Genomic DNA, 122,530 nt, shown 5'->3' with positions numbered 1-122,530 from the left:
ACCACGCACGTCAAACAGGCCATCAACAAGATGCTGACCAAGATCAGCAGCTAGGGAAGAGCCGCCGCGGGTCGCACGGAAATGTCTCGAAGGGATCGTCGGCTCCGGGAACGGACGAAATGCGACTGATGTTAAGTGGAATGTGTTTGTTACTTTACTCTCTGATCGCGTTCCATCATAAAAAGGCGATGTCTCTGGAAGAGGGTCGATCACGGGAGCCTTGACGGAGGATTTGCCGTCCTAACTTCTGAGCTCATTTGGATCAAAATAATTCTGGATGCAGGTGAGATATTTGTTTGTTTCTCCGTATCTCGTGTGTCGGGGGATATTGTGATGTGCTTCGGCTCACATGTGTGTAACTGTGAGGACTACTGTCACATACAAGTAGATCCTCTGTCATTCCTCCTGCCTGCCATTCCAACCGACGTTGTAAAGTCCACTGCATTATCGTGACATGAAACGTTTTTCCAGGGACGCTCGTCATGGCTGTAATAAACACTGTAAACTACAGTTTGTATTATTTGATATATTAACAAAGCTGTCTATTAAGTGTGTACAGAGCCCCAAAGGCATCTACAGTAGAATACTGCAATTGTTTAAATGGAACATGTTTTTATGTACGTGACCTGTATGATCAAAACAAACAGCTGTGCACTCGTTCATTAAAAATGGACATATATCCCACTGGTTTCCTCTTAATGAGTCCATATGTTGGGTTGACGTCTATGTTTGTTTCTTCACTGGGTCCATGATGTTCCACAGAGGCCTTAGGCGGTGTGCTAAGTTTCAAATAATAAATAATGTGTCTGACACCTGGCCTTCAGCCAGAACATCAAATGCCACATTTACATGATTAGATACGTAAAAGCCCCCCCCCCCCTCTCTCTCCAAGGCAGCTGAACTACTGTAACTTCTATTGATGGTTGAAACTGCACCTGCACTTCAGCATCTTCTTCACACTACAGATGTAGAGCGTTGACTGTAGGCTTACTCTAGGTTTGCACCGTGAAGCTTCTATTATGTAGTGCGAAAATAAACTAAAAGATAATAAAAAATCCCACATCCGATCCATCTTGATATAACTCCATTTTAAAAGAACCAGGAGCAAAGATTGTGACATAACTACTTCTGACATTAACAGTCATGACATAACAACATGTTTTTTATTAAGAAATAGGCTTCATGGTATCAAGTGGGATATATTTTGGGAATGTACCACACTCTTTATGTTCAAATTTAAATAATGTATTTAAAAAGGTGTTGGATTCGAATTTCAGGGCATTAATATAGCTGCAAACCACTATTTTCCATGCAAAGATATACTGGAGTAATGTCTCCCTCGGAGTGTGTTGTTGTCTAAGCTTCTCTGTGCACATAGCTGAGCACACATGCACGTTAGTTGCTCTGAACTTGTCTCATACAGCGCTTACCGCTTATGCGTCGGGTCACGATTGTGCCCGTGAGAAACTGGGAGCATCCGCTAGTTGTCTCAGCGGCAACAACCGCTGAGACACAATGTGAAAACGCCGGGTCTCCGCTGGCAGAGTTGCCCATCCTGCTTTTGATTTTGAAGGTCAATATCGAAAGGTCATTATGAATATTTTTTTTAATTTAGAATTGAAATCGTGACACTCATGATGCTTATGATCTGAATCTGACTGTAAACAGAGTGTAAATACATTTAGCGGTTATTAAAAGAAATACCAAAATAAATAGTATCAAGAAAGGGGGTTTAATTGAATGGAAATCAAGGAATATAACTTCCTTTTGCATTGAAACTAAATAAAGTAATTCTCCAGACAAGTCAATTCTCTCTTTCTCTCTCAAAATGTCCCGTCATCCTACAGTCACTGATAACACCGGGTGGATTCACGGTACTGGTACAGCTCACCATTTCAGATGTATTCTGGGCAATATGGATTTTAAAAAGATACACACCTCTTGAAACATATATTATTGTTATTGCCCCGAGGCCTGAAATTAAAACCTATTCAAACAATTGAATTGAATTCAATTCAGTTTATTTTGTATAGCCCAATATCACAAATTACAAATTTGCCTCAGAGGGCTTTACAATCTGTACACATACGACATCGAATCAGGAAAAACTCCCCAAAAATAACCTTTCACAGGGAAAAAAGGGAAGAAACCTTCAGGAGAGCAACAGAGGAGGATCCCTCTCCCCGGATGGACAGAAGCAATAGATGTCATGTGTTCAGAATGAACAGCATTTACAAAGTTACATAAACACATTACATGAATATGACAATGTATGAATGGAACTCCAATCCATGAAACAGAAGGAGGTAGAGAGGAAGGGGGGCGGGGCGCCGGTTCACCAGGCATCAACAAACGTTCTCTTACTTCCCATTTAGAGAAAACCGTAACCCACTTCTGTTGCAGCACTGTCTTTAAAAAAGGAAACCTCCCACTAAATACACCCTGCTTCTTCAAATAGATTGCTGACTCAGGGACAGGACACCAAAACTAAAACTACTTTCTTGAGTGTGTGTGAGGCAGAAAAGGAGTGGCCCAGCTATCTGGCGGATCATTTACCAGAGGACAGAATCCTAAGAAAAGGAGCCACGATGCTACAAGCAACCCCTTTCACATAAAGCCGTCATTTGACCCACTGTTAACATAAATATATTGATCAGTGCCGCTTTAAAACCAAAATGTTTTGATTAAATGCGACTGAAAATAAAAGTTACTGGGATACAACTCCAGCTCTACGAGTATGCGCGTCACGCTGTCTTGCTGTGGTGGGAGAGAGATGTGTTTAAGAAGGCTTGGAGTGTGCATGTCAGGCTCTGAAGTGGGGTGGTGAGTTCAAGGCACTGTGGGCCTTCTCGTCAATCTCCGTGGCAACTGACGTCAGACAAGACACACGGTGGCTCGGTTGGAGAGCGGCGGCTGCAATGGGGAAGACGAATGATCGGGTTGAAACAGAAGGAGAACACGTCTCGTGTTGAGGAGGTGAAAAATATCCACGACCGTGCTTGGTGAAGTTGGCCAGCGGGCTGGAGCAGAGCCGACATGTTTTTAATTCAAGGTGTCACGGCGGGCAGAGCAGAGCAACAGAGCAGGGGAGAGGACGCTCACGTCTTCATGTGACGCATCGCGTCGGTACTCACAGTTATAAAAGCTGCTCACGGCGCTGTGTCCAGGCTCAGGTCCTGACCGCGTCTTCTGCCGCAGCGCTCGTGTCGGCATCCCGAGAACACACCATCCAAAAAGCCACAAGCACTCATGAACCCATGTTGTTTTCCGACTGTAAAGGTCCACGTGAAATCTGTTCCTTTAGTGACCGTACTTAGTAACGTGTTTCCCAGCCAGGAAAGCGACGACGTCATCGAGCTAACTAGCAACGGCCCACGCGCAAGCTAACGTCAAACGCAATTAAAGACAGGAAATGGCTGTGTGTAATTACTTTACCGTTTTACAGGGTTACAAAACAATACAAAACGTCTGTCTTTGACCAAACTAAAGCCCAATCCCAAACTCCGCCCTCAGACCTTGAGGAGCGCTCCTGCAGAGGCCGTGAGGGTTTAGTTCTGTCCCACTGTCAAATGGTCGAGTGTTTGGGGCTCTCTGGCAGACATTTTGAACCCTTTCCGTAAGTCAACATTAGATACAGACTTTGCCAGTGGAAGCATGGAGACGCTGTGTTCGGCCTCATGAAGGATTCAAAATGAAACATAAAAACACATGAAATCAGAGGAATCAATCACAAAAAACTAGTAAATTGATTATTTTAAATTACCTCTCATCTTGTCAGGAAAGAGCCTGGGAGACATTCAAGTACAAAGTAGAACACACATACCCTCAATAGTGGCTAGCACTGTCACCTCACAGCAAGAGGGGCCCGGGTTTGATCCCCGATCCCGGGGGGTCCTGTGTGGACTTTGCTTCCTCCCACAGTCCAAAGACATACAGCTCAGGTTAGTTGGTGTGAATGTGAGCATGAATGGTTGTCTGTCTCTATGTCTGCGCTGCGATTAACTGGCGACCTGTCCACCATGTCAGGCCCTTACAGCCGCTCACACTCAACCACTTAGCAGTCGGTAAGTCCCTTAGGGTTCATGTTTTGAGGCCTTAGGGGGGACATCGGGATTGGGCCGAAGGACCCACGTCTGGTCCCTCGTTCAAGGTCTTCCGTTCTTTTTAGTCCCACAACTCTAGGAACTGGCTAGATTAGTGCAACGTGATGGATTCAAGGACTGCTCTAAACAGAGGTTGGTTCATACATCTATTCATTTAAACCATAATAGTGACACATTATAGAAAAGACGTGGTTTTGCCAGTCCATATTTTAATATAAAACTAACAAAGTAAACAACATTTGAGCTTGGTGGTTACCTGAGAGAACTACAGAACTTTTCCTTTTACAAACCATGGAAACAGAAATTGACAAAACAATCTCACTACATAAAGATGTGATGTGGTCAAAAGCGCTAAACTTTAGGGGAAGCTTGAATGGGCCTCGAGGCGCACCTGCTTTGTCAAGGACATTTTAGTTTTATATTTTTAAAACCTTTTCCCTTCACTTGAATAGCCAGAGCAGCTCTATTGAACCAAACTGTCCTTGATTTGATAAAAGTGGTTTATAAATCACTATCTGACTTTGGGTCTTTTGCAGCATTGTGCTCGGCTCGACAAAAATATTCTGCAAACCCTTTTTCGAGAGCATGTGACTCTCTCTGGTGATGCTGCTCATATCTCTGGAGAGAACGAGCATCTCTTGAGCAAAACATAATTTCCAAATCCTTGCGGAGACTTGATATCCCCATACAGCCGGTGTAGATATTCAATCGTGGGGGAAATGAGCTCCGCTGTGATTTAATTATCTTCGACTGTAAGACGGAGATAAAAAAAAGCCAGCAGAAGACCATGTAATGTCACAGAAAGTAAATAAAAAGGATTTTATATATTGACATAGGGCGTATCTTTATCTATTTATTTTGTATGAACATATTTGGTAGCTCCTGATGAAATGTTCCATTAGAAGGCAGGACGGGGGGCAGAGGAAGTGAAAGACCTATGAGGGGGGTAACGATCCCTCTGTAAACACTCTTCAGCTCCTCTCACAAACAGCTCATACTTCTTCCCTGAGTGGGCTGGCGACACACTGACAAGCTGTTTAAGTTGAACTCGGAGAGTTTATTTCCAAAGTGCTACACAGAACATCCGCTTTGGAGGGGAAAAACACCATCAGTCTTTGAAAGTGTTAACATCAACTGCAGGCTGTCATGGTTACCACGAAGAATCCTTTATTTGGTGAAACAAAAAAGGCAAACACGCGATATTTTTCTATGGTCAGAAGTATCTATGAGGCCAAATGAAAATACTTTATTCCCCCACCATTTCTCTGATGTTTTTTCCATATTATATTTCCATAGCGTTGCCCTGTCTGCAAGGCTGCAGTCAAATAGTCCTTTTTGCTTCGGAAGGTTCCTAACTGAGGGAAATGATAAAAGCTGTTCAAATTCTCTAAATGCAAAGGAAAGGAGCTTTGAGGCTTCCTTTCCTAGCTCCTTAAGCAGAGGAAACGTTGTTCTGCAGCCTCATTCTTTGATTCGATGCTTTGATCAAAGGGTTAAACTGTTTCTGATTATCATCTTTGAATCTATTGTCACATTACAATTTTAAAACAGTCAAGTCAACACTTCTAGGTCACACCGAGTTGTGTGGTGTTTCATAAACTATTGCCTGCACATTCTTATGATCAGATTATAATCTGCATATAAACCATAACAACAAAGAGTGATGTGAGACATTGATAGTGGGATTTAATTCAGCATGTTTGAAACTGAACAAAGAGACAGTTTAGTAGCTTTGTACTCTGTGACAATCCCTTGGTTTCACTTTTATATTCCTTCTTTGATTTCTATTCCAACCATGTAAATAAAGTCATAATTTGAACCGGGTGGTTTATGTTGTCTGCATGAAGAACCACTAAGAACACACGAGAGGGCAAAACAACCAAATGAGCACTGAGCCATGATCCCCAGAGGAGGATTAGGTCTCTACTGATCAGACGTTTTTTCAAACTATATATTAATAATAACCTAAAAAAAAACAAGCCCACGACTTATCTTGTTGTTGAATGACGGCTTCAGTTGACTTTCCCACCAGCATGAATGCTTCCATACTGCGATGGAGTTGATATAAAGTGTTGTGTGGCACACAAACCATTTCTGGTCATACGAGCCATTCACATTTATCGTCAGAGAAGCAGCAGCCTGGAAGATCTCTCTTATTCTCTCTTTACCCGTGTTGGCATCGGGGTTCATCTGCTCTCTGAGATTGATGCTGACAACCAAGTACCATGGAAGTGATTTGAATTCACCTACTTTCCCCACCTTAGAAAGAGTCACAATACAATCTGGAGTGTGCAATGTTTTTGTGTTGTCCTCACCGACATAGACACTGTTTCAATAAAAACATATTGCTGTTGCGTTTTTTAAGGTCATTTTTCAATTCACCACAAATACTTTTTAATCGCCCTCCATCGTGTTTAAAAGTTGCTGCACCATTGCAAGTCAAAGCTATGTATGACGGTTAGGACATCAGTTGCTGCTATCGGTGTGTGTGTGTGTGTGTGTGTTACATGGTCCGTTATTCTTGTAATTTCTTGTGTACACAAACATGTAAATACGATGAACTGCGGAAACCAAAGTCGAGGATTTCCAACTCTCCGTGTCTCTCTCCATCCTGTGCTCTATGAAGCTTTGCAGTTGCCATGACAATCAATGACTTCCCCTGCTTTGTAGATACTCACGATGGTGATGCTGTTGTGCAGAATAGAGGGTTTCTCTGTGTGTTCACATGGAACACCTACAGGTACAGCTACACAAACCAACCCACTAAACACAGTGGTTAAAAGGTGTGATGAAACCACTGATGCATGCTGGGACCTTCAGGGTCAGGCATACAAATTGAGCTGAAGGAAATATAGCGAAGGTTTAATATAGACGTGTCACGCCACCCTGTACAATCCTGAGGGCTGTACGTATACCTGATTTCCAAAGATATTATGATTCATGGACATCAGATGGAACCACAATGTTGTAAAACATGAAATTGAAAACTCCTGTATACGCTACCCAGAATCCACACAATGGTTTGGAATAGACGCTCAGGCAGAAACCTTGTCCAAGCTGCATCACTATAGCGCCAGTTTCTCACAGCACAACCCCGAAAGTGTTTTCGGTTGCAACATTTAATACAACAAATTAAATAAAACCCTTTAAACTGTATTTTTTACATTTCTAAGTGTTACACTTATTATCTTTGTTGCATAGCTACATTTTATTGCATCCTTCCTGTTCACATCCACCTCAAAAAGTTAATTCAAGCCCAACTTAAAGCTGCATTCATGCATATTTGGTCCCTTGGGGTGCTGAAGAGCACCATGGTCTTTGTTGCCCTATACAGTTAATAACTTTTGGGAAAAATATGTGGGCCTTTAACTTATTAGATGTTTGGTCAAGACTGATCTGTGGAAGGCAAAGCAGAAGCTGAAGACTGTAAATGATGAGAAGTCCTCTCATAGCCAGGAACCCTAACAGAGACCAGCTAAATAACTCTTTTAACACAGGAGGAGAAGGTGGAGCAGACGCTGCAGGGGTTAAAGGCAGCCCATCAAAGCTGAAACAGCGAGCGGAGACCACCAAGATGATGGTCGATCTGACAAAAAGAGAAGACGTGCTAGACAACGAGTCAGGAACTGGAAACATCCCAGAGCAACTATACGAGCTGGAGATGCAGGACAAGGAAAACAAGGAAAACAAGGACCTCTTGGCTGCTGTGACTGAGCATCTGTTGGAGCTTCGTGGAGGAAAAGACCTTCAGGCCACAGAAAGCATCCAACAGACTGCACAAACAAGAACAAGAGCGCCAAACCACCGAGAGATCCATGAAGTCCCAGCTCGAAGATCTTCAGAGCCAGATCATCAAGAAGCAGAAGAAGTACCACATTGTGTCTTCTGTCTAGAGTTACATGTTGGTCATCTAAAGAAAATAATTCAATAAAAACACATGAACATTTCTTTCTGCAACATTTTGCTGGTTTAGTACGAGTCTAAAGTGACTTAAGAACTTCAGGCAAGAAGGTTCATTTAATGTCACAGCACCTTTCAAACACAGCTGCAAATTAATATTAGAAAACGCAAAGAAAATATACATATTAAAAAGGTCGTATTGAAATTTTTAGATAAACAAATATAGATGTTTCCCTACCAGGTGCCAATGAAAAATTCTGATCTTAATTCTGATATTAATTATTATTAAATGATAATTAAAAATGTGATCCTGACAAAATTTATGTTTTATTTATCAGTGGAAAATATTTGAATTTTGTTCTTGAGCCAACAGTATACTGACTTTAGTATCACTTGGTATCTCTGTGCCTTCAACGATGGAGGTGCCGTGTGGAACAATGTGATAAATGGCGTGTGGAGTGAGACAGGAAGCGCCCAGACCATGTTTACATTCTTTAATATTCAAAAACCTTTTTCTCATACTGTGTCTGAATATAACTGTATTCAGCCTCTGTGTAGCTGCGCTTTATTACATGAAATCTTTTAATCATTTTGCCGATATTTAAATAATATTTCTGTGGGATTCACATCATTGTGGGTTGTCATGTTATGTCTTATGCAAATGAAGCTTTTCATATGCGTCCGGTTAAAGGGAAAGGCTCCGTGTCTGTGATGTCACAGAGCCACACAAAGTCTGTTCTGCAAAGCTAAACAGAGGGACGATGCAGATGCAATATAATATCTGTCGAATCCATCAACCTGTTATCCTGCAGGTAAATCCCTTTGCTGGTAAATTACCTCACAGGTGGATCCCCGACAGATTGGTGTTACAGATCAGCTACAGCAGCGATGGCTTCCTTTCCATTAAATCGAAACGTGTCAGAGATAGTTTGTCGCTGAAAACATCAGGAAGAGAAGAGAAGAGATTGAAGGTCATGAGCAGGAGGCAGAACGAAGGGGGCTCTGAGGAAGGATGGATGTTGGTTGGGAGGACAACGCCCCCTTCTGTTTGAATTACCTCACCATCAGAGTTTGTAACAACCCTGTGCTTGGCACTTCTACCCGAAACAGAACTTCCAAGGTGGGACCTGACGACGGAGAAACACGACATGCAGATGTTTATTTCTTGATAAACAGTGCAGAGCGGTGTTGTGGAGACGGCCTGGATCGGTGAGCCGGTTACAGGCGTGGTGGCGGCTGCAGGCAGGGACCTGTGCCAGATGGGAGATGGGACATTCCTAGCAGCAGATTAGCATCAGGCTGCCAGTGGCCTGGTATGCAACACGTGCCTCAGATAGAGAAACAAATGGGACCACAGGACAAACTGGAAGGAAGTTTGAGTGTTTCAGGGGTCAACGGGATAAAACCGGACCTGAATACCCACAGCAGGAGAGTTCAATCCCTCCTGAGGGAGCGCTGAAATCCACACATGCCGCGTGTGGTGAATTCTGAATGAGCACGGTGGTATATTGCAACGAAGTGACATCATATGGTGTATTATTTCCAGGAGAAGCATAATGTCATGTTATGTAATCTGTATTTTATCTCTAAATCACTGCTGTTGAACAGTCTGGGTGGTCTGCAGTCGGCGACCTTCGCATACTTTAGTCTACGGGCATGTGCTGGTTTTAATCCTAACAATACTTAATACGTCTTTTATTATTTTATTTTCTGACTTGTTTTGAGTTCAAACCACTTTACTCCACATTAACTGGGATGTTTTAAAGGGGAGGTTTTGGGTGGATGTGTGCGAGATAAAAAAGGAGCAGATATGTTACTAAATTAGCATTGTGTGCCTTATGCCTCAGTAGTGGCTGCTGCATGACCTGTTGGCCTCATTCTGTATGAGCAGAGTTGTGTGCATTCTTATGGATCATACCCAGTGATCATAATCTGCCAAACCAGCTACTCCGGATGAAATGTTCAAGCCCACTCAACAACGAGGTTAGTTTCCTGTGCTTCGCTGTACTGTATACAGGTGTGTGGGTACACCTGTACTATATACAGGTGTGTGGGTAGGTAGGCATGTACACAGTACGTGTGTGTTGGTAGAAAAGTGCATACTGCTATTGTGTGAGATCTCTTTGTGTAAGAAGGCTGTTCTGATTTCCCAAAACCACTTATTTTATCCACACTGTTGTATAAATTAAATAATTTAAAATATGCAATATTATCATGTTTCCATGGTGGTCTACATGCAGCTCCAGACACTAATACAACCTCATACTATTGCTGTCCTAGACATTGTAAACCCAAGCGATCAACATTTTTATGGTAAAGAAAATGGACGAACCGCACAGCGAACCACCGACTCATTGCTCCCGTCAGCTCTGGGCAGCGGTTCAGCACCTTTCAGCTTGTTGTCTTGGATTTCTGGACTCTGCTCTCATCAGCTGTTCAGAGACTCTGATAAAGACACTTGTGCTCAGGACCAAACGGCAGAGAGAAAAGCTGGTGACCAGCTGGTGAACAGAGGAGAGCGTTTAGAGTTGGTGGAGACCAAACCAAAGCTACGAGCAGAGGAAATATTGGACTCACATTGAATCAATAAATGCTACTTCATATCTGCCGGAAGTGAACATTGTCAGCTTGATTTGGGGATATTACGTGAATGTTGTGGCAAGACACAATAAAGAAAAAAGAATGATTTACCAATATCAAGGTTGAAAAATAGACACAAACAATGAAAATCTCCACGAATACCCTTTCGAACTTTAAGACTTTTTTTCTTAAAGTGGTTGCGAACCATTTTGTAAAAAAACTGTGAACATCGCCAGGCACATTCCGACGTGAAGTGGTCTCCGAAATATGTGATGATGCCATTTGTTTGAACAGCGATAACGTGTGCGTGTGCAGTGACATATTCACGACTGAATGTGTTTCATATTACCTCCGTAACATTAGCGCCGTATTCATTTGAGAGGTCGACGTGAAGTGGGCAGCAGATGAAAGGCGGCGCTGGATCCCAGCAGGTTTCCCTCTGCGAGGCCTCGTGTTGCCAGTCAGCTTTTAACACCCCGAGCTCCGTGCCAAGAGGAAAGAATTACGGCGGTAATCCAAGAAGAAGTGATTTTGAGATTATCACATATTCTGTTGACCATACATGGAGAAATGAGGAGCTCTGTGGATAACTGAGAGACACTGGAATGCACCACAGGTATAATAAAAGTTGTTACCTTTTAATAACAGAAATCTTGCTTTTCAGACAAAAGAACAAAAAAACACATCAAAACTAAATCATCTTAATACCAATAAATTACAGGAACACATGAGATGCATCGCACGTCTCAAATAAGCAGCCAGACATTAAGATCACGTGACGACCGAGTTGACACACCTGAGGCACACAAGAGGGGTTTGGTTTTCATGCCACATTTACACCAATATACAGAACGTTAATACACTTAAAATACCATACAATACCATCCACCATTCAGCAGGGAGGAAGGGGCACAGTGGACTAAAGTATCGTCAAATAAACCAACGACATTATGGCTCTCATTTACAAACACCACATTTGAAGTGGACTCGTATGAGCCGCACTCAACGGCAAGTCTCTGTGGCTGCATATTCAACGGTTACGAACCAGTTCAACACACCAGAAGCCGAGCTCGTGACGCCACCACGTCACGGCCGGGAGAAAAGAGAAACGGTTCCAACATAGCAGAGAATTGGCTTTCTCCCCCCCCAAAAAAAACACATCATTTTTTACTGTAATAAAAAAGAAAAAGACTAATGGGGCGAAGTGATGCAGCTGTGCGTCGCAGGACATTTTGTGAAACAAGCGCACGCTGTTAAAGAACATGGCTGCGGCATCTGTGACATCAACAGGTTTTTAAAGAGAGAGTTTCCGGTGAGGAAGCCTCTGGAGGCCCAGCACACTTTCTCTCCTTTAGCTTTATTTTTCTTCTTGATGGGTGACGCCCACGTGCTGGTGCCAAAAACAGAACGAAATAAAAATGGGCCTTAGATAAACCTGTCGTGTAAAGCGTACATGAGAAACACAAGGTCAAAAATGCTCAGTTCTTAGTTGTTCAATGCACACTATCCAATAATAGTTCCAGTAGGGGGATACTTAAAAAGGTGTATATTTGGGAGTGATTGAGTGATAATGTGCTAGTCGTTACACGGAAGGCATTCAGTCTCCATCCTGCTGACTGTGCAGGAAAGCTCGACTCCGATCCTCCTCTGGTTGACGTCACAGACACGACATTGTTGTGTTCCCACAGTCGCTGTATCGGACTAATCTCTTTCGTCAGACGGTGCGATTTCCCATTCCCCCTTTCTCGCACTAATATTTTCCAGTACTACCACACTATAGTCAGTTTCTGCAGAGCACTGCTGAACTTGAGGTAGTTACTCATCACCTTTGCAGCTCAGTTCCAATGGAGTCAAATGAAAAGGATCAGGTTCGTTAAGATATAACAGCGACTTTACCTGGCAACAGATTAAATAAAAAGCAAATCTACACCGGTGACATCAAAGTGTATCTTTCATCCTGACAGAAGTACTTGTAGCGCATACTTAAGCTGCATGGTTAGACTTCTTACTGCCTCAAAGGGCAGGACAGACCTCCTAATGTCTTTAAAGTGAACGGACAGTGATTTAAATCCATTTTGTAGTGACGTCACAGACATTATTGCGTGGCATATCAGGGATAGTAAATCCTTAAGGTTAAGTTATGGCTTATCACACTGCAGTATTATATACTAAGTGGTAGGTGTCTTCACAACAAAGACAAAACAATATGATTTACACCTTCAAGCGGACTTGCAATGAAATACTAATTTGGTCCATTTTGACACGTTGCCAAAGGTGATGAAAGGCTTGCAAAGGTGCTCAATAACAAGACACTTTGAGCTAAAGCTGACTGCAGATCAGAATGTTGCCTTTACAAACAATCCTCGGAGAGAGCGGTTGGAGCGAGCTTGAGAACCACAGTGCTGTAACACCTAATGACAATAAAGGAAATTATCACGAGCACAGACTTCCTGATGTGGGAAGGTGACCATTCACTAAGCCCCTCCCCCGAACAGCATTTGTCCAACCTTAGTTTAGCAACCGTAACCAGGCGCACTCTGGATTACCATGTTTGAAGTGTCTTCTTTTCTTTTTTTTTGCCTTTTCCTAGTATACAAGCAAAACAAGTAAGGAATGGTTAAAAGAATGCATTAATCTGCTCTAGGGTTAGCAGCTAAGGTTAGCATGTCCGGCTAACTAGTTTACTGCTAGTTAAACTAGTTAACCTTAACCTGTGTAACTTCCAGGGATGAGGAGCATTTTATATGACACTATGTATGGTTAAGAGTTATGAGACTCAAAACAAAGAAAACCATCCAATGCATAATAGTTCTTCCCTGTGTGGAAGCTGTTCCTGGATGCTACATAAGGTGAAGCCTAACATTAGCAGCTCTGTCCTAATTGACATTAGATTTAAGGAATAAACCTCAGCCAACAATACCCGCGTTAGCATTATGTGTCCTGTCTTAAAAGCCTTTACTCTTGGAACAGTAAAGAGCTTTGGCCTCATGTACCGAGTGCATATTTAACACAAGTCAGTTGGTAACGTTAAGAAGTCAGGTAGAGACAGCGTTGTCAACCAACTTATGGAGCTAATGTTAGCTTCATTAACCAACTAGCTACAGCTGATCAAATCTGTTGGTAACAGTTGTTATTTTAGACATGTTTTTGGTAAAAAAAAGAAAGAAAAACACAAGTTGCCAAACCCTCGCAAGATGGCTGAGGTTAGGCATTGACCTTGAATGATTAAAAGATGCATAAGACGAAGCTAACAATGCAGGCAGACATTACTCCACTATATATTTACATAGCTAATAGTTGTTTGCTGCTATATTAAACCTATTTATTGCAGATTAGGATAGGTCGTCTCGCGAGTTTTCGCAACATGTAGGCATGTTTGAACAGAAAGCTTGACAGGCAGTAACTAAGAGGGTGGGGCTTAATTAAGGAGCATAATGCTGCGTTCACACCAAAAGCGTTGCAAATTAGAGTAGATCCCATGCAAAGTCAATGCACAGATGCGAATGGTTGCGAATTCCGCGAATTTTCGCCGAGTGGCGCGAATGATGCGATGCGAAAAATTTGAAATATTCAAACTTTGGCGAAGAATTCGCCCGACGCTGAGTTGTGTGAGCCTACGGGTGAAGTTATGAACCTAAACACCAGGGCGTTAGATGTTTCCGACGTTTGTGGGATTTCCACAACAAGTATAAAGCAGAAATAGTGGTTATTTCTTCCATGGTGGATGGCGGAAATGATAACGGTTTCTACGGAGTAAAGCCACGGAGATAAGCCACGCCCCCTCTAAGGCGCAAATGACGGGAATAAACCACAACTTATCGGGCGAGTAAACTCACGTAGTAAATCGTTTTCTGTGTGAACGCAGCATAACAAGTGTGATTCGGTAATGATAAAATGTAACCAATCGGATTATTTCCCTTCCAGGGCAACTGTCTGTAGTAGTAAAACTTCCATCCATATGATTGCTTTGTACGGCTGTTGGTTATGAACACTGTATCGTGTGCACAGAGCTTTTTATTTAGCTCAATGAACAAACAATGGTAGTTTTTGATGTTTCTGTTAGTGAGACTGACAAGTATCAAATGAAAGTTTGGTAAAAACAAATAACAAGCTTCATAGTTTAAAATCAAATTAGCTAAACCTTATTATCAACATAATTATTGAAACAAATGTGCAGTTCTTTTTTGTGGTAGTATCATCATGAATCATAATGCTAAATTTACAACTTTACACACATACGCACCCCGACACATAACTATTATTAGTATACAGCTTCATGCACTTGAATATGATTGATTTCAAAATCTATCAAATTGGTATTGTCTTTCTGTTTGGGGTATTTGGACAAAAAGAAGGACGGAGTTTGGATGACAATTATCTTTGAACTCCGGTTCCCTCAGAATGAAAAAACATATCTAGACTTATTCATGTTGTGGAACAGATAACTAAAGAGCCAACTACAGGACAGCTTGATAACTTCCTGAAAAAAGAACCATTTACACATGATTAGATTGTGATTGTGCTCTGCATGGAAAGCCAAATATACCGTCAATCTCTTGCACCTTGAACGCACCAAGGAAAATATTTTGAGAAAAAGAAAAAAAACCTTGCTGACAAATAATTTTACGGGCTTCCTAATTATTTCCTTAAAACAGAGGAACATTACAGTTCCTGTAAAAGACTTAATTTAGGGATAATACTTTCAGTTGGTACACTGTCAAACAAAACCACAGGTAGCTTGCACTCCTTTTCCAGAAATGTTAGCGTACGATTAAATTGCATCTTTGTCAATTCTTTTCCCCATTAAATCCAAATAACAATGGTAGATCCCATCTTTAGAGCGGTTAAAGGAAATACCGCTTATACTGTAAATGGTAACATTTCCTGGTTCTGGATACCTATGTTAACATAGACGATACTTTGCTTGCTTGGGAAATTATTAAGAAAATAAAGCGTTACCGTTGCCTTTGCTGTCTTTGTGTTGGTTCTGTTAAATTGGACTCTACTGTACGCATGACATTCACTTTACATTTACATGCAGTTCCAAAGTGATGAAAGAGGATGTCTACCATTGCAGATGTTGCACGGGCAAGAACAAAAAAAAAAAAAAAAGATGATACATTTCACATTGGCTGTCGAGAATAAAGGAGAAAAAAGATGTGAAGCAAATCTTTTTGTTTCCATCTCAGTAGTAATTGAAGCACATTAAAAGTTTTATATTACATCCTCACTGTTCACCTTTAAACAAACAGCAGTCCTCGGTATGATACAAGTAAACCCACCGTAGTGCTTTTCACATTAAGAAGAAGAAGACCTACAGGGGAAGATCTGAGCTGTGATGGAAGACGATGGCTGTGAGCCAGTACAGCGTTTGCAGCTTGTGAAACCACAAGCTCAAAGGGTTGGTTCGCTGTGTGATTATTTGACCCACTGCAGTAGGGGGGTGGGTGGGTTTCTATGATTTTTATTAAAAAGCACTTTGGTAATGTTAGGTTGAGGAGTCACCACGTAAGCCAATAGGTGTCGACAGCACACGGACGTCGGAGAAATGCGTCTGCTGGCAAAATGCTTAAAATCGCTGGTGAACCGAGAGGATTCAGTACATTTCTCATGAGCCGACTGGAACAGTTTCAAATCAGAATATTGCCGTAGACATCTTCAAACAGTTTAAAAGCTGTGCGTCAATTAAAGTAAAAATTTAAATACATTTGTTTTTTTAGAAAGAAATATAAATATATATCTATAAACTAATAGGAAAGAACCCAATAATAAACAGTTTCACTAGTTGGACAAACAGAATGCAGAACGACGACTATATACCAAGCAGTATGAGCTAGAGGGTTATTCACCACTAGAAAGGCCAACCTGCCATCAGCTGACTGCCAAGCTCAATTCAAGGGGGCATTCAAATGTTTCTATGGATGCTTTTAAACTCGGTTTTAACTTTAAACACACCAAAAATAATGGCTTGGTTGACGTGTATGTGGGCCTATTTCTGCATCTGTTCTTAACTGGCATGAACAGCAAAGATAAAACAGACTAGAAGTAGAAGTTGCAGAATTTGAATGGGATCTGGTTTGATTCTGCGGCAGGACGGACATCCTACAACTCTTTAAAACCTCCCGTAAGGAAGACAAATGCAGTTATGTCCATTTAAAGTTTGACATCTTCGGTGCACACCGTAGCCGTCTATTGGCCTTTCTAGTGATAGATTGATCATTGATCTGAGGAGAGAGGGTTGCACCAGGTGGTAAACATCACAAACAGTGAGAAGAAAAAGAGAAGGAACAGGAAGCTGAGGTTCTGAAGAGGAAGGAGACTCCATGACAGATTAACCTGTCAGGCTTTTTTTCTCTCTTTCAAACCTGACAGCTTCTGAGGGGGGAGGGGTGGCTTTTAGTCGGAGAAGAGGCTGGCGAAGGACTGTCGGAGGCTGCGGATGGTCTCGGCTTTGGCCTCATCGTCGGTCAGGCTTCCTCGTAACGTCTCTGTGAAGGTGTTGGTCAGCGACTGGGATTTGCTGCGCAGTAAAGAGAACAGGAGTTGACAAGAATACTTGAAAATCTTAAATAACTATTTGGCTCAGTAACGTTATACTGATGGTGTCATGGGTTGTATCAGTGGGACCACAGTGTGGACGCACTTCAGCTGCGGCGACTGTTTCTGAGCTCCGGGCCCGGAGGCGGCAGGGATGGGACCGGGCTGGAAGGCCTGGCTGGGGGAAGTGCTGGCTGATCGGGCTCGCTGAGGTGAACCCTGGGCCGACTGAGATGGAGAGGCGGAAGCAGAGCGGTGTCCCCCTGCTGTAGGTACACACAAATTACAGAATGCAGCAAGCCCTCCGTTGCAGTATTACACAAACGACAACGACAACATCAAAAAAGTGTCTCCTACCTCGCCTGGGCTGTGTGGTCTGTGGATAAAGAATGATACAGCGATATCAGTGCAGTGAATGAGATTTAAAATGTTTATGCTAACGGTACACTACCTGAGTATAACTGTACACACAGACGGCTTTCGCTTCACATTATGTATCACTGCAATACAATACCTGAAGATAAATTATATATCAATTACATTTCTTGGATGAGATTTGTGAGATTAAAGTGGAGCATTAGAAGTAATGTCAAGTTTTTTTTAATTAGATTAGATTTGATTAGCTGTTCAATTGTATATTTTCAGTTGTTTTATTTCACAACATGAATGTCGAAATGTTACTTCAAAGCCCAAAATATTATTGATCTGGTCTAAAAGAAGCCACGTTTAAATACACTCAACCACTGTACTGTACTAGAATTAACTATTTTTTAATTTGAGTGTGAACTAACACCAGGTTGTTAAAACAACAACTTGAAATTAAAACAAAAATGAGTGACCTCACTGGCCTCAATGGTAGCTATGACCCATAATGTATATGTATATTTATAAAGCATGCAGTGGTATTACCAATGTTAATACAGGTGGCAGTTAAACTGGAATTCGGGATTGTACAAAACATATTAGTGGGCAGAGGTTAAGAAAAGGTGGATCCTACTGCAATGTTTCTTTGAGCTGAAGGTTGGCTAGTCCGACCAACCTTTACACATGAAAGGTAAGTCAGATATACTGCATGATGTACCTTGACAGAGGAAGGCTGAGGTGTGGACACTCCCAGCAGCTCCTGGGTCATCTTATTGATGACCAGCTCTGTGATCAGCTGTTTATCCTCCTCCACGTGCTCACCGATGAGGGGCATGGAGCTGTCCATCACCTACAGAGACAGAAAAACAGCCAATCAGGGCCCTGAACGATTTCACCATCGATCTGAAGCGTTGACATTACTCCACTAGATGGCAGTATTAGACCTCTTATTATGAAGATGTGACGCAGTCTGACCCCGAACGATGTCAGTGACAATGGACCCTGTGGTGCTTTTCCAGCAATGATGGGTCATCTTCACAGCGATCACATACACAACAATGTTCCCCACAAGTGGTTTTGCCATTGAGTTCAGACAATATAAGCTATGCAACACTCTGCTGGCCTTTAATATAATGTATTGCCGGATGCACCGAGCCTGACACTGACTTTTCTGTTTGTTCCCATACTCACTCCTACTTCTCAGAAAGCCCCCCGTGTGCTGGATCGGTCCTGTCAGTAGAAAAGCAGCAACCAGTACAGCAGTTTTGGGTTTTATTAAATCGAGGGTCTGAGACCCTGCAGATGGAAACAAAACTTAACAGAATTTCTGTCTGATTGTTTCTTTTAAAATCCTCTGATAACCAAAGAGAGCAGCTAAGTGTGTATGTGCGTATGGCGCCATTGTTAGGGGAGACACAAATGTTGAGAGCAACTGACCCATTCTCCATGTAAACAGTAGACAAACTGAATAGGTATATTTAAACACACAAATCTCATCTTTCAAACTGTCAGCTTTTTCTCTGTGCCACCCTCTGATGGGCCAAAAAGGGGACCGGCAGTTTCCAGTGAGCAGCAGATAAAAAAAAAACTCCATTCGTAAATATTATGTTGCCGGGGGTATGACTTGGAAGGGCACAGACCACATCCATTGCTGTACACAAATAATTAACCTCAAAGAAAAAATATCCCCACCAGTTGAGCTCACATGCACGTACACGTGTGCTGCAGAGCCGCAGAGCACATGGGCATTCGGAGACCAAAACAAACAGGGAGCAGAGTAGTGCGGCGGATGAGGCGGCCGAGGTGCGCCCCCAGCAACAGGCCGTAAACACGGCGACGGGCATGCATGCATGTGCTGATCCTGCATGCGCTGCAGGACACAGCACACAGAGACTCCAAACCAACACTGCACCCGCTCGCGCCACTGAAAAGGGGCTTCCGCTTTTCTCTGGTTGAAGTTGTTTTTACGAGTGACATCAATGTAATTCAACATGCTGGTTTGAGACTTTGCAGAACCAGGGACCTGTTGTTGCTCAGACACAACAAGTGTCCACATGGGGGGCGTGGCTCAGAGAGGGGTCAATCACACAAATGATTTCACAATATATTGTTCAGCCATCTACTGGAACTGGCTCTCTTTGCTACAAAGTGGAAGTATTTTATATATTATTAGTTCCATCTAATAAAACACGACCGAGCCAAACCATCCTTGACCAAGTCTCCTTCAGGTCCCGTTAGTTATGCCCATCTTGTTTCATGTGGAAAAGACGACAAACCACGTAATAAAAAATCTTTACTGGGACCAGATTTTTTTTTTCATGCATGCTTAAATTTAATGAATCCAGATTAAAATCCAAACTGTGCTTTTCTGTAACTAGGTTTCTTGCTTTTTTGTCCTTTGTTTTTCAGAGTAGCTTGAGATCCAATCTTGTGGGTTAATACTGTTCCACACAAAACCACCACCAGTACCAGAGAACCCTTCCTTTCCTGTGTGTACCCAGCCTCTTGGCGAGGACTCGGTGGGGCGTGGCTCTGCGTTTTGGCCAGTTGAGTCATTACCACAGGGGACTGAGCCGAGGCCTGGCAGGCGACCGCCACTTCAAACGGCGTGCGGTGGCAAGCGGAGCCGGGATCCACCCTGTTGATTTATGATGATACGGAGTCATCTAGCAGAAGACCGTTGCTGCCACTGGCCTTTTCAGCACTGGAACACAGAGGTGTTGTTCTGCACTTAATGAGCTGCAGTGTGCTGTCTGGACAATGTACCCGGCTGCATGGGAGGGTTCACAGAGTACAACATGTGAAATGTGCAAATGATGGGGTAGACGCGGGTACAGGGATGGGCACCGGGTGGTGCTTTCCTGGGAAAACAATTTCAGCTTGCAGACAGCAACGTTTGTATTCCTCCGTCCTGCTGGTTTAATGTTTTTTATGATTCACTCCAAGTTGAAAAAGAGTTAAAGATCATTTTAAAATAAAAGTTTTTCTCATTGAGTATACCGTGTTTATTCTTAAACTCCATTTACGGTATCTCCTCTCTATCTCTGTCTGCATCATTCATGTCACTGAGTCACGATCGTCATGTTATGCGGTGTCATTCTGTAAAGCAAGAGCTCGTCGTGGTTTTGAGTCAAATCGTGTCATTTGCGTGCCGTCTCAATCAATGTGTCATGCGAAGTCGTGGCTTTAAAAAGGCCCCGTGCTCTTTCCAAATTGTCACTCTATGTTAATATCATGTGCCAAAGAATGCACGCCATGGCTGTGCTCTAATGTAACGTAGTTCTGTGAAGTTAGCATTGTGTGAAGTTAGCATGCTAACATGCTCACGCTGACCATGCTAACATGTCTCCAATGTTCAGTTTGTTAGCTGCATGCTAACTTTTGCCAATCCGCACAAAACACAGCTGAGCATGATGGGAAGGAACTTTAGTTAGCAGGTAGTCTGACGCTATGTGTCCCATTATTATTGTGTCATGTCCGTTCTCTATTGTCATATTGACACTGCGTCACGCTGTTGTGGGATACCATGTCGCCTCCATTGCCTGTGCACGTTTTCAGTGAATGGACACAAAGCCGGAGGTTTCTCCATGTTAATACCGGCTGCGGCAAACTGTTAATGAAGTGCGTCTGAGCAGCTCATTACTTTTCATTAGGGAGAGGTTTCATGGCTGATGTCTTTGTCTGGGACAAAAAACAGATTCCCACTGTGATGCACCGGCAAGCTCTTCCCTGTCGCGGTTAATTAAATTCCATCGTGCTGAAGGGTTAGAGGGAGAGAGCGAGAGCGAGGACGAGGAGGAGGACGAGGAGGAGGAGGAGGAAGAAGAGGAGGAAGAGGAGGAAGTGTTGCGCGTCAGAGAGAACATTGTTAATCGACTGTGTCACCAGTTTCTCTGTCCTCGCAGTCCGGCTATAAGAGCACGCATCTCTGGGGAGCTGAAAGATATTTCCTGCGATTGAGTTTAAAAAAAGAGACTTATTTTCTCACTGCTGACCTCACCCAGCGTGTAGATAGAGAGAAGTGCAATGTCATGGTCGCAAGCTAAATATGGGCACATCAGGGGTCCCCAATCGGCCTGTTTCCTCAGATTTGAAGACACAGGAGGCCACGATGGAAAAACAAAACTGATTAAAGAACTATTTCTCTTCTCTCCTGGGTATGATTCTAAAAGGACCTTTGAAGGCAATGCTATGATTCATTAACAGTTTTTTTAATGTGCCAGTAGAGAATCTGGCAGCAACATGCTACTGATAGCAGACTGAGATGCAATTCCTTTTGAGAGAAAACAAGTCGTGCCTCTAGTCTCTGATTGTGATGTTACGGACCCTTGAATGCATTCACAGCATTGGACGCCCGAGTGGGAAGCGATCTCCGTCCCAGGCAGCGCTACCGCCATGCTCGTCCCGTTGGGGCAATGAAACGACTAATTTGAACGAAGGAAAACCTCCATCAGACCGGTTGTGTCAGGTCAGGCAACAGACACTTTATTTGTGTACAAACTGGAGGAACGGGAAACTTTGCCGGCGGACCTAAAATAAACCGGCTGCGTCGGTAGGCGCAGTGAGTCAACCGCAGACTCCCGATGTTTTCATTCTCCTGGCCGTGTTTAGTCTCCGGACTAATCATCCTTTCAAGGCTCGGGCGATCATGTGCCATCAAATCTGACGACACCCTTCCCTGTTGACTTGAAAGATTATCAGCTGGGAAGGAGACTGAACCGGGGTTTTATCAGAACAGGTGCATTTCAAATTACATATTGCAAGAAAGATTTCAGTGTTCCAAAATATTAGGTACTTTTAATAGCAAGTCTCTTTTTCTTTTCTCTATTTCTCCACCCTGCAAACTCAGACTAAAGTTTGGGGTTATTGTGAAGACAAACTGACCTCGATGATATAGTCGTTGCCGTCTTTTCCGTGGACGGCCTTGACCGCACAGATGTCGAGGCCACCAAACATCTCCGCGCAGGAGTCCACCCACAGCCGATATCTGGAACACAGTAACACCAATATCCATCCATTATCGGACGCTTATCCGGGGTCGGGTCGCGGTTGGAGCAGGCTGACCCAGGCTTCCCTGTCACCCAAAACATTTTCCAGCTCATTCTGGGGGATCCCGAAGCGTTCCCAGGCCAGCTGGGAGATAAAATCAATCCAGCGTGTTCTGGGTTTTCCCCGGGGCTTCCTACGAGTTGGACGTGCCCGGATAACCTCCAGATGCCCAGGAGGCATCCTGATTAGATGCCTGAACCACCTCAGCACCAATATGTTTTTAACCTATAATTGAAGACCGAATAATCTCTGGAGGCATAATGGAGGGCGGGTTGGACTACTCAGAGGTTATAGTTAAATAAATAAACTGTAACTACAATTATTTAAATGTAGAATTATCGCCTCACGGTTGTAGGCCTCTGCCAAGGAGTCAAGTCTAAGTTAACTTCCATGTCTGTCCAAAATGTCATGACTTCATCATTTTATCCTAACCGCGTGAAATCGTCCTAATTAGTATCAATACCTCACGTGTTTTGTGAGGTCACAGTGACCTTTAACCTCCAGACTCTAATCAGGGGGACAGGCAATGGAAATCAGCCTTGCGGCTGTAATTGGGTGCATTTACATTTTAATTTAATTAATTACGTGTTCATTAATGTACATTGTCCCTCTCGAACAAATGAAAACTTGAAGTTTGTCTTGAGTTTGACTGTGAATTTGAGGAGATTAACCTCAAGATATGCACCCGAGATATGACATTCACAGGGATCGGAGAGCCGTGAGGTCACAGGAACCTTGACCTTTAACCTTTGACCATAAAAATCTGTTCATTTCAGTCCAGGTACCAAGTTTGCAGAAATTCCCCCCAGGTGTTCCTGGGATCACGGCGTACGTACAGATGGATGGACGGACGGAGAACCCCAAACATAACGATTATACCAATAATGATATAAGAAATAGATCTAACTTCAGGGTTATTACGGCCGTTGCATTGTCAGTATCTGTACATAGAAACATTAAAGCTGCGTAGGTATGTGGAAGTGATAGACGGGAGATTTAAAAAAACGAGTCGTCTTCAAAAGGTATAAAAAGACACACAAGTCGTCGTCTGGCCAGCGTGTCTCTGAGTCAGCTCACCTGTCGGTCATTGCGATCTGTTCCAACATGGCAGAGCCTGTGTTTGCCTTCCAGTTCCCAGAGATGGACGTTCTCCTGCAAATCAAAGAACACCACTGAGAAATGAATCGGCCTGCACCACGACTTGGACGCTGGAGAGAAAACCTCATGGGAGAAGATATCAGCGATGGTGATCGCCGTCCACACCTACATTATGTTTGTGTCGGGGCCATTTAAAGACGTGGTTTCATGGCGAGGCCGGGGGGAAACCCAGATGAGATAAGGCGTGGCCACTCTGTTCCTCTGTTTTTGGTCAAGTAATTGTCGACTCACATTTTGTGTTGCAATACGCTCGGTTAAACTTACAGAACAAGGGCTCTTGCTTCTAAATGGGTGTGTGGTTTTTTTGAAGGGAGGAATGGGACCACGAGACATCTCAGAATGGAGAACAACTAAACAGGGATGAAGTGCTCTTCTGCTGTACGAAGTTAGATCCACTATGGCACACCAAGCCAGGAGAAGTTTCTTCCATAAGCTTAGTGTTCCCTTGAAATCTTTCAAAAGTCTTCAATAAAATCAGATGAAATCTTGACGTAGACATAATCAAGGTCATCATGAACAAGACTAACTTACAAAGTTGGTCAACGATGATTATTCAATCACATTTTAACTTTTTAAAATAAATAAAACAACTGTACAGTAACTTCAATTTTCATTATGACTGGATGTGATGTGTAATGGATAACATAATGTGTATTTTTTTACTTATTATATCATCACCCTTTTTGGCTGCTCAAAGCACCCGTACCGTAACACCAAGAATAGACGAGCATCAAGATCCATGCGGCGACTGGCTCATATCATTTTTTCTGCTTCTGCACACTATAAGGAATGTGAGGTTTTACTCCTTAATCACAGTATAATCTAACTTACCCTGCCTTGGTATGCCAATGTGGATCCAACTTCACAGACATGGGGGACAGGTTGTACAAGTTGTTTTATGTATGTTATGTATCAGCCGTGGCTACATGTTGAACCACCTGCTTTACTACAAACTACTTTACCGTACTGACATATTCTAGGAGGAAGTTATGAAACCTCATGGCTGTCAAATACACTTAAACAAAGTGAGTCAGGTTAAGGGTACTTTGGCTCTGTACGATGCTGGTGGTGTGAAACGTCTTACATGTACGCCTTGTAGTTGCTGCCGATCTTCTGGATGCGGATATCGTACTTGGACAGTACGTAGGGCTCGGTGGTGGCGTAGGTCCCGGCCAGAGCCACCACGCTGGTGATGTCCTGGAAGTCCTGTTGGTTTTCCACTTTGATCTGCGGAAGAAACACCACTTGTTAGTGAGAGGCTAATTAGAAAGAGGCGTGATATAAAGCCGTGGGATAATGAAGGGTCCCTGGATGGAAAAGATTGCTTTGAACTACGTCACCTCACTCCCATCAAGTGATTAAACTGAACACTGAACACCCAGACTGAGAGGAATCAACGTTATGGCAACCAAGCAAAACACAAAACACGGCTCCTACATCACTGTAACTTTTGTATAATTGGGTAACAAGAAACTAGTTGCCTCTCAGTGGTTGTCTCCAGGATCCTCGTGTATTTCTTATCAACACTATCTTGTATATAGGAGCTCTCATTGGCCTTAATCTGAAGTCTTCTTCTTTGGAGTATGTGTGGATGATGACGTGTCCGTAGGTGGTGACCACCTTTTCTTTGACCACCCTGACACGCGGATTTACGAGGTGTATTCCATCAGGTCATGGGAGACGGGGGATCTTAGAGGACAAACTCATTCATCCCTTTCAATACTTGGCAAACTGTCACAACTCGGTGTCGAAGATGCAAAATGATTCAGTCCAGAGCTTCTTCTGTGGTTTCTCTGGTAGCAGCCAGGTTTCAAACAGTCAAAGTACCATCTCACTGTTAGATCAACATCAAAGACAGTTGCGCCACAAAATGTCATACTGATCAACATGGAGCATCGACTGCAGAGAACAAATGAAGATTAAGACACTTGTGACGATTTGTGAGGTCCCATGAAAACATTATGATGCTGCGCTTACGAGTCTTTAAAATGTATAAACATTCACATACAAACAAGAAATACAAATTGTCTGGGCGGAACAAAGAAATCCCAAAGAGCTGTTAAAAGTGGTGCTACCCTCACCAAATAATGAACCAGAGAGCCGACGGTGGGGAAACCATTAAAGCAAGCGCGCCAATGGTACCAAAACAACAAAAGTAGGTGTAAATGTTGAAAAGAAGAGCCGGCAGCTTTGATGGTTCATGCGATGCAATAAATGTGTTGTCACTTTGATGGGTGATAGAAAAGAAAACGGTTGGAACCCACATAAAAAGCTGTTCTAGCACAACTAAATCCATTAGTCTCTCAAATGAGCTCAGAGAGCAGAAATGTTTAATTCATAATATATGTTTATGTAATATATATGTACACACTACACACTATAAATCTACTGTAAGAACGGGTTCTCTTAGAGCTGAAGCCAAGAGTCCAGCAGTGACATGGTACACACCCCAGCGAGCCTCTCCATCATTCACAGTCTGACTGAGCTAAGCCGACATATCACGTGAATATGAACTGAGCCTAATTGGTAGGAAATAATCCCCACCTGAGTTCTCTCAGTACACTGAGATGTTTTTCTGCTGCAGTGTTTCTAGGTCTGGCATAGCCAGCATCTTATTTGGGCTCATGTTAGCATACTTTAGATGCTGATGTCATAACCTTTCTGCACAAAAGAAGAGCAATAGAATGACAAAGTTAGCACTGTGGGTTACGTGCAAGCCAACATTAGCTTGTGGTCGTGCCAGACCGAGGAGTTTTAAGCGTATGGAATTCAATGTATCACCTGTTAGAAGAAGAAAGTGTCTTTTATTCTTTTACAAAACATAGTGTTGCGTTAACGTTGGACTGAGATTTATACTTTGATAAGGTCACTCAGACTGTCCAGAGGCTTCATTTGTTTTTTTATTTTAATCTAGCTGCATCATTGTTAATCGATTGTCATATTAGCTCATAAATGACAAAGTATGCACGACAAAGTTGTGGAGGCTGAGCACGGCACCGTGTCCGTTCACAGTAAAGTGGCAGAAGTTGAAACGCAGCCAATGGAAGTGACTCACAGTTCACAACATGACTCCACAGGTAGAACCTGACAGCTCTGGGCAAAATTACTCAATTCCAGCCGAACCAAACACACCGAAATGATGCGAGCAGAATGTGGAAAGGAAGGCCAGAGAAGGTGGACCACTGGCATGGAGATGAAGGACAGCGCCTGGTGGAAAAAGCCATGTCATACTGGTCAGTGTCCAGGACTTACAGAGCCTGACTGGTTTGAAGCTACGTAATGGGGAAACTGGGTAAAAAGCTTCACTCTGCTACTGGTATGTCAATATGTTTGTCATATGAAAAATGAGGAGCAACGTTTAATATGTATAGACAATCAAAATTTGCATTTACACCCTTTACTGCGATTGGGTCCCGCTGCGTTGCTAATGGCAGCCGTAGGATGAGAAAAGGCAACATACTTTCATTATCAACAGAGACGCATTGTTTCCTGAGTGAGTTGACTAAACACGTCACCATTAGGCGAGTTAAATAAAACCACAGGCACGAAACAACAAACATGTCCTCCGGTGAGGTAGAGAATAGTAATCAGGTTATTGTGACTCATAATAGCACCTATAAAACAATCTCTATTTAAAGTTAACATTAGACTCATAAAGTACTGGTCATACCAGACCGTGTGAGGCTGGAGCAGTTAAAAAAGAAAAGAAAAGCCTTGAATGTATCAAATTGAGTGAGGGTGTGTTTTATTGCTTCTTAGCTCAACTTACTATTTAGAACAAATTTAGAGGGAAATTTACATTAAAGTTAGATGATCAATGCAATAATGATTTAGACTACATGTAGCACCTTTAAATGATATTATATAGGGGAAGTATATGTGTTACTAGAGCTAGAAATGCAAATTTTTTTTCTTCTTCTTATCCACTTCCAAAACAATTACAAGTGTCTGTCAAAAGCAAACGTATAAAAACAGCAATGACCTAAATCCCACACGTTCCTGTCCGCTCTCAGAGCTCTGTGAGGTCTGAGGGGTTAAACGAGGTCCTGCCCAACAAGGGCCTGCCAACTCCCCCTCGAGCCTTATGGGAAATTCTATAGCATGTCTGGCCCTTGAACAGGAAACCAAGCCCAACCAGACAGACGAGGGGGAAAAGACATACATGAAGTGTCTCTTGCTGTGAATCCAAATAACTGGAGAGAGAGAGAGAGAGAGAGAGAGATATATATATATTTGTATTGTGGAGAATACGCGTGTGAACTTTGTTATTGCTGTATCAAAAGCTTTACTCTATTTGGAAACAATCGCTCCTCAACGCTCATTGCTAACTATGTAATCAACCATGGAGATGACAGACGTCATTCTACAGTTATTTCAAGCAATCCTGTTAGATCTTCTGGAATTGTTAGTCGTGTCAGAGAACATCAAAAGTAAAACCACCGGCGGCTTGGACTCAGACCTTATCAGCCGTGTGTCTGTCTGTGTGCCCTTCTGCCTTTGTAACTATCAGATATCCAGTCAGTGATAGTAAACCAGCTCTACAGCCCCGATTATAACTGGGATTGGGCCATCATGACCGATTTTGAAGATCACTGGTCTGTGAGATCCAGAACAAACGGGTTCAGGTTTCCTATCTCCTGCCTGCTCTTTGAACCGCAGACCAATCAAAGCCGTCGCGATAAAATCACACGTTTGATTTGCACGACTGGAATCTAGACAAATCTGAGTGTGAGCTTGTAATCTGGGTGGATAAACGTGGCAATCTCAACGTGTGACGCTCGTCTGCAAAAGTTGATTGTTGCAAGTGGGGAGTTTGGGTTTTTAAAGAGTATTTTTGGCTGAAAGAATAGCTAGACATTTTGAGCAGATTGATACCACTATCACTGCTATATATGAAACTACTTGAACATTAAGCATTACAGCTACGGTGGAGGTTTTAGATTCATTTTGAAGTCTGGGATTTGAACTTTGGGTTCTGACGGAGATAAAAGAACAAATGAATGAGTGTGAGTGTTTTTGTATATGTCAAGAAAAGAAACTCACCTTCCCCATGCCTGCGTGAGCGTGCCCCATCTTGACCACCACAGGGTAGGAGGGGGTTGTAACCTGCGGACAAGAACATCAGATTATTAGCTGAGTGTGATAACCTTTGCCTTATCAGAGCTGGGTTTGTGTGGAGGACTTTGCATTTGCTGTCTGAATAGCTCTCTTCTCCACAGAGTAGAAAAGACGACAATTCCCGAGCCACAAACAGATCGTAGGTCAGTTTTTGAATACACTTCTTCAAATGAAGTCCTCTTAAACATGCTTTAACTTATACACTTGAGGATAGTGGAGAACAAGCTGTAAACACAGAGCTAAATTGCATTCATGTAAGCCTCCTGATAAGTCCAATATTTATTCTTCTTTCAGCTCGTTTCTTTCTGCATAAAGACCTGACTATATGAAATATGTCTCTTTATCTGCTAAATTGATCTACCAAAGGCAAACTTTTGGCTTGGTAGGCGTTTGGTGGTGGGCAGTTAGAAAAACAATGAGCTGGAAGAGAAACTGCAGAGTTGGGTGATACATATCTGTGGGTCAGCACAAATAAGACCTTTCACATTACACATTAAATATGAATAAAAAAATGCTTTGACTTTAAGATTAGAACCTGCCTTTTAAAGCTTGGAAGCTCAGGGATTGTTGGTATCAATTGTTTGGAAATGGCTGCCACACTAAGTAGGAACATTCAGAACTGTACTTGGTGTTCTAAATATACAATAAGACAGAGGTGTGGTAAACACCACATTGAGAGACAACCCAAAATTGGAAAACTATTTCCTTCGCAACTGATTCGGATGTATACATGAAGTGTCCACAACCGTGGCCTTGTAAAGAAACACTGGCTCTCATGCCATCTCGCTGAACTTGTAGCTGCTCAGTTTAGGAGGCATGAGGTGGAGTCAGAAGAATGTTGGTTTATTACACAAAAGAGCGAGGTTCTGGGAAGCTGGGTGGAGGACCACAGCTCATTGGGATGGGTTTGGATGAACCCGGCAGGCCGCAAACATGCCATTTCTCATAGTTTGTAGACTTAAAGTGGATGGAACATCAACAGATTACTTCAAACCTCCCTGTGGTTTAAACGCCCTTTGATACATCCACTGATATGATTGTAAATGGGATGTGATTTAGGAGGGACTTTTCCAGCTTCAAAAGCACTTTCCCCACTCATGCTTGCGATAGCTCTTGGGCAGCAATGTCAGGCTATCTAAGGGGCTCTTTGGTCATGTAGCATGTATGATGAAGAACGAACAGCACTATTGTGATCATTTATTGACGATGAAATAGAAACACTGTACAAACACTTCTCTAGACAGCGGTCGAATAATTTGCATCGGAGGTTTGCGCCTTCAGTGTGGCTTTCAGGTATACTGTCAAAAAATAAATAAAAAGCACAATTCAGAATGCTCTCGTGCATTCTCACAAAGGCATGTCGATGTAAGAATCCCAAAGTTTACACAAAGTCTAGAGATGTAATCTCTGCATGGCACCTCAAGGTGAAGCCCTCAATAAAATAAACATAGCAGGAGATGAAGTTCAGACCCGAGGCACGAGGCCAATTCATGCATGGAGATATACTGTGAGCCCCGACCTGGGAGGAGGAAGGGAACGCCTGAACAGCTGCTATCACTTCATCCAAACCCTCCCTGACGGTTGACAGGACTGTACATCCTAAAGTTGTTGTCAGCTTGTTTTACGCAGAGCCCTGAACAGACTTGAGGGCGTGAGCGGCCATTCCGTTGACAGGTTTTGACAGCACAGGCCTGGCCGACACGCTGACAAGATAAAGTGCACTCTTAATTGTCTCCATTATCGCTTCACAAGTGCCTGAATGCAGAAGGGGAGGTGAGACTGTATCAAGGCGTCCACTTTGTAATCCACTTTCAAATGCTGTAGTGCATAAGTTCTGATTTCGGCCCGCCACGTCATGTGGCCCAAGACGGCTTAAAAGGCATAAGATTGTCTTAAAATTAAAGTCTATGCTGATTTACAGTGTACAATGACCATAGACTACATCTCCCACAATGCATGTCGATTGTGTGACCCGCGAATGAACGGCATCCTACCGCGAGAAACCGGTGGTTCCATATCGGCGTTTAACTAAAAACAAGTGATTAAGTTGGAAAAAGTCCCCAAATGTCCAAGAAGAGAGAGATTGATGCAGATGGATGGCAAATTAAAGAAGATGGGAACATGAATACATGGGTGTGCTTCAAGGAGACAAACCGTTAAGTCTTCTGTGTTATGATGCGGTGTTGGTGATGAAGGAATACAATTAACGTTGGCATCTTGACACCAAACACGGAGCAATGTACGCTAAATTTAGCTTCCAGGACAATCATAAAATTGTCCAAGAATTAAAAGGCATACTCCAATCGTATGCAAAGGTATGTGAGCAGGTTAGCCCCAGACCACATAAAGGTATGTGAGCAGGTGAGCCCCAGACCACATAAAGGTATGTGAACAGGTGAGCCCCAGACCACATAAAGGTATGTGAGCAGGTTAGCCCCAGACCACATACAGGTATGTGAGCAGGTGAGCTCCAGACCACATAAAGGTATGTGAGCAGGTGAGCCCCAGACCACATACAGGTATGTGAGCAGGTGAGCCCCAGACCACATAAAGGTATGTGAGCAGGTGAGCCCCAGACCACATAAAGGTATGTGAGCAGGTGAGCCCCAGACCACATCTGGTATTTATTGTACCAGTTATGTCCTTCTAAACTGTGACAAATCATTGATCTTTGTTATTTTGTTTAATAGAGTAATGTGGGTTTCTTAACCCTTACATTAAATGGATTTATGTTAGAATAATATCAATTATATATATTTTTAGATTTATATAACTGCATGTACAATATTTGTACACTTAAATAAACAATTGTTCGGCCTAGACAAAACCAAGACCTGGACTTGACCATGACATAAGGCGTGTGTGTGCAGGGCGAAAGGATCAGACACACTGGCACAGGACAAAGGGAGACGCCGACTATAAGTACACATGAGGGCAGTGGGGAAACAGGTGGACACAATCAGGAATCAGGGAAGACAATCAGACTGGTGACACATGAGGAAGGGTAAGGAACCTGAAACGAGAGGAGAGTTCATTTCCAAAATAAAACAGGAAGTCACAAAACAAACATGGAGACAAGACAAAAACCCAACTTGACATACAGGTGTGACAACAATAGTCAAATAAAAAGACAGTTATTTAACAATATGTTAAGGAGTTAAGGAGTTCATACAGTGTTACAGTTACAACCGGCCTTTTGAGGGCAACGATGATGCTGATGTGGCCCACGGTGAAAATGAGTTTTGAGTTTAGTGTCAGTAAGAGGCGTTTAATAACATGCAGGGAATGCAAAATGGGAGAATATAGAACTTTTTTTAATGTTTCATTTGTGTGTGCCAAAGTTACAATACTGTTGATATTGTTGGCACACGGGTGAAGTTTCAGGTCGTTTGCAATCCGCAAACTCCCCGCTGGATGTCGCCAAATCCTTCACACTGGACCTTTGAAGATTACGACTTAAAATTGTTGTCAGTTTTCAGGGTGTTTTGACACGACTGGACTACCAACCATGGGAAGTGGGAAACGGCCCCACGACCCCAGATCTCCAGGGCCCTTGAAAAGCGACAGGTTCAATTTGAGTGACCTTGTTTTGTGCATTTGTTTGGGAACATGCACCAAAAAGCTAATTGTTTAAAAACTACTTTAAAGACCTTTACTACTTCAGTTATATTTCTATAAGCTTCATGTACACAATTGTGTTTATTTCAATGACCAGAGAGCAGATCCGTGGTCAGGTAGTATTACATAATAGAAAAGCTGTCTAGATTGTGAGTAACCGGGGCTTAAGAGGGCCCACCTGCCTAATTTGACCATGGTGTTTGAGAGGGTTTACAGCTATTTTGGCCCAACAGTGTAGAACTCATAGTACTTTTATATAAAAGCAGGACAAGAGATATTATAGACCAGCACAATCCGGCTTCAGTCAAAGTGACCATGTTTTTCACTGATGAACAGATTGTTGTCAAAAGGTCCCTAACACAAGCAAGAAGATCGCTATAGGCCTGGCAGAGCAGCACCAGGGGTTGACTGTAAAAGGTCTGCAACTAACTATGAAAGCAACACAGTAAGAGTTTACCACCACCATAAAGATTGTGGACTCACAAGAGACAGATGAAAAACATATATATAAAAAAGAGACTTAACACAGCTTCTACTGCGAATGTGACACAAAAGTAGAGTTTGTCTGAAGGCTTATAATTAGTAGAAATTAAGTTGGTTTAATTGCTTGCAACAAAACGAGATTGCAATCTATTTGCTTTACAAAGTAAGCTATGTGAGGTCAGTCAGAAGTTCAACACTTCTACCGCGGTTATATGTGTGCGTCACATGACGAACGATAGGTCGCCTGAGGTTTTAGCGAGTGTCTGAGAAGAGCGCAGCAGGAGCACAACGCTTCAGTGTTTTGGGTGGAAGGCGCTGAAAGCCACCCACTCTGTCTGGACACGCTCCTTCCAGCCATTCCCATCAGCCTGGCAATGACGGCAGGCGCTGTACATGTTGGGGAGAGACGACCACATCCTCTGCTCCCGATGAAACCGGAGCGTCAGATGGAGACATGCGCTCACTGTAGTTTTCTGATGGACTCGAGGAACATAAACACAAGATTGTCTCAGTCCGAGAACATTTATGTTGGTGAGATGTAAGCCATAAACTTAAAGTAATGCCTGACATGTTGACACCGTATGAGTCATTCAGGCTGCTCCAGCGTCTGCATTTGGGTGGTTTTATAAGCCTGGTCACTTCAGAAAGTGGCTAAATTCATAATTCAGAAACATGTGGTTCTAGTCTTTTGGTGACATTGGGGTTACTTGGAGGTAGTTGGTAAACTACTGTATCTAGCAGGCTAACTGCTAACAACCGATCAGGCCAGGAACATGCTGGCCATAATAGTTCTCCAAGCTTCTTTCTATTCTGATCCGAGCTGTGCCATTCACTCCCCACTGACAATTTGTTCTCAGTGTCGTGCATCATTTCATTCATTAAAGAGTCGTTGAACGGGAATAAAAGCTCTCGGAGCTAGCCAACTTGCTAGCTGTCAGATAGCAAGTTTGTTAGATTGGTTACAAAGGTCACTAAGGTGATAATAGAGTGCTGCAGGGTTGACGTATTTTTGTACGTTTGCATCCCGCGGGTTTCTTGAACCATGAATAATAAATCTAACCAAAAACCAATGGACTTTGCAGCGAGGGCATTCCTACAGCACTCTAAACAGTAATTTCACACAGTTTATTTAAGAAGACGTAGTTGTATCATTGACCCACGTCTAAAAACCTGTGGTGCAGTTTATACTCCAACAGAAAACAGCGATAAATAAGCAGCTAACAAGCTGAGATAGCGAATCCACTGCTTGCAATGTGATTAATTTGGTCATCTTCTTTTATAAATGACAGTGTGATTAGGGCATTTAGTCTGTTTGAGATTCTAGCTAGAAAACAGAGATAGAAAACATCCTGTGAACTGTGGCTGGAGCCTTTCCTCGAGACATGAGGGAGGCTACTTTATGGGAAGAGTCCTCATTGTGATTGATATTCTTCATGAGATTGTTCAACATAACAATTTTCCATCCTTAAAAGGGCCTTGGCGGCCATCAGCGCGCGTGAGCAAATGTGGAACATTTTGGTTTAGAAAACATCCCAGCTGCACGTGGTCAACTCTGCCTTTTGTTCCCAGCAGGAATCTGTAAAAGCCATCGAGTGTGGTGAAGACGTTACGAAGTCACATGCTAAAGAAGCTAATTATATGGTGGGTGGGTGATTTCACCGGTCGAGGTTTCATTTCGTAACACAAGGGCTTCCCTCATTTACAGTAAATGTGTCAGCAACAAGGCCTGCCACGTGATGGAAATACAGGGAAGCCCATCCGCCCCCGCACACAACCCCTCCTTCTTTCTCGATAGGCAAAGCTTGCTTGAGGTATGGGATTGTAGCTCAGGTCAGTGTCTGAGGGAAGTCATGCTTCCCTAACTGCCAAAACATCTCTGTGTGACATTCCAATCCCAAACACGTTCACCCATAGTAGACTGGAAGTCTGCAGAGCCCACAGTGAACATGTTGAACCTAAGGGGACCAAGGACTGCTTTCAGGTCTGTGGTTTCAGAACCACTCTAAACTATTAACAAAAGTTCCTTTTTGCTCTGGAGCTTTTGATCATATCATATCAGTCCTGATAGTTCTATACATTTACTATTACATGATAATTGGACAAAGTCTATCTGCCAAGACAGAAACTAACTACTGTCGCAAAGGTCCATCTCCAGCTCAAATCTCTGCTGTTATGAATTGAAAAGTGATCACATCTTGATTGAATAATGTAGATTGAGCTAAAAATACAATATATTAAGTTGTTCAACTGCCAAAACAAAGCATTGCAGGAACATGCAGCATGAGGCTTTAAATGACTCTAATCCCAACAGCATTAAAGCATTCACATGTGATAATAGTATATTTCTTGAGACATAATGACACACAGCTTTGTGGGAAAATAGTTTCATAACAGAATTATCAGAATTAATTGATATTTTGGCTACTTGGAGAAAGCAGAACAACCTATGACCACAACGTCTAATAATAACTAATATTATCATTGAATTAAAACTGTTACGGCAAACATCCAGCAGACACGTTGCAACATTAGCATTCACAAGGAGTGTATTGTTAATATAAAAAATATTGACTAGTACATCTTAAAACTAACTTAGACTTTCAACTGCTTTAGGCAACCTGTAGGAAGAGTGACCGAACTAACTATGAATTATAACACTGTCACAAATAGGGAGGGACAACCATGAAACGATTGTGTGTATTTCTAAAGTCGAATACAGGCCTAACATTTGGTCAGCAACACTAGTCCCTTCAGATCCAATTTAATTCATATAGTACAGTCAAATTATGTAAAATTCCAGTAAAGTATTGAACACAACGCCAAAATAAAATAGGTCACACATGCACGCAAGCACGCGTGCACACACGCACACACACACACACACACACACACACACACACACACACACATACATTACCCAACAAAACACATGGTGCATCCATCCTGCATTTATGATCTCCTCATTTTTATTATGGCATCTCAAACCTGCCACATCAAGGAGACGACATGAGGCGCAATGGTTTGGGCAGACGACAAGAGCAGGGTACCCCGACCCGGAATCCTTTTCAAGAGTCCGACCACATTGGGACCAAAGACAGCCTGCCCACATCAAACCCTGCTAGCGGATTAAATGAACCTCGAGAGACCAATAATGTTTATCATGTAAGTCCCGGCTAACTTACTGACTGAGTTCGTACACCTGACAGAAATGGATTCAGCTCTCTTTGAAAGTGTCGAAGGTAAAATGTTTGAGTCGTGTCAATTGGTGGCAGACACATTTCACTTTGAACTGCTACAGATTGGAAAGCTAAGTATGAAGTTGAGAATCAAAACAACTGGAGAATCAAGGGGGCGTAACCCAATAACCGCTTCAGGTACCAGTTACTGTCATCATGTAGGTTGTGATTGGAGGAACTAACGTATCATTTCAAAGTGTCAATAATTGTATTTAATTGTGTCGGACGCTGAGGCGCACTGACCAAGCTGAGTTATGTGACGCTTCAGCGATGACAGCGTGTTGCATACGACTCAGCAAAAGCTACTTTAATTCAAATGTCTGTACGTTAAAGTTAGGGCTACAGCCATAAGCCGATTAGCTTAGCTTAGCATAAAGACTAGAAGCAAAGCGTGAAAGGTAAAACAAAATATCCCTACCAACACCTTCAAACCTCACTCATTAACATGTTGTATCCCTTTTGTTTCATCCGTACAAAAACCAAGACAAAACATAACAATGTATGGTTTTTAAGGGGAGAGACGCACTGGACTGTTTCTTGGCTGAAGGTTGCGTTTTCAAACTTCTTGTACAAACTAGATATCAGAGGTGCTGTTTTCCTTCCTGTCAGACCAATCCAGGACAGCTGTTTCCCCACGTTTTCGTCTTTAACTCTGAGAAAAGAAAGTGCATTCCCCAAAATATAAAACTATTGCTTTGAGTTAACTCTCTTCTGTGAACTTTCTAATTCATGCTCAAAGTTCAGATTTCACTTTTCACACATCTCCCACATTTCTCATGTCATTGAACAACTTGATACCCTTAAATTACAATTGATGGTTGTCCTGTTCGTGGTGTTTTTGTGTTGTTTCATATGAAACAACAACAGATGGACAGGTGTTGATCCTAATCTGTATTTAAAATGAACTGAAATGACTCAAGTGAACAAAACACGTGCAGGCAAAATTCCTCAGGCTGTAAACCTTCAAAACAAAATGACACGTGTTCCCAAACTAAAAGTGACACAATCATGACACATACAGTGGTTCATGGATACGCCCCCATAACAGACTTTTTACGAGTTGTCATGGTAACTCCCCCCCCCCTCCTTCGGGCGAACATCCACGATAAACAGCAACAAACAGAAGATGCCCGTTGTGTTAGAGTGTATAGGGTAAAGGCCTTTTAATGGGGCATGGTAATTATTGTTGTGGAATGTAAGCTCATCTGGCTTCCATTAGAGTCTGTCCTGGAGTTGTACCACGAGGAAGACAGCTGTCTAGAAAACACAACTTGTTCCCGGGGATGGAAGTTTCCAGGGCGGATGCTTCCTGACAACACTGAGGTGTTGATAGAGAAGTGACGGCGATGGTTGGTGGCGTCTTCTGGTGGTCAAGCCACCTGCTCCGTCATCACAACTTGCTGAGTGACTGGGAGAGAAGAAATGCATCGTACAGTATTGCGCGTTATCTATTGCAGAATAACTCAAACCAGTAATTACTGTACAATAAGTACCATACAGTAGTAATTCAGTCATGACTTTCATGCTTCCGACACTAATGAAAGGGTCTTTGGTTCATGGGAATATGGAACGCAACAATTTGTTTGTTTGGAATTCACTCAGATTAAGATGAAATAAACAACCATCTGTACAGTGTATGTTATGAATTACAAGTTGACTCAGTGTCAGATCATCAAACCAACTGCTGCAGATATGGGTGCAACGCATCACAAAGCATCCCTCAGGATCATCATTCAACCATCACAAGCAATGTGGTTCAGCGTCATGCCCATGAACACGAGGAGCTGGGGTTCCAACCGCCAGCCTTGTGAGTGGTGGATGACCTCTTGTGCCCACAGCCACCCCATCATTGTTTTCCCATCAACAGTAACTGTATTTACTTTCCTTCATTTACTTTACAGATATAGAGTGACGGTGGCCTGTCCATACTGCACATACAGTATAGGACTGGTTACATCCAGGTCACCCTTTTCTGTTTCATTCAGAATCTCTCTACAACTTCTGTCGGAGGAAGCACAAGCAGCCCATGCTGACCTCCCGCAGGTCTTGTGGTTTCCACGAAGGATAAGCCACTGGAGGAAAAAAGCTATATTTCTGGGGTTCCAGTGCAGCCAGGACTTCTTTTTATGTGCGCTGCTCATTGTTAACACTCCGATTGACAATTTCAGATGCAAGATTAGAGTTGAAGTTGAAAGACGATGTGTACGACCAAATTGTTTCGGTACAGACTTGTGGGTTCAAGACTTTCGGCCGGTGCGTTCCCCCACTTCTGCTCTCCACGAGGACCGTTAACCTGCATTTAACCAAAGGCTGCTCAAGACACACACACACACACACCTATATATCCACCCTTATGTTTTATTCTGACAAGAATTTCTCTTATAAGAGAGTAACTTGTAATAGCTCAGTGATCTCACAAGTGGCTAATATTACAGACGGTTAACCAATATCATTTAATAACAGAACGCAGACACTACTCGAGTCCATTCACTTTTAAATAAACAGAGATTTGTTTGAAAGTCAGTGAGTACATGTCCAGACTGTACTAAAGCAGAGCTATTTCCGTCTGGCTTCTCTGCGGTGGTGCTGTAATAGGGAACTGGACGAGCCTTATTAGCACTAATCAATTCACTAACCTACATTCCTGCTTCAGAAGAAAAAGGACAGACGGGCCTCTGGCGAGCCAATCCTGCAAAACCCATCAACACTGTGCCACATTCCTCTCAGTCGAAAAGGAAAAGTGATGTTTCTATCCCATTTTCCAGGGGCTCCTGCAGTATTAGGTCTCGGAAAAGGCTGAGCAGAAATGAGGTGACTGTGTGCCATTTTGGATTCCCTGTGCCATGATCCAAGGACTGAATGGAATCATTCACTCAATCCCTTCAGCTTAGCGATGCTGCTGAAAACAATCAGGGATCCAAACCCACATCTGGGAGCAACGTGACAGATATAAGTGTACCTTAACAGGCAGATAGAGGTAAACTGTGTACTTCTCATTCTTCTCCTTTTCTCCAAATACATATTCACACACAGGGAGGTCAGAGGTCAGGGTCTGGCAGTTTCTTGCCACGCATGAAAGTGGCCGCGCAACAATTCAGTCGCCTTTCTGTCACTGCTTCCAAGAAAACAAACGCAGTCTTTCCTTCTTGTCCCACAATCCTCAGAAAACTGGACAGAAAACACATGAAACCTGCAGTCTCATTGCAACATTCAGCAGATGTTAGGTCTGGATTTGAAGACGTGGAGGGAGTTTTGTTTTAACTACTATCAAACTGGGCTTTACTGAGTGGTTTGCCATTGTTTTATGCAACATTGTCGAGAATAATACAGCTCGCCAAAGCATACATCCTTGATTAAGTTATTTTCAAAAGCATGGTGGGAAAATAAAACTGTTTGAATGGTCCAAAAGTAAACTAATTCTGTTTATTTCACTTGTAAACCATGTTATATAGACCCCAGGGTTAAAATCAAACATTCTTTCTAGAGCTATACATTATAAATGCTCAAACCATAACTGTACTGTAGGTTTCTTATGGGGGGGCTGTGTGAAGGGAGATATGTCACGTGAGCCAAAGAAACCGCGTGAGCTGATTGGGAAAATTCAGAAAACGGCACTCCTTCTCGGACTCATAACTCATCATCATCATCTCTGAATGCCCATCTCCAATAAACGCCCATAAATCCTCCATCCATAACTTAAAAAAACACATTATTTTTCCCTTCATAACTTGCATAAGGATCATAGCTTTAGTATCAAAGTAAATCACGGATGGTTGTGCACCCATCCACGTGTACACTGCAAACAGGGATTGCTAATGGCTAATTCTGCAAACTTTAATGGTGCTAATGTGCCGAAATGTAAACACAAGCTGAAGCATTCTGGTAATCGTAGTTACAAAACTTGCATGATAACGCACGATCATAAGGCCAGTGCAAAAGGTGGAAACACTAAAGCTGCATTCTTTAAAACAGACAATACTGACACACTCATTCAAAAGTCACACAACGTGACAGTGACTTTAGGACATACAAAAGAATCTGTTGCTGATGAGGCGCAGTCAATTAGTGTGTGGCAGGAGCAGTCAGCAAAGTATTTGGACAGCAGGGGAAGTAAAGGCGGGCTTCTGCAGAGCGCATACCAGGGCTCACTGTTTTTAATTAAGACATGGTAGGAGGAGAGGGGAGGGACATCAAGGAGGAAGATGTTTTTGGAACAGCTGGATGTGGCAAACCTAGTCCGTATTTAAACCAGCTGTGCAAGCAGCGGGAATGGGTGGTACTCTGTCATACACGACTCCGACATTAAAGCAATGACTTAGTGATCATAAGTCAGTAGAGAGCTGGCTGTAATACCCTTTTAACATGGTTCAATCACAGAAAATGTTTTGGAATGTGTTATCTCCATCTGGATTTACTTCTCCATGCAAATGGTGACGACCACTTGTGCAAACTCTACAAGGGAAACAGGCCCAGTTGTGTTCATTTAAGTGCATCATGGTGCTACGGTGCAATCAAATTGGTGAAATGCCATCACAGTGTGCAGGGCCGTTTGTAGATAAGTGCCCACGTGCTCTCAACGGGGTCTGAGAAAGGCCACACACACACTTAATGTGGCAGTTACTGGAGAACGGCATGGAATTTGAAAAAAACAAGGTCCGTTAGAAATTTGTCATTGTTAATTCATCTTTATCTATACTTGAGTGTGTCTTGAAAACCGGAATCCAGGGAAATCATTTCCGATTTTATCCGCCATGATTTAGGAGTTATGAGCAGTAATGTAAATGCAAATATTTTTAAATAGCCAGGTGGCGCTGGTATTCACACTAAATGGTACATTCCTGCTTTACCCATTGCCTATCCAACAATTAAGCAGATGTTGCAGTGAGGAAAAAACAACAACGATTTTAAAAGCACAACAAAAACCAAAGTACAGTAGTGTTTTTTTGTTTCCTACAGCTGTACGTGGACCCCTTAAGACTCCCCATGCGGGAAGTCTGGAACCTCACATTGGGAACGGCTGCGCTCCAGAAATATTGACAGGATACATCCACTTTATGACACCATTAACATTAACAGAGAAGAAATTGTGCTTGAGATCAAACAGATTGTTGTGGGCATTTGCATTAGTTCAACAGAGGTATCTATTTCTAAATGAAATCAGGAGAAACAAAAGGAACACAAGCAACAGAGGGCCGAGTGTTTGGGATATGACTCAGATAACGTTGAAGAGATCCCCTCTGCAAGTTGAAGTAAGACGCTGTTTTTGTAAGCTATCTAAACACCATTATGAATTTCTTAAACGGCTACAAAAATAATTGCTTTATGCAACTTTTGTTTCCATGCTGCGCATAAATGTTTGTGTAGAGTCCCCCGTCTGGTTAATGGGGGATTCCAGTCGTAAAAACAAATGTGGGATGACTTGCCTCCTGCTGTGGTTTGTCTTGCAAATCATGGTGACCTGTAGTCAGCTCAGCCCACACCCTCTGGTCTCAGCCGGGGCCCACAGAAACACTGAGGCGTCCAGAAGAAGAGCTTTCATGGAGAAAACTCCCAACAACAGCTCAAAACAAATATTAGTGAGGCGTGTGGAAATCTCTCTATGTAGGGTAGTGTACTTTGTTGTTGTTTTGGGGGCAACATAGCAAATGCAGACACATGATGCAATGTATTTAGCAACAAAAACGCCTTTTGCTTATCTAAAGAAGTAGTCCCCGACCTGAGAGTGGCGACCCCTCCAAGGGTCCCAAGATAAATCTACTGGGTCACAAGATACAAGATAATTAAATGGATAAGAAAGAAAAACACACAGTATATTTCTGTTACACAACGTACTGTTTCTCCAAGTTGTTCTTTGTTTTCCTAGTAAAACGGAAAAAAAGAAAAGGAACTTCAACCCTCACAGGACCTTTAAAATAAAACCCCCGTCTATGCTCAGATCTGATGATGGATCACAAGTGGACATTGCTTCATTTAAAAAGGGTCACAAGTCGGTTGCCAAATCTTCAAACTGCATTAATTCATTACTTGACACAACACTGACATATTATCACCGTATAATGTTGCTCTAGCTTAACTGTTTCCTATTTACACATCCAGTAAACGTAGAGCAACATTAAGTTCATTTAGAGTTGTGTCTCTGGCCACTTGATGAATGCAAGTCCAATACTCGCTCTCTTTAGCTTTGCTTGGCTACCCAGCAACCAAATATCTGTCTCTTTAGCTGATAAATGCTCCACTGTGTTCACCAGCTAGTCACCGACTTTGTTTATCTGCTTTTTGCTGAATGGCGCTACCAGCAGAGACTGAACCTAAACAGTAAACATGTCGGTCTCTAAAACCCAAACGACACACTGAAAGACACTAAAACACTGCAGAACTGTCGAGTGATAAATATACGTGCAATACACCTTTTCACATAACACTCGATCTTTTGATCCATTCTTGATATAAAAGGTATTAGAGCTGCTTTAAAATATCAAACATCCATTGTCGAAGAGGAATGAAGGCCGATTTCTCTCTGAAAGACCATAATGCAGTGCGACAAGACTGATTAAGCAGAGTGGTATATCTGGAATCATAATATAGCGCTGATATGTATTTTGAAGCGCTTGAATAGACCATGGCTTCTGATTAATGCTTGAATGAATTGATAATTCACAGGTCTCACAGGACTCTTTTGGTGTTTCTTTAAAGTCATACACTTTTCCACTTTCCACAGAGACATGATACTACTCTTAAAATAATAGCTCTTCTTCGTGCAAAGGCCAGATGACTCATTCCTAAGACAGCAACTCATTAATTGCCTCCTTCCTGCAGACATCACGGGTAGATAACACAACCCTTGAATGGTTTTGGAATGAAACGCTACATATGCTGAGACCAGAGGAAACAACGGAACAGGGATCTCCCGACAGCGTGGTGTCATTTTCTAAATTTAACCATCTGCCTGAATCCCTCCACCCTCCCACTGTGAGACGTCAGCACCCTGTGGACCTCGTTGACACCCTTGACCTCTGACCTGCTGGTGATTCACCGGTTCTCCCTCAAACCAGCTTCCCTAAATTAACTTTCTCTGTCATCCTCCCACACACACACACACACACCTTCTCTCCGCTGCTCAGGTTTCTGGGAAAAAACAGCTTTTTACAGTATTCTGAGTAGAAGAAACACTGGTAGGATTTACTGTGTCTTCCAAATGAACTCTACTCGAGGCAAATTAATAGGGCACACTGACATCTAAGAAGGACTAACACGCTGGTTTATAGAGGAGCAATATGGGTAAACACTCCTCGGTTTGTTTTCCTGTCTCAAAACAGTTTAAGTGGTTATCTGAGGAACACATTTGGCTTTCAGTCTTAATTCTTTCCAAGAGCCCATCACTGCTTATATTTCATTCCCAGTGATTGCCTGCCGATCAAACAGTGTCAAATAACAACCGTTGGTGTTTCTGCCAATGAGGTATGAATGACGTGTATAGTGGGACACTTTCTCCAAACTAAAAGGTAGCTTGCCAATGACAGTAAGTAGCTTTCTTGTGCTAGCCTGCGTTGTGGCGTCACAACCCAATATTCACAGTGAAGTGTTCATTTTCATGTATTCTGGGGAACATGCCCACACGTCACAGAGCAATGTTGGTTTGGACTTGTGTTTATACTCACTCGACACATGTAGATCCACTGTTCACGCGCCATTCAACTCCAGCCAACTCCTGAAGGATTTATGTGGGTCTAGCTGCAAATACTCCACTATATTCACCAGCTAACTCTGTCTGTCAGATGTGAGGTGTGCTGGACAGTTGGCACTAGTTAGTACAGCCTTTTCACTTTAAACAAATGCCTGGCTCTGATGAGAAATAGGTTTGTGTGAACGCTGGTTGTGAATCAAAGCGGTTAAGTTGAGCCATGAAGCCGAAACAATGAGCTGAACGATGCTAAAATGCTCCTCTTCAGAGTCAGGTGGTGATTTTCTGTGGGTTTGTCACTATGAACACACCCTTTTACATGAACTTCAAAGGGTTCAATCGGTTCTTTTGCGCCATAGTCCCCAAAGTACATATAAGACCCATTTTTCACGAGCCACATTCTGCCACTAAATGAGCATTTTCTGACATATTCAGAGAAAATGAACTCGCAACTCGCAACTGACGTTTCTGAACATCGCAAACTCATTTTCATACTGCAACATATGTCTGTTAGCTGTGTAAATATGTAATGCAATGACCACGCCCACTTAGGAGGCAGGAGGTGTATTCCATTTCAAGCCATTGGCTGAGCTTGTAATGTGTTACTGTTTTTAATAGAGTATCTTTGCTAAAGTAGGGCAGCTGCAAGTCCCTTAAATTACCAAGTGTATATGTATTATACTGAAACATTCACCTTTATTACACTGGCATGGTCAAGACATGAAATAAATAGCTTCCCTTCGATTTGTGTTTTTGGGTAATCGATTTCTTCCGATATGACTGGACTGTTCATTTTGGATTTATTTTTGAGTAAAGAGCGCAAACCTTTCTACATGTCACTTGTCACCTTTGATTTATAATGTCAGCCCCATGATTGAGTGTAATTAAACAAAACCACAGATCAAATTCCATGTATGTGAACACATGCATGGCCAATAAAGCTGATTCTGATTCTGATATGTTCACTTGCTATGATGACTTAGTTTGCCGGATACAAGCAGCATACGACTGAAGCTTAAAACCATTTAGTTTTTACTGTGCTCTGCACCGGACCCAGTTTAGGCATTCCCTCAACCTTAAGGAATTCCTCAAAGCTATTTCCATGCTGTCATATGCCCGTGTTTATGGTTAGGCTCGGTGTCTCATGCCGTAATACAACGTAGTCATTTTGTGGGGTTTCCTGACCGCGCACACACCAAATATGTACAGTAGAGCACAACAGGGGACCCTGCGTCTGAGCAGTGAGCACTGTGGTTGCATTTGGCTCGCCTGAGCAGGAATTACTGACCGTTCATCACATTTTATTGCAGGGGGAGTCCCATTGTGAGCGCGATCATGGTTCAGGATCATGTTTGTGTTTCCTTCTCTGATGTCTTAACTCCACTTCAGATGACAGACCACGCCGGGGTTGGAAACCGGGGAGCATCTGTTCAGTGGAGTAGACGGACTGGTGTGGCGAACGTAAAAGCGCCACCGGGCCTTGATATCACTTCCTATTCCAGCTGGAGGGTGAAGACAAGACCAAACAACCAATATCTCAGCGTACTGACAGCTCTCAGATACTGCACTTTGAGCCCAGTCACAACAACTCATCCCCCATTGTTCGGATAAAAGCAACCATGAAAGCCAAGGGTATCCAGTGTTACGTCGCTCGTTGAAAAGCACCTTGTGAGATATTAATAGTAGCATTCTGGTCAATGTATTAAAGGTGTTTCCTCTCTGTGAAATCAGCCACCCAGGAAGTTGTAGAAAGATCCATCGCCAAACCACAACATCCTGAATCCTACTCACGACCTGACAACTGAGGTCACCACGCTTTGTGACGAGGGGAACATCCAATTACGGCCTTCTTCCTGCTGTGACACGACTTCCACTCGCCGTCCTCCTCGCAGCACAGAGCTGACGAGCAGTGGTCGTCCTGTCTGTCCCACTTAACTCGAATGGCATGTGGGCTGTGCAACAGGGCCGGATGAGTCAGGGCTGGACGCTCTCCCTCGGTGGCCGCTCCCGGCGGGGCTATCTTTTCAAGTTTCGCCTCTTCCTGTGTCTCTTTAGCCGCTTGACAGTAGAATGAAAGGTATTTCCTCTGAGTCACCCGCTCTGTTCTCTTCTCTCAACCCAAAACCGCGCACGCCTTTAAGACCTCCGGTCCACAACGCTGTTGTCTGCTCCCCCGGCGTCCGGCCAGCCTCAAAAGATGCCTATAATTGGACTTTTTCAGACAAAATACTCTTTGCTGTGCATTATGCTTACCGTATGTTGGCCTAGTTCTGCGACATAATTTCCAGAGGGTCCTGTTGCGTGGACCAAGTCAGAGTTACAAGCTGTGAGAGACACGCAACACCAGAAGATTCTGGAGACTCTTCTTCCGTTTTTATCTTGTCCCATTTCTGACAGTAAAGTTAAACTGGAGCACTCAGTTTTGCGAATTAGTGCCCCACGATTTAGTTGGTGAAGCTGCAACGTTCAAAACACAGTGACCATGTTGTTGAGCTGGGACAGAGGAAGGCCTCGTCTGCTTCACTGTGGTGTGACCTACCATGTGAGGACAGCTGCCAGACACGTTGATCCCACACACACACGTGGTGAGCAGCTCTTTCTTCAACCGAGCACTCTTAAAAGGAAAATTCTTCTTCATACACTCCTGCACATCATATATCAAGTTTTTTGATACTTGCTGCTTTACAAGAACTATTTTGTGATGAAGTGTCACACTTTAGTTTGCCTTTATTTTAAAGCCACTGTCCATCAAACTGCCTCGTAAACCTCTACTTCAGTTTGCGAATACATTTTAAAGACGGCCCGTTGACAGAGAGCAGAGGACGAGGTCGAACTTGTTGCTCTCTGTCCAGATCACACAGATGGCGGCGCGAGTTCAAGCTCCTTTACTCCTCTTTTGCCACAGGCGAGTCCTCAGATGACTCCAATAATGGCCAAACACTTAACCAACAGGTCACACAACAAAAACACAAATGGAGCTATAGTGCAAGTTCACTCGGGAAGACCTTACCCCTCAAGCCCGCCATTTATTCCTCATATGTCTGCCAATCATTTCTCAGACATGCTCACTCATTGTTTACTTGCTGTCATTGTTCGGCGCCGTCAATCAAGACACCAGCTGCGCAGATCAGCTGATCCCCTCTATCCAATAAGCACAATGAAATGATGACATGGTTAGCCAATCATCTTGCTGCTGTCTCGTTTAAATATGACTGTCTCTCTACCTTCAGTTCTTTCATGCTGCTGTTACGCACCCCTCCACCTCCCCATCTCCGCCCAGTCTCCACGGATCCATCAGCCTCATCAACTCATCATTCCATCAGCTCATCAGCACCAGGTCCGGACTCCACGGGGGGGGGGGTCTACCTCATTGATGATCGGGGCAGTCGGCCCTCAATTACAAATCTCCCCGCAGAGTCCAAGCGCCAAAGACTCTGAGACTTCATCATTTCATATCATCTGTTAACAATAAACATTATCCTTTGTCTCTCCTGATGGAACTTACGTATGTGGCTCTAATGGTTTGTGGCCTATTTTCTGCCTTTGTGATTGTACAGATTGATAAATTAATAAAGAGATTTTCTGTTTATGGTGTTGATTTTTTGTCACCGCTGCCACTGTATCTGAATCGTCTGTTGCACTGCACTACCACACTGTTTCCACTGGACATCTGGATAGTTTACATTTGGCTGATTATAACTTGGCTAAAGGTGCCTTTTTAAACGACTTTAAATCCTCCACAACCACATGTCACATCTTCTGTATCACATGGGCAATTTAGATTGGGATATTTTGGTTTTGGGTGGTACAGTCCATCCAAAGTTACGTAATCATTTGATTGCAAACAACGCTGCAGACAATGAATGTCCTGTCCTCACAGTGGAGACGCAGGACTCACACGGCCTCCAACTCTGAACGAAAACCGGTGATTCTAGACACAACGTGTACATAACACAACTTTGTAACCAGGAGTCTCTTTTGGTAGAGGCCGACCTGCCCCCATCACCTCCAGCCTCGGGTAACACGTAGCTGCTGGACCTGTCTATCACCTGAACACACAGGGACCAAACTGATAAAAAAAACCTTCATCAAACTCCTGTCTATAAGCAAACAAGCTCACCCTCCGATGATCAAAATAACAGAACATTACTAGGCTCAGTGACTGAATACTGTGTGTTAATAACAAGTGTTATGTAATCCCATATTAGGTCTCTTTCCTTCTCTTGGCTGGTTCAATTTGTAATCTTTGGGATATATATATGTGAGGAATGCAGGGCTATTTTACCTCTCTATGTATGAGTGAAGTTCAATGGAACAATGCCCGAGAGAATCCCTCCCCTCCCCAGCTTCCCTGGGACTTCCTGAGAGTCTGACCGTTAGGCTTTCATCGCCTCTTTTGGGCATAACAAAATGCAAATCCACCTGCCACGCATGCGTCTAACTGAGGAATGTCACAAATCTGTTGGTTCGGACTTCAGGTTGGAGGCTGAAATAATATCTGACCGGGCATCGTCAATGGTTAACGGCAGCTAAACGGCTGACCAGACGACCAGTCCTGCAGACGAGACTTCTGACAAAACACAACCTCCACGATGGTGATGTTGAATTTCCACAGATGGTAAATGTCCTCCGGTTGTTCCCGACTGCTGAAAAAAATAGATGTGTTGATGTAATGTACCTGAACGCACCGCTGAACCAACACTGGCTTATTTTCTGGGTAAAAGTATGTAAAGTGAAAAAAAAAGACAAGGATGATGAATGATGATGTAAGTCTGATTCACGGGTGAAGGGCGAATGGAAACTGTGAAACAATTCACGACACTTTGTGCATATTATCGTACAATATATCCTGTTTCTTTGTTTTTTTTTATCATAAGCTCAAGCTAACATTTCTATTTGCAAAATAGTGACTTGATGTTCTTAATATCAATGTATAAGAAAACTTTTCAAACTGTTATTTTGAACTCACTTTTAAAACAGAAATTTAAAGCACATTCTTATCGCTGCCATGTTAAGTAACAAATAAAGGCTCTGTCTGCCCATGCAGGTTCTTTAAGCGGAGATAACCATTAATGAAGGCACATTAAGGGTCAAAGTTCCCGACCTGATTATTTCTAGCTTGGTTATATAACCGTGAGTAGCGTCAACCCTTAACATAGCTCCCTCAGTCTCTGCAGATAAGCCTCTGCAGCAATAACACAGCTCCACTCAGGTCTGTGAACACAGCCAGGAAGAAGAGAAAAGAGGGTTTAATTGGCTAATTTCACTGATCGTGCCCTGGAAGTGACTTGAGTGAATCCCTTTCAGAACAGAATCTGACTAAGTGAGCCACATGTCGTGCTGAAATGCCTGCACTTTAGGCGAAACGTCTTTGAAGATTAGCTCAAAATGAATAAATAAATAAAAGCTGCTTAATCACAATAATGACACCATTCGTGTAAAAACAAAACTGGAGCTCTTGTTTATAACCGTTTTACAGATGAACCTTCATTTGTTGCCTCAGATTGCAGCAGACTGGAGGAATCTGGCTTCACCCCGTATTCAATATACTTTAAGTATTACTTATTAAGGAGGCGTCAGGGGGCGGCCGGGATGACTAAGTGAGACTCTGGTGAAAAGTGAGAAAAAGGAAAATGCTGTTAAGAAATTTTTTTTTTTTATATCAATTTGAATATAAATGTAGGTTATGAGTATCTCATTTATATGAAAAAATTAAAAAAGTATATTTGTGTTATTCATACTATATGCATTATTTTTCCAGCCAACCTTCCTATATATTTCCACACATCATTTAAGTTGGCTGTACCTCAAACCATAGAAAAAGCATGGTTAACTCCAAATATGCATAAACATCCGTTAGCCAATCTCAATTATTTTTTCTGTGCACCTATTTTTTTTATTTTTGCTTTTGTCAGTCTGGGAAAATAAGAGGAAAGTTCCAGTATGTCATCGTGTCTGGTGTCTGTAATTCCTAATGGCATAACCGGCCGCTGATTGGCCGCCCCGCCCGCGAGCTGCAGAGGTGGAAAAGGGGCGTGAACGCGAGCGCTCCGGCGCGCTATATGTACGGCTGGTGCGCCTCTCCGGGATCAGGGGGGAAAAACGCACGAGCGAGCCGAGAAGCACCCACGAGCAGAGCAGAGACATTGGACATTACGCGCAGCCCTAGCGGACCCAGCCGGACTCCATACACTTTATCCCCGCGGCAGAGACGAGAGGAAACGTTTGGAGAAAATGCAGTCGGTGTACCAGCACCTGATCAGCCTGCTGTTTGTCTTCGGCAGCCTGCAGCTGTCCGAGGGCTGCTCGTGCGCTCTGTCGCACCCGCAAGACGCCTTCTGCAACTCCGACATCGGTAAGTAACGGGCCACGTCGACCCTTTTATCGCCGTCAACGAGACTCTTTATTATTATTATTATGATTATGAGTATTATTATTATTATAACACCTGTACTGAGAGCAGATGTTCAGATAAAAGTGCTGTCAGTCAATACAGGAGAGGACTGAGCTGCGATCAATTCCCTGGATGTCGACGCTTGTGCTCAGCTAAGCACCCCCCTTTTGGTTAGAGAGAAACTTTAGTAAATAAAGATCTGTCATCAACTACCAAATGTTTACACCACCACTACTACTTCTGCTACCATATTCAGATGACTATTGTCATGCATCATAGCGGTCTCCAGCAGACAACTGCTGAGACATTAGTTGTTATTATTCAATTGGAATATAATCTAATTTAACAAAGTTTGGTCAGTGAAGGACTCCAGTGATGCTTCTTAAAGGGACGGCTGTTACACTGAGTCAAGGGTTCCCTGCTTTCCATCCCCAAATTGATGAAGGTTGGATTTTATAGTTTTTTCCCCAAGCTACAGGCATGTTTGCGTGACTTAACGGTTAATAAGTGTGAGTGGTGTGAAGTAACAGCAGTTGATGAAAGGATCCACAGTCGGCTTAGAAGTTTCAAATTGTGCTTATTTATCTGCACAATTTGGCATTTCAGGTCAGCCAGCAACTCGGCTGTAACTCAGACATGCCCGGCCTCTGGTATACAAACGGGGGCGAGGGGGGCTTGTTTTCCTGCCTGGTTATGCTTTCTCTGACTCCCTGGAATAATATGAACTTGGGATCTGGCTCAGCCTGAAGTGTTTTCAGATAACACTGGTAAGGACTCTGGGGTTATCTGATCTGCTCTATTTTTTGGGCCCAGAGATGCAGGCGGTTCTGGGGATGAAATGTCTCAGATGGAACAGAAGGGCATCTGAACTCTAGTGGGAGAAGGAGACGCGTGTTTCTTTGACCGACAACCTGCCACTTAAAGCCACACACACACACCTTGACATGAGGCAGAAGCTGATAGTCTTTTTTGAGTGCGGCTGATTATTTTTTTGCTTCACTATCACTTGACCTAAAAGCGTAAAACCGTCATGAGGCGCTCTAAAACCCTGACTCACTATCAGACAATAATCTCTGCGTCTGAGAGAGCACACACACACACACACACACACACTCTCACACACTTTGAATGATGTTGCACTTACTAGTGGTCACCAGTAGAGATGAGTGACAGATTACACAGTACTTATTACAAAATACGTATTAATGCACATTCATGTGTCACGGTGCTATCACTCTTCCTGTTGGTCTGTCACGCCACGACAACATGAACTACTTCCCATTTAAAGACGTGCCTTTTAAAATGCTGTTTGATTAGCAGTGTCCTATTTAGTAATATTAGTAGTCTCCAAAGGCTCCTCCAAAGGCAGCCAAGAAAATTTGTTTTTATGTAGGCGCAGATGACGGGGAACTCGCTACGGCGCTTTGGTGAATCCTCTGAAGGGCCTTAAAGGGGAGGAGTTAACTAGCCCTCTCAGAACACCACTTCTATGGGAGGAATCCGGTGAAGTGGGGCACATGTCGCACCTCTACGTCTCTTGCTCTTTGGTAAACCCTGACCACGTGGCCTGTGGAAGCGTCTTTGCTTTCACAGTCCTTCAGATGGCTCACGTGTTGGCACCCACTGAGAATCTGGGACTGACTTCAATGGGCGCATTGCTCGGTCGTGAGCCCTACAAATCCCATTTCCAAGGAGCCGGCTTAGTTTGAGGTGTGCTTTGAATGCTCGCGGACCATCTTGCTCTTCGGCCCTCAGAGGGGCAAATTAACAAAGTCCAGACTTTCAAGATGTGTGATCCAACTTTCACCTCTTTTGTCTTCCTTTTTTTTGTTTTTTACACGTATGGCTTAAAATAAAGGTAACGTGTCGAGTTCAATGTTAATGTGAGTCAAAGCATCAGTTCAGAGGTATAACGTGAACGTGTACAGAACACGCTATAAAATAACACAATGTGATCCTCCAATCCTGGTTCATTCTTAAATTTAGCATCGATCCCATTTCTATCACCTTGAGCTAAAGCATGCGCTTCCGCTCGAGTCACGGAGCTTAAAACACAGAGACGTGGAAAACTAAACAAAAAGTACGGGGTTGGAATGCCAATGTGACGAGGGAGAAACCCTGTAAATTCTCACTGTCGACATCAAAGGCGACAGGCGTGAATCTTCCCAATTTAAGACCCGTAGTTGAGTTCAAAGCTCCTGTTTTCTTGGCTCTGACCCATAATCAACCGCACTCACTTCACTGGATGAATCACAATTAGGTTAAAGGGTTGGCAATTGGGTTATTAGTCTGTCTCTCTTTATTTGACAGTTCAAATAGAGATATTTAAGCGGTTGTTTGTGTGTCTTGCTTTCCCTTCATTCTGATGGTGGTATGTTGGAGAGACATTGGAATGCATTTCAGTGTATTTTCTGAACTCCCATTTGAAAACGTAGATGGTATTATAAGTAGGAAGTCTCCCATTTGGCCAGCTTATCTCTGTTCTGATTAAGTCAGAGATATCCCGTCAGCCTTTATCATACCTGGGCACCAGGCATGACCTGCTGCTTTCTTGCACAGGGAGCTTGTTGTCTGCTATGAGGCAGGTTAAAGCAGCCCATTCACGGGGGGGCAGCAGCGCTTGTTTTTCCAAAGCCCTCCTCCGAAAAGCAAGATTAGAGTCCCGGCAGTAAACTTTGACCCGGAGATTTAATATCGCTCTGTAAGGCCGCTAGCTGCCGAGTGCTCGGGTGACAGAGCAGACCTGTACATGCTCGCACCGTGAACCAGGTCAGTTGCCGGGGATTAGCGTGATATATGTTTATGCTGAGTTTGGGGTTGAGGATCAGGACATCAAGATAAATGGATCTACTGTGGGTATTCTTGTGCAGCACTGAGCAGCTTTTTGGTGCTCTCCTGGTACCAGTATGCCCTCCACCTCCTCCTACTCGTGAGTGGCGTTTACTTGAATCACGACTCCCTCCTCAACTGCAGGTCAACAAGTGACAGACAATCACCTGAGAGAGACCAGAAGTCCTGTTGCGAGATGCGTTATGCAAGTTTAGATCAGATATCTGTAGCTTTCCCAAAAGTGAGCTAAAATATGATGCAATGTCAAAAGGTTCTGGATTCTGTTCAAGCCTGGGATGTTCCTCCCGTGAGCCAAGCGTATCAATGTTCAGTCCGTCCCTGTCTTTTCTCTGATGACCTCACACCTCAGGGGTCTGCGGTGTTAAACAGGAGGCCAGCACACACAAACGCACACACGATACAACCACTATTGCACCAATTGCCTTCAGTTATGCTTGCTGTAAAGGAAGCATTGACTGTTTTGACCCTTATTGACCTTGAAACAGTTGTAATAAAATGTATTCATCTCCAGAATGTCACCTTTTATCTTTGGTGGTTCGTAAGTTAAGTTGACTGTTTTTATAAATGGGAGCAGCGGATCGAACCACAAACAGGACTTTATAGTTCGGTAATCTTATAATCTAATTTGGAGATGGTGCTTCTGTTGTGAAGGAATTCATACAAAAACAAAAAATGAAATAAACATTGGCAAAGCTAAGAAAAGACACCACATTTTAGCGTTGGACAGCGAGCGATTTTAAGGTCAGCTGGCATCCCATTTGGGCTGCTTCGAGAGTCCCATGGCTCAATCCAACGGGAGCATTTGTTGAAACCCGCTAATCATCGGGTATCTGGCGTAGTGATAGAAGCTCCCACTTCATAGGCCGCCTTTGCATGCCAACCGGTAAGTGGACGTTACGGGCTCGATGCTTCCGCGGATTCAGTTTCAGTGTTTATTTTTGAGCGTGGTGGTGTGTCGTCTTGAGAATTCCTCTTCCTCCCACTCGCCTCCCGAACTTGGACCACTTTCTGCATACTAAAGTCACCGTCACCCGCCTCGCTGCCTTTCTTTCTCTCCCTCACACAAACACACACCAATGAACAACCCTATTCGTGTCATGCCTGCAGTTTGCCACATTGTACGTAGGCTGAAATAAATGTTAAACTAAATTACATGCTCACCTTAAGATTTCACATTGGCATTCACGCTAGTGTAATCCCCCCGCTTTCGGCAAGAGATACTGAGGGAGAAATGGATTCACTTCTTTTTTGTCAGGCCCTGGTTAACTCTCTTATCACGAAAAGCCTCCCACACTTGAAAATGTATGTCAGATCCTCTGCAGAAGACAAATACTGCGTCACGGCCCCTGGCCTGTAATTCCTCATGTTTAGCAAGTAAGCGGGAGAGAGCCTCTTGCACTACAGTAAAGAGAGGCTCTAAGACATCAACTCAACTGTATAATATATGGATTTTACTTGTGATTTTGTATGGATTTTATTCTATTTAGTGTTGTGTACTATCTGGATCTTGTGTCTGAAATAAAAGTTAGTTATTAAGGTATATGTATTATATTTTCATAACACAAATCATATTCGATAAACTTTAAGATTCATGGTATCTGAAAAGTACAGCCAAATAAGGTTTCAAATATAAGCACTTAACGTGCCTTATGTCCTGCCTAAATCCCATTAACCATAAGTTATACATTATGGTAATGAATAAATGTCATCATACTTGTGAAGCATCACACCGTTACAGCAGCATCCAACTTATCAATGTTTCTGCATGAATACGTAAGACTATCATCTCTGTAAGGGAAACAGTGGGTTCAGTATGAGTTCAGTAAAAGGAAAGTGAATATATATATATATATATATATATATATATATATATATATATATATATATCCTTTTTTTAGGTACCGTACACAGACAGGAAGTTTAAGGACAAGTTGTTTGGAAGGTGGAGACTTATCTACACAGTATGCCCATATTATCCAGTTAAAGCAGGGTGATATGAGATATGAAAGTGGGTTAAATAAACACTTGTAATGTAGTGGCTGTGCGTAAATATAACTGCTGAATTGTCACAAAGGAGTCACTGCGGGGGGGTTGACACCAGTCCTCTTTTCCTGGAGCAGCTGAGGCCCTTCACACATTCCTCTGGGTGATGGCACCATCACTGGCCAATTAGTGGCTGCCGTCCAACAAGAGGGGACCTATCTGGATGTAAAAGCAGCTGACCTGTGGCCCTCAAACACTCGTCTCCCCGAGGGTCGCTGTTGAGGTCAGGGCAGAGGAGGAAACTAGGTTTTGAGGGGTTAGGCTGGAAAATAACGGCAGCAGTGTGTTTGACAGAGGCAAAAGTATCCCGTTATATCTGCACATTCCTCCGTAATTGAGCCCCGCTTCCTCTGTAATTGCAGCGGCAAACTGTCTGTCAAACTGCATTTAGGTACGTTTAGCGGAGGTCCGTCTCTCGGCTCGTGTTAAAAGAGTTGACAGATTAATGGATCAAGATCGTCTGCAGCGGGTTACTGTGAAAGGGCAGGCAGGGCTCTGAAGGGACGTTTGCCTTGGTTGTGTGATTTCAGTAGAAGCTACAGGTGGATGTCAGTCGGTCCATCCACCCAAAGGGATGGATTGCCATAACATTTTTTACCGATATTCATGATCCCAAGAGGCTGAACCCCAGACTTTTTTATCTAGTGCCACCATGCGTTGACATTTGTGGTTTTCAGCTAAATATTTGAAGATTCAAAGAATTGCCATGAAACTTTCATGTAGACATTCGTGGTCTTAAACTTTGTGTTTAGTGCTTATTAGCTAATCTTTACATGCTAACATCGAAACCAAGGTGGTGACCATGTTAAACATTACCTGGTAAACATCAACATGCTAGCATTGTTATTGCATGCTTACGTTAGCATTTAGTTTAAAGCACAGAGCCCTGAAACCTCATCTGACCCGTTTTTGTCATAGACAACTTGAAAAGAGCTTTTCTGGTCATGTTCAGAAAGATTCCTCAAATACACCAGATTAAATACAATGAACCAAATGGTACATTATATTTCTAGTCGTAAACTGCTGGGTGGCCACATTCTTTAGATTAGTCCATACTGGCTTGAAATATGTTTTTTTTTAAAAAGAAGGTTGTTTAAATAAACACTTGGTTCAAACTGGGGTCTTCATGTCCAAAATAAATTTGTGGTCACCAATTTTGGGTGGCCGTGCTGTAACTGCTTCCTGTTTGAGTTTTATTTTTATACCCATTCCCTCTTGCCTGGAAGTAGGACAGCTAGATAAACACAGAACATGCCACATGCCTCGTTTCATTCTTCAGGAAAAGAACGAAAGGCGTTGCTCTTTTTTCTTCATACCTCCTTTCTGGGGAATGTGAGCCCCTCAAGAATGTGTGAAGGAAATTCCACCGGGAGAAGATAACAAACATGGCCAGTGTTAGTTGTGTCTGCGGCCGGTCGGCTGTGGGCAGCAGGTGAACTTCACAGAGGAGAAACTGCTTATATGCAGGGCCCGCAGCTCTGGTACTCATTCCTACATTTCCCACTCCCCGGCCTTCCACAATAAGCCCCTTTTACTCCAACACGAAAGAAAACAAATCAGTCACAACTGAGACGTTTACATGAGGGTCCGCACAACGATAATATCTTTTTCCAGCCCTGATCCCAATATAGAAGGAAACAGGAGATACACTGCCCCCCCCATGTGATCCTTGTGTTTCTAAAAAACTAAAATTATTTTGGGTTTTGCCAATTCTGATCTGAATAATACAACTATAGATTCAAAAGGTTTCCTGAGATTGCTACAAGTGTTCCACCTTTTAGCAGTATGAGCATTAATTCTCCCCCCCCCAAAAAAACAGCAGTGAAAATGAACCTGTGGTACATTGACTCTTTCCCTCTAATTTCTGTATCAAACTCAAAAGTCCTGTAGCGTTTTTCCCCCCATTGGCCTTCCTTGGCAAACGGCAGCAATGCAGAAAATTGGATAAACGGATTAACTGTGGTGCCAACCGGTCCTGAAATGGTATTCATAATGGGTTTGCTAATGCCTCCTACTGGCCGAGGCCGAGTGCTATTTGATGGATTGGATGGTTCTACGTTAGAGGAATGTGACAGTTTGTTAGAACCATTTCAAAGTCCTCCGCTGATGTCTGTCTCCTCTCTTCACAGTGATTCGAGCTAAAGTCGTGGGCAAGAAGCTTCTGAGAGATGGACCTTTTGGAACGATGCGCTACACAGTCAAGCAAATGAAGGTGAGCTTTCAAAGATTAGTAGGACATTAGTAGTAGTAGGAGTTGCCTTAGCTAAAATAACAATAGCAGATGCCTCTAAAGCTTAGTTGTTAACAAGTTTGTGTTTCTATCTTTTTTGAACTTTATTTTACTGTGGACAGAGCCAAGTTAGCAGTTTTCCCCTGCATCAAGTCTTTAGCCGAGCTAAGCTAAGCGCCCCCTGGCTAGCTCCTACTGGAGTGGTAATCATGTTCCTGTCTAACACTCTGCAAGAAAGCGAAAAGTGTATTTCCCAAAATGTTAAAACTTTTCCTTCCGCTGAAGTAGGCAAGGGAATAATTGGTGGAGTGAACTTGCTTGTTGATTATGGAGCAGAGTGCTCAACTTGGACATGCTGGAATAATTGGTTTAAATTGCTAATTAAATATTTTTTTCTTTTTATCATAGCCACTCATTTATTAGATTATCCGTTTTAATGTTGAGGGAACATATTTCAAAAAGAGTTTGAGATCCCACATGACACATTTGTTGAGTGGAAAGTGTTTTTAGGAAACTTTTCTCTTCCATTTAAGAATACCCTTACAATGTAATACACTCACTGCCTCTCCGCCCCGTCAGCTGCGTTGCGACAGCTGAAAAGCATTTTGGGATACTTAGCAGAAAGCCTGCTTTTCACTTCCTCTATATTCTTACATAACACTGCATGTTCCTGACAGATGCTGACACCGGCCTGCTGCTCAGACAGGAGCCGGGCCGGAGGATTAGCGGGCTTACTGGCATTACAACTCAACCAAACCCTTCGCTCCGAGTGTAAACATTTCAACAGTCATGCACCGCATCAGTTCCATCCTAGTTTGTACAAAAGCATTAAGTGGCCTCTTGTTAGTGAAGCACACCAATCGTCACCGTTAGGATTATCCCCAGGAATCAAAGGCGACCTTTGGATTATTTATTTGTATTACAGTCTGCTGGTTTATACTGCAAACAGTGGTTCTCGTTGTGGGCTGTAATAGAATGCGTTTCCCTACAAATTTCAACAAATCCTTTGAGACAAATGCCTTTGGCTTTCCTGAAACCGCCACAGATTCAGGCTTTAGTAACAGTTTGTCCTGTTTTTCTGGGGGCGACGCGTCTAAATAGGGATTTCCTGTTGTTCCCAGACAAATAAATTACACAGAAGAAAGAACAGTTCTAAGGGCAAACACTGGCTGTTGGCTCTGCAAATAGAAGGAGCCGATGTCCACGGTTTGGCTACGGCCTTGCCAAAACCGCATCAAAGTCGGAGAACATTACACAACGTAATCATGTTATCTGTGATTTAGTTAAGGGCACAGCTTAATACGCCTTCTCCCGAGAGGCAATCCTGAAGGAATGTCACCTGATAAAGCCGGCGTACTGTTTCCATTCCTGACGATTTATGTGTAGAGGCGTCGTGCCACACTGCTCTGTTGATTCCGTTTTTAACGCCAGCGTTGCTTCATGTGTCTTGCAGATGTACAAAGGATTTGACAAAGTGCAGCACGTGCAGCACATTTACACTGACTCCTCCGAGAGTTTGTGCGGTGTGAAGTTTGACATCAACAAGTACCAGTACCTGATCACAGGTAAGCTCAATGGCCAACAATGTTTTTGATCAGAGATCAGCATCGGCAGGGAGGGGTTTTACAAAAGACGCCATCAAGTTGCATAATGGGAAGTGTAGTTGTTTTTGGAGCTTGACCCCCACTAGGGTCCGAAAGTCGGAATATATCAGCCTCTACTGCTATAATTTTGACCGTTCTTTTTTACTCTGTCCCAAGACCCCAACTATTTGGAACGGGAATACAAAATAACTGGAGTGTGAGGGTGTCAGCCACAGACTATTAAGTTAAAGTCTTAACCTTTATGTGGTTAAAACTCATAGATTGCTTACTTAGCTTTTCCGGGAGCTTTCCAACTTCATCCACGTGATAACAGGATGGGTTTGGAATATTTGAAAATAAATATATAGAAAAAAGGTTTATCTGGTTTTTCAGCTCTGTTTGGTGTGACATACTCCCTCACTCCTCCCCTCTCCTCTCCAGGCACTTCTTCATTTGTCCTGTGACACAAACCTTCCCACTATTTATACCATTCCATTTGCCACTGTGCAAACAGGCACAGCAGGGGCCTTTAAAAAAAACTGTGCACTCCAGAAACAGCAGAAAGCAATTCTCTCACAACAGCTAACAGGATGCGACCGGCGTTTTCCAGCGCAAGCTTTTTTATGAGTTGCTATTTCCAACAGAGGTGCAGTTTACTTTGGACCCTGTGGTGCTTGGCGTATATAACTGTCGCTAAGTCCCGACCTGTAAATACTGTAACTGCACCCCACAGTGCGAGTGAACGAGCCGGCGTTGCCAGGCAGCGACGGCTCTGTTTACCGCTGTCCGGGCGCGAGTGACATCACTGATGTCACTCGCTGCTCTCAAGGTTCTATAATAAGTTTCCTGCATCTGATCAAGACTGCATTACCAGCAATAGGCATTAGGGCCTATGAGAAGAGCTGCTTTTGATTGAGCCTCGAGTGCTCTGGTACTTATTAGTATTTGAGAGCCATGTCGCACACTCAACACCATGTAATAAGCCTGCTAGTGACTCCAGTAATCCCAGTGCAGGGGACACAGGCAGAGCGGGGCAGGGGGTGTTGGGGGGTCGAAGAACCACATATATTTGTGAGCTGTCAAATTCCCACGTGGTGGCAACACGTTGAAGGAGACGTATGGTGACAATTCATGATGTTCCAGAGGGATTCGGAGGCCCGCCGCGGTGCACCTGTCTCAAGAGTCAGTAAGCCGCAAACGCTCCGGCGCTAAAAATAGTCGTCTGCTGACCTTTTGATATTCAGAAATAGGGGTGTTGGTTTAGTATGGGCTTACTGTGTGAGATTGTTTTACCAAAGGTAAACAAGTTGGATTGCTTGAGCGGTATGTTTATATTATCCTATGTTACATGAGGAGGATTATGAAATTAGACAAATAGCTAAATGCTATTTGTCTAATTTCTAAACCAGCAACAGTGAGGTCCAAACTGACATATCTCAGCAACTCTTGGATTGACTGGCACGTGACTCAGCATGTTAACCTATTCCCTCCATTCTTTTCTCCTACAGGTCGGGTGTACGATGGCAAGGTGTACACAGGGCTGTGCAACTTCAACGAGCGGTGGGAGCGCCTCTCATTGGCCCAGAAGAAGGGCATCAACCATCGCTACCAGCTGGGCTGCAACTGCAGGGTGAGTGGAAATCAGCAACCTCTGCCCGGCAAGGACGACAAAGGGGAGTGAAGAGGAGGAACAAAAGGAGGAGGAGCTAAAGCTCACTGCCCCTCCAGTTCACAACAAAAACTATACTTCTATAAAAGGCCACTTAGGTGCTCGTTAATAATTACAAAAGGGAGAAAATACTTCTAACAGAAGTATGTAAAGGCTCAAACCAATTCAGGCTCATTAATGCTACTAAAAAACATTCACTGATACTTGAAACGACCTTCATGGTTAGGAGGATGTTGTGCAGTCACCATTGTTGTTGGGACTAAATCATGAGCCTGATTTCCACCATAATTCATCATGGATGTTAAGCGGAAACAGAAACGGAGAGAAAACAAGTTTAAGCACCAACACTCAGAGTTGTCAAATAACAGCTCTGGAATCAGTCTTCACCCCCCCCCCCCTTTTTTTATGCAACTCAAAACATGTAGCCTGCCGCTGTGCAGCTGTTGACTTGCCTCGTAAACGTCCTACTGTACAGCAGTGTCCTGGACATCTGCTGGCTCCATCGGACCCCTATCAGTATGAGTGGATTAGCAGAGAGAGACCAGTGTTCCCAGTGCAGACCAGCGCCTGTAAACTGTGCTCAGTGCGTACATGGCAGCAGCCCAGAGGCATCCAGAGAAGTCCATCGATCAACTGAGACTTCAGCCTGAGAGTCAGTAAGCACAGGCAGGCGTAAACATCATCGCGCTTATTAAAACGCGCTCCGTCGGCCTCCGCATTCCTCGACAAATGATGATTTACTGCACTGGAACGCAGGAAGCGTGTCGTGCCGGTTGGAAGGCGATCCTGCACACATCATTAAAAGCACTCAAAACCCGGAAGTCACGTTGAACGCCTCTGAACCGTGCAGGACACACTCTCCGGGCTTGAATAACAAAAACACCCAAAATGAGAAGTGTGCCCTCTAACGTTCTAATTGCATTTGCTGGCTCATTCAGATCCGGATGAGTGCAGCTGATGACTCCGCTTCGCTGTCGCTAAACGCCGCGTTTCCGTTCATCCCCTCCGAGTGGTTTACGCAGATCTTCCTGGCAATTCACGCCGTATATATTCAGCCGTTGAGCTTCTATTTGTGCGAGCACCTGGAGGTGTGACGCATGAAAGATGCTCGGTAAAATCAAATTGAATGATTATGAAACTACAAAGACATCACTGCTTCAGGAAGATGACATTCATTTAACATTACACGGCAGAAAGCATACCAATGCCAGGGTGCACTTGTTATTAACTCATTATTGTTATTTAAAAAGCTGCCTTTCTATACCTCATCCATTAAACGGCTGCAGTAAGCGACTGAAAGCAAAAGCTGAAAGCAGTCGAGCAATGATTCCACGTTCTAGATGTTTCACCAAGTGCATGCTCACACTTTTATATTTCAATCAAATCACTTTCTTCAAAAGCTCATTTCTCTTCTACAATTGTGAGATTTATTTCATATGTTAATGGATCATTAAAGCTTATTCTACTTGGCCTTTGCACACACTTCTAGACTGTAAACTCACTGTCGTTGAAGTTGAATGATGCCAATTACTGTTAGCTTTAACAAGTTAATAAATGAACTATAATACGGTGGCACTAAAGGAATGACTTTCATTTTGGAAAGTATCCTAATTTTCTGTCATGGCGAGACGTCGGTGATTAGATTGATACCACCCAAAGGGGAAAACTATTCTAACCTATCTAATTATCTTGAGTATGAAGGTATGAGGTCATTGTTAGAGAAATACATGAAAAGAAAACAAACAAGAGCAAAGGAAGGGTGGGGGTGAGTTTCCAAAATATATTAGGGATATATATTATTACAGTAGCAAGGGAGGTATGACTATTAAAGTAAAGACAACACAGTCCGTTTACAGTAGTTGTTGCTAGTATCCAGTTGTGTTTCCTGCTCCATGTCTCCATCTTTAGTTTCGCTTCTGTCTCTGTAGATTAAGCCCTGCCACTACCTGCCCTGCTTTGTGACCTCAAAGAACGAGTGCCTATGGACAGACATGCTGTCTCACTTCGGCTACCCCGGCTACCAGTCCCGGCACTACGCCTGCATCCAGCAGAAGGAGGGCTACTGCAGTTGGTACCGGGGCATGGCATCCCGCGACAAAACCACCATCAACGCCACCGACCCCTGAACTTCAACAAACCCTGCCTAAAGTCCAGTGCCGCCTCCCTGACTCCGTCCCATCGCTATCACTTCTAGAGAATTACAGGACTCTTTAAGCTCATTTGACTGGGTGAAAGCCTCTTTTAAAGTGGTAAAAGACCACATCCATTACAGTGCCTGCTTTGTAGCACTTCTGATAGAAAACAAAACCTTGTTTGTTGTTGTGCAGCTCGCCCTGTCGAACGATCATTTTCCCAAACCACGACTCGATTCGGTGGGGTAAACACGTGATGACAGAGGGACATTTATAAGACCAGTCAGAAGTTTAAGAATTTGATCAACCTCTATTGGATCTTAAGAGTTGATGAACTAATCTCCAAGAGAAGCAGTGACCTGTACACAATTCTAAGTATCTATAAGCATCATTGGTGTTAATTACCGACCTGCTTTGAGGCAGTTGATCTTTTAAAAAGCAAGGACTATCAAAACTAAAGGCCATGAACTATCAGATACATTGTAATCAATGAAAGCTATATGAAAGTACAGCCAATGATCATGATGTAAATTTGAGATGTTACATTGTTGCTACTGAACTGTCCTTACGAGCGTTCGACTCACGTCAACAATACAGATCGAGTGCCAATGCGAGGTATGATCTCTGAAAATTATACCTCTTTATTTCGGCCTCAATATATATATATATATATTTAGAAAAATAGTATTGTTTTACAGTGAAGTATACATAGATTATGTTCACAGTTTTCACTGTGAATCTCTGCTTACCCAAATGTTTGCAATGTAACTCATTTTGCAGTTATATCATAAACAACGCCCCTTTCTGTTGAGCACTGTTGAATATCAGAGAAATGCTAAAAACATATGTGTTACAGTGCCAACTCAGGGAAGAGTTCACTTCTTACAGAGATGGTGATATTTTATTTTTTGCTGTATATAACATAAGCTACAGAAATGAACTATCAACTCAACTGAAACCTCTGTAATGGATTTATTTATATGTTTATTGGAGTACACAGTAACTATGTGGTATTATCTGCGAAAAGAAAAAGAAAAAATATATATAGCTACAGTCAAAACTACATTGTGACAACCATCGCAACGGTCCAGAATGAAGGACCAGCATCTCCACTGGTTTAGTACATATGGTACTTTTGTTTGTTAGCTTATCATAGTCCCCTGACCGGTACTCTTCCCCAATCCAATGAAAGTCAAGTATAAGCAGAGGTTTCAGACATTGACATATTTTGTACGTGTATATTCAACTTTTGTATTTAACTACTTCAAATGGACAATATGTGTATGTGTGTGTGTGTGTGTGTGTGTGTATGTATGTGTATATATATATATATATATATATATATATATATATATATACACACACACGCACACAATGTCCATCTCATATCAATGAAAGTAACAATATTGTCACTTAATTCATTCTTCTTCAAGGGTTTTTTCTTATTTCCCCCTGGTGCTGTACCTTCAGTCCATTCCATGAACAGTTACAGCCCCTACATCAGTAACACTAAGAGAAGCTTGTTTTCAAAAGAGCAGTTCGTAATTGTTGGGAAATATGTCTTTTATTCTTTCTTGCTTAGAGTTAGATGAGCCAATTTGTCTAAATGCTACGCTAACCATCTCGTGGCTGTGGCTTCGTATTTAATGGACACATGTGAGGGATAGAGAAAATTATATCCATCAGCAAGAAAGCCAATAAGCTTATTTCCCAACATGTTATATATATATAGTTCATTCATTTCCATTCCAAAATGACAACAATGTGGCGCTTTCCCCTTGGTTTTCTTCCTGTGAAAACAGAACTTAAACCATCTCCGGACTCTAAAGCTACAGTCAGATCGTATCAGAGGAGAACGACAGATACATTGTTTGTTTCCAATACTCAACAAAAGGCCTGATAAATGATAATAAAATCATTAATCAATATTTAACTGCGCTGTTTAATTTTGCACCACAAGTTCTCTGCATTCAACAAAACATCCTTCAATCCATCTTGATTTTTTACTTGATCTTTGACCAAGGTTTTGCTTCTTTTTTTCTTCTTCTGAATAGTCTTCTGTCGACCTCCTCTTGATAATGAATCTTTGGCTTGAGTGTGCGAGAGTTGTGATTAGGTATCATGTTGTTTTTAAGAGGCTACAATAAGTTAATAATTATGTAAAGCAAACAAATCTACGCCGGTAGAGATTTCTTTTTGTACAAAACTTGTCCTTTCTGTCTTTTCCGTGTTGCCGAGGCTCTTCTGTGTCACTGTTTCTGTGGTTCATGTTTGTGTAAATGTACTGTCTGCTTAGCACAGAAACACTTGGTCAAGTCTGATCCTTAAAAAAAAAATCCAATCAAGGAAGATGTGTACAGTCTGTGTGTAAACACTGATTCCCGAAGAGTGTGTGTGTGTGGGGGGGGGGGCGGGGCGGGGAGGTGTCCTTGTAGGGGTTATAGAAATGTTTGACTTAATTTCTGTGTTTTATATTTTTATAATAAAGATTTAATGAAAAATGGTGTGTGTGCGTGTGTTTCATTGTGTTAATAAAGAACAATATGAGGCACTCACCATCTGCGTGTGGTTGGGATAGAAGGTTTGTTCATTCAGGGGGAATTTCTCAGGACCGAGGGAGTGATAGAGCTTTATCATCTGAGAAAACTGCAAGCAGAAATAAACGACAGTCAGACATTATTATTTAAGCCGCGGAGGAACGGAGAGACTCGACAGACATAACACCTGTGTACATAGCACATCCTTCATAATAGCATATCAGATGCTTATACAAATGTGAGCCACAGCTCTGAACACCTGTTGCCTGAGAAGAAAAGGTAGTTTTGTTGTTGTTGTAATTGTCCTCTCTGGTGGACTGACTTCCGATCCCCTTCCTTACCTACTTCAGTTAATGGTTTTGTTGCATTCAGCTGTGGGTTAACATAACAGGGAGGTAGGTTAGCTTATTATTGCAGCTGCAGTGCATCCTGGGAAACTGTCTGTGACACTTGGTGAAGAAATGTTTCTCGACCTCTTTTACAGTCCAGAGTTTAAATTGTTCGTCCTTGTTCCACCTTAAATATATGCTTATTGAAATGTAGAAGAGAGGAAAGAAAGATATTTAACATTTAGTTTATATTGTACTCATCGTTTATTCTGCCTATTCGAAATATGGATCTGTAAATCTACAGAGCATCTATATTCACATAACTATTAACGCTTGGGTGCATGGCAATAAAAAAAGAAAACTGTGGCAACCCAAAAACGTATGGAATACTTTGTCAAATAGGTAGCGGGCTACCGCCAACTCCAGAGACAGGTGCCCAAATAAATCAGTGTGTGTGTGTGTGGGGGGGCACTCACAACACCATTGTGTGGGTGAAAGTAGAGCCAAGAGAGCAGTTAAATATTGCTTACCACCCAAGGTTTGCTGCAGAAGTTGTAGATGGAGAAGAGTGAGTTGCTGCCCAGGACGCCGCCGAAATGCAGGCCGATCACGAGGTTCCTGAAATCCTCGCCGGGGATCATGCTGTAGGCGTGCTGGCGAACCAGGACGAAGTCTGGCTTGAAGGACCTGCAACAGGACGGACATGGACATGAAAACCATCAGAGAGTGGTTTGGCATGGTTTCAGTTACCAATCTGAAAGGTTTTGGGAGAGTGTAAACTGATTTTAAGGTCTTCTATGGGAAAAATGTAATAATTAGGTTTCAGGCGAACAATGAAATAGGAAAGAAGTAAATAGTACTACAGTTCATTACTAGCCATGGTTGTGGCGTCAGTCTGGACGTTGGTCTGTTGGTCCACTACTTGAACAAATTGATGTGTTGGATGGATCGCTAACTTAGCGATCCCAAATAGCTGTTGGGAGTCCCCTGACTTTTCATCTTCTGGTCAAAATGTGTCCACTTACTTCATAATTCATCACATCAACACAATCTAATGGCATTTCCCATCAGCTTCAGCTGTCATTGTTTTTGTGGTAATTAGGTAATGTTAGCATGCTAAACTAAAATTGCGAATATGGGAAAGTTGTAGCAGCGAAGCGTCAGCATGATAGCATTGACTTTAAGGAGGTATTAGCATGCTGACCCCCTCATGGACATCCTGTTGAGCTGTCCCTCAAGCTTCAGGATCCAAACAGGCCATTCAATGTTCTAAGTGTCAACTTTAGGCAGACCGCTGCTGCAACTTTACATATATGAAGACTTGAGAAGAATCAAGTCTCTGTTTAGAACTCTGACCCGACTGCTCAGCTCAGACATCTCCACCCGAGGTCAACAGCTCCGTCAGCGCATTGACACACTGCATCTGGGTCTTGTGTTTACAGTCGAGGGCTCCATTACTCAGAGGACGTGTCGGAATAAAGGCGCGAGAAGATGCTCCTCGGTGCGCCTAATCGTTTTTGGACCGTCCATCCAATTAACAGCCTAATGCTTCCTTTACTGTTCTGGGAGCAGGGCCAAGCGAGCCATCGTGCACCTGGAGCCCCGATTTAAAGCTGCTCGGCATTTCACGTTGACGTCATGTTTTCCTTATTAGTCGTTTTCAGTTTGGATGCGACTGTCCGTGTGTCAGATTCTTGTTGTTCCATTTCATGCGAGCAAGTGTTGTTACGCGGCAACATGTTCTTATTTTGATTCCGATTGTATTTTGGGAATACATTCGTCACTTCAGTTGACACATTTATACAAGTGCAGCCTGTACAGTGGGGCCAATTGTGCAAGTTCTCCCACTTAAAAAGATGAGAGATGCCTGTAATTTTCATCATAGGTACACTTCAACTATGAGAGACAGAATGGGGGGAAAGAATCCAGGAAATCACAGTGTAGGATTTGTAATGAATTAATTGGTAAATTCCTCGGTAAAATAAGTATTTGGTCAACTACAAACAAGCAAGATTTCTGGCTCTCACAGACCTGTAACTTCTTCTTCAAGAGGCTCCTCTGTCCTCCACTCGTTACCTGTATTAATGGCACCGGTTTGAACTTGTTATCAGTATAAAGGACACCTGTCCACAACCTCAAACAGTCACACTCCAAACTCCACTATAGCCAAGACCAAAGAGCTGTCAAAATTGTAGACCTGCACCAGGCTGGGAAGACTGAATCTGCAATAGGTGAGCAAGCAGCTTGGTGTGAAGAAATCAACTGTGGGAGCAGTTATTAGAAAATGGAAGACATACAAGACCACTGATGGTCTCCCTCGATCTGGGGCTCCAAGCAAGATCTCACCCCGTGGGGTCAAAAAGATCACAAGAACGGTGAACAAAAATCCCAGAACCACACGGGGGGACCTAGTGAATGACCTGCAGAGAGCTGGGACCAAAGTAACAAAGGCTACCATCAGTAACACACTACGCCAGGGACTCAAATCCTTCAGTGCCAGATGTGTCCCCCTGCTTAAGCCAGTACATGTCCAGGCCCCTCTGAAGTTTGCTAGAGAGCATTTGGATGATCCAGGAGAGGATTGGGAGAATGTCTTACGGTCAGATTTTTGGGTAAAAACTCAACTCGTCGTGTTCGGAGGAGAACGATTGCCGAGTTGCATCCAAAGAACACCGTACCTACTGTGAAGCATGGGGGTGGAAACATCATGCTTTGGGGCTGTTTATCTGCAAGGGGACCAGGACTACTGATCCGTGTAAAGGAAAGAATGAATGGGGCCATGTATCGTGAGATTTTGAGTAAAAACCTCCTTCCATCAGCAAGGGCATTGAAGATGAAACGTGGCTGGGTCTTTCAGCATGACCATGATCCCAAACACACCGCCCGGGCAACGAAGGAGTGGCTTCGTAAGAAGCATTTCAAGGTCCTGGAGTGGCCTAGCCAGTCTCCAGATCTCAACCCCATAGAAAATCTGTGGAGGGAGTTGAAAGTCTGTGTTGCCCAGCGACAGCCCCAAAACATCACTGCTCTAGAGGAGATCTGCATGGAGGAATGGGCCAAAACACCAGCAACAGTGTGTGAAAAGCTTGTGAAGACTTACAGAAAACGTTTGACCCCTGTCATTGCCAACAACGGGTATATAACAAAGTATTGAGATGAAATTTTGTTATTGACCAAATACATATTTTCCACCATAATTTGCAAATAAAATCTTGGATTTTCTGGATTTTTTTTGTCTCTCATAGTTGAGGTAAACCTATGATGAAAATTACAGGCCTCTCATCTTTTTAAGTGGGAGAAGTTGCACAATTGGTGGCTGACTAAATACTTTTTGCCCCACTGTATATGTATGTACATGTTTGTCATGACCATGGTGTTTGGCACACACCGACAGCGCTGCAGGACGGCTGAGGAGCGATCTGGTCTGACCAACAGAGCGACTACAACTGTTCCTCCCTGCCGCTGCACTCAGTGGTATCGGACCAAGGGCTCCGTTATTTATACTGGATGAAGCCGTTTACAGAGGCGCCAGAACCAAACCAGACTCAACAGTTCATGTGAAATACAAGTTCCTGATACATGCACCGGCTGATTTGCGCAGCGTGCCGTTTCTAACAAACAGCCGAGGTGAGATGAGAGCAGCACTGAGCTGGAGAGAGAGCGCGTGGGAAGTTTAACGCTGCGTGAGCCAAGACGTGGACCTAGAATACACCTGTGCCGCTGTCGGTGTAAAACTAAAATGTGGTGCTGCGTCCGAGCGGAGTAATCCACCTTCCAATCAGAAGAAACCTTCAAATCCGGGTCGGCCTGATTGAATGCAAGAAGGGCGGCAACTAATTAGTATTTTCCTCAATTAATTTCTTTCACTGTTCAATAAAATGTCAGACTTCTTTTGAGCAACCACGAGTCCAGGGTTACATCTTCAAACTGTTTTGTGCAGATGTACATGTATGACAACAACCTCCTATCCCTTGTTTCATGTAAAAGCTTACCAAGCTGTACTGTACAGCACAAAGAAGGAGACTGTGTATGCGGCTACCTCATTACCACAGAAAGGCCTGATGCAGAAGACATTGAGCTCGGTGGGATGGCTTTTCACCTGGCTACGGTTAATGGAGCCGGTGCCCTATAGCAGCAGAGTATAACTGAGGTCTGTCGCCCATTAACTTTGTTTTTCTGTCTCTTCACTCAGACTTGTTATGCTGAATCAGGGCTCCCCGCGGGTCCCGGATTACACTAAAGCGACACATTTATGCTTTACGATCCGAATCGCTCGGGCCTCCCAGTCATCACTAGGTGGGCAATATGCTAATGTGCCCTTTGAATGGGTTATCGGGGGGGCAATAAAGGCTGATAACAGGCACCGATAGGGGGATAGCGGGGTTATGGATTAGGATATAGGGAGGGAATGGACCCATGTGGAGTCACCAGCCCACTCATAACGCTTCAACAGTACAGTGAGCAAGATAAGTACAGATGTGCTGGAAAAAATATCCATTCCTAAAATCCATTCAAGTAAACCTGTGGAAAAAAAGAAGAAGTTTGACTCAAATGTGTGAATTTTGAGTTATTTCACACTCCGGTCGGCTTCTGCCAATCAGCTCAAGGCTCCGTCACTGCGAACTAAACACTCAACAAAATCAAGACTATTTGCCGTCCTGGCTCCTCAGTGGTGGAATAAGATGACATCAGGAAAGCAGAAAGTCGCTACATCTTCCGCTGTAAACTAAAAACACATCTTTTCCGACTATACCTCGACTAAAACTCTTAGATGACACTTACTTAGCACTTTGTAGTTTGGCTTTCTTGAAGAAACGTTACTTTCTTGATTCTTGTTGTTCCGAGTTTGTACTCATGGTTGAATGCACTTATTGTAAGTCGCTTTGGATAAAAGCGTCAGCTGAATGACATGTAATGTAATTTTAGATTCCTGAAAAAATACTCAACTTAATATTGAAAGTGACACTTTATAATTTTGGTGAATGGATGAGTGAGAGAAAGTTTATAGGGAACTGTACCTCGCCTCAAAGCATTTAAATATCTCACGCTGCTACAATCTTTTCATATCAACGGTGTAATGACGTGTGTACGTGAAAGTGGTTGCTCACTACAAACCCAGAGAATTATGAGCAGACTCTGCAGGTTCTCCTCAGCTCCACAGCACATGTAGCATCTTGCAGCTCATTCGTTTGGTTTTCAGGGCCCGCATTTTGCATTTTTTGGTTGAGTCTAAAAGCTCTAATCAGCACCATTTCCAGATGACAGAGCTCAGATAAAGCCGTGCTGTAGTATTTCCTGGTCCCCTCCACAGAATTATGCTGCAAGAAATATAGACGACAATGACTGGCAACCAAGTGGGGAAAACAGTTCAAGTCAGGCTCCAGCTTGGAAATGTGTTACTTTTTGTTGTTCTCCAAATATGTAAAAAACGCTGACGTTGCTAGTTAAGACTATTTAAATGAAGCGGTTACCAGCCAGCAAGTGGGAGGAACCATCTTGGAATAATTGGTGCACACAAATCAGAATAATGACAATTTCCCTGTACTTCTTTGATCTTCTGCCAACAACGTGTGGATGCAGCATCACGATGCAGATAGATAAACCGTGAAGAACACAACTAATGTCAGCTTCTGTTTGTGTGCAGATCTTCTCATTTATCTTTTGGAAATAACTCAAATAAACATATTTCCCAACAAAGACAAATTACTTTACTCCACAAAGACTGGAGTTTTCTTGAGCAACTTTAATTTGTCGCAGTATTATTATATTAAAATGTTGCCTTGTGCAATTTAACAACAGAATAACTATTGCAAATCCAACGCAATTAAATGGATCGTTCACATATGAGAAGGATTGCCTTTTGGCAGCAGAGCAATCTTCTGTAAGTCTTGTCAAACATTCAACCAAGACATTACCTTTGGGCGTCACTTTAATTCATACGTTGGCCCTCTGCGAACGAAAACATCAGAAAAGAGAGGTTAGAGAGTTTACAAAGAAAACCTTGATTGCGGTTGTCCCCTTGATTGTTTTGCTAAAATCAACATTTGTGTTTATTTTAGGTAGTCTGATCAAAAGGTTAAAAGCTAGGAAGTTTAACAGCGCTTTCGTTTGTTGTTTTAACCCTGAGAAACTCTTCATCCTCTGTGTGTACAGTGGCTCCCTGTCACCCAGACTCATGCTGTGGTCCCCTGGCCTGGATCTAAGGCTCCCTGTGGCTGTGGCTCCTGGCCCGGTGGCTCTGGAGCGAGCTGGCAGTGGCTCATCTTGGGCGGTGGCCCGGTCAGGGATGACAAAGCTCTGGATCTCCAGCTGCAATCGCACTCCAGGATTCATCCCCACATCGCGCTGAACGCAGCGAAGGTCAAAGAGCATTAGAGCCCTACATGACCTCTGGCGCGGGGGAAGGGGGTAGTGAGCGTTGTTCGGAGTTTGAGCGAATTAGCCATTTGTATTCATGGTTATATTACAAAAGAAGGAATGGTGGAGTGGGCCTCTATATGCATTCATTACAGCCACATCGCTCCTTAAGGAATCCACCCTCAGGCCTCCCAAAGCCATGTCTGAACTGAGCGGGATTCATTTGCTTGGTAATGAGATGGACCTGTCTGATGTATTAGGTGTTGAGACCGCTCCAGGCAGACGGTCCCTTCACTGATTAAAATGGGGGGGGGGGGGGGGTTAGGACGTTTTTTTGTGGATGTGAGTGTGTGAATCGTTTTCTGTGTGGTCTCGGCAGTAAATTGTCACCTGAGGAAACCAAATAAGTAGAGTCTTGTTCCATGTCCTGGAGGGAATGGAGAGGTAAGAGAGTCGGGCCCCATCTGGCTTAGACCGGTTGCTTTCAGGGCAGAACATTTAAAAGGGGAGTACAAAAAAGATTCAGACAGGGATCTGCTAATGTATTCTAGCTGAACCCTTCCCTCCAACTATGGGGCACGGGAATCGGCGAGGGATGCGACGGGGCCTCGGCAAAGATCGCATCAGTGCATTGTAGAACGTTTTAAAAATACTGTCAGCGAAAACGGTCCATGGCAACGTCCGTGTCAACTGAAAAAATTCTTTCTTCCACCAAGATATCACAAAATGTTGAATGAATCAAGTCAAGCAGACCGGCAGTTCAGTCCGATTGTCAGGCCAACGTGAACCGACTGGTTACTGTCAATCTACATATCAATAGTCCTTCCCTTTGTTGAAATGCTGTGTATTAGGACAAAAACAGCTTGCTTGGCTTGAATTAAGCTGGTTTAATTGAAATTCAGTGTTTGTGAATATATGAGTTCCCTCGCAGGTACAATAATGAGAGCAGCTTGTGTTAATTAGACCCTCCAAGAGCAATAAATGTTTTTTTTTATTATTGAACTCTAAAGTTTGTTGTCCAGTGTTGCACCATGGAAACCTCCACCTCGCATTTACTTCACATCCACATTTTTAGCCATCTAGCTGACGCTGGCACCCAAAACCTCTTCCGGCGAGTGCGACAGTAAAACAAGCTCAATGAAGTCCTCAATCAGCAGCCGTTAACGCGCCCACTCCCCGACATTAATCGCCGTTAATTAATCAATAGGGTTTTATGAAGCACACCAAGAGCTCTGTGGGGATGGTGGAGGAGGGAGGGACGCTGCTCCGTGGCCCATCGTGCTGCTGTGGTCCATCTTTCAGTCAGACCAGCGCTCCCCAATCGGAGCCGAGCTGCACGCTGGAGGTTTTGGAAGTGGGGAGGCCAAAGGGCCGACTACAGCAGTGCGGCAGGGAACAACACACCATAACTACTCTACCTTGTGGCGTGTTGCTCTGCGTGCCACGTTGCACAGCGCCGCACATACAGTAGCATGTTTGGAAGGGACACAAAGAGAAAAGCACATCCAACAAGAAATATCCCAGATGCACATAGCCAGAGATGAGATATGTATACACATTGTATTTCTTCAATTTGTAAAGCTGTGCATTTACACGCTTCTGTTTTATGAATGTCAATCATTGTGAACATGACTGCCGATGCACAAGTCTGTTTTCCACTCCCAAGGTTGGAGACAAATAGATGTAGACACAGCATTATCTAAAAAGATGCAGATCTCCGCCAGGTGACGATCACCGCAGTAATGTGTGACTGAATGAACGCAACGCACCGTTGGCTAACCCCGACTAGACACAAGCGGGCTGTAAGTTGTCGTATAACACACTTCATTCATACTCAAGCGCTGATGTACGCAAAAACCAAAACTACAACTAGTAGTTCCGTTAGCTGTGAGCCAAACACGCCGCCCAAGATAATAAAGGTGAGCAAACCATTATCCAACCGTGTCTCTGGCCACAGAGCAGTGGCTGGGGGTCGGCGATGCACTGAGCTGCGTAATCACCAGGAGCCCTTACCAGCTGGGGGACGGTTAAGAGCTGAGAGTAGCAAATGAGGAGTCAGCAGGCAGTCGACAGCAGTATAAACCAGGCTCTAAAAAGGTGCTTTGAGAATATGTGAGTCACCGCAACCATGAGAGGTCCTTGAGCATGAAGCCATAACTGGGCACATTGTGAGATTAACTATGGACAGATACAGAGGTGCGCACTCATGGACACACACTTAACCTATCGCATGATAATAATCAGACACACACACACACACTTCATTAACTCTAATTTATGGCAAGGACAGATTATAATCTGCGGTATCGAGCTGATCCCAAGAAACATTCAGTGTCCCATTCAATGAACTTCTAAAATCCTCGATCTACCCACTATGCTCTGTAGGTCATCAACCAATCAGAGTGCTTGTCAGAAACAACCATCACACGGTTTGGCAGTGAGCGTCAGTGTTTGTGAACAAGGCCTCGTTGAGACCATCTGCAGCCAATTTGGTTTCTCTATCATTACAGCAATATCGCAGAGGGAAAAAAAACTAATAAAAGAAAACATACTCGACCCACACAATGTCCTCTGTGTCCATTCTGACAACAGGTTGCATTGTAGCATCGACTCCCGCTCTGCGATTACTCTCGCTTGATTTCACACTGCGCTGCCAGGGGAGGCCACAGACGGGGCAAATGCCACCTGCAACACGATAAAGAAGTTATTCTGCAAAACTGTGTGGAGTCGAGGCCGTTTATTCCCTGAGACGGCTGGAATGACGACTGCCGGGTTAACGCCCGATGGCAGACACTCAGTTAGCAGACTGTTGAGAGTTCGAACAGATATGGTGTAAAGTATGATGACAGTCGATGCCATGCTGGGTGTCGAGGTCAGAGCTGTAACATAACAACGCGACAAGAGAAAAAAAGGCAGCTGGAAAAAATGGTTTGAGAAATAGAAGTAAACTATTTTCACAATTCAGGTTTGAGTTGAAGTTGTTTTCTTTCTACTATTCTCCAAGGCTGCGGTTGAACAGTCTTTTGTTTGCTTAGGAAAGGTCCTAAACAGGAAGTATTTTAATGGCAGCCATGATGAGAAATGATTGAATCCTATAAATACTAAGGAAAGGTGCTTCAATGCTTCCTGTCTTATCACCGTTAGCTTCCTTTACCCAAAGGAAAGGCGGTAATGCCGTCCTACATTTCGTAGAGGCAGTAATATTTAGAGCGCACCAGCCGGCTGTTGAATTGTCCATTATGGATGGATTGAAAACATCCTGACTAAGAGGTGTGATTCTGTTTTGGACAGGAATCATTACTTTTGTATTGTACAGCGACGAGTTTGTCACTGGGCTCACCCTGAAAGTGTCGGATTCTCAGAACAGGGTCACAAAAATTTCATTGGCCTCAAGGTGTTTTTCATCAAGGTCAAAGTGTTGAGGAAAAGACAAAAGGGTGTTATTCTTTTGACCAGTCAGCGAACTAACTAGGCTTTCATTGAATAATGCAGAGGATAACAAAAGTATTTGGGATGTTTGTTATATATTTGGTTTCCACTTGGAGTCTGAGTAGAGCTGACTGACTGTTTGACTGTGTGAGCGTAGAGTGGGTTTAAAAACAGCTGCCTGCTGGGGCTGGACACACAAACTGGTGAGTGTGAACCAAAGCAGTAAAGTTGCGGGCCAGAAAACCAAAACAATGAGCTTAAAAACGTACCAGAGAGCTGAGGGGAAACCGCAGAGTCGGTTCGTAATTACTGTGACTTTGTCACTATGAGCCTTTCATATTACGTGGAGATTGTTGTGCATTGGTTTTGCAAGTAGAAAGGTTTGGGTGTTTTTAAGTACTCATGGCGTTCATAATGTAGGTTAAGGCAGAAGCATAAAGTCATCTTTGCCACCCGGATCAGCTGATCATCAGTGATCTCCTTGAGCATCCATTTAAATACCCAGCTTCACGGGGCTCACTGCTGCTGCAGGAGCTGCTTACTGGCCACAGGACACTCAAGAGGAATTTATTTTTTAAATATTGTTTTTATTTCAGATACACCCAAATAGAATAGAAATTACCTGTGTTTTCAGTTCGACTGAGACAACTTATTCTTTGAAGTGATTATTGGCATTATTGGCATCAAGGTGATGAATAAAGAGAGCCATTGTCACCATTGAGGGTGCTGTAATGAGGGGTTTTATGACTCAAAAGCAATCTGCTTAAGTAGCTTCCTGGTCACCACAAGAGCTGGCATTGCAACCAATGGCCTGATGGGAATTATTGGTACCGTCGGATCGCTGATCGGACTGCTCAGCTCAAACTCCTGGTCGCACAACATGCAGACTGCAATATCAAGTAGCGTTATGGTGACACTGTGACGAATAGAGCCAAAACGCTGCTCAGCAACACAGAAAAGGTGCAAAAGGTGACAAGTTGAAATAATCAGACCCTTTCACACACATTTCCCACCTGGGTTGAAACGGGGGTAAGTAGTATTTTTTTTCTTCTTCTTCTTTTCCCCCATGGCATAATCACATTACAGCTTTGATTTCTCTAAGTGCGAGCAATGTTTGTGCAGGCTCACTGAGGCAGTAAACAGATTGCATGGGCAAATGCGTCAGCTGCAGCTCTCTCTCGTCGACGGGCGTCTTACCTGACCACTCTGGTGCCACCTTTGTTGACCTGCATGTCCACCATACAGCCCGAGTTGACGTAGGAGGCCAGGTTGATCTCTGAGAACTCAGCCTGGGGCACACAGAGAAAAGAAGAAAAAGACATGATTATATGTCACGTCCCGCAACAACATACTGTATGAGGTCAAGTTTGTCGACAGTAATTTAACTCCCCGACTCCCTACTCTGATGCACAAAAGGTCTTCCTGACAGAAACCTATGTATTCCTTTCATGAAGTGAATGTAATAAATGTTCTCTTGCCTTTTGACACGTGAAAGCCATGTGATGGAGACAGCTTTCTTATGGAGACAGTACAAGTACCACTAGATTCTTTCAGGGTGACTTCATTTTACATTTCTGCATTTGTACAACAGAGAGAAAAAGACGAGACGGAGAGAGTTGGTGAGAGGAGGCAAATTAAGTTATCCCCAGCCAGTGGCCTCCCGGACAGTGAGAGCCTTGTGAAAAGGCCGTAGCCCGGCTACCTAATGACTCAGTCAAACTCCCAGAGATATTTGAAAGGAGGGGGGGGGGGGCGACAGTCGACTTCTGGGAATGGACTTTCTAGATGGAGAAGGAGCAGACAGGGACAACTCAATTTCCCTCCTCATGATTGTCACTGTTGTCACGAAATCTCTTGATGTTAATCTCCTGCTCCAGCATTCATGGAATGAACGTTTCTTCTCTCTCATTAACAGCGGCGTTTCACACTAAAGGGTTCTGACCTAAAAAAAGATCAATAGATGTTCATTCTGGCATCTTTTTGTAAGTATTATAATACACACTGTCAAAATAAAGTGATGTACTTCTGCAGGGTGTGTCAGTACAACGAGACATCACGGTTTGGGTGTTGTTACATGTGCCTCAAACTCACCCTTTTTGTGCAATACTTTTGCTTTGTGGCCAAATACCTGCAAAACTCACGGTAAGTAGCAATTGTTAGCATGCTAACACGCTCAACTAAAATGAGGGACATGATAAACAGTTTAAACATCAACAGGCAAACGGTGTGACGTTGGGATGGTGTGATTAAAGAAATGCAATTGGCGACGCATCGGCTGTAATCCTCCAGGAAACAAAGTAGAAGCACACATTCTTCTTCACAATTGAGGAAGTTTGATCAAATTTGGCGGCGTCACGGCTATTGACCACATGTCTACAATTGTGGCTGCTAATAGAATAATAGTTTACTGAATGCTTAAGGAGCTGTTCTCGACTGTGGTTGTGTGGCTCAAGTCAAAGGGATGCTTAACAGGAACTCTTCATAGTATGAGGACTCACATTAATGGAGTGGATGTAATGGCCCTAAACAAGCAGCCTGCTGACTGCGTGAAAAAGCTCAAATGTAATTTGCCGTGACTCGGTCGACTACCAAACACAACACTAGAAGAAAAAAAAAACATGGCTGCATTTCAGTTGTCTGTAAGTGCTCTAAAACCTGAGTCTGCAATGGCCCAGATCCAGTCATTGACTCCCTCTTAACGTGTGTAACAATGACATGTTACTGACCAGGAGTGCAGCTTTGTTTATCAGCTCTCCTGTTAATGTCACCATCTGTGCTGCTTTTTTCTTCTTCTTGTATTTGCATCAATGTGTATCACGTTAAATATATATTAAAAAAGATCTACAGCGCATTTAAATATATGGCTTGATTTTAGCCCGATCACACAGCTCGGACTCCTTCGTGCACGAGGCACCAGTCCACGGTGTTGGAGGACATAGCAGCACTGTGGAACTACACCGGAAACTTCAAGAAACTTAATATAAAATGATTTTTGCTCATGAATATTTTGTGATTTGCACAAAAAGAACCTTGTAGCTCGCGGGTTTGACGGCTGATCATAAGCTGATGCTGTGACGGCCTCGCGACAACGCAGTAAGCGGCTCTGCTTTGTGGACTTCGACAGGCAGGCGTCGTAACGCGTCTCCTATAGATCAGCCTTCAACGGCGCCAACATGGATGGGGATGAAAGAAAATCCTCCAGCTGACCCTCTGCGCAACCCGGCTCCTGCCAATTTGCATAGCGAGTTAAGTCAATTGCTATCTACACCTTCTCATACCGTGATCACTTAAACCTGCTTTACCACGCTTTACATGGGCTTTCATCGACATAAAAAGGAAATATTATCAGCAATATTCCCTCAGAGATAAATGTCCCTTTCATCCAGCGCCGTGGCCCGTGTAAACTCTGTATGGGGGAGTGAGTTGGTTCTGAAAAGAATGTGCCAACGTAACGAAACTGGGGTTTGTGTAGTTTTTTTGCCAAGAGAAAAAAAACACCCACCTCCTTTTAATTATTGTGTTGCACTCTGAGGAAGAGCAGGGGGCGAGTAAATGCCGTAATCTTATTTAAAAGGGACAACGAGGCGCCGCTCACACATCCACTTGGCTCCCTTCCCTTTCTCGGCTCTTCTCTACCCGCCTCTGAAAGAAACATCTGTGTGCTCGGCAGCACAGGCCTCGCTAAAGAGGACTGCGCACGCTAACACGCAGACACTCACATGCACATCCTCCATCTATGCATCTCCTAAACAAGTCCCATCCAAAAAACACAGGGGCCTCCGTTGACTTTTGCTGCAACCTGATAAAACCAGAGGGTGGCAACATTTTGGCACGGGCCGGGCATTCCACGTCATCTCTGATTGGCCGGTTCCGGATGAGAGGGGTGCTAACAGCCACTGTCATTGGGCAGTAATGGATGAAGTGGCTGGTGCGGGGCACAGGCCCAGAAGCCAGGACAGGAGTCTTTTCACAGCACCATGGTTACCATCACGGTAACGCATTCAGACACTTGTCTCGGAGCAGCTCTCGCCCTGGGAAAGGAAAACAGGAAGTGATACATGGGGAAACTGCCTCCAGAGCTTGTTGAGCTGCATTCAAGCTGAATTAAGAATAGCTTTCAGTTAATCTGTTAGGAGGAACAGAATCCAGGGGGACAGTATGTTTGAGATTCAAGCTGAATTTTCCTCCTTTATGAATTTCTGTCGTCTTGAGTATTTGCCAGCAATAGCTGCTCCCGCTGCGCACTGATAATTTGTTAATTTACAGTAACCGATACAAACTAAAAATGCTTGTTCTACCAAGGAGAAGCTGACACGGGCCACTGGATTACTGTTTACTTTAATCAATTTGAATTGCAACTGAACCCTGAGATGTTTTTAGGCAAAATGTTACAGTCAACTTTCATGAACTAAAAACACAGGGAAAGTTGGTCAACAAAAACGAGGACAACTCTGAGACCTTTTAATATTAAGTCTATTTGACTGTAAATGGACCATCGTTTACTAAATGAACATCATGCTGTGCTGAAGAAGATTTTAAACTAGAGATTGAGACCATCAACTCATGTTTACAATGTTTACTGAGGGAATAAATCAAGAGAGAAGTAGAGTCACTTTTCTCATAGACTTCTATAGCAACTGCAGGAGTCGCCCCCTAACGGCCATCAGAAATAATGAAGTTTCCGCCTTGGAACCAAAGCTGGTTGGCACCGGCTTGGCTCATTTGTTCCTGCAGTGCTGCGTGCAATCTGCCCCGACTGCCAAGCCACGTGAACCTGTGGACAGTACAGTAAACACCGCTTGACAGCAGCTCCCCTGGAACCATTGAGAGTATTTTTAGAGTTGGACCAACATGTGTCACTGAGGTTCAGGTGTTATGGTGCCTTGTTTTGGTCAGGTCTCAAATTGAAGACAGGATCTTTTGTCCTTTGTCCTTTTGGAAGGACGGGTCAAGCTGCACTTCACCTACATTCTGCAACGTTTTCTGGGAGGCGAGATCATAAAAGTGTGAAGATTAGATGGAAATATACCAGCATCGATATGTTATGCTAAAATATCAAAGATACACAATAAATATTGAATACTGAGATAATAACGTATATACTCTATTGTGATTACAAAAAAGAGGACATCTAATCACAGTGGGAGGTATTATGAGGAGCCCATGAATGTAAAATAAGAAAATAGATGTTCCCATAACTGCTTTCATTTTGCCTACGATGCTCCTATTAACACTGACCTTGTTCCACTAATATAGTTGTCCTTTTGGTATTTTTGGTCCCGAGTGGAAGACCAAAGTGGAAAGGCAGTTGATAAAATGGTTGGAGCCCAGATGGAGCCTCTTATTGTAGTTTCCTTTTATCCAAGAATAGATGTTTTTCCGTGACACAATGTGCTTCTTTTAATGCCTCTTTAGTTTCAATGGGGAAAACATTGACCAACCCAGACCTGTATGAACAGCAACTTTGAATAGACAGCAACGAATGCTTAAGTTACGATTTGACACACGAGAGTTACACAACATAAAGCTATTCAGTCTTGTGTACAAACGTAAAGAGAGAACAGACGGTGGTTATTTGAGCTGCGACGTTTTTGTTGACTACCTCTGATTTATTTTATTTTTTATAGAAGAACTCTTGATAAGCTCAGTTGAATCCCATACTGGTGCAATTGAGAGGCCTGAAGTACAGTGGACCATTCATGTGCACCATGGGGGGAAGTATTTGCCTATAATCACTACCACCTTGTACAACAGTGAAATAATTCATTGAGGCACTAAATGTAGAAATCCAGGACAGATGCTTAATGCAGCAGCTGGACCAGTCAAGCGTCTGCAGCAAGGACCGAAGCGTATCATTCGCCTTGAGAAAGTTCTGCCCAGATGCCCGATGTCATGTGCAAATACCAGCCGACATAATAACGTGCGGATAACAAACTGCCTGTGAGCTGCCATGACTGTAGCAGAAAAGAGCGTGGACAGCGCTGAGGTCATATGCCTGCCGAGCAGATGTTGCCCTGCCCGACCCAACCCACACATGGTCCGGCAGCCCCTGAAGAACCGCCTCTTCTTCGTTCACAAACAACAGACCCCCATTCAAATTGAACTGCCTAATTGTGTACATTGCAGTGTTTATGACTTTGCAGGGATTGCTGGTAGCAGACAGTCAGTTTGTTTGGCAGGCTTTGGCTGGGTGTCATCATGTCTTTGGCTGGGTGTCATCGTGTCTTTGGCTGGGTGTCATCGTGTTCGCGATCAGCTCCGATCGTCGCTGGGGGAACGTTCGCTCTGACATTTGTTCACAATGGACTGTCATGCCATCCAAAGTATCAGGGGGAAAGATTGTCAGCTCCATAGGTCCACGCTACCCACAACTAAGATACCTGAAGGGCGTCATAATCCCCATGGAAATAGAACGAGCGTATCAACAGAGCACCATGACATTTTGAACGAGTCAGATGACCAAAGGAAACCGTTCAATGTTGGTTCTACTCTCATTGCATTTATACCGTAATCCCCAAAACTGAAAAGACCTCTGAATCCTTATTCTGACATCTCTGGGTCACACTTGTGGACTTTCAGCATATCCTACAACTCTGAAGGTCTACTGCTTCCACCTGGACAACAACACAGATACACCAAGTGTCTGTTCCTGGCATGCATGTGGCGCGGAGGAGAGCCTTTCTCACCTCACAACGCAGTTTGAGCTGCTGAGCTCAGCGCACAACATCGTCGCACAGCTGCATAAGCCAATCGTAAATGATGGGTCCGTGTCTGAGACGGCCTTCGGTGGAGTGAGAGACGGAGAGTACTAAGACAAAGAAATACTCAAGTAGGGACAAACAAATAATGAATTATCAAAAATCAATGAAGTTCATCCCAGAGGGGACAAATTATTTGGTGTTCTTTGCTGGCGATTAAATACATGTTGAGGTCACAAGGTTGGCGAGTATGTTCTGGGTCCAAGTGTGAAGTGGCGAGCTCATGGGTGCAAATAACTAATCTCAAACAATCTACTGCGAGATTAATCTTCCGATGCGTCTATGTAGAAAATAACACGTTGGTCAAGCTGGGGTCAACGTTTCCAGGGAGACTACATGACTTTTGAAAAGGGTAAACACGCTTTTCCTCTTACAATGAACCCGTGAAAACAATAGAATGCCCCTTTGCTTAGTTCAATGAACTCAGCGGCTTTCTTGCTGTGATCTTACTCGGTCTGGCACGACCAGTAGCTTATGGTGGCTAACGTTAGCCTACTTTGACTTTCCAAGTCACTTGCTTTTCAACCCTTTCCACGTGTGCTACTGTTAAGAGTATGTTTTTAAAAAATCTGGTGTTTTAGCCCATAATAGTCGCTTGTGACAGTCACATTTACATTCTATCTTTCATCTTTCTGATCATATCAATTTAGGCTATATTTAGCATGACTATTTATTATGCTGACAGTAGCTGTGTGCACAAATTCATCATCACAAAGAAGAGGTACATATCAGAGGATGTATTTATTTATTTCACAGGCTCATTATATAAGAGCACTGACCTGATGTATCTGCACATTAACTCTCCTTGTAACCCACACAGGATTAACTGACCGAGTGAAAGAAGTTTGTGTACAACTCCCAACTCTGGTCAGGTAGAGAGTAATAGAGACCTTTTTGTATTTGACACACAAGTTACATGTCACCGAGTCCCCCTGGTCTCCGGCTGTGGTTTTCATTTGGACTTCCGTCCCTCAGACCATCAAGAAGTACTACTGAACTTATTTCATCATTTTGCCAAAAAGGCGGTGGCTTGTAGTCTGTTTTTATTAGTCAGTTGAAAGCAACACCACCAGCGCTCCCAAGAGCATCTGTTCAGAGGATTACAACAAAAAAAGAGTTACCCGGTCTGCTAAAAGTAACTTCAAAGTGGGCCATGTAAATGAGAGGGAACGATGCACAACAACGACTTGCTGCGGGGCAGCGGCTGGGGAAGGTACAGGTGGAAGGGCCTCCTTAATGAGAGACGTTACATCGGGGAATCAAAGTCGCTTCTTTCACGCCTCCGCACTGCAGCCTGTGCCGGACTCTGAAGATTGCACCTTATATGGCAGCAAAGTAAGCCAGAGGAGAGTTATGTTGGTTTGGGGTTTGGGAGCGCTGCTTTGCTTTGCAGCGCTCCCAAGCATGAACATGACAGATGACAGTTGGCATACATTGGGTTTCATTTTCCATCCGAGATATCATTTTATTTTGGTTTTGTTGTATTTTGTTTTTTGTTTTATTAAAACCGCCTTTAGAGCTCAAATTAGAAAAGTACTTACTATAAATTCAGGTAGCAGCTGTGAACAACTTATTATTACTTTAACCTTGCTGTTGGTTTGTGGCATTACATTTATTTATTTTTTAAGTCTATTTAATGTCAAACTGTTTGCTGGGTAGAGAGAAGTGTGATTAGAGAAAAGGGAGAGGGCTCTCTGCTTTTATTGTCATCCCCTGAAAGGGTTCATCTCAGCATGTCGCCAACTTTTCACACAGAGATTGTGTTTCCATCGTCCTGAGGCTCTCAGCGAGGTGCACAAACAGCCTATGAAGAGTCTGGCTGCTGAAGGCAATTAGTGGGCGACTTGTTATCGTCAATGCGGAGGGGCTTCTGGGAAAGAGTGCAGGGTCCAAAAAGATCTAAGTAGGTCACAGTGGGAGCCATGGGTGAGATTTGGGTATTAACGTAAGTGGCCTAATTAACTCCGCCACATTCTTATTGGGAAAGCAAAATATATATTGTTTAAATGTACATTTCATAGAAAAATCTCGCCTCTTATTCCAACCCACTGCCGCTCCAATAAGAGGACGTGACCACAACAGTAGAGAGTTGAGCAAACGGGCTATAAAATCACCGGTCCAGCTTTTTGTGGTCCTCTTTTTTTCCTTCCCTCGTAAAATAAAAAAAAACACCACTCCGTTTCAAAGACGACTCCCGGCGCAACAATGGCTTGCAGATGTATAACCGTTTCAGCTATTTGAGGTAAATTAGATGTTATGTGCACACTGTAAATACTGCACGTCTAGACGCATATTTCTGTGCATACCATATGTAATATTGACACTGTGTTGAGGCTACTTTATAGGAATGGTTCAACGTTTGGGGAAACATGCTTCTTTGCTTAAGAAGAGTGATACGTTTCTCTCTGGAGGGATTGGCTAAGCCTAGCCTTAGCATGAAGACTTGTTTCTTTTTAGTCTTCAGTCCGAGACATAACGTGACAATTAGTGTGCTTTGAAGGTGCTAGATTAGAATGCTTTGGGTATAGCTGTTTCCCCCTTGTATTTCCATTCTTCACACTATGCAATGCTAAGCTAAGTTAATCAACCCCTGGCTAATAACTCCCACAGACACGCAAGAGCTATCGATATTCTCATCCAACTTGATAAGCATATTTCCCGAAATGTCAAACTTTTCTTTTAAAAGACAAAGCTTAAATGGATAACCATATTTCAAGTACCTTGTAAGACATGAAAAGACATAGTGGCCAATTTTGACACAACACTCGTTGCGATTGTCCAAATTGCACCAAATACGACAAAGCACTCTATGGGGTCCCTAGCAAAACACTCAAGTGTGAAGTGAATCGGCTGAGCGGCTCTCAAGATATACAAAGGACACACAGACAGACATAGTCCTTGCTTTATAGCTGGATTGTGAAAAGAAATAAAAAAAGACATGAGTGATAATGCACTGAGTGAAAGAAACAGACATTATTGTTCATATTGCTCACTTGCATCTCATTAAAGGTGTAAATCAGCCAATTGCATCATTTAAATGTGTCATGTAGCCTGGATTGGTTACAAACAGAAGGTCCTCCACAAGTTCATTTCATGTTTAAATGTTTGAATTGAATATCTAAATAGTGAATTTACGTTAAATGTACCGTACCTGCTCCACCCGGATCTCATACTCTCCGTTCAGTTTCTTCCCTCGAAAATACTTCGCCCTGCAGAAAAACAGAGGACAAACTGTCAAGGAACTGACTAAAGAAATGACAGATTCCACATTGTCTGAGACCAATTTTCCAACAAACCCAATTTTATTGATAATCTGCAGATATGACAAACTACAATGGACCAATCAAACTGTATAAAATGGCCCTATTGCAGCGATTAAGATATGTTTACTTCAACATGTGGATCCCTCCCCTAACCCACCGTGTGTGTGTGTGTGTGGGTGTGTGTGTGCGTGTGCGTGTGTGCGTGTGCACACTCCAAGAACTCCTTCACGGTCAAAACAACCTTAAAATACCTTTTGTTTATTTGATTGAATGAGAGATGAAATCTCAACAGACCTTCCAAAATACGTTGTGAGCGGGCAAAATAATGACTCACATTTTCCATAATTACAGAATCTGACCTTGCGGGGCTTCGGGTAAACAGAATCTCTTGGCAAAAGAGTAACTCATGAAATGAAATAAGTGCAAGTTAATAGAGAGAAATTACCGATGATTCCTGTGTGTGGGATTTCCTTTTGCTTTTTGGTTGCTACATTGAATTACATATTGCTGTGGCTGTCCATTGTAGATACACCGAGCACTCACACGGCTCAAACGGGGCCATCTCACAGTCGCATGCAAGGAACACAGGAATCGTCCAGCACAGAACTTCCAGTTACTGGCAGGATTATCGCCCTGACCATCAGACCCGCAGTGTTTAGATTGACCAAGGGACATATGAGGAGTCACTGCGCTGTAAAGCTATATACAGGAAAACCCCAGTGGAAAGTTGACGTTTTTACATTTGGTCCATTGAAGTGCACGCTGCACAATTAAACTTGTTTGTTGGGAGTTTTGCCAGCATGTCATCCCATCAGGGTTGAGTCAAAACCAATCCGATTCCAGTTACTGTAACTTCAGCCGCACTCCAGACTTTTTCCTGTGAGTCTTTCAAAATCTGTATCTTTGTTTGTTGTTGTGAGAGTGACGAAGAAACTATCCTGAGATTCTGGTCATAACTTCATGGATGAAGTTGTGAAATTAGCTTCTTTTTTTTTTTGTGACAAATCTGATTTTGGGGAATCGGGAACCGCTGCTTTACGGAACAAATCCAAAACAGCGTGATGTTCTAACGGTGAAAACTGAGAGGAAGCTTTCAGAGCTTGCAATGACAAATTAGTAAAGAAAGGAGTCGAGATGCACTTCAGGACCGATACCGAGTATCGATCCGATACCAGTGTATATTAAATAAGCTGCATGTCTCAATGAGTGGAAGTGACTGGGATCATTATTGTATCATCAGGCCTGAAAATGTAACCAATTAGTACAAAGATAGAAGTGTACTGATTTTTTATTTATTAAAACATAATGGCATCAATACCATATAGGAATTACTGATACTCGAGCCAGCTGTTAGTCAGTATTGGACCATATCTGATATCATTATAAGCCTTTATTGAGCCAAAGCAACAGGGTTTATGGGAAAATATGGAGAAACACTTCGAAACGTATTTACTCGCTCTTACATGACTTCCATGTAATGTTGACATTGACATAAATACTGTAAAACAGAGGGCCTTCTTAAGTTCTGCATTGTGGATACCTTTGGATATGTTATAGTTCATAGCCATGCTGTGTCCCAATGCTCTGTCGGGCTCAGCGTTGTGTTGCTGAGGATCTGGACTACATGCTCGAGGTCCTTCTGTTTGGGATTTGGAGCGCCACTCGGCCCGCTCGCACCAAAACCCCTTTTCCCCTTGCGCAGCACAAGCAATCCTCCTTAGACCCCCTCCGCTTGTCCTCTCTCTGTGCCCCCCCCCGGCCGTCCTTTTAAGCCCATTAACGGTCGTTACAGCCACCGGGGGGGTGGGGGGGTCTTGTTCTCAACGTCTCCCAGCTGTTTTGGGTCTCTCACTGTCTCATTCTCTGTAATTTTGGACGCCGTGAATCTTCAGCTTGACTGACCTACATACTAGACAGGTAAAGCCCCCCCCGTCGCTCTGGACCACCACCCCTACAGAGCGTGAGCCAGGACGCCCGGCTCCCTGGCTAAAAATGACTGCTATGCGTCTCAAGGCATAGCAAAAACATGTCGTCACAACCGAGCGATCAGTTTAATTTATATGCCGTCGGGCTTTACGTGTGTCCAAATGTAAACATTCGGCTCCGCAAAGAGGTCTGGGCTTTCCTTCTCCCAGTCGGTCACACACCCGCTATATAAACACCGTGGAGCTGAATTCCTTTTTTACCACGAGTATATATGTTCCTTCTTGTGTCCCACTAATAGGAAGCTTATGAGTCATGTATGTTGCCAAAACCAGATGGCCCTTCAGGGTTGTTGTTTTTTTTTACAGTTATCTTTGCTTCTATTTGTATCTACTATGCTAAGCTTGATGTTGTGCTAATACTATTTTGTGTATAAAAGTAGATTTTCCCTGCTGGATACATATTTTGTATTTGAAGATTAAATTCCCAATGCGTTGTTTCCCTCGTTTTCTCCTATGAAGGACGCAGGGTTCCCAGTAACAGTAAACATACATCAATAGTTTCATCATAACAGGAATAGCAGTGTAGTTATTACCAGTACAGGCATTAAACTGTGAATAAGTTGGTGTTTTTTGGCCACTTGGGGGAAGCAAACACAACACCGACATAATCACCTTGTAGAGCTGGATTGTGTGGCTTTCCATACAACTTTCCCCTCTGCCTGATGAGAGATCTCAAGTCTTCACATGCAATTTATTTGTGTTTTTTCCCCCTCTGAACTTTGACCAAACGTTCTGGGTTTTGATTGAACGTGGTGCACTGGTTAGCAGGTTGCCCGTCGACACATCCAGCAGTCACGGAGCAACACGGTCCCTCATTTGTCTCGAGTCGTGTTCCCACCAGGTTTTCCGCAAATTAGTTGTGTAACGGGTAAAAAAAGAAGAAAACTAAATGCGGGATGGAGAAATAAGAAATGAAAATGACATTCATCCTCTAAATCAGCTAATATTATCAAGCATAATCAGCCGACAGGATTGTTTTCATACGTCTTTTGAATGCCTGGAACTGATTGCACGGGATGCATCGCCATGCCGGACACCAGCATGGAGCACACTTAGTGAGCCAGTGAAAGAGACTTTTCCTCAGCAGGATTTGAATCTGTAGTTCAAGAACAACAGAGAAAAGAAAACCCAAGCTTAAACCACGGCATAAAAAGAAAACTGGGCCTGAGCATGACTGGTTTGTGTCCACCTAAAGAATGTCTCAGGGAAATATAAATATCTGGCTCTTTAGCTGCAAACACATGCAATATGTTCACCAACTAGTCTCAGTCTGTGTGCTGAGAAGGTGCTGAGCAGGAAGTGTATAGTGGGCTGAAAGCAGCCACTTTAACTTAGAACTCATTAGGACAATCAGCATATATTTCATTAAGAATCAAACACCTGTAGCAGAATGTTAGGAGCTTTATTTAGAGAGATATTAACTGGATCATTAGCTGTTTTGTAAATGCTGAAAAAAAACCCCACTACCACTGTTTCATCTTTTTGTCAAAGTTGCTGAAGTGTGTTATAATGCACAATACATGTTTGAGTTTACTCTACTTCTAGCCGTAATTGTGCCGTTTCCATTGAGGTGCAGGAATTGTAAACTACCAAGACAAACAAGGCCATAGTTAGTAACATCTGCGTGGAGTTCAGAGGGTCATTAAGTACTGCCTTTACCTTGAAAGTAGTTCTGATATACTTTCTCGTGTTGAACTGTAGGTGTTTGCACGTTGCAGTTTGTGAACTTTCGCCCTGTTGGTGAGGTACAGTATAGCATAGATTAACAAACGCCACGAAAAAAGATGTTCTGCTTCTTTTCGCTGGTGAGATGTTCAACAGCGTGTGGGCTTCCTCAGACAATAAATGAAACCGTCTTCAAATGGCTCAGGGCAACCAGAGGGTCACATAGTACTCTCCTTCGTACATGAACAACGAAACACACGTTGCCAGAGGGCCTGAATCAGACGCTTCTATCATTCAGAACAGAGCGCAGATAGACTGACGGCTTTGACGGGAAAACGTTTCACATGTCAGAGAGAGAGAGAGACTATTGTGTATCAGTCATTATTGGAGGCCAAGCCTGTCAGGACGGAGCAGCGTTTCCTTAGAGACCTCCGGCTCTCCGCAGGAATGCCCAGGAGGAAATTCAAACCCCAAGACGGGGAGCAGCAGAGGGACAGACACCCTTCACTGTGTCTACGAGTCATCCGCATTTTAGTCATAACGTTCGATGAATGTTCATGGTGTCGGCTATGATGATAGAGCTGAGTATCTGCAGATACAGTGGCGTCACACAATATACACTTGGTATATGAACAGAACCCATATTGTAAAAAAGGGAGCTTTTCATGTCTTCTTGATTATAAAGCATGTGCTATATAAATACTGTAAAAGTATCGAAGCTCCATCCATGGAGAAATACACACAGCCTGCATTCAGAAAGTCGTCAGCATGTAGTTTCTGTTAAAACGTGCTAAAGCGGAGCGTTACAGAGGCTGAATACAGTTATATTCAGACACACGGTATGAGAGAAATTAAGTGTTTGTTGAAGATTAAAGAATGTAAACATGATCTGGTAGAAACCCAAAGTATGAACCTGGAGATGAGCGTGATATGCCATCATTAATGGGTATCGTTGTACAACTATACAATCAGTGCATCATCGGCCTTGTTTATGGAGGCAGAACCTTCACACCTCTTCTGTCTGAGGCCACCTCCTTTTGTCACTGACACGTGGGATTGGTAACGTTACCGTAGTGACGCTGGGCGCTTCCTGTCACACGCCACACGCCATTTATCACATTGTTCCACACGGCACCTCCATCGTTGAAGGCACAGAGATACCAAGTGATACTAAAGTCAGTATACTGTTGGCTCACGACAAATTGTGATATATTGCACAGAGATAAATAAAACGTTAATTTTGGACCAATCACATTAAGCTCAGAACTTTTCATCAGCACCTGGTGGGGAAAATACTTAGTTTAAGTGGAGTCGGATTTGCTAAACAACGCGATTGTCTTTTCCTAACTCCCCATGAATGCTCCTTTCCATCTTCTTTTGACCCCCGTGACGTTTTCCACAAAGGTCAAGGAGGTCATTTTTGGACTATTCGACAGCAAGGGGGGGGGATCTTCTGATTAAGGGACGACACGCGCTATCTTCTGAGCCATAGTTGCCCCTGATGGGGAGCTCTGAGAACGGTACCGGAATATGAAGTTTGAAAAGTTCTGTTCTTTGCCATTCCAGGTTGATTTTTATTATTATTATTATAGATATAAAACATAATGAGGGCGCATTTTTGCAGGCTATAGCTGTGTGGTCGCCTCGGATGGTGAGTAGTGGCGGAGTGTTACAGCTCATCGTGATTACTTATCTGGTCGACATTTGCCAACACAACAGAGTAAAGTTGCACCTTGTCTTTAGCCGTCTATCACAGTTTCTCTTCTAGATAACACCGTTTTGTTGACTGTTTAGAAGACTCTAAGAGTAGCATATGGTGGCTTAAAAAAAGAATCCCTACATGGCCGGGAAGTAAATAAGAAATCTGTCCCGTGTGGTTGAAACTATAATCACTGAGCACAGAGATTTCAACAGCTGCTGCTTCATGCTCAACCTGCACCTTTTGAGGTGGCAACATTAAGAAGACTGTGTCACTACATGTGTTTACATGTTGGCTTATTATTAGCATCATTAAATGTATGCCAAATTCCCCATTAACAATATATTAGGCTTCTAAATTGATTGATCGGTTTATAAAGGCTGATATGAAGAGCCAATCACTTGACGCATCAATCCTGAATGGAAACGATCCCAAAACTCATTTGTCTGTTTTCTCGCCTGCTCTTTTCGCTCTGAGAACCGTCTGATCATTTTTTTACGCGACCCATGATCGCATCTGGCAAGAAAACACACAGGTCATCCGTTTTAAACAATAGGAACCTGAATAATATATATTACATCCATTTTTTTCCAATACATTTTGGACTTTGGAAATGTATAGATCACACGATTCGAGGACAACACAGCCGACACTGGAATCCAATTCTTCACGTAGTCGAGCCTCTAATGAGTTTGTGACCCGTGGTTTCATACTGCCGTGGACTGACTCCTCACTCGCTACTCTTAACCGGTCCCCAGCTGGTAGGCGGCTGCTAGTGATAACACAGCTGAGTGGACCGCTGACCTCCAGCTGCTACTCTGCAACAAAAGACACGGTGTGGGGAAACGCTTTTCTTTTATAGGTTACTGGTTATCCCCGAAGTAAGCAACAACTTCATCCCAGATTCACTTACGGTGGACTGACCATTAAGGTGGACCAGCTATTCCCTTTCATTTTGTGTTGACACAAATACATTCACATACTGTTTACCCCAGTGAAATATCAGAAATATATGAGGGTACAGATTCCACCAAAGTCAACAATGGAAGTGTAAGTAACATAAAAAATATGTGTATCATCACCGGTTCAGAGTTAGAACTCATGAGACTACCCATTGTCTTTAGAAAACTGGCATGCACCTGTCTTCTTCACCTCATGCAGTATTATTGCCTCCCCTTGCTACCTGCTCCACATCTCCCCAGGAGGTCCTCATAGTTTAAAACATGTGATCTAAGGTTTAGAATAGCAATGGGAGACCTTGAATTGGAGTCGATGGCTTACTATAAGAACCATTCGAGTGTGAAGTGGAGTATTTTAGTACAGCACGCTGCTTTGACTGGGAAGAGCTGCTGGTGATTACATCTCTGACGCTATCACACGTCGCCATCTGCTGGCCTAAGCCCTTCACTTCCACACAGAAGAACAAGCATTTCTGTCAAGCTGAACATGTAACTACAGTGCCACTTGGTGGCCAGGAAAGGAACAGAGTTTCAAATCAAAACAAAATTGTAACATACTGTATATTGATTAATATTTAATATTGATTTTAAAAGCTCTATATTTTTTATGACATCAGCAACATTCTTTAGTCATCTCGTCTCGATCTTGAGAATTGACATTTTGAACAGAAAGCCAGAGATGCAGATATTTCGGAGCGGTGAGGTCTAATGATAGACACCATATCCAGTTGCATTTTGGGAAACGTAGGATCCAGCATTTTTGGAGCTTGATCCATACTACCCGACTGTTTCTGGCAAACTGAACTATCCCAAATCAACCATGCTGTCAACCAAGAAGGAATAATACAAATACATGAACGTTAAATAAAGAAAAAACAACTCCAACCACATATTATGCAGAAGGCTCAGTCGATGCCACAACCTGAAATCAATGCAATCCAATACATTACCACAAACTATGGCCTTAGAAATGATGAACACATTTCTCAACAAAAACTCAACATGAAATACTTAGGATGTATTACAGGGCCGCTGCAGTGGATTGCTTGATATCAAACAGGTGTTGCTGTGTCAACCAACCACGTATAAGTCCTTCAAAGAAATCGACAAATCTCAAAGCCTCTGTTATTCTCTCTTTATACAAGTAGCTGTTAAGGTGAATACAAAACCCTGCTGTTCTCTAAAGAGTGAAGATGGTCCCTCAAGAGTCTTAATGAGCCTGGTTGATCATCTGTTGACTGGTTTCAGAAACACAGCGATGTAATCCCTTTTGGGATTTCAGCCATCGGGATTAATAAAAGAGGCATAGTGCCTGTGCAGAATATTGAAAACGATCCTCGTGCTTTTGCCACGGCGCTTTAACGCAGTGATAATTTTTAGACCCCGGCGTGATCGCCCAGCAAAGCCTCAGATACAGACGCTTCGTTACATAATGATTCACGGCTAATTGTGCAGATAACTTCAAAGGGCTGAAAATAACTAAGAACAGATTCACTGAGGTTGATTTACCACCAAATGTCAGCCGACAGAATAACAATTCATGAAATGGAAGAGTGGTTTATTGATTCAGTAGGACAAACATGATATACTGGGCTGCTGCACGTCTTGACTCTCTGGAAATCAATTCCTGTGTGCAGCAAAAGATGTCCAACATTGGCCTTTACCGTGCATGTATGTGTTGTTGCTGAAACCTATTTCTTCTCAATTTCATTTTTATCAGAGGAAAGCACCTCCCTCTTGTTACTATGACAGCCATGGTGTCAGCCTACAAAAGCCAAGGACTACGAGTCTATCATAAACAATAAGATGTCTCACTTCTTTCGAAACCAGAAGGATGTTTTGGATTCAGCAAAAGTACAGTGTGAAAAATGTATTTGTCCTCATATCCAACAGATGATGATGACTAAAAATCTTACTGACACTGATAAGGTGCCCTCAAAAATAGTTTGACATTTTGGGACATGCCCTTTCTTGCTTTCTTTTAAATTAGTTAAAAAAAATCAACATATTGATGATGCATGAAATAAAGATTCGACACAGGTTGAGTAAAGAAAGCCTCGGGACACAGGACGTCACTTGATCAGTTTAAACATACTAACCTATTGAAAACAAAAGGTTGAGCTGCCATCTTCTATTTTTCAGATACTACTCTGCTTCCTGTGGCAGTAGAAATTACATATATAGCGATATAAAAAAACTGAAATATAGGGTTCAGTTTATTATCTGTCATCTGTAAACTAATCAGGTAAATATTCCGCAAAAAAAGGAATGATTTCTCTTGTTTAACAAAACGCACACACAGGCAATGAAAACGTCCACTTACCAGTCTGTGTGCTGATCATCGATAACCAGCAGGATCTTGGGCTTGCGTACGACAGGTTTAGGTGGCTGACTGCTTCCTGTTGGGGCCCCTTCAGCTGCGGTTGCTGCTGACTTAGCGTGTGCAGCGGCAGCGACGTTCTGGGCCATCTGAGCACTCTTCACCACGCTGGAGAAGGAGCTGAGGAAGCCCCCCGCGCCCGAAGTCGAGCCCGTGCCCGTGCCTGCGGCGGAGCCTGAGCCGGAGCCTGGGGCTGGGTTGGAAGCCGGGGTCGGGATGCTCGGGGGCTGCCGCCTCTCTGTGGCCGGGGAGGCGGGGGAGGAAGTGGAGGAAGTGGAGGAAGTGGAGGAAGTGGAGGTAGTGGACGAGCCTTGAGGGGTCGGCCTCTGCAGGTCCATCATATAGCCGTTGGGGAGGTTGGCCACAAAGCTGCTGTCTGACAGGCGCCGGCGGAGGTAGTTCATGGTGATTGGCTGGTGGGTCCGTCAGGCCAGAGGAAGTTAGGGGAAGAATGCCTGAAATCCTGCACAGGGGACAAAGGATCTGTTCACAATCAGTTTAACAATGCTGTTCACATCTGATTATTTGTAACATCTTGTTTTAGTGAAGGAAAAAAAAGCCCTTAAAGCTAAACTAATCGCACCGTTTGGGGTCGCAATTTAAAGCGTGACTGTTTTTGTCAGTTCTGACACACATTGGTCATCATTTTGTAACACATTATGTAACTTAGTATAAACAGGAGTTACGGTGCAGATAAATGTTTTTTAAATCCACACACACACACACACTTTACACCCCTGTTCCGCATTATGAAAGAGAGTAGAGTAGATTTGATCCTCGCAGTAAGCCCTACTACCAGAAGAAAATGTCCACGCTGAGGTTTAAGTGCAATCCAGATATTTACATATTCCGTAATGTTGTGTGTGGTCGAGCGTCAGAGAGAAAGAGTGACGGCGCTCAGAGCAGATTAGCTGATGGTGAGAAGAAATTATCGGTGAAGTGTTATTAAAAGTACAGTGTCATACACACGTTTTGCCCCCCGACCCCCCACTTCGACATGCTACAGTACGCATGGGTGTCCCTCAGGACTAGAGTTTGTCGCACACATACACTTAGTTCAGAAGCAATGCTTTTCTGCTTTCTGAAGTTCACAGTAATCAGCAAATGTCGAGCTCGGGAAGATGTCGAACAAAAGCTGTTATTTTGGAAAGGTGTACTAAAATGCAGCTATAAATCTGCTCATCCTGATTTGCGTAAGATTGAATTACCCACACAAGGTGGGACAGACACCACAGGCAAATAATTCAGTGACACAGGGGTGACGATGCAAAGTTAGAGCCCGATGGGAGAAAGAAATCGGTTATGTAACACAGCGTGGCAGAGAAGACACATTCAAACAGATTAGCTATCAAACTGCAAAGAAGCAAGCGTGCCAGCGGAGGGGAAAAGAAACCCTTCAACCTGATTAAAACTAGGGCGCTTTCGTCATAAGAGGATCTTGGATGGGATGAAAGCGCATTTTCTTATTGAGGCGTCACGTCTCAGGCGGATGTGCCCGGTGTTTGCAGCGGTGTTCTTGGTAATTAAGGTGGGAGGAGGGGCTAACGATCCCTCAGCAGGAGGCACAGGACAAGCGTTTCATCTTGACGTGTCAGAGGATCACCATCAGGAAGTCTTCACGCAGATCGACAGTTGAAGCTTCTGCCTGAGCATCTGTAGGCAGGAATATCCGCTGAGCATTGCTGTTGCAGCAGAAGTGTAATAATGTTGTGTGTTTTTGTCACAATACTGCACTGATTTCCAAAGGAGGGAAAGTCTATTTTAACTCTTCATTCAGCATGTATATATAGTTCCTCATTAACCGGCAACACTAACTGGAAACATTAAAGTTACGGGGCATGAAACCAAAACAATGAGCTGCCAGATGCCCGAGAGAGCTAAAAGGAACTCAATCTGAGGTTTTGACACCATGAATGAGCCTTTAAAAATCACATCAAGTTATTTAACTCTTTAACTTTAAATTGCTAATCCAAAAATATTGACAATTAACTACTGTTATATGTGGGCCATATGGCCAAAATCGGCTTTCACAATAAAGGTAATTTCATATGTTAATACAAATAATAGTATAAGTATAGAGAGTACAGTATATCGACTGAGGAGATTATTTTATGGCAAAACAATTATATTTTTCTCGATTTTTTATTTTGTGCTTGTTATTAACTGTATATCAGGAATTGTCGATACATGATTTCATCACAATACAATTCCATTGAACGACAATAAATTATCAAGATATTATCAGCCCTAGATTAAAACCCATGTGGTGCTCTCTGAGTATGTTACCATTGACCGAGCACGTTAATGGTATTGACTGAATATGTAACCCAGTGCAATGATGTGGGTCATTCATGTGTTATTCAATGTTAATTCATTGTTTGTTTGGAATTTAAAAGGCATGTTTACAATAATAAAAGAGTATATAATTAGACTAATCCATTCAAACTTGAGTTTGGGTATTCAGTGTTTTTCTTCAGGGGAGAAGATGCTTGATGTCACACCAACATGGGAGATGTGAAATGCCCTCCAGCAGCCGGGCTGAACAGCCTGTGCCACAGCGGAGTGAAGGGGCTTCCCCCCCCCGGGGATTATGCATATGCATCAACCACCACGCGGCTCTCACAGAGCAAACTAGCAGGGCTCGAGTCAAATTATAGAAGATTGCTAGAAAACAGACAGAATAAAGACGAACAGCAAGCAGTGGCAATTAGAGTCACAGGGCCTCTGATTACCAGCTCAGCCCTCTTTGTAACAACTTGATCTTGTTGGACAGAAAAGGAGCCGTCTGCTGAAAATCACTATCTTTACACCACTGGCACATTCCCCGCTTTCTCAACACCCAATAAGCTGCTTTCTCTCTCTGCCTGAGGGCAAGTGACGCTCTTCAATCCTCAAATGCTTTGCCTCTTAGTCCTCTCTGCAGTGTGTCCTCTCTTGGAGGAAACCCCATGCTCTGTTACGGGGCTGACCTGGTGGCATTGTGTGATAGGAGCTTTTTCAGACTGAGAGGCTGACAAACAGAAAAAAAGGACAAAAAAGAGCACCGTGGGTTATCCACGTATTTGGGATATTTCAATAACACTTGTCGGTGCCAACTATAAAAAGGACGGGGTTATGTCACATGATGTCGGATGCTTAATATTTACAGACTGCGCTCCAGCCAGAAAGAAAGCCATCACTGAGAGCTGATGAGTGGTGCAGTAAGCCATGTATAAAGGAAATATTCAAAGAGTTCTTAAACCTCTCATAGCAAAAAGGACTGTGGCTCGGCTGTAATCACAGGCTTCGCTCCATAATGACGGGGAAGAGCAGGATGATGCCACACCAGACTCGAGGACCCCTGCTGGTATGCAGTGTGCGTTACTTATTCTCGATTTACAAATCTTGTAATTGACGAAGACGCCGCTTAAGGGAGATGGCGGTTCCTTCCTGCTGGTCTCAATTATTTAATTATCTGCTGAATCTATCACATATTCGGATGGCTGTCCTGTGAAGTTATACACCAAAGCCTGTTAGAATTGTTGACAAATGTGTTCAGGACATGCAGTGCCGTCGTTCACTCTTCTGTTTCCCACCTCACATGTTCAAATTATGTAATAATACGCATTTTCAAATGCAAACCAACCAGATGTCGATTGCCCTAACGAAGCATACTCGAGGGTTGCTTTTGAATGAAAGATGAGCTCCTCAATAATTGTACAGCTTGTATAATAATGTGGACTATGTACAGTGGGTACGGAAAGTATTCAGACCCCTTTAAATGTTTTACTCTTTGTTTCATTGCAGCCATTTGCTAAAATAAAAAATGTTAGCAAATTTATTAAAAAATACTTATGACCATGTGATATTTCAGTTTTTCTTTTTTAATAAATTTGCAAAAATGTCTACATTTCTGTTTTTTTCTGTCAAGATGGGGTGCTGAGTGTACATTAATGAGAAATGAAATGAATGGCAAATGGCTGCAATGAAACAAAGAGTAAAACATTTAAAGGGGTCTGAATACTTTCCGTACCGAAAGTATTCAGACCCCTTTAAATGTTTTACTCTTTGTTTCATTGCAGCCATTTGCTAAAATAAAAAATGTTAGCAAATTTATTAAAAAATACTTATGACCATGTGATATTTCAGTTTTTCTTTTTTAATAAATTTGCAAAAATGTCTACATTTCTGTTTTTTTCTGTCAAGATGGGGTGCTGAGTGTACATTAATGAGAAATGAAATGAATGGCAAATGGCTGCAATAAAACAAAGAGTGAAACACTTAAAGGGGTCTGAATACTTTCCGTACCCACTGTATATCTATTTTTGGAAGTGTGGTTAATTGGTGGTTAGCGGCAAAAATGCTCATGGTAAACACTGCTTGTTGTATTCCAGGTTTATGTTTAACTTTAATATAATTTAGCAACCAACACTAACTTTCATTAATATAATTTTCCTTCTTTTGAGTTACCTGCATCCCTTCATATGCTGATGATACTAGAGATGAGACGATCTGTCAATTTATGGAAAAAATGAATCGACAACCATTCGGAAGTCATTTTTTATGTTCAGGTACCAGAAATTGGTCCAATCCAGCATCTGAAAGTGAATATTTCTTAGAAAAATCTTTGTATTGGGATTGTTGTCAAATTAGGGTCTGGGAAATAGCGATGGGCATTTTTCAATGTTCTATAAACAAAACTATTAAAATTATAAATCTACAAAATACTGTCAATCAATCTAAAAAAAGAAATGTTACTCACCAATTCTCTCATCTTACATTGTGTTTATACAATGTAATACTATTAACTTCGATGTGTTAAACATTTTATAAAGTTTACAAGAGCCCTCCTCACACCAAACCAGATCTTCAGTCATTGTCCAACACTTGTTAACTTCCTGTGTCTCCCTGCTGTCAAACGAGGCTTTTATTATTCATGACAGTCTGAGCTGGGGGGGCTGGCAGTGTAACCAGTTTGAGCAGAGGGTCGCTGGGCTCAAGTCAAAGTGAGGAGAATTAAATTAAATAGATTCGGGATAGCAGGGAGACCAAGTGCTGTGATGGAAGATAGCTTTAACCTGCCCCAAGGCATTCTGGGGGGGATTATAAATAAACGTGTTGGACTCGCTGCCAGATGGATGGTAATGACAATTACCACCTGCCGTTTTTTGTCAGCGCTGTTGCCATGGATATCGTATTTTTTGTATTTATCAATGTTCATCAGTCCGTCCACCTGTCTGTTCCTATGTCCAACATTTAATAATAATAATCCATTTAATTTATATAGTGCTTTTTAAGATACTCAAAGACACTTTACATTATACACCGCAGACACAGCTACGGGGAGCAATGCAGGGTTAAGTGTCTTGCTCAAGGACACATCGACTAGGGCGGGGATTGAACTGCCAACCTCTTGATTGAAAGACGGGCATGCTAACCACTGACACATAGTCACCCCACTACATTTACATGTCCAGAGCAAGATATCTTGATATCTTTGACATAAATATTACCTATAGATTGGTGATTTTCTTTCCTTTCCTCTAGCGCCACCAGCTGGCCAACATTTCCCCTTGACCAATGCGCTGGTCAGTGAAGGGATCTCGAAAGCCAGTTTTTCTATGAAGTTTTCTATGCACTTACATATGCATCTCAATTGGTCCAAAATCTCTAAAGAAAACTGTATCTAAAAAATATCTAAATATAATAAATGTAATCTTATTCTCTTCAGACCCTTTTGAATTTATTTCCTTGACGTATTTCGTAATTCAATCCTGGCTCCAGGCTCTGAGAATAATGAAATCATTATGTTTTTGTTTCCGTCCAATGCTTTCGCCTTAGTTGGGCTTATTAGTTGTGTTTTCAGTTAAAAGTCCTGTCTTTCCTTATTTGTATAAACTTCTTTACAGCATTTCAGATTACAGTTTGTGATTTTGAGTTCATCATTGACTGGTGGTAAGCTTATTTCTCTAAATATGAATGAGGGAGAAAACCTACTGATTTGGGTCATCTAAAATGTGGCACATTCATGTTCCCCTCAGGATGAATTGTAATAACTTTGGTGACTGGCAGACTTTTTATATAGCGCCTTCAGCAAATTTAAATAACTATCCAATGCTTTGGTTTATAACTGAACACTGGCTACAAATTAAAATCCATAGAACTGTCAGCCTCAAATAATTAGCAAATGTTAGCATAGCACGCTAAACTAAAATGGTAAAAATGGTATACTGCTTAACATCCACATGATGGCATTACATTGAGAGAATTTTAGCATGCTGGTGTTAGTATTTGATATATGATTTTGATCACATTACGATTCTATTGAAAGATAAAGATGGATCAATTATCATATTGAATTATCGCCTAGCCCTAATCAAACCTGTAATAGAAGAGTGAAGCATACATTCTGACTACAGTATATTTAAGGCATGCCATTGCATGAGGTTGATTATGAGTGTGTGAGAGTTTGATATAAAACATAAGCCAATATACGACTGCCTTTTTGGAAGCAATTTCAATAGTTGATATTTAGTAAGGGGGTTGGCTGTAGCTCATGGGGATGAGTGGTTGTCCCGTAACCACAAGGTACCCGCTTCGATCTTCGCTCCCCCATAGTTGCATGTTGAAGTGTCCTTGAGTTGCTCCCCAGGCGCTTCACTGCAGCCCACTGCTCCTTAATAACTAAGCATGGGTCAAATGCAAAGAATTTCTCCACGGGGATAAATACAAGTGTACATTTCTATTTCTTTCTTTCAAATAATTTGTATTGGAACAAACTCCTAGACCACCAACATGAAAAGAAATGTCAATTTTGTGCCAATAGTCAACATCTGAAAAACAGATTCAGTTTCCTCCGAAAAGAATCCTTTCAGTCAGTCCTCACAATTGTGTGAGTATCACAATGCACTAAAATGAATCACTAAATCACAGCTCAATTCAATTCTTTAAGGTTGGGAAGCTATTTAAGGCTGATAAACTCATCGCAACTGCTCAATGGTCAGAAGAGCACGGGACAGATTACATTAAAACAAATAAACCTTTGCTGCATCTTTTGCATGCTGTTTTTCCACAAATATGACCTGCAAGAAGCATCCATAGACTGCATATCTTAAGCTTAATTAATGGCATGAATTTAAAGCCACGATATTTAATGCTGCCGCCTCTGATGTAGCAAGATGTCTACAGAGAAGATGGTGTTAAAATCTTGTGGGAGGTTGTGTGGAGGCCTGCTGCTTATTTTAATCAGCCTTTGCAAAACTTGTAAAATGCCAGCTTGTGAAGACACTGTTAGGGTTAGGCTGTTGATTTCAGTGCTGTGAAATACTTTCAGTACACTGCTTCTATTTTTACAGACTTTACATTTTCAAGTGTAACCAGACAAGATATTACAGGAAAACGGGGACATAATTTCGACAAGAACACTTCATCACAGATAGATTCACTTGTAATTAAAAAATAAACTGGAGAATCTGAGAATCGTGCTGCTTTTTGCACCTGCAGAGATGCCCAGTGGGAATGAGAAAGTCATCCTGTGAACCTCGCCGACTGCAGTGACAACAGTCTGCGAGAGTGTCTGCGAAAGCAGCAGCGACGAGCTAGTGAAGCGAGGAGTCATTGCCGAGTCACCACGCAATGACCTCACTGCAGATGCCACATATCCACACAAAGACAATGACAGGAAATAGAACTGACCTCTCACCTTTTTTTTTTCTCCCTATACATGCTGGACTAATCCAGAGATGAGACAGGTTCACTCAAAACAATCTCAAGAAAGATTCAGGTTAAAAGCTACAACTTATCTCCGCTCGGGAAAGACCCCTTCTATATTCATTGCTTGAGCAGAGCATCAATGGGGAGGGACGGAGCGAAATAACCACATATTTCACTGGAAACATATATTTTTAGGATTTTCATGCAATCATACACAAATTGTTGAGATACTGAACAACAAAATATTGCACTTTAAAACAAAGCTACTTAATAAAATGCACCACCCATCCCATTCATATCAAAAGACATGACTAACAGGCTGCTGATGAATCATTTCCATATAAACAACAACGGCAGCATATTGATCGAAAGCTCCATTCACAACAAATCAGCCCCCACATTACTACAACTTGTTTCTACATCAAAGTCTCCTCCAATCACAAACTGGGCACTTTTCTCCATGAGGACTGGTGCCCATGAGACATACCGGACCAGCTGATAAGGAAAAAAAGGTCACCAGGAAAAAAGGGATCATTAATGGCTTTAACCTGCCTTTCATCCTGAGGTCATGTGTTTGGAGAGAAAATAGATTAATATTTCATTGTGTTTATTTTTCAGTATTGCGTCATTGTCATCAATACTAAAGGCCAAGCTGCTCTGTAACACAGCATCTTAAAGTGAAGTTTTTCTCTGCGATAGATCGACATTATTATTATTATTATTATTATTATTAAGAGACAAGCACTGGGTGTGGTTTGTGAGTTGATTGACAGCAGCCCGGCAACAAAAGCAAATAACCCTGCAAACATTAGATTATGATTAAAATAATACTACATTTTAATTGGTGAACAGAAATATGTGCCATCCTCTCACTGAGCCTGCCCCCATTAAATCTAGTTGGAAGAGAAATAGAGAAATTAACATGGCTCAACAGTAATCTCTCGACTTGATTAACAAAAATGTAGTAACTGGTGTGTTCATGTAGGAGCCCTTCACTCAGATAGGTAAAACCCTAGGTTTGAAGGGTCTTTAAGTGGCCATTGTGCTCGCCTCTTGTAAAATATATATAATATATAATATATTGTAACCACTTGTATAATGAAAGAAGTCCCTCATGGCATTTTAGGGAAGATAATTGATCCGACTTCCCGCGCTCGATTTACAGGTTTTGCTTCCCTCTCAGCGCTCGTTAGCTTCCGTTTTTACTTATTTATTTAACTCTAAAAAACTCACAAGTATGCGAACATTATCCTCTTAAACCTTAGTGATTAGCTGGTTGACACGGGAGAGCATTTAGCAAAACTACTAAACTAAAAAGATATGTGTCGGTAAATAACAAAAGCCATTAGGGTTAGCTAAAGGTACCGTTAGCGGGCTTGTCCTCAGAAAGCTAATGAAACCACATAATTACACCATTGTTACTGTAGTCAGCAGCTAGCATATGAACATTATGGAGCATTTAATGTCCATAACGCCTATTGTTACTTTAGTCAGCAGCTAGCAGATGAACATTATGGAGCATTTAATGTCCATAACGCCTATTGTTACTTTAGTCAGCAGCTAGCAGATGAACATTATGGAGCATTTAATGTCCATAACGCCTATTGTTACTTTAGTCAGCAGCTAGCAGATGAACATTATGGAGCATTTAATGTCCATAACGCCTATTGTTACTGTAGTCAGCAGCTAGCAGATGAACATTATGGAGCATTTAATGTCCATAACGCCTATTGTTACTGTAGTCAGCAGCTAGCAGATGAACATTATGGAGCATTTAATGTCCATAACGCCTATTGTTACTGTAGTCAGCAGCTAGCAGATGAACATTATGGAGCATTTAATGTCCATAACGCCGCTAAAGAAGCAGACGTCGTCCCCTAGAGACCAAAGGAGGGCAGAAAGGAGACTCAGCTACATTGAGCAGGCGGACAGAAACACGGGTTAAATAACCAACTGCATTAACGGGTTCAACTTGTCGAATTAAAAGGGGTGATGCTACTTATAGTTGCGTTTACATTGTGACCAAAGTGGGCATAGACTTTCTTTTATATTTATAAAATAGTCAATATCGGTCGGTCACTTTGGCCAAATTCGTAAAACACGGGTGAAGTCGCGAGGTCAAGCGGCCGAAGCAGGTTTGAGAGAAACACACCAGCTTCAGTAGCTACAGTTGGCTTTACTCCATCGGGCTCCACGCGGGACGTTCAGTGTCTATTAGTGTGACGAAGATCACTGCGAGGAGACTTTATAACCCCCCCGTCTCTCCTTAGTAGTCCACGGTCACAGTCATGAAATGGATACCCCCCCCCCCCCCCTGATGAACCGCTCACCGGGGGAGAGACATGGCTGAGGGAATCCCTGCACAGACCTACTATAGAGTCACCGAGCCGTCAGACCACTCGAGCCGACCTGACTCGGCAACACACTGCGCTCACGGGTCCCCCATTTTATCCGAGGAATAATAGGCTAATGAAAAGAAGAATACAAGAAAGATGAGCTTCGTTGTGTGAAGCAGCTAATTTCTCCCAAAAGCACAGCCCGCAGCGCGAGACACACACACACACACACACACACACACCGGCCAACAAATGTTGGAAATAAAACGTTTGAAGGATGGTCGGAATAATATGCGCAAAATATATTTACCTGAGCGGTTGTCTGTGATGAGCAAGTATCGTATGATGACCCTTATCTTCTTCTTCTTCTGAGGATGATGCTGCTGCTTCTTCTTCTTCTTCTGCGCTCAGGTCCACAGTCCTCCTCAGCCTGCCAAACAATCCCCCCCCCCCCCCCCCGCTCTCTCTCTCTCTCTCTCTCTCCCTCCCTCTCTCTCACCCTCTCCCTCCCTCTCTCTCTCTCTCTCTCTCTCTCTCTCTCTCTCTCTCTCTCTCTCTCTCTCTCTCTCTCTCTCTCTCTCTCTCTCTCTCCACAATGCATGCCGGGAACGTGAGGGGTGTAGTCTGTGGTGCCTTCATACTGCAGTCGGTCCATGAAGCTCAGCATCAGTCAGTAAAAGGGTATCAAATGTGAAGCAGGAAAACAAGTCACTGATAACATAAAACATTACACCAATACTATGTTATCTAATTGTATTTAAGTGTACCTGTTTTGTTGTTTTATTGTTCTCATTCAGACCGTCATTGAACTAAAGCTGTGCTCATCCACACAGCTGATAAACCCACTGCACAGGTCCAGTTAGCAACTTGCTAATGAACACAGTGGAGCATCTGGCAGCTGAAGAGACAGTTATTATGTTTGAAGGACTTAATGAAGACCAGAATATATATTTAGAGAGTCAACCGGCTTTTTGGACAATCGTCAGGTGGAGAAAAACAACTCCAGATTATTGCTAATGTTGCTCTTTCTTTGCTGACGTTTTGGCCATATTGACTTCATACGGAAATTATGTGTCTATTTCTAAGTGGACAAAAGGACTCAGTGCTGTTTAATTGGAGCTTTAAGACAATTTCCTGAGTGGAAAAGGTCCAGAGTAAGATTAGTGAAATACCACAATTATGCCTCACAACTTTAATTCCTTGGGATCATAATAGGAAGTGCATGCACATCTGGTGCAGGTGGAAATTGTAAAACACGTGCTGTTCTGCCTTAATTAGAACAAATCTCGTGCAGTTGTTTCCATATATACTGTATATATACCATATATGTCTTTTGTATACACCCTTGTTAACGACATGTTTTATTCTTCTTGTAAATATAATAGATAATATTTTCATATATGTATGTCCATCATGCACCCTCCCTTCACTTTAACGCTTTAAGGGGCATCAAGGTGCCCTCTGTCGTAATCAATTACCACAACATATTGAACAAAGAAAACAAAACTGGGATGTTCAATGATGGCGATATCTGTCAGGCTGATATCAGCATAGGTAAATATGTCATGGCGGCGCTCACAGGAGAACATTACGACCGACAGCTGTCACTAATGTAACAGAGTGTAACAACAACATCATTAATCTCTCGTAACCCACACGTGACGCCACTGAGGAGCCCCGGTCTGTTTGTTGTGGAGCCGGCTGGCATTAATATGTATTCTGTGTGGTCAAAATACTATTTCATTTTTGTACAGCATGCTGATAGCATAGAGATGTAGTTTTTCATATAAGTCACTCTATTAAATATTGGGTCATAGGTTGTATTTCAGAAGTTCACAATCACAATGAGAACCTACAGAACCTAATTATGAAACTGCCATCTGCAGTCAACACGTTGCACAACAGGACCATAAGCACAAAGCCGGATTAAGAACACTTTTAATTAATTCCTGGATCGCGGTGTGAACAAATGTACAAATCCTGGGATTGTGTTGGAGCTAATTACACTTTAATGAGACGCTATGATCCACCTTCCAACCCTCTGACGGAAACTGGCGTATTCACAGATGCTGCGATAGCAACTAATTAATTCAACATTTAACGGTACACTGCAGTGGAATCTTTCATCAGCTTTTATTTGGGTATTTACAGGAACGTTATAGGAATCTGAGCCCAAATCACCTTTTTTTTGTCAATGTTCCAGCATTGATTGGATGTGTAATGGTGTCGGCATGAATTCATGACATACATAACCAACTCTCTGCCATGAATGCAGTTGTTGCCCCTGATCCCTCTTGAGTCAGTGAACCAGATGTTACATCTGAGACACCAACACACACAGGCTGCGCCCCAAAGTGCAGCACAAATGTTGTCATCCAATCACAGTCGAGACACATCTGCATATAGCAGCTGTACACAAATAGAAACTATGCTGAGGGTGCAGTCTCAGAGGAGTGGTAGTCTCTATCTCACATCGCATTAAGACCCCACTTCCCAGTATCCCAGTTGCTTCCTGTGTTTCTTCCCAAAACTCAAGGAAAGACATTTTGACTTCAATACAAAATGTGATTAAAGGTGTAATAACAGATGTGTTCAATAATAGAAGAAGTTGACGTATAACGAGAAAGGGAAAACAAACAAAAAGATACCTAAACATTAAATATGAAGCACTGGATACATCAGACCTCATGATGCCACTAAATATGAACATCTGAACCAAATTTCACCATAATCCATCTAAAAAATGTCGACCTCGCGGTGGCACAAGTGAAGGACTCAGGAGACCTTGAAAAGGGTTACCGGGATACATCGTCTGGGAACCGTGCACGTCTCCACAAAATGTCAATCCATCCAACAGATCTGACATTTTGAGACCCGGATCAAAGTGGTGGACCGACAGGCCGACACTGAAAGACCTCAGAAGAAAGCACCGTCCCGCTCGGAAAAAAAGAAGACATCTACAAACCCCACATCCCTCGATAGTAAGCGATCATACATCTAAGAAAATAGAAAACGGTTTCATTCGGCTCCGGTTTTGTGCAGAAAAGCAATACCCCGCTGCAGCCCAATGTGAAATGTAGTTAGTGTTCACCTTTAACGATTGTCTGATCAACAGGTGCCTTACTTATCCATTAAAGCTGCACATACACAGCTCTCCTCTCCTGCTATCAGACAAATAAAGATCTGACTCACTTCCTCTCACCCCCGGGGGGCTTATGGCCGCCATAGCACTCTTCCATCAGCTGGGACAAAACGGCCATGACTCAGCAGAAACATAAACACCTCACACACTAGTAGGGGTGCGCGCAAACAAGGGAAAGGAGTCATATTTAATTCATAAGCTCTTGTAATGCAGACAAAACTGATTTCCCGTTATGCGTAGGCCTGGAACGCTCCTCGCAGCTCTGGAGGAACGACGGACGCAGGCAGAAGGCTGGTTAATGTAAACGGATGTTTACTCCCACTGGGTGGGCTGTTGCATCCCGCGGGGCACAGCTGCTTTCCCCACTGGACAGCTCCATCTTAGTGGGCCTCAAACGCATAATGGAGCTCGGTTGGCGGAGGATTGTGTGCACCGGGAGTGACGGACACATCCATTCTCGCCCTGGGAATGGTCTCTCCGTAATCTACTGTACCACCACAGCTGTCTGTCTGGTTTTCTGCATAGAGAAGAGGCTGTGTGTTTTCAACCAAAGGGGAAATAACACGTTCCTAATTAGTGCTCACCGTTTACAGAACGGGTCCCTTGGGGGATAAAGAGTCCACCACCAACTGCCAAATATCCACCAGTGCCTTTAAATCCCCTCAGTTTGGTTATCACATGAATCGTTCATGCAACAATACAGTTTTACTTTGAAATGGCACAGGTTTGCATAGATGGAGAGCATCCAGCCCCCCCCCCCCCTCACTCCAAGTGAAGCCAACGTGGATGTGTCTTACACCTGCAGTCTTTCTACTGGCCACCAGAGGGCGATTCTTCTGCTCACATAAAGAAGTCTGATTGTATAGAAATCTATGAGAAGATGACTCTACTTCTCACTGGATTTATTACTACCTCAGTGAACATTGTAAAAGTTGATGGTCTCAATCTCTAGTTTTAAGTCTTCTTCAATACAGCATGATGTTCAATTAGCAAATTATGGTCCCATAATTTATGAAATGTAAAAGGTCCCATGAAGTAAAATATACCATAAAGCAGGGTATGCTTCGGGGTGTGTCTACCTTGTGACTGGCCGGTCTCTACCACGGTCTGCGAGTTGTCCCATTCACAGTGGGCTTTATTCATTTATTTATTTACACGTATTTAAAAAGATGTTAGCAAACCGGTTTTAACCTTGTGCAGGAGAGGTTGGAAACCAAAAAGACGCCAATAGTGATATATTTTTTTTTTAAAGGATACAAATACAAGGAAATAATATGTTGAGACCAAAATTCCATTAATCATTCAAATGTCAAGACTACGCAGTAAAACAAAATAAAAAAAACAAAATAAAATAGAAGATTAAGGCAATAGGTTGAGATACATTACAATACAATGCATAATGTTTTATAGAAGTCCTTTTCAGATGTTTTTGGACTAACAACAAGGTAGATATTGATTGAATATGGAAGCAGGTTGTTCATCTGTCTGATAAGTTTTCAGTGTTCTCATTTCATGGAAGTTAATTGTAACATTTTGGTCCCCTAACATGTCCGGTTGTACTTCGCTCCACCCTCTCGTGTCACTTCTGGTTGGCGGCGGCTAAGCTCCCAAGTGTCTTCTCTTGAAGTGCTTTCAGAGAACGTGCTCCTTAACAAACCATGGGTTGATTTTTAATGTATTTTATGTCGCACACACAAGATAAATCATGTGTTTTTTAAACAGCCAGATACTATAATGCTTTGTCGAGCTGAGAGGAACTGCAGTCCTGTGATAATTCAGTGGTTTTGTCACAAAACCACTGAATTATGTTCATATTAATTATTGCATAAAGTAAAGGGAAATTCAATCTTAACATGGCAGATTGTCAGGAAAAGCAACAGGAGGCGACTGCTGGTGAATGTATAGTGGGCCGCCATATTGATCATTTTTCATGGCCTGCCTCATTCCACTAAGAGGCTCAACCCGAGCGCTGGTGGCCTTTTCAATTGACTGATGAGACAGATGAAGACGGAGAGAACTGCAGCTTTTAATGGCGACAAACAAGGCCATGTGACGCAAACCATGAAAAGAAAACGCTGCTTCTGTGTGCAGTTTATGCATGTATTATTTATTTAAAAGCACATAATCAGCAGTTTTCCAACAGTACAATTTGGAAAATACAGATATTTTAAGTTTTTAGTCACAAAAACTAGAAATGATGCTTTAACTTCAAACAGCCTACAACATCTTGTTTATATGAAGCTATTAGTGGTATGACTCATTTTAGGATGCAGATAAGGATTATGTCGCCCTCTACTCCTCGAGGAGCTATGTCGGCTGTAATAATGACTAGGACTATTTGATGTCATTGTGATCTATAAAATTCCCTGAGCAAATGTCTGTCTCAGCATTTCACAAACATTTAGGTTAACCACACCTCAATAAGCGCCTTTCCATCCGTCTGTTTTTAGTGGGACACGACGGAAATAGAGAAAGATTGGAAGAGTTGATGTACTGATGAAAGCCAAACGTTAAAGTTGACTTCATTTTGGATGGAAACTCATAATTCCAATATACTGTTTCAATCCGTGATTGATTGTTCTAGTGTGAACATGTTCTTCCACATAAACAAGCACTCTTAAGTGATGCAACTGCGTGAAAGTCACTCTGCTGCTCATTGCACTCTTTAATGGATACCATTACCCAATGCAGTCTGCACAAGCGCCATCAAGCTCCTTAAATTATCCATAAAAAAGAAAAAGAAAAGAGGCCTGCCATCACGTCACCATTGTCCTTAAGCAATTACACAGGAATCATTCTTCTTTGGGGGAGGAGTTGGCGGTGGTTGTGCAGGTTGGTAATATGAGGGTTGGTGGGTTTGGCTCGAATATGCGCTGGGTTTGTATGAGGGTGTAGTGGGCGGAGCAACATATGTGCTGGGGCGGGCCGGTTGGGGAGTCGGGCGGGCCGGTTGGGGAGCCGGGCGGACCGGTTGGGGAGCCGGTCTCGCCACAGCGCTGTACGTGGCCTTGTACTGCAGCACGTACTCGGGGTAGATCTGGAGCTTGTCGAACACGACGAAGATGGAAGGATCCATAACGTCGTCGACGCAGCTGTCGAAGAAGTTTATGTCCCCGCCGTCCTTGGGGGGAGGTCGTCGGTAGCTGGAGTGCCCCTTGGTGTAGCCTCCCACCAGCACCCGGGAGACGAACATGGATTTGACGTCAGAGTCCCCGGTGTAGCTGTGGGAGTATTTGGCGTCCCGGGCAAAGTAAGTACCTGTGTTTGGACCCAGAGATTAACATTTTGGGGATTATTGTAAAGGGATTTTTTATTGTCTTGAATACTTTTTGTTTCTCAGAAGAAGAAGTTCACAGCGAAACCCAAATATATCAAATGTTCTGCCAAAGTACACGCATTCATGTTGTACAACTTCTGCACGGTGAGCTCACTAGAAAGACTGTAGTTCCAACATCAAACTGCTCATTATTTCAATTACATCGATGAGCTGTAATGGAACAATTATTGGACCAATTGTGTCAGCTGACAACGCAAGATAACGGTAAACAGTAAGTTCCATTTGGTTTTGGGTGAACTGTCCCTTTAAATTTGTGTGAAAGGCGAAAGCTTTGATGGAAGAAACCGTTCCCATCCTCTCAGACTAAATCTTCTTCATTTAACGCAGCATCTGCACATCTTATCACAACTCCTATTTCTTATCTCACCTTGGCCAAAGACCGTTCCATTAACTCCACACACTCTCCAGTCAAAGTTGGTTTTGCAGATGACGTCAACGTATTTGGAGTCGGTGCCGTGAAAAAGCTGCTTTTCGGTCACATTGCGGCCCTGGTTGTTGCTCTTCATCTGCGTCTTCTGCCTTTATTGAGAAGGAATACATCAGAAACTGTAAATCATTCCTTTAGGAATGAGTGCCAACGTTGAGAGGAACTGGAACTTTTGGCAACCCCACGGTAATAATAAATACTAATACGTCAATGGGTTATTTCTCCTCTGTTAAAAGTTGCAGTCGTGCAAAGACATTAAACCATTCGGTCGGAGATATTCTTAAATCCCTCACGTACCACTGAAAGAGCTCCCAAAGGGCTTTGTTCTGGACCCTCTCTATTCTAACGATGTCGAAGCCTCGCAGAGATTTACAGAAAAGAATCTCGAGCTCCTTAAATTCCTCCGAGGAGCGCACGAGGGGGACTCGCTGGAAAACACACAAAGAAAACAGTATTATTTTTAGTGAACATTATTATACATTATAAACTTATTATTTCAGTTTAAAATGTGTTACCTTATTATGCCTGTTTTCATCAGTAGTATTAGGATCCCATTAGTTTTTTAATTATTACTATAATTATTATTATTAGGATGATGACTATTACGATTTGTGCCATATTTATTTATTTATTTTCCATGGTGATCATTGATTAGTATAGTGTTAATTGATACCCTGATTATGCTGATGATTACTACAATATAGTTCAGTATGACTACAATGATGATCATCCTGATGGTGATAATAATTATTATTAAAGTCACTATTGTTTGTATCATTTTGTACTGGGTAACAAGAATTATAATTGCTTATGACATTATTCCAACCAAATACTCAAACGGAATAAATACAAAATGTATCTGTATCTTTTTTGGGGGATTGTTGTTCCTCTCTATTGCCTCAACATGTCTTCTTGTACATTACATATATAAAAGCACTATTAACCTATTAAGCACCCACAACAAATTTAAAAAAGGATGACATATAGACATTGTCACAACACACACACCCTGAGGTGAATATTAATAACACCAGGTCATATCTTTGAGTGCATGTATCAAGTCTGTATCGACAGCAATGGTTCCATCAAACCAACGAGCTGCCCGGCTGTACGATGTTGACAAATGACCGTGTTGCTCTTGAGGCCGCCCACTGGCGGCACAATGAACTGCAGCAGCTATGACACATCAGCACCTCTACAGCAGCTCTCCAGGTGCAGCAGGTTGGACTGCAGGAGGCCGGTCATTTCTTATATAATATATATATTTTTTATTATTATTGTGAAAAACAATAACAAAAAGACCAAAGCCAACTTTATTTCGTTAGTCGGTCTCTGAATACTTTCTGCCAATATGGTCGAGTCGCTCTGGATAAAAGCATCCGCTAAATAAATGTAAGGTAAATGAGTCACGAATGCATAGTTTTATATAAAACCAGAAGAAGAACAGCTGGGCACTGTAATCTTTATCCAACGTTACTTAAACAGGAGACAACGGTGCGTTTGTCGGGGACTATTTTCAGCAGCGGATTAATACGCATTTGGAGTATCTGCAGCAGCAGGATGGTGTATTTGGGACTGATAACGGTGCCATGTGTATTGTAATGAAGCGTAAACATCTTTTCCACCGAATCCGTTGGTGGCGTTTCTTCTTTCAATTAAGAAATACCCTCCAGTTCTCATGCAACTGATGCTCATGGAGCGTCTACAACCCCCTTTCAGGAGTCTCTGTTTTTTATGAAGAGAATACCTTTAGATTTATGTGTGGTGTTGACTTTTATTCTCTATACAGTAGGATCTCCGTTCTATATTGGAAACTTGAGATTGCTGCCAAACAACACATCGATTTTTTTCAATTAAATTTTTTAAATAATAATAATAATAATCACACCGAGAAAACAACAACAATAAGCAAATATTTACATCATTAAAAATGATGACGTGGAAGTCTCGTTTTTTGAAAATCTTTAACAGCATGTGCATTCACATAAATAAAAGAAAGAAACCGTGGACTACGTTTTCCAAGGCAGTTTTGAAGGCGTGATGATGCATTCACAATACCGTGAATCCCGATTGTGGAATCTGCGCTCTGTCCCAGCTGTCGGGCAGGGCGGTGAAATTCTGTGGCCTTCTGTGGTCCGAAAGCAAAGTAGGAGTGGGATTAGTTGTATTGTGAGGTTTCCTAAAAGAAAAAAGGTGGAAAACACAAGTGGGACCAACACAGCATCTTTGAGACGTCGTACCTCACTCTCTTTGTTAGGACGTCGGCCGCGGAGACAAACCGGGGCCGTCTTTTCACCAGCCTCTTGGTGCCGTACTCCTTGTTTGTTTGAATCATGTCTGGGGAAAAGAAGAGATTCAAATGAGTTCTCCAAAATGCACAAAAGGTGTGAACGGAGAGCTCCGTTTGCGCTATATTTGTTTACCCTGGAAGCTGAGTGAGTATGACTGTGAACCAGCGGTGAAGTCCAGCACATCTTTGTCATTGCTCAGAAACCTGTGCTCCATCGTGGCGCTGTCCATGTCCGCTGCTTTGTGTCCAGCCGCCTGCAAACACAAGACAGAGGAGCAGGTTTTTACCACTGACCAATCAGGAGAGGGTTGCTATTGTGTGCAAACAACACAGGGTAATAAAGAAAAAAAAAGTTCAAATTGTTTGTGGCAGTTAATTCAGTGCAATGTCAAGTGTTACACACTTATCTCGTACGCTATAGCTGCAGTATAAAGCCAGCACTAGCAGCCTCTATGCTAAGCTAACCAGCGTACTGACTTAATTCTGTATTTGCAGCTGTCAAAAACTACATTTTTATGTTTGCATCATTCTCAGGCATTTAGTCAAGCAAAACAATCTAAAAATGTAATTTCATTCCCTCGTCACCATTTTTAGTGTAAATGTTCGGAACAGAATTCGAATGTGGAACACTGAATTAAAAAGGTTTTGGGCAGATGCACCAAATCTGCCTTAAATGTCAGTACCTGAACTCATTTGACTAGGATGAGGTTGTCATCAGAACTGGGACGTGTAACCCGACACTTGCAACGTGAATGAGCACGACACATGTAATGTCTGCGACAAGGATACGACCTCCTCCGCCGCTCATCTCTTTCCTCGGGGGAGCTGCCACGCAGCCCCAGCTCCATCTACACACTGATAATGCGATGAAGGACTTCGGCAAAGCTCGGACTAGCCTCACTTCTTTTTGTCTCATCGTGTGCAAAAGGTTTCTGTAGCGAGTTTGACACCACAGCAGCATTTAGGGCTGTGCCGCAACTGCCAAATGTCACTGAAAGCTCCTTTGTTTGCCAACTCCTTATCGACGAGGAACTGAGTCAATGTTTACAGGGTCCGTGTGACGTGATCGGACCTACACCGTGATCAGCTCCAGAGCTGAAACGTTCCTTTTTCAGAATAATACCCATCAAGCATTACATAACTAACATATTGTTGCTATAAAAAAAGAATTTGACAGACTTTAACCTTTTGAAAACCGACCTATTTTTTAGGTTTCTGCTCGAAATAACATACCCAAACTAAAAAAGGTGTATCTCAGCAACCACAAAGACTATTTGAATAATGTTGGTGTTATAATAAAGGCAACCCATGTGTGCTTTTGTTCAGATGTGTAAATATTAGTATATTTGTTACTGGTTAAGAGTAAATAAAGATGAAAGACAGCAAAAGTTGAATTTTCAGGTTTGCCTAGAAAAAGAAAGCACTTTCAGGATAATTATCTCTTGGAAGGATGCAGAGCAACGACCATCTCTGTGGTCAAAAACCACAGAGATCTATGGGATCAGTCTTTCTGCAAAGTTTGACTTTGAAACAGTGAAGCAGAACAAAGTTAGAGAGGTTTTAGTACAGATTAATTAGGCCAAATGGGCATTTGGGCAACATCTGTGCAATTTGAATTTTCTCATGTACAAAACCATATATTTCACTTGTATATTACTTATGGCGTTCAATGCATCAAATAAATTTTTTAAAAAGCCAAAAGATAAGCAACATTTGTGACTGTAAGCGCTAAAGCGATTCATGTTGCTGTGTTCTTTGGCTCATATCTCGGTGATGCTTTGGTGCAGAAGGATTTTCTGAAGGTGTTTAGAATCTGTGTTAAATCCTCTCGCTCTTTGCTATCTGGCTTTTTCTGATAGCACCGAGCCACGGGTTGCTAGTTCCGAAAACGTGCCGAGTGGGCTGACTCCTGAGTTGTGTGATAAATGGCTTACTGATTATTGTAGCCCAAGTTCTCTTGTTTAATTTGATGTATAGCATCAATATATTTGCTCATGTTTATTGTAATATTTTACACAGTCTGCGCCATGGTTTTCAAAAGGTTAAACTAGTGTGCCGTGCTGTCTGCAGTTATCACCGAGTCATCCAGCCTGTACAATCACTCCAGTTACTCACAGCTGAAGCGTAAGTGTTCCAGTTCCCGGACTCGTCCTCCCAGTACCAAACCCACTCGGTGGTGTGGATGAAGGTGGGCTCGAGCAAAGAGTTTGTGGTCGAGAGTCGCCGCACTTTGCCCGATCCGTGGGTCATCGTGTCAAAATTCACTGGTGGGAAGCCGCCACTAAAATACAGCAAACACGAACGACCATTAAATTCATACAGTTCAGTCCATTTGAACAGCATGTCATCTTTTAAATCAATATGGATTGGATCAATATTGAGATTTCTCTCCGACGACACATGACAACAAATGTTTTTTTCTTTTACCGGGTACAGCCGGACTAATTAATCAATATTTCACGGCGAGTTCACGCTGCGTTATGGAGGCTAAGAGGAGTTTGATGCCTTGGATAGACCTCCATGTTTACCCACAACTATATGTATGCTGTATATCATACTGTACCTGTAAGTGTTTTTAGGGTCACAGTAGTGCTTCTCAATCGTCTCATTATCCGGCAGGTCGGTCCACTGACTGCCCTCTCTGACCTCCCATTTGTACGGCAGCTTGTTGTGGACTTTAAAGCATTGCTCTGAGAAGACATCGGTCATAAATACAAATGAATGTGTGGCAATCGCAAAACCAGTGCGTTTATTGCTGTTTTCCGTGACGACCTGTCATGCAGGGTTGATTACTCACCCTCGTGTATACAGTGTCCTTTGATGAAGAACATGCATATCGCCGTTTTATCTGAAGGACACAAACATAAAAAGAGCACCGTGAAGTGTCGCCCTGTTCCCTTTTTACATCTTCAAAGTTCTCTCTAAAAGACATTTGTAATGAGCTTTTGCAGCGGGCGTAGTTCACCTCTGACGGGCCTTGGTCTCGGGCTCGGCCCGTCGCCGCCGCTCGGCTCGGCGTTGACGGCGCCGGGGATGTCGTTAGTGGAGCGGGTCCGCTGCAGCGGTTCGTGGTTGCCGCTATGGCCGCCGCGCCCACTGGCCGCCGGCAAAGTTTGATCCGGTTTTAGTTTTCTGTTCTTGCCGTCCACGTCACTGGCGGAGGAGTTGAGCGGCTGCCCGTCTTCGGTGTACAGGTCCAAATCCTCGAAATCTACGGCGATGTCGTCGGGGGAAGAGGTTTGTTGTCGTACAGGATTGTTGCCCTGGTTGCCCCTGTTACCTCCGTTGCCCCTGTTGCCCCTGTTGCCTCTGTTGCCCCTGTTGCCTCTGTTGCCCCTGTTGCCTCTGTTGCCCCTGTTGCCTCTGTTGCTCCCGTTGCCACCTCTCCCTCTGAACCACTGCCTTTGTTGTGGGTTCAGACCATCGTCGCTGTTGGCATCGTTGCTGTTGGCGCCGGCGGCAGCGGAGCTCTTTCTGTCGTCGTACTTCAAGGCCAGTTTGTTCGCATAAACAGACCTCAGGGAGGGGAAGAGGTCGTCGGGCACGCCTCTCCTCTGGAGGCACGCGTACGGCTGTGCGGCGTTAAAATCATTGGTCTTGAAGCAGCTGCAGTCGCGGTTCATGTACCTCTCGCACATATGTAGCCTCTTGCAGTCATGGCCCTCCCCGCACAGGCCAAACTCGCCGTCGCCATTGTTGTAATTGTGACATATCTTGCATAAAGAGAAAAAGGGTGGTTACAACCAAGCAGGGCAAAAGGCACGGAAAAAACTCTTTAAGGTGATGAATACAGATGTGTCCATGAAGTCAATACAACTTCTGCCACTCTGAACTCTAGGGTATCAAGCAATCCGGTTTTCAGGATGGGCATAGCCTTCCATAGGCGGTGGCAACTGATCCGACAATCAGAATTTGGAAAACCCGCTCTGGTCAGACTTACGTCGGGCATCATCCAGTTGTCGCTCTGCACCAGCAGCGTGCGCAGCTCCGTACGGCTCAGACTCTCCAGCTTGTGCACTCTCAGCAGCGCCATATTGTGGTCGGAGTCCAGCTGATGGGAGAGCTTGCATCTGGTCCTGTCATCAAAGAGCACGAGACGTGAGTTTGATGTAAAACAATTGGAATTATAGTCGCAGCTAATAAGAGGTATGTGAGAAATGTTTTCAAAATGTACACAATGACTATTTGGGAAATATGCTTATTTTCTTGCTGGCCTATAGTTCTGAAAAGGTGGATCCCGCTTATGTTTGTTTGGTAAATATGTAGCTAAAGCCTTCACTGGTTACCAGGAAAAACTCCACGAAAGATTCCAAAGTCTGAAACTGAAAGCTACGTCGAGGAACTTTCATGTTGTGTCGATTTTGAGAATAACTACACAGAAAATACTGAAATCTTCTCGTTGATGGTCTGGTTCACTTTACACCTCACACAGAGGTACGACGATATTGAATTGAGACAGTTACACAGTTAAAAGTTCCCGTAAACATAACTTTATTATGAGTGCGCTTGATACATCTGTTCTGTCAATACGTGCTCCCTTTTTAAATGTGGTCATTAAACGCACCGACACAAACCTGGGACCGTCTCGTTCTGCACTAAATGACTTTAATTACATTTAGAAAATGGTGATTAATCGAATTTAAGTTCAGAAGAAACAACAACAACAACAACAGAGATATAGTTGAAGTAGGCCTATAGTTGCAGGCCTCTCCTGCCCAGCACTCACGACACGCCTCGTGCTTTGAGCGAGCCTATTTACCTCGAACCGATTTACCTGAACGGACAGTTTCCGGTGAAGAGGAACTTTTTACACAGGTGCAGCATGTAACAGGAGCCCAGACACTCTCTGACTCTGCACAGCTGCAGCCTGGTCCGGGCCACCACCTTCTGCTGCCCGAAGGGCTGACACAGGACAAACATCTCCCGATTACTGATGATGTCATCAATAACGTCGCCTGAGCCGAGGTTACACGTCAAATATTCCTTGTCGACTGCTCCTTGATTTTCGAGGATGAACTTCAGTATTACAGACTCCATCGTCAGGGCCTGGTTCCTTCCGCGTTTCCTTCCGCCTCCCAACGCAACAGAACATGACAGCGTCTGCCGTGTTCAGTGGAGTCGGAAAGTACGCTCTCGTTTCTGATGATTGGAAACCGAAACTTAACTGGGCCTATTTTTAGCAGGAATTGGTGCTGTAACGCCGCTCTCCTCCGCTTGGGGGCGTCGCCGTGTTGTATGACCTGCACACACTCTTGTATTAGTAAAAGACAACACGTGAAAACGTGTGCAGGAGAACCAGAAAGAAAGAAAGAAAAAGAAAACTCACATTCACATGATTTAATAATCTATATAAATATACTCTGCATTTTCTGTTCCTGACTGGCAATAATCCCTTTTCGTAGACAGTGTAATGTAAGTGTTATTAAGTAGGATTACATTTGCCACTTAAAAAATATCACATTATATATGTTATCATGTGTCCTATCAGAATCAGAATCAGAAACCGGTTATTGCCAGGAATGTTTACACAAACGAGGAATTTTTTTTGGCGGAAGGTGCAACATTAGACATGACAAACAACAATCAACGCGACAGCAACAGTGCAATGTATTAAGTATAAGATAAAGATAAAGTGCTCAGACAAATAACGTTAAAGTGTTTAGGTTTGTGTTTCAAGTGACATGTGTGTTTAAGTTAAAGTGTATGTTACATGTGACGTGTGTTTAAGTTAAAGTGCATGTTAAAGTGACATGTGTGTGGAGGAGGAGGAGGAGGAGGAGAGAGGAAGAAGAAGAAGAAGAAGAAGAAGGAGGAGGAGGAGGAGGAGGAGGAGGAAGAAGAAGAAGAGGTAGTCCTGGGGGTGACCCGGGCTCCATTGATGAGCCCGACTGCCGACGGGAAAAAACTTTTGGTGTGGCGGGAGGTCTTTGTCCTGATGGGCCGCAGCCTCCTACCAGAGGGGAGGGACTCAAACAGGTTGTGTCCAGGGTGGGAGGGGTCAGTGACAATCTTTCTGGCCCGCTTCAGTGACCTAGAAGTGAACAGGACCTGGAGGGATGGCAGATTGCAGCCAATAACCCTCTCGGCCGAGCGAGACCTATCAATCCCACCCATCAAAACCAATCTACCCCCCGTGGTTCAAATTCAATTTCATCAATTTTATTGTGACAGTACACCAATATATATCATTGCTGATCATTGATATTTAATCAACTATTTTGTTCTTAAATGTGTCCTTAATCTAGATATCATCTTTTGAAAACCGTAACCGCATGAGATCCCTGTGAGAATCTATATATTTATTTATTCATTGTATTATAGCACGTGAGCTTTTTATTATGAACACATTTTGCAAATGTTGGCACTCTGCATAATGTTTTAATGTTTGAAAACCCAATAACAACATTTACATTTTTAGATCAACTTCTGTAGATTTGTTTTCTCCTTAAAATATAAGGTGGTAAAAATCCTAATTGGAACCACTCTGATTAAATATGGTAGTGACTGAATAATTGAAAGAAGCCAGTCCAATGCTTGGCCCGGTCCCAGCCTGCAGCATCAGGATGAACGGCCGGTGTCCCTCAGCTTCACTCTGTATTTGCTGGTAACTCGCTGCACATTTCCCATCAGCCTCCTTGCTTCCCGTCCCCTCCCTCTCCCTCTCCCTCTCCCTCAAGACAATATGCAGTACATGTTGGAATTGATCCGCCAACCCCTGAATCTCTGAAGCTTTACGTTTCAGCGCTAGAAGAACAAGACCATTCTTTCTCTTTCTTTGTTTTGTGCCATTTGCAGATGTGCTTCTTTACACGTCCAGCAGACACAGAGCAACATTAACATTCATGTGGAGTCGTGTTTCTGGCTACCTGATGGCTCTCTGTCTGATATGAACCCTCCTAATGCAGCCTATTGATTTATATTGATCTCCATAAAAACATACATTGTAAAGTATTGAGTACATTCCCTTTTGTCCTACATGTTATACGTAATATTAATTTTTACATAAAGTATTCCTTTATTAGCCAATGTCTTTTGTTTTATCGTAATTGTTGAGGTCAATGACTGGCTTCAACGGTTTATGAATAATAAGCTCCATGCATATTATGACACGTGTATTCATTAGTGAGAAATAATTTGCTTCATATGGAGCCCATGCACCCTACATGCTTCATATCTCCTGTGATGTGTTAACCCATTGGCTGTTGCTTTTTGCCCTGCACGCTGTGTAATTAAAGCCTGTTGTGTAACAGCATTAACATGACGTTTTGATTAAAAATAAATAAACGAATAGAACAAGCAGTCCGTCTGTCTGTCAGTTAGTTGTGTCTGTTAGTGGTGTCTGTAAGTTGTGTATGTTAGTTGTGTCTGTAGTGTCTGTAAGTTGTGTCTGTTAGTTGTGTCTGTTAGTGGTGTCTGTAAGTTGTGTATGTTAGTTGTGTCTGTAGTGTCTGTTAGTTGTGTCTTTTAGTTGTGTCTGTAGTATCTGTTAGTTGTGTCTGTTAGTTGTGTCTGTAAGTTGTCTGTTAGTTGCATCTGTTAGTTGTGTCTGTAAGTTGTGTCTGTTAGTTGTGTCTGTTAGTGGTGTCTGTAAGTTGTGTCTGTTAGTTGCGTCTGTTAGTTGTGTCTGTTAGTTGTGTCAGTAAGTTGTGTCTGTTAGTTGTGTCTGTTAGTGGTGTCTGTTAGTTGTGTCTGTAGTGTCTGCTAGTTGTGTCTTTTAGTTGTATCTGTTAGTTGTGTCTGTTAGTTGTGTCTTTTAGTTGTGTCTGTTAGTTGTGTCAGTAAGTTGTGTCTGTTAGTTGTGTCTGTTAGTGGTGTCTGTAAGTGGTGTCTGTTAGTTGTGTCAGTAAGTTGTGTCTGTTAGTTGTGTTTGTAAGTTGTGTCTGTAAGTTGTGTCTGTAAGTTGTGTTTGTAAGTTGTGTCTGTTAGTTGTGTCTGTTAGTTGTGTATGTTGTGTCTGTTAGTTGTATCTGTTAGTTGTATCTGTTGTGTGTGTCTTTTGTGTATGTTAGTTGTGTCTGTCGTGTCTGTAAGTTGTGTCTGTTGTGTCTGTAAGTTGTGTCTGTAAGTTGTGTCTGTAAGTTGTGTCTGTTGCGTCTGTTAGTTGTGTCTGTTAGTTGTGTCTGTTAGTTGTGTCTGTTAGTTACGTCTGTTAGTTGCGTCTGTAAGTTGTGTCTGTTAGTTGTGTATGTTGTGTCTGTTAGTTGTGTCTGTTAGTTGTGTATGTTGTGTCTGTTAGTTGTGTCTGTTAGTTGTGTCTGTAAGTTGTGCCTGTAAGTTGTGTCTGTTAGTTGTGTCTGTAAGTTGTGTCTGTTAGTTGTGTCTGTTAGTTGTGTCTGTAAGTTGTGTCTGTTAGTTGTGTCTGTAAGTTGTGTCTGTTAGTTGTGTCTGTAAGTTGTGTCTGTTAGTTGTGTCTGTTAGTTGTGTCTGTTAGTTGTGTCTGTTAGTTGTGTCTGTAAGTTGTGTCTGTTAGTTGTGTCTGTTAGTTGTGTCTGTTAGTTGTGTCTGTTAGTTGTGTCTGTAAGTTGTGTCTGTTATTTGTGTCTGTAAGTTGTGTCTGTTAGTTGTGTCTGTTATTTGTGTCTGTTATTTGTGTCTGTAAGTTGTGTCTGTTAGTTGTGTCTGTTAGTTGTGTCTGTTAGTTGTGTCTATAAGTTGTGTCTGTTAGTTGTGTCTGTAAGTTGTGTCTGTAAGTTGTGTCTGTTATTTGTGTCTGTAAGTTGTGTCTGTTAGTTGTGTCTGTTAGTTGTGTCTGTAAGTTGTGTCTGTTAGTTGTGTCTGTTAGTTGTGTCTGTTAGTTGTGTCTGTAAGTTGTGTCTGTTAGTTGTGTCTGTTAGTTGTGTCTGTAAGTTGTGTCTGTAAGTTGTGTCTGTTAGTTGTGTCTGTAAGTTGTGTCTGTTATTTGTGTCTGTAAGTTGTGTCTGTTAGTTGTGTCTGTTATTTGTGTCTGTAAGTTGTGTCTGTTAGTTGTGTCTGTTAGTTGTGTCTATAAGTTGTGTCTGTAAGTTGTGTCTGTTAGTTGTGTCTGTAAGTTGTGTCTGTTATTTGTGTCTGTAAGTTGTGTCTGTAAGTTGTGTCTGTTAGTTGTGTCTGTTAGTTGTGTCTGTAAGTTGTGTCTGTTAGTTGTGTCTGTTAGTTGTGTCTGTTAGTTGTGTCTGTAAGTTGTGTCTGTAAGTTGTGTCTGTTATTTGTGTCTGTAAGTTGTGTCTGTTAGTTGTGTC

At 42.9% G+C, this 122,530-nt stretch overlaps 4 protein-coding genes across 5 annotated transcripts in view; 2 read left to right on the top strand and 2 right to left on the bottom strand.

Moving 5' to 3' along the window:
* Positions 1 to 684, top strand: part of rerg (RAS-like, estrogen-regulated, growth inhibitor) — a 33,014-nt gene extending 32,330 nt beyond the window's left edge. For both annotated transcript variants that reach the window (XM_034526507.1, XM_034526506.1), the window contains one exon: positions 1 to 684. This exon is cut by the window's left edge and continues 357 nt beyond it. In XM_034526507.1, coding sequence (XP_034382398.1) covers positions 1 to 54 — 54 coding nt within the window. In that variant the 3' untranslated portion in view covers positions 55 to 684.
* A 16,295-nt stretch (positions 685 to 16,979) lies between these two features.
* Positions 16,980 to 104,534, bottom strand: LOC117726100 (synapsin-3-like). The gene is made up of 14 exons (XM_034526176.1): positions 104,427 to 104,534; positions 94,032 to 94,551; positions 85,289 to 85,346; positions 76,577 to 76,668; positions 66,124 to 66,280; positions 65,284 to 65,373; positions 28,734 to 28,796; positions 24,775 to 24,917; positions 23,610 to 23,684; positions 22,368 to 22,470; positions 18,202 to 18,333; positions 17,478 to 17,496; positions 17,227 to 17,386; positions 16,980 to 17,103 (listed from the first exon to the last, which is right to left on the bottom strand). The coding sequence occupies exons 2-14, from the start codon at positions 94,490 to 94,492 to the stop codon at positions 16,980 to 16,982; spliced, it is 1,677 nt and encodes a 558-aa protein (XP_034382067.1). The 5' UTR covers positions 94,493 to 94,551; positions 104,427 to 104,534.
* On the top strand, positions 49,924 to 64,660 carry LOC117726102 (metalloproteinase inhibitor 3-like). Its single transcript, XM_034526177.1, has 5 exons — positions 49,924 to 50,181; positions 57,243 to 57,325; positions 58,797 to 58,908; positions 60,435 to 60,556; positions 62,524 to 64,660. The coding sequence occupies exons 1-5, from the start codon at positions 50,061 to 50,063 to the stop codon at positions 62,719 to 62,721; spliced, it is 636 nt and encodes a 211-aa protein (XP_034382068.1). The 5' UTR covers positions 49,924 to 50,060; the 3' UTR covers positions 62,722 to 64,660.
* A 4,810-nt stretch (positions 104,535 to 109,344) lies between the features above and the next one.
* si:ch73-252i11.1 (uncharacterized protein LOC553517 homolog) lies at positions 109,345 to 118,466 on the bottom strand. The gene is made up of 12 exons (XM_034526456.1): positions 118,087 to 118,466; positions 117,253 to 117,388; positions 116,278 to 117,025; positions 116,110 to 116,160; positions 115,876 to 116,002; positions 115,428 to 115,593; positions 113,446 to 113,566; positions 113,263 to 113,359; positions 113,081 to 113,150; positions 111,320 to 111,450; positions 110,963 to 111,114; positions 109,345 to 110,516 (listed from the first exon to the last, which is right to left on the bottom strand). The coding sequence occupies exons 1-12, from the start codon at positions 118,347 to 118,349 to the stop codon at positions 110,032 to 110,034; spliced, it is 2,547 nt and encodes an 848-aa protein (XP_034382347.1). The 5' UTR covers positions 118,350 to 118,466; the 3' UTR covers positions 109,345 to 110,031.
* Positions 118,467 to 122,530: the final 4,064 nt, after the last annotated feature.

The sequence above is a fragment of the Cyclopterus lumpus genome, chromosome 23 (assembly GCF_009769545.1).
Source record: "Cyclopterus lumpus isolate fCycLum1 chromosome 23, fCycLum1.pri, whole genome shotgun sequence".
Lineage (NCBI taxonomy): Eukaryota > Metazoa > Chordata > Actinopteri > Perciformes > Cyclopteridae > Cyclopterus > Cyclopterus lumpus.
This window is presented reverse-complemented; position numbering and strand designations above follow the sequence as displayed.

Excerpts from the sequence above, each read along its gene's own strand:
- LOC117726102 (XM_034526177.1), top strand. The coding sequence starts at position 50,061 with ATGCAGTCGGTGTACCAGCACCTGATCAGCCTGCTGTTTGTCTTCGGC. Across the intron at positions 57,326-58,796 it reads ACACAGTCAAGCAAATGAAG|ATGTACAAAGGATTTGACAA; the intron begins GTGAGCTTTCAA and ends TGTGTCTTGCAG. Across the intron at positions 60,557-62,523 it reads AGCTGGGCTGCAACTGCAGG|ATTAAGCCCTGCCACTACCT; the intron begins GTGAGTGGAAAT and ends CTGTCTCTGTAG.
- LOC117726100 (XM_034526176.1), bottom strand. The coding sequence starts at position 94,492 with ATGAACTACCTCCGCCGGCGCCTGTCAGACAGCAGCTTTGTGGCCAAC. Across the intron at positions 28,797-65,283 it reads ATCCCAACCACACGCAGATG|GTTACAACCCCCTCCTACCC; the intron begins GTGAGTGCCTCA and ends TCTTGTCCGCAG. Across the intron at positions 22,471-23,609 it reads CAGATCGCAATGACCGACAG|ATATCGGCTGTGGGTGGACT; the intron begins GTGAGCTGACTC and ends ACTGTGTTCCAG.
- si:ch73-252i11.1 (XM_034526456.1), bottom strand. The coding sequence starts at position 118,349 with ATGGAGTCTGTAATACTGAAGTTCATCCTCGAAAATCAAGGAGCAGTC. Across the intron at positions 113,360-113,445 it reads ATACTCACTCAGCTTCCAGG|ACATGATTCAAACAAACAAG; the intron begins GTAAACAAATAT and ends TCTTTTCCCCAG. Across the intron at positions 111,451-113,080 it reads TTCCACAATCGGGATTCACG|CGAGTCCCCCTCGTGCGCTC; the intron begins GTATTGTGAATG and ends TGTGTTTTCCAG.